This window comes from Scyliorhinus torazame, chromosome 10, assembly GCF_047496885.1.
Source record: "Scyliorhinus torazame isolate Kashiwa2021f chromosome 10, sScyTor2.1, whole genome shotgun sequence".
In the NCBI taxonomy this organism is placed as follows: Eukaryota; Metazoa; Chordata; class Chondrichthyes; order Carcharhiniformes; family Scyliorhinidae; genus Scyliorhinus; species Scyliorhinus torazame.
The window spans coordinates 104,330,842-104,452,737 of record NC_092716.1 but is presented as its reverse complement, the minus strand read 5'-3'; the positions used below and the strand labels follow the sequence as shown (position 1 = coordinate 104,452,737).

General features: G+C 50.0%; 1 protein-coding gene and 1 non-coding gene across 2 annotated transcripts; both read right to left on the bottom strand.

Annotated features, from left to right (window-relative positions):
- Positions 1-5,999: 5,999 nt before the first annotated feature.
- Positions 6,000-66,464, bottom strand: LOC140430825 (endonuclease/exonuclease/phosphatase family domain-containing protein 1-like). The gene is made up of 8 exons (XM_072518548.1): positions 66,319-66,464; positions 50,466-51,325; positions 38,365-38,416; positions 28,558-28,668; positions 22,897-23,031; positions 14,570-14,690; positions 10,241-10,435; positions 6,000-7,248 (listed from the first exon to the last, which is right to left on the bottom strand). The coding sequence occupies exons 2-8, from the start codon at positions 51,305-51,307 to the stop codon at positions 7,133-7,135; spliced, it is 1,572 nt and encodes a 523-aa protein (XP_072374649.1). The 5' UTR covers positions 51,308-51,325; positions 66,319-66,464; the 3' UTR covers positions 6,000-7,132.
- LOC140384989 (U2 spliceosomal RNA) lies at positions 36,085-36,282 on the bottom strand. The gene has a single exon (XR_011933259.1). It is a non-coding gene; the product is annotated as a U2 spliceosomal RNA (small nuclear RNA).
- Positions 66,465-121,896: the final 55,432 nt, after the last annotated feature.

The following is a 121,896-nucleotide window of genomic DNA, read 5'->3' as shown; positions in this document are numbered from 1 at the left end:
GAAAAGAGGTTACGAATAGACATCGCAAGTTTGAAGCAGATGTTTGACAGAGGGGAAGTAACACAAATTAAATGGGTCGACAGGAGCTATCAACTGTCAGACTGTTTTACGAAAAGAGGGGCGAGTTCACAGAAACTTTTGTTAATGAAGAGCGCTTGTTTCTGTGACTGTTTTTTTTTTCTTTCTCGTCCAAACAAAAAAAAAGGGGGGGGGGGAATCATGTGTGTGTTTTTGAGTTTCTTGAAATTTTGTTTTCACCTAATTCTTTTTTTTCTCCAAGGGGAAACTGTTAAGTAATGGGTGAAGAGACATTGCAATTAGTTGTCTCATTTATGTTAAGCATCCATTAATTGACACTGATATGTAAAGGGGCTTCAGGGGCCTCTGTCAGGTGATGTATAGTTAGAGTTTTGTGCAAAGGCTGTTGTAATGAAATAAATGTGTGTTTGTGAAAAAGGAACAGGACTTTAGACTCTTCATATCACAGCAACTTAAACGTCTAACACCCTCCCTCCCTTTAATCACAGATTGCACAGGTAAGTTCTGCATTGGTCCCTACACCTTAAGATTTCCAGGTGTCTGTATCGGATCCCATGATGTTATTGTAAGAGGAAAATCCTTCCTTTTGTCCTGGCCAACATTTAACATTTAACAGGTGTGCCTAATAATGGATGATCTGGTCATTTATCGTGATGCTGTTTGTAGGATTTTGCTGTGAGCAAATTAATTACCACAATTCCCAGGGCAGTGCAGTGGGTTAGCCCTGTTGCCTCACGGCGCCGAGGTCCCAGGTTCGATCCCGGCTCTGGGTCACTGTCCGTGTGGAGTTTGCACATTCTCCCCGTGTTTGCATGGGTTTCGACCCCACAACCCAAAAGATGTGCAGGCTAGGTGGATTGAACATGCTAAATTGCCCCTTAATTGGGAAAGAATGAATTGGGTACACTAAATTTATATATTTTTTAAATTACCACAATTCCCCACATTACAACAGTGACTGCACTTTTTAAAGCACTTTATTGGGAACGAAGTGCTCTGGGATGTCCAGAGAGTGTGGAACAAAGTATCATTTTCCTCATCCCTTTTTGTCCTTTTGAGCACACCATCATTCCTGAATCAGGAATCCCTTTGTAGACAGGTTACAGGTTTAAGAGATTAAAGGTTGAATTCTTATTTGCCGGTGGAAGGAGCTGGCTTAACTTGTTCTAGTAATGGGCCAATATTTGAATATACAATGGGAAACCAAGTCTTATGGAACTAAATTTCTATGGATGCAGGACCTGTAACTGACATGTATGGGCCATCACGTGGCTCATTTCTCTGTAAATCTCTTAACTTGTTTGGATAACAGGGCAGCACGGTGGTGCAGTGGGTTAACCCTGCTGCCTCACGATGCCGAGGTCCCAGGTTCGATCCCGGCTCTGGGTCACTGTCCGTGTGGCGTTTGCACATTCTCCCCGTGTTTGCGTGGGTTTCGCCCCCACAACCCAAAGATGTGCAAGGATTGAACACGCTAAATTGCCCCTTAATTGGAAAAAAATTAACTGCGTACACTAAGTTTATATTTTAAAAAACTTGTTCGGATAACCTTTTCTTAAGGTTGACTGGGAAGTGGGAGAAGCAGGAATTGCACAATGAGCTCTCTCTTACTGACCTGCAATGACTCCGTTGGTTGCACAAGGGAATAACGAAGCACAATAATCCCAGTGAGAGGGAAAACAAAGAATGACCAGAACACACAATCATCTAGAAAACCGTTGAGCCCTCGTGGTAATTTTAATTCCAGCATAGAGGAAAGAAACAGAAGCAGTCAATACCGATTAAATAAACTGACGCAATTAACATGATTTCAAAAAATGTGCACAACTTTTGAATAACCTTTTTAAAAAGCTAGGTACAAATGAGCTACGATAAGTCAATATTTGAATAGACTATCTGTGATCAGCTAGAGCAAGCCTGGAGTTCTTCTGTCTATAGGATAGTGCAATGCTCATTGTGTTTTGAAAGACTTGTGGAACATGTGAACTGTTTTTAACAGCACACAGCAGGCACTTTAACATGCTTCTTTTCCTTTTCTCATCCCATTTTCTGTCCACGCTCCAACCTCCACCTTCCTTGAAGATGATGAGTTCCTGCTAGGTCACAATTCGATGGATGACAACCTGGGACCATTTGCCGAGTGGGTATTCTTTGTTAATTACTTGGAGGGGCTGGAAATCACAGCTGTATCCTCAGCCAATGGCTGCAGTTATGCTTCCAGAAACAGTTGCAGATTTGCGGTGAACAATAAGAATCCTGGCCAATAGGTACCTGATACTAAATTGTGGTCAACATTTTAAGTAGTCAGTCAATCTCAACGAGGCTGTGTTGACATCTTTGAATCCATGTGGAAAGGTGTTGAGCCTAACTCCAAAGTCTCATTCCATAAATGGACTGCACAGGGGATTTGGGCAATGTAAACCAGACAGGTCCTGTGGTTTACATTGAGACTCTTATGGACTCCGTCGAGTTTGTTGATCTCAGTCAGGGCTGGTGTTGGGATTCTACAGTTCGTCCCACTACCCTTGGGCTATTAGATAGCGTTCCTGATTCTGGTCACTCTCCGGAAACCTCTGGAGGATGTTAAGTGAGGCGTTGATATCTATAGATCCCATCCATCCCAAACAGACCCTTCATAGTTGTCTCGGTGATGGAGAACAGATCATTTGAGTTGGCTACCAGACAGCTGCCAATGTTTCGTGATACTGTAACAAGGTATGAGTCAGTGCTGCCAATTGAGGGAAAATAAATGTTCCATTAAATTTGAAGAATTAAACTTGTACTTTCTTCAAGAAAAGGTACCCAGCCAATCATCTTTTTAAGCAGGGAAGAAGAAAAGCCAAAGATGGTGTCAAACACAGAACAAAAGTAAAATATCACCGATGTTGGAAATCTGGAGTTAACATTTTAGGACAGTGATGATTCTTGAAGCGTGTTGTTGAACACCACTTGGAGGAAGCACTGAGGGCAGCAAGGCATAATATGGGGCGCGATTCAATGAAAAGGTTTTGAAGCGTGGTAGCGAGCGAGAACTGCCGCGAGCTTCCCGGCACTCAGCCCGGCAAAGCCATCACTACAATTCAATGTTAATTGGTCCACTGGCTTCAGGCAACAAACCATGGCTCGCCAGCTGATTCACCGGGACTGCGCTCGCCAGCACCCCCCCCCCCCCCCCCCCCCCCCGCCGGCTAACAAGGGAGAGCAGCACTTAAACTGCTCTTGCATCTTGCACAGCCAATCCCACTCAGCTGGCAGCCCTGGTGCCGAGACAAACAGCCCCAAGTTATGGAGACACAGACCATGGGAGGCGGTTGAGGCCAGGAGGGCTCACATCGCTGAGAGAAAGCCGTTGCGGAAAAATAATCAATCCAGACATTTTGGACAATGCTCTGAAAGAATGGGAAAATACCCAAGACCAATACAACAATAGCACTGTAACCAACAAACCAATCAGATGAATGACAATTAATTGATATGCCAGAGCTGTTGTAATCACCCAAAATAAGTTTAGTTTGGAGCAATCCCCAAAATCAACTGCCGAGTCTATGGACAGGCAGATGTGAATTGTAAACTGAGAGAAGATACAATGCTGATGGAGATTTATTCATGATGTGGTTCACCATCTGGATAAGTCTATAATACCAGTTGTATACTGGCTTGATAAACTGAACCATGCATGCGGTTAACGATGCCCTCTGTGTCCCCGCAGGAGAAATGGTCCCACAACCGTTGAGAGAGGAAATAACTGGCCTTTGAGGTGCGGGCCTTGGACATGCTGGGGGTGGCCAAGGACAGAGCGGTCACCAACGCGGAGGTCGGCTCACTCTACAGAGGTGAAGATCCACCGGGCCCCATCCAGATGGATTGTCAAATGCGAGTTGTTAATGCCATACAGATTGACCCATCCCTCCAGGTCCATTCACACGTAGGACCTGCAGTCGACAGGGCTGACCCACCACCATCTATGCATCACAGCTGTCATCCTCACCCTCCACCAGCACAAAGACTATGCCTTGGTGGGCAATGTTAGTGGTCAAGCTTCTGGCGTACGTTCGGATGAGCACCACACACCTGCTGATGCACATCAGGTGGAGGCAGGAATGCCCGGCGAGGCTGTTGGCGGTCTGCTGGATCCCAGGACCCAGCTGGGTCCTAATCAGATGCTGAGACTCTGGAACAGGTTTACTCTGAGCTGATGCAGATGCGGCCATGGTATTCAGAGGGGGGTGGGAACGACACTCCAGCAGGTCCATAGCCAATTGGAGGAGTCCCAAAGGCTACAGATTCAAGAGATGGCGCCAACAATGCATGGCACCGAGGCCAACACTGCTCGGGTGCCGACTGCAGTGGAGAGCCTGGTGCATGACGTTAGCAGCATGAGTGGAGGTATCTGATGCGCGGATCAGTCGGTACAGCCATGGTTGAGGCCTCAGTAGACTGTCCGACTCGATGGGGCATGTGACCCAATACCAGGCGTACCTTGTTGAGGCGCTGGAAGACATGTCCCGGTCTCAGATTGGAATGGCCGCGGTGCTGTGGAGCTTGTGCCAGTCGCTGGTGTGCATTGCTGAGGCACTGCAAGGCATGGTACACCTAGGAGCATCACCGAGGATATCGAGATTATGGTGCTGCCATTGGGAGCCAGCAGGGCCAGATGATGCAGGGGCAGCCGGGGGTCAGTCCAGCTGCCCCTCTGTGCCTAGGTGAACCCCAGGGCCCAATGGGCTCCGACTGGGAGGAGGGGGCGGTGGTTGCTAACCCAAACCCATCCCATGGAGTGGCGATGGTGGCCACCAGTTCCCCCAAGTTGCACTCCTCTGACGAGGCCACGTCTTGCTGCCAGAACACGGAACTGTGTGGCAAGGCTGTGCATTTGCTGCCGGCAAGTGCGCTGGGACTTCTGGCCCGAGAGCCCCCACAGGACACCCGCTACGGACATCGAAGGCCACGGGACGTGGTAAGCAGCTGGCTGCCTCCACCTCAGAATATGCATCCTGGGGAAACATCTAGACGTAGTGGTAGAGCAAGAAAGGCTAAGCACATCGAGTATCACTAAGAGGGCACGGTGGGGGGGGAGAGTGGGGCAGTACCATCGGGAGAGTGGCGCAGTGCAGTACTCTTGTTAGTGACATAGTAAAAAGCCTCCACCACAACCAGTATGACGCCTCTGGCTCTTTGTTCCGTTTTGCAGGCCGACCGCCAATCCCATGCCCCATTCCCCCAGACGTGGGGTTCCTATACCATCCGACACGCCCTGCCCACGCACATCCAGCCTCAGCGGGGTTCCCTGCTCACCAGGCCCCACACCCTACACCCCAGACACCCGAACATAACATTGCCATCCCCCAGCCACAGGCATGTGCCCAGGTCTGCGGCCCTTCTTCTGGATGTCTGGATGTTGGCTCCTCCGCCTGTGGTGTAGCCTCCTGCAGTGTCCAGGCAATATGGTCTGATTGAGATGCAATATGAAATGAATGAAATGAAATGAAAATGAAATGAAATGAATGAAAATGGCTTATTGTCACAAGTAGGCTTCAAATGAAGTTACTGTGAAAAGCCCCTAGTCACCACATTCCAGCGCCTGTTAGGGAGGCTGATAATAGGCCCCACATGCTACATAGCACGCCTACCCATGGGGATCCACTTGCGATGTGTACTCATTTAACTACGATTGCCAATTAATTCCCTGTTAGCAGTAGCCTTCAGCCAAATGGCCAGAGGCCTCAGCAATCAATGGGAGTTATGGGTTGTCAGTGGGGCAGACAGGGACTAGAGTTGCCCCTTGAATTGGTACAAATCCAGGGGTTTGCTTGGAGAACCCCAGCAGGGGGTGCCCCCCTCCCCAGCTCTCATACCCCCACCCCCACGGCGGCCCACCCCAAACGAGGCTGGGCCCCCGGTTGCCCCCCACTCCCTCCCCACCCACACACAGGAGCAGCAAGCCCAGTGCCCCCGGGCTCTTAGCCTGTGAGCAAAGATGGCTACTCATCTCCTCAGGACCCCCAGCAGCCCTTCGGCTAGGTTTTCAAAAGGTATACTAATCAGCACCAGCGAGACCACTTGCTGGGGAGATGGTTGGATCACCTGAGGCCATTGGATGGGAAGTGGCTCCCATTAATTATATGGAAATTAGTCTTAAGTAGTATTATTGGTTTCTTGCCACACGACGGTGGGGTCCTGATTTCGCCAATGGGAGTGGGCCGGTTGAATTGCGAACGGTTTGGCACACGACATGGACCTCGATTTTGGACTCTCCCACTGTTCACCGATCGCTCGAGCGCAACATGACCACTGAATCGCGCATATGTACTCTGGGTAACACCATTTTGTTTTACTTTTCTTTGATAAAGAACTGATGCCATTATCAAAAGTAGGAGTGGTTGACAAGATCAGACTAACCTGGAAGGTACCCATTGTGGAATACCAATCTGAATCTGAAAGTCTATTGTCATCCATTAAAGTCAATAAATTATGGTAATTTGGTAATCTCCAAGATAAGATGTACTAGGGCTGCGATTCCATCCCTGGGCTGCTGCGATCCTGTCAGATCACTCTGAGCATTCCTGCCCAGGAGCCTGAAGGCAACAAGTGGCGAATCCAAAATAAAAGCAAAATACCGAGGATGCTGGAAATGTGAAACAAAAACAGAAAATGTTGGGGAAACTCAGCTGGTACGGTAGCATCTGAGAACGAGCGAGAGAACCCGAGTTAATATTTAAAGTCCAGATGACTCTTCCTCAGAACGAGTAGAATTCAAGTCTGATCCACTTGAGATCTGGTCGGTGTCCAACTAGATTTCACTTTGATCATGACACATGCTACAAATTCAATACCTCCCATATCCAGGGAGAGATGTGAGGATCCTGGGTTATACGTGTCTCTCCAGTTTTACTATGAATGAAAGTTACCAGCTGATATCTGAATTAGAAGTTTGCCTAGTCTAGATCATGAAGGACCCTACACCACTGGTGAATTATATTGCTGGATTGCAAACAGACTAACCATCAACCAGTTTGAAATGGTCATGGCAGCCCATTTTCTCTGTCACTCTTGAAGTCGATTCAGTGCAGAACAGTTTTTTTCCGGTTTGTTTCTAATCAATGAAGAACTCCATCCAAACTGGGCAGTGCTGCGACACAATTCCTCCCCATTTCCAACCGTTGGGAATCCAGGGGCTGCTGAGACCCTGTCGAATCACTCCCCATCTCCCTGTGAAGGACAGAAACAAAGAGGAGAAGTCTTCAATAGGCTGAGAGGGTGGGGGAATTGACTCAGCTGACGCATTCAAGGACGGCATCACAAAGACTAAAACTAAGCTACCAATAAGAAGGATTTTAGTTTCAATAACCTTCATGAATCAAATGTTTCCTGATTTAGCAATACACATTTGCCTCAGTGCACTGAAGCATAGAGAACAAGAGAGTTGAAGGTTGAACTTTTTGGACTCGAAAGGAGTAACAGTTGCTGTTGTCTCTTCAGACTCGTTCACTGGAGAAAACTGTGAAATGGCAGAAGGGATTTTCAGGCTGATTAACAGTGTGACAAGCTGTGATGTGAATGTTCCTTCCCTGCACGTAACCACCTTTATAACAGGTGAGAGGATTATTAATCTTGTACCATGGGAAGATGTTAAGGGTTCCTGAAACCCATACAAATCAGACTAGTGGGGAGGGTTTGGTGGCGTTTGGGGGGGGGGGAAAGAGAGACAATGCGGAAAACTCCTCCGGGGTTGGAGCAATAAGCCTCCCGTGAGCCTCAGCGGATAGCTCCCCCACTAAAGGGGCTGGGCATCCTAAATCATCCACAGTTAAGTTCTGTATAAAGTTTGGTACGACAGTTCAAACCCAGACGGGATCGGGTGTATATTGTAAATATTTATTTATTTATTTTTTAATACAAATTTAAAGTACCCAATTCATATTTTTTTTTCCAATTGAGGGGCAATTTTGTGTGGCCAATCCACCTACCCTGCACATCTTTTGGGTTCTGGGGGTGAGACCCACGCAGACACGGGGAGAATGTGCACACGGACAGTGACCCGGAGCAGTGTGAGGCAGCAGTGCTAACCACTGGGATTCTTACACCTAAATAACCAGAAACTGGAAGGTCATGAAACAATGGTATCATCGGCTCACCGAATTATGTGAAGATGAGGTGTGAAGTTTCAGTTGGGGCGATGGATAGTTACAAGGTAGCGAGGAAGGATCTAAAGAGAGAGCTAAGACGAGCAAGGAGGGGACATGAGAAGTATTTGGCAGGAAGGATTAAGGAAAACCCAAAAGTTTTCTATAGGTATGTCAGGAATAAGCGAATGACTAGGGAAAGAGTAGGACCAGTCAAGGACAGGGATGGGAAATTGTGTGTGGAGTCTGAAGAGATAGGCGAGATACTAAATGAATATTTTTCGTCAGTATTCACTCAGGAAAAAGATAATGTTGTGGAGGAGAATGCTGAGCCGCAGGCTAATAGAATAGATGGCATTGAGGTGCGTAGGGATGAGGTGTTGGCAATTCTGGACAGGCTGAAAATAGATAAGTCCCCGGGACCTGATGGGATTTATCCTAGGATTCTCTGGGAGGCCAGGGAAGAGATTGCTGGACCTTTGGCTTTGATTTTTATGTCATCATTGGCTACAGGAATAGTGCCAGAGGACTGGAGGACAGCAAATGTGGTCCCTTTGTTCAAAAAGGGGAGCAGAGACAACCCCGGCAACTATAGACCGGTGAGCCTCACGTCTGTAGTGGGTAAAGTCTTGGAGGGGATTATAAGAGACAAGATTTATAATCATCTAGATAGGAATAATATGATCAGGGATAGTCAGCATGGCTTTGTGAAGGGTAGGTCATGTCTCACAAACCTTATTGAGTTCTTTGAGAAGGTGACTGAACAGGTAGATGAGGGTAGAGCAGTTGATGTGGTGTATATGGATTTCAGCAAAGCGTTTGATAAGGTTCCCCACGGTAGGCTATTGCAGAAAATACGGAGGCTGGGGATTGAGGGTGATTTAGAGATGTGGATCAGAAATTGGCTAGCTGAAAGAAGACAGAGGGTGGTGGTTGATGGGAAATGTTCAGAATGGAGTACAGTCACAAGTGGAGTACCACAAGGATCTGTTCTGGGGCCGTTGCTGTTTGTCATTTTTATCAATGACCTAGAGGAAGGCGCAGAAGGGTGGGTGAGTAAATTTGCAGACGATACTAAAGTCGGTGGTGTTGTCGATAGTGTGGAAGGATGTAGCAGGTTACAGAGGGATATAGATAAGCTGCAGAGCTGGGCTGAGAGGTGGCAAATGGAGTTTAATGTAGAGAAGTGTGAGGTGATTCACTTTGGAAGGAATAACAGAAATGCGGAATATTTGACTAATGGTAAAGTTCTTGAAAGTGTGGATGAGGAGAGGGATCTAGGTGTCCATGTACATAGATCCCTGAAAGTTGCCACCCAGGTTGATAGGGTTGTGAAGAAGGCCTATGGAGTGTTGGCCTTTATTGGTAGAGGGATTGAGTTCCGGAGTCGGGAGGTCATGTTGCAGCTGTACAGAACTCTGGTTCGGCCGCATTTGGAGTATTGCGTACAGTTCTGGTCACCGCATTATAGGAAGGATGTGGAGGCTTTGGAGCGGGTGCAGAGGAGATTTACCAGGATGTTGCCTGGTATGGAGGGAAAATCTTATGAGGAAAGGCTGATGGACTTGAGGTTGTTTTCGTTGGAGAGAAGAAGGTTAAGAGGAGACTTAATAGAGGCATACAAAATGATCAGGGGGTTAGAGAGGGTGGACAGTGAGAGTCTTCTCCCGCGGATGGAAATGGCTGGCACGAGGGGACATAGCTTTAAACTGAGGGGTAATAGATATAGGACAGAGGTCAGAGGTAGGTTCTTTACGCAAAGAGTAGTGAGGCCGTGGAATGCCCTACCTGCTACAGTAGTGAACTCGCCAACATTGAGGGCATTTAAAAGTTTATTGGATAAACATATGGATGATAATGGCATAGTGTAGGTTAGATGGCTTTTGTTTCGGTGCAACATCGTGGGCCGAAGGGCCTGTACTGCGCTGTATTGTTCTATGTTCTATGTTCTATGAGTTAACTTGAAGCATGTTCACTATCTGTGCAATGTCTCACCAAATGCAAATACTTTGAGGAGGCCATTTGGTGGGGAATGTTGTTTGCTCCTTCTGAGGAAGGGTTGGTGAGATTTGTCCTACCTGTGGAAGCGGTCTGAAGATGCTCGTTCCACCAGATGTTGTCCTGAGCGACATCACCATTCTTGTTCCTGCAGCTGATATTGGTGAATACATCACTGGGAACGCAGTGCTGGAAGTGGTTTTCTCTCAATATATTGAACTCGATGGCATTCGGCTGCAGACCAAAGTGCCCCAATATGACGAGCTGCTTCTGGTCTGGAAGACAGAAAAAAAAAGATCTCCTTCAGCTCAGGAAGATTAGGAGAATCTGTCAAAGCTTTATTTTTTGCACCCTCCATTTAAATCTTCTCAGAGCATCATAAAGAGTGATGGGGAAGCCATTCAGCCCATTGTGACTGATCTCTTTGAGAGAGCTCACCGATGAATTCCATTCTCCCACTCTGTACATTTTCCCCCTTCAAGTAATAATCCAACCCTTTTGGAAGTTGCTGCAAAATCTGCTTCCAAAACCTTTCAGACAGTGCATTCCAGAACTTGCGCTTGAGCAAGAGTGCAACTGTTAGATTGCGGGAGAGGCCAAAATCGAAAACAGCACTGGGTGCCGATCGGTTTGTGATCTAACTGATCCGCTCCCGTTGGTGAAATCAATATCTCGCCGTGGCATGATGAGAAACCAATAATCACTACTTAAAGCCAATCTCCATACATTTAATGGGAATGACCCCCTAACGGTCTCCAGTGATCTAACCGTCTCCCAGCAAGTGGTCAAGCTGGTGCCGATTAGTCCACCTTTTTAAAAACGTGAAGCTGCCGAACAGCTACCGTGGGGATCCGAGGAGGTAAGTAGTCATCATCGCTTCCGGACAATGAGCCTGGGGGCACTAGGGTTGCTGTCCTCCTGGTGATGCTTTCCGGGCTAACAGCCGCTGCCACTTCCTCCCTGGCGACACTGGCTGCCCTGTGGCCGACCCTCCAAACCTCTCAGGGGAACAGGGCATCCTGTCTGCACTCAACCATGTCCAACAATCTGGCTAGATCAGCATCCCCGAATCGTGCCACAGCTGCGAGCTGTGTGGGGTTTGCTCTGCGGGTTCAGTTTAAGTGCTGCTCCCCCTTGTGGGGAGCTGGCGGGCACAGTCCCAGCGAATCAACCAGCAATCAATCACTTGCGTCATGAAGCAGAGGGGCAGGGCAGCACGGTGGAGCAGTGGTTAGCACTGTTGCCTCACGGCGCCAAGGACCCAGGTTCGATCCCAGCTCTGGGTCACTGTCTGAGTGGAGTTTGCACATTCTCCCCGTGTTTGCGTGGGTTTCGCCCCAACAACCCAAAGATGTGCAGGGTAGGTGGATTGCCAACACTAAATTGCCCCTTAATTATTTTAAAAGCTGAAGCAGTGGGGGCTCATTAAGTAGACCAATTAACATTTAATACCGGTGACGGCCTCGCCAGGTCGAGCATCGGGAAGCTCCCGACAGTTCCCGCTCGCTACCACACTTGAAACTTTTCCATTAAATCGCGCCCTTCATTTTGTAAAGTATGCGACAGTGGGCTCCCATTCCCTACAGCAGGTTTGATGTCCAAGATTCAGCACAATGGTGAGAGTTGGCAGACTCTAAAGCAGTCAATCCATCCATAACTGACCGTTCCCCGCCCTGTACCAATATTTAAAATGAACTCCCTTCCTTTGAGTGTTGACAGGCCAATTGACAGCCACTCCCCAGCAGAGATTGAGAGTGGCAAATGTGGCCAATGCTTCTCTCCCTCACTTGGGGATACTGAGGACAATTGCAAAATCCTTTCTGCTGCCCATCTGAGAGCAATTAACTCAAAGGAGACTGAGGTTCAACCTGGAATCATCTCATTCTGCATGGATGAGGGTCACATTCAGTGATGGATTTAGACACAAAGCCATTGAGACAATCCTCTAATGCTGTTGGGAACTGGAGTGAGGGCTTGGAGGGGTAGGCGGGGGGTAAAATTCTGCAAGGCTACCGCCATTTCTAACTAGTGGTTTGCACTGCTGCCTCACAGTGCCAAGGACCTAGGTTCGATTCCACCTTGGGTGTCTGTGTGGAGTTTGCATATTCTCTTCTGCCTGTATGGGTTTCCTCCATGTGCTCTGGTTTCCTCCCATTATCCAAAGATGTGCAGATTAGGTGGCTTGGCCATGATACATTGTACCTTAGTGTCCAAAGGATAGGTGGGGTTATGGGGTTACGGAGATAGGGGAGTGGGTCTGGATAGGGTTTTGGAGGTTTGGTGCAGACCCAATGGGCCAAATGGCCTCCTTCTGCACTGAAGATGTTCTATGATGTCAACATCATACTTTGCTGGCAGCCTGTAGCAGCCAATGTAACAGGAAAAATGGGCACCTTCAGCCAATTACATAATTTGTCCGGAGATTCCGCCAATCTCCCATAGAAGGTGCAACAGAAAAGCTAAGGATAACCTGAAGCCTGTCACACTGCTCCTGGGAAACTTTGGGAAGGGAGGGTGTTGAGCGATGGAGCGATTGTAGCCTGACAACTTTCTGCAGGGAACTGAGCACAATGGGTCCTCACTAGGTCAATGCCTTAGCCACTGGAGGCAACAATCAATGCCAATAAATTGAAGAGAAGAAAATAAGAGTTAATTTGCTTAAAATGAATGTTTTTCAACTTTAACTAGCAGTACTGCAGTGAGAATGTTGTCCTCATTCTCCTTATTGCCACTGTTTTAGTTTTGTTGACATCACAGGTTAATATTTATATTCCACCAACACGTATCTGGGTATTGCTAGTTAACCCAGACATGAGCTGCTAAAATTGCAGTCATGATAGTGAAAACATTTAAAATGGAAATAATCGAAAGATGGAAATCTTCAATGATTTCAAATGATGGGGTTGTGACTATTTCCACTTGGCAACTTGTTCCCCTGTAGGATTGTCCTTGGGAAGAAAGATGGTTGATACACTGTCTTGGGATGGTCTTTGTCGTTTGTGTGGATGGCTACCTCTTATTCCAGAATAGCTGGAGGACACCAGGGACGGGATTCTCCGCAATCGGCGCGATGTCCGCCGACCGGCGCCAAAAACGGCGCGAATCAGTCCGGCACGCGCCGTCCCAAAGGTGTGGAAATCTCCGCATCTTGGGGGGCCGAGCCCTCACCTTGAGGGGCTAGGCCCGCGCCGGACTGATTTCCGCCCCGCCAGCTGGCGGGAAAGGCCTTTGGTGCCCCGCCAGCTGCCGTGGAAATGACTTTGCCATGCGGCACATGCGCGGGAGCGTCAGCGGCCGCTCACGGCATCCCCGCGCATGTGCAGTGGAGGGGGTCTCTTCTGCCTCCGCCATAGTGGAGACCATGGCGAAGGCGGAAAGAAAAGAGTGCCCCCAGGGCACAGGCCCGCCCGCGGATCGGTGGGCCCCGATCGCGGGTCAGGCCACCGTGGGGGCACCACCCGGGACCAGATCGCCCCGCACCCCCCCAGGACCCCGGAGCCCGCCCACGCCACCTTGTCTCGCCGGTGAGCGAGGTGGTCTGATTCTCGCCGGCGGGCCAGGCATTCCAGCAGCAGGACTTCGGCACATCGCGGGCCGGAGAATCGCCGGGGGGGGGCCCGCCAACCGGCGCAGCGTGATTCCCACCCCTGCCGAATATCCGGTGCCGGAGAATTCGGCAACCGGCGGGGGCGGGATTCACACCAGCCCCCGGCAATTCTCCGACCCGGCAGGGGGTCAGAGAATCCCGCCCAGACACTTGTTTCTGTCAATTCAAACCCCTCCTTTCTATATTTCATAGAACATGGTCATTCTCCCTCTGCTGTAGTGATTCTCATTCCAATTTTTGTTGTGACACTGGTGCAGTTCCCATGCTGACTCGTGCTGAATTGTGCAGCATGTCTCCTGATCACTTCAATCTCTCACCATATAAGGACCCACACACAATTTGCATATGCCAGAACTGAACGAACAATCTGTGCAATCCACACTGATGCTAGACTCCTTAACATTTCTCCCTCAATCCCTCCATTACTCTGTGTATTTGTGTGTCTCTTTCTTTCACTCTTTCTATGGCTCCCAAACGTTTCCATTCTTTCTGTCTTCATTCTGCCCTTATAATCTGGGCACCCATCTCTTCTCAATCCATTTTAAAACTCATTCAAGCTTAGCTTGGTATCTGGTCCTTTCTTTCTCTAGCGAATACCTTGATACATTTTCCTGTGCTAAGGGAGCTATGTGGATGCAAGTTCCTATTGCGACATTAACCCTGCCTACTCTTCCATTAGGCACTGAACTGCTCCACTTTCCAGCCTTATCACAACTCCCTTTCCGTGTGAGCTTGGTGTGTCTTTCTTTCCATCATGTTTTGATTCAACCAATAATTATTTTACAGAATATAAGAGAAATACCTGCGAGGTGTGCTCGGAGCATGTCCATTTGCAAGCTTTGGTGTGGGATATCGGACACGATTCCAGTATCTTGCTTGGCCTGAAGATGGACATTGATGAGGTTAAGTGGGAGCACTCCCATCTGCACCAGTTAGAGAATAGACAAAGACAAAAAAAATTCCTGTTAATTTTTCAGAACCATAGACTTGAGCAAACACCATGATGCACTTTCATCCTAAAGAGAATTAGCAAAGGCCCCAACATTCCACTGGCAGTTATTTGGACGCTATGCTGTGATTGCAGCCATGGCTTCCTATGAGCTGGATATACACATGCCAGGGTAAGTGGGAGGTGTGGTGTTCTTTGTATTTCTTATACTCTGGATGGATGTCGAAGTGTTCAGAAAGAACATACAAGCCAAGTTCAATAACAAAGCTAGCATGTATTACACTACTTAATATACAGCTCGACCACTTACTCCTATAGCAATTAATAATCTATTCAAGTACAATCTACACTCTACTAATACTTGTCTCATGCACTTTGTCTTAAACTGTACTCTGCTCTCTCCTACACTCTCTCACTCTCTCCCAGAGAGCAGTCCTTTTTATAGGTCTGTTCCCAGCTCCATCTAGTGGTCAATTATGATATTACATTAACCCTTTATATACAAGACATTCTACATAATGTCACATCCCCCTTTCTTTGAAAAATGTTTGAAACACTTTCAAACATTTAAATTCATACACGGGAATTAGTTTATACATATCAAGTACAATGTTATGTCAAATGTCATAATATCAGAATTACAGAATAATAGGTTATTATTTGTTACAAGTTCAGATGATTAGGTTTTTTCCTTATCGTCTTGGACCATCTTAATACACTCGAGGCGTCATTAGAATTGTCCTTTGTCTGTTCATGTGTTCTGTTTGACAACAAAGCTGTCGGAAATTCAATATTGCGAAACATGGAGTCCGATTGTGTTAGAGTTGGTTCTGGAATGTGAATTGGATTTTTGACTTTTAATAAAGCTCGTTGATGCCTACGATACATCACCCCAGATTCGGTTTGTACCACAAATGAGCATGATGAAACTTCACTCATCAGCTTTGCAGTTTCCGACCAACAACCATTTGGATTTTGCATCCTAATGATATCTCCTTGGTTAAGTGGAGGTAGTTCCTTTGCATGTCTATCGTAGTAGGAACTTTGTTTTCATTTTATTTGTCATAGCATTTTATCATGTATCATCTGTTCATCCAGATTCGGAACGGTTATGCCTGGTAACGGGGTACGCAGCTTTCTTCAACGGGCAGGTGACAAACATGATGCCAAAGGAGTAGTTCTGTAGTTTAACAGTGTTAAAGAAAAATCCTTTTGATCATCATATGCCTCCTTGAACAGTGTCTTTACTATTTCAACACCTTTCTTAGCTTTCCCATTTGACTGCGAGTATAACAGACCTGATGTGATGTGTTGGAAGTTGTAGCATTTGGCAAATGATAATCATTCCTAATCACTAAAATAGGGACCATTATCCGTCAATACCTTTAGGGGTATGCCATGTCGTGCAAATACAGACTTCGCAACTCTTATGACTGATTGAGCAGTCAAATCTGTTCGCGTTATTACTTCTGGATAATTGGAATAGTAATCCATGATTATCAGATAATAATTTCCTCTAAAATAGAATGAGTCCATCTCAACCTGTAACCATGAGTTAGTGATAAGTTCACTTGATGCAAATGTTTCTTTGCCCAGTGCAGTTGATGTGTTTGACAGACACTACAATCTTGATCATAGTTCTCAACATCTTTATTGATGCCTGGCCAATAGACTGATTGCCTTGCACGTCTTTTGCATTTCTCTATCCCTTGATGCCCTTCATGTATCATTGCTAGGATACGTCTTTGGAGGCAGTATGGTATGCCAACTCGGTCACATTTCAGCAAAAAACTATTAACAACGGTCAGGTCATCCTTGACATCTCTAAAACTGTTGCAGCCGCCATTGGGCCATCCTTCCATCAGATGTTTTATCACACGCTAACGGATTGCATCTTTTGCTGTCTCTTCTCGAATTAAGCTTAGTTGTGCATCAGTTACTGGTAACATGTCTGCTATGAATGTGGCTTGTGCTTCCACATTTAAGATTACCCCTGATGGTGTCTCATCAGTGTAACTAGTTGCACGTGACAGAGCATCTGCCAGGACAAGATCTTTGCCTGGAGCACACAATAACGTAAAATCATATCTACGCAGCTTCACATCATCCTTTGTAGTCTTGGCGACATATTGAGATCTTTTTTAATTATGTTGACTAAAGGACGGTGATCCGTTTCCACAGTGAAATGCGGCAGGCCAAGACAAAGACACAAAAGCGGAATTTGCTTATGCCAGTAAGTAAACCTAGACATTCTTTCTCTATTTGTGCGTATCTCTGTTCCATCAGAGTAATTGCACGTGATGCATATGCAACAGGTTTCCAGAGATCATCTTCTGATTTCTGAAGTAAGACAGCTCCAATCCCATTCTGACTGGCATCAGTTGAGATCTTGGTCAGATCAAAGAATGCTAATACAGGGGCCATAGTTCGTGACTACTTCATGCCCTTCCATTCAGCTTCATGCGGAGATGTCCACAACCTTTGTATGGGGCAGGCTGGCATTTTGGCTGCCCCATGACATTGGAAATTCAGGTACCAGTTTGCCCATGGTGGTGGGATGGTGTGCTGCCTGAGCCTTATCTACCCTCGCAATAACCAAATTGGCCTCAAAGCAAGGGATTTGATCCAGGAATAAATGTTCATTCGCTTTTGAGATCCAGACCACTTGAGGTCAATTCTGCCCTGCTTGTGACTTTGTGGAGGCCAGTACATATTATGCTTCTTGGAATAAAAGTGGCAACTTCTACCCCAGCTCTCAACTGAGGGCTATGAGTGGGAATTCTGTCTTGGGGAGTTCCCATCTCATTCTGTAAATTGCCTTATATGGAGCAGAAGATCTCCCCTGACACGGTCACCAGCAATGGAGTACCAGCGTAACCAAGTTTGCACCATTTTGAAAGGGTCGTTTCCAAAGTTGCAATGGGAGATCGACAGAACACTGACCAATTTCAGACTGTTTGCCTCCTATTCTTGGCCAGTCGCACTCTATGCGAGATAGGAGAAATTTGATCAAAAGGACACTATGGGCGGGATTAACGGCTATTCACGTCGGCGGGAAATTCCCCTCTCCCACCGGCACACTAGCTTCCCAGCGACAAGGGGTGCTGTCACTGGGAAATCCCGTTGATAACTGCAGGGTCTGTAGATCCCGCTGGCGGGCCACCTCCACCACCCAAAAACACGCGGCCGGTTGGTCAGTAAATCCCGCCCCACATGAGAGTCAACATTAGGTTTGTAGACAGCAGGATATGGTTAAGTAAGGAACCTTAACCTTGTTACCATAAATAATCTCTTGCATGGAAATGAACAAAGTTTGAGCTGTTCATATTGTCTGTCCTCTCAGATTAGTTTATAACAATTCAGTCCCCTACAGCATTTTACCACAGCCATGGCCCTGCCATGAGATGCACCTTCTATGTTTTGGTCCCTTGGCCAGATATCCCTTCCGCATTGTTACCTTGGCTGGTCCCCAAGCAGTTACCTTTTGCTCGGCATATTCTCTTTGTCCTCTGAATCCCACATCTTGAGCTATCCATCCTCTCCTATTACTGCCCCACCTCCAACCTCCCTTTGTTCCCAAAATTCTGTAAATGTGTCATTGTCTCCTTGTTATGTGCTCACCTTTCCCAAAACCTCCTGCTTAAATTCCTTCAACCATGCTACCAAACCAGGTGAAAACATAAGCATCTAGCATGGCTATGATGAAGATGCATTGGGTGCGATTCAGCGGACTGAAGCTAAAGTCCGTTGAAAGGTGGATTTAGCGGGATGTTTCTCGACGGCTGCAGCACCAAGAAACATCCCGCTATCCAACGGCACTTTGCCGGGTTCTTTTTCCCTATAGGAGATTCTCTCCACCATGGCCGCACCCAAAGTGATTTCCCACTGGTGAAGGAAAGGTTACCCGCAGATCGGGGCGCCGTTTTGAACGGTAACCCCAACTTCCACCCACCGCGCCTTTATTGACCCCCCCACCCCCCGCTCACCACCAACGTTGGGAGGCCCTTGCAAAACCCACCTCACTCCCCCTCAAGTGGCAAGCCCTCTCTTCCCCGTGCCCTCCACCTGGACGTGCCTTCCAGGCACCTGGGCATCCTGGCACTGCCCCGGCACCCTGGCAGTGCTACCCAGGCACCCTGGCAGTGCTCAGTTTACACTGCCAGGGTGTCTATGTGCCGGGGGGGGGGGGGGTGTCGCAGTGCCACCCTGCCCTGTCCCCGACCACCTGAAGTCTCCAGTAGCTCAAGAGACTGCCATCCAAGTGCCAAAACGTGGACCAGCACTAAATGGCGCCCTGGCGAGGTCTCTTAAGGTGCGGCCGGTGGGTAAAAGGTGAATCCAATGTCCAGGTATTTAAATTCATAGAATTTACAGTGCAGAAGGAGACCATTTGGCTCATCGAGTCTGCACCGGCTCTTGGAAAGAGCACCCTACCCAAGGTCAACACCTCCACCCTATCCCCATAACACAGCAACTCCACCCAACACTAAGGACAATTTTGGACACTAAGGTCAATTTATCAAGGCCAATCCACCTAACCTGCACATCTTTGGACTGTGGGAGGAAACCGGAGCACCCGGAGGAAACCCACACACACACGGGGAGGAATGTGCGGACTCCGCACAGACAGTGACCCAAGCCGGAATCGAACCTGGGACCCTGGAGCTGTGAAGCAATTGTGCTATCCACAATGCTACCGTGCTGCCCATGGTATGAGTCTTAAAAATTCAGATCTGTATTTTGCCGAGCGTGGGTGTGATCCAGATCGCCCTGGGCAGAGCGAGTCGGGTGATTTGCAATTGGGCGCAACAGGGTTACTGAATTGCGCCCATAATCTTTACTTTGCCCTGTTTTACTCCCCCTAGATATTCACCTTGACCATGTCATGCGCCTCCATCAGGGAGTATTTTTCCCACACACAAGGTCGTGGAAATATGGAATCCAGTCACACCTCCACCCTCCCCTCACCATCCAAGTAAAATACTGTGGATTCTGAATCAAATAAATTGTTCGAGGCTGAGTTTGACGTTTATTTTTGAATAAGGGCTCCAAGCAACCAGAGCAAAGACAGGAAAATTGAACAGAGGAATAGATCAATCGTGATCTAATTGAATGGTGAAACAGCAGCAGGGGCTGCATGGCCTATCTCAAAATGATCCTACTATGATGTGGGAGAGAATGAGGTGTGCGATCAGCTTTGGAGCTCTCACAATAAGACTGAATGGTCCCTCTTGTACTGTTGACTTTGATAGTTTTCTGGATCTTGTTCTGTACGAATTAGCTGCAGTGTCTGTCACCATAACAAATGCCACTGGACTCTGAAATAAGTAACTGTGTGTGAAGTGCCTTCAGATGTTTCTGAGACATGTAATAAGGCACAATATAAATTAAATGTCTTTCAATTTCTTTCCTTTACATTTATTTGCCTTAAATTCCAGTAGGTGGCAGCATCTAATGTCACTCAATTGAATCGGAGTGAGCAGCCATGGATTTTCCAGCCCCGCTTGCTGTTTCCAGCCCTGCTTGCTCGTGGGGCCTTCCGCTCCCATCAATGTTAATGGCCTTTTGGCTGGCTCGCCACACCCTCTGTGGAAGGACCCACTGCGATAGGGCCGGAGAATCCCGGTTATGGACAGCTATATATTTTTTCTGAATGGATACCTGTAGTGTGTTGCTGATATGTAATGATCTTTATTTTGCTCGACTATTATGCCAATTGTTTCATCCTTCACTATTGACAGAACTTCGTGGCATCCACTGTCCAAAGTAATAGGTGTCATGGACAAATTTCATTATTGGCCTGGATTTTCATGGTGCACCCAACACGGAAAATGTCCCAAAACAAATATAGAAAATGGGGAAAATATTAACCAGGGACCAATGACAAACCATAAAGGGAGAGTTACGAAGGGGTTGAATGATGAGTTTAGATTTGGATCTCACAGCTGGGAGAAAAAAGTGGGAATGTGGATGGGGTTGAAGAATGGAAATCCAGAGGTTAAGGTGAGTGAGGTGGCTGAAAGCCACCTACAAGCAGGGAGGCAATGGTGCAGTGGTATTTTCACTGGACTTGTAACCCTGGGTAATGTTCTGAGGATACGGGTTCAAATTCCACCATGGCAGTTGGCAAAATTTGAATTCAAATTTTTTTTTAAATTATTTTTGTTTTAAATTTCCAATTAAGGGGCAATTTAGCGTGGTCAATCCACCTACCCTGCACATCTTTGGGTTGTGAGGGCGAGACCCACGCAGACACAGGGAGAATGTGCAAATTCCATAAGGACAGTGACCCAGGGCCGGGATCAAACTCGGGTCTTCGGCAATATGAGGCAGTCGTGCTAACCACTGCGTCATCATGCCGCACATAAATTTTAAAAAAAATCTAATGAAACCATTGTTGATTTCCATTCAAACCCATCTTGTTCACTATAACCTTCCTTTAGGGGAGGAAATCTGCCATCCTTACTTGGTCTGACCTAAACGTTTCTCCAGACCCACAACAATGTGGTTGACTCTGAAATGGCTACTGAGTTCAAGGGTAATCAGGGATGGGGGAATAAATGATGCCCACATCCCATGAATTAATAAAATAAAACAAGGCCACGGTCCAAAGACTGGAGGGTGTGACAGGTTGCAGGAGGGGATATAGGGGAATGGAACTGTAAGATGAAAATGAGGATTTTTCAATACGCTGGACAGGAAGTCAGTGTTGGGTGATGAGGAAGTCATGTTGGATTCATAAGAAGATAAGAAAAAGGAGCAGGGGGAGGAGGCCAGTTGACTCCTTGAGCCTGCTCCACTAATCGGAAAGATCTTCCAACTGTGGCCTGCCTTAACTCCACTTTCCTACCTTTCCCCCATAATCTTGCTCCTCAAAAATCTGTCAATCACCCAGCTCCCACTGCTCACTGTGGAAGAGAATTCCAAAGTCTAATAATCTCTGAGAGGAAGTTCCTCCTCAACTCCAACTTAAACGGGGGACCCTTTCTGTTTGAATATGTGCCCCCTAGTTCAAGATTACTCCCAGGAGGGGAAATATATTCCCAGCATCTACCCTATGAAAACCCCTCAGAATCTGATATGTTTCAAGAAAATCACCCCTTATTCTTCTAAACTTAGTGACCAAACCTACTCAACATTTCCTCATAAGGTAACCCCTTTATGGATGACTAGGATATGGCCCAGGACAGCACACAGGTTAAAGTTAGAGCATGGGAGACCAGCAAGGAGAACACTGGCGTAATCTGGGGCACGTTTTCCGGTTCCCCCAACTGTGTGCTTCTCAGCAGCGCACCTTTCCGCTGGCGGCAGGATTCTCTCTTCCCGCCACTTGTCAATGGGATTTCCCATTGAAACCATCCCACACCGCCAGGAAAACCGCAGGTGGAGGTGCACTGCCAGCAGGAAAAGAGAATCTCAATGGTCAGAGAATTGTGGCCCTGGTCTGGAGGTGACGGGATATGGATTAGTTTTTCCAGCAGTGAGTCCAGGCAACTGATAGGCCAAGGCAGTAGATTTGTGGTGAATGAGTTTGTGGCTAGAGGCCATCAATATAAGATATTCACTAAGAAACCAAACAGAGAATTGGAAGAAACTTCTTTATCCAGAGAGTGGTGAGAGTGGGAACCTGCTATCACAGGGAGCAGTTGAGGCTTCTCGTATAGATGCATTAAAGGGGAAGTTAGATAAGTATATGATACAGATAATAATAGAGGGTTATACTGACGGAGTTATTCGAGGAAGAATGGGAGAAACATAAACAATCTACGTGGGATTTTGGGCTAAATAGCCTGAATTGTGCTGTATTTTCTTTGTAATTCTATTTAAACAGCTTTAGCAATAGCATGTGAGATTTGAATTTTAGCTTCCTGTTTCGATTCGGAACGATGTTAGAAAATATTGCATTTCAGCCACAGGGAGGACAGAAACAAGGGCAAAGGAGCAGAAATAGAACATAGGGAACATTACTCATCTTCCCCAAACATTTTTACAAACAGCAACAGGATAGATGAAGTTAGGCCTTGGTTTTCTGCACCAGCCTCTAGCATCTTGATTATCGAGGGCGGACAAGGACATTACTCATGGATATTCTACACTTCAACCTCTCTTCCCCATTCCTTGATGCACAATTTAACAGAGATGGCTTTAAATAGTAGCAAAGCCTTTTCAACCATCTTTACCTTAAAACGCCCGAGCAAAGGTTGACTGTATGGCTGGTGTCCATTGTCCTGTTCCAGCAGCTTCTCTAAGCTGACTGCCCGTTCTAGCTCGAGGCCTGAATTTGTGTCCCAAAGGAAGGCCACCCGTTCTACACCCTGTGGAAACAGCAATGAAACACCTGAGCTTTCTTGTAAAAGAAAAATATCAAAATAAATTGTACTTTGGTAGCATTGTACAAAGTGGGGCTCAGAGATCTGGGTGTAGTAAGAAACCCACAATCATGCATTTAATGTTGACGGGGAGGGTCCAAGTGGTGAAAATGAATATTCTGCCGATTATTCAAAGATGTGCAGGTTAGGTGGATTGGCCATGATTAATTGCCCTTAATGGCCAAAAAGGTTAGGAGGGGTTGTTGGGTTACGGGGATAGGGTGGAAGTGAGGACTTAAGTGGGTCGGTGTAGACTCGATGGGCCGAATGGCCTCCTTCTGCACTGTATGTTCTATGTTCTTGTTTATGTTTCAGGCTCTCCCGACCGTTATACCAAAGGCCTTCTTTCGGAAAGTAGACACAATCATTTTGGACTTTGTATGTGTGGGGAAGTTGCCGAAGGTGGGGAGGACCCTGCTACAGAGGCAGAGGCAGCAGGGGGGGGTTGGCGTTGCCAAACTTGCTTCATTATTATTGGGCAGCGAATGTGGACAAGGTACAGCAGTGGTGAGAAGGAGTAGAGGAAGAGTGGGTTAGGTTGGAGGAGGAATCTTGTAAGGGGGCTAGGTTGAAGGCTATGGTGACGGCAGCGTTGCCAATGGCTCTGAGTAAGTATTCAGGGAGCCCGCTTGTGCAGTCCACGGTGGAGATATGGAATCAGTTGAGGAGTCATTTTAGGGTGGATGGGATGTTGGTGCTAATACCACTATGTCGGTTTGAGCCGGGGGGGGGGGGGGGGGGGGGGGATAGTGTATACAGGAAGTGGGGCTGGCGAAGGTAAGGGATCTGTATTTGGAGGAACGGTTCACTAGTCTGGAGGAGCTTAAGAGAGAGAGTAGAGCTGCCGAGGGGGAGTGAGTTCAGTTATCTGCAGGTTAGGAACTTTGCGCAAAAGGTCTGGAGGGGGTTCCCTAGGTTGCCGGGATACGCCTTGCAGGAGCGACTGCTGCTTCGAGATGTGGAAGGGGTGGGGAGAATTGGGAGTATATACAAGTGGCTGGGGGAGCAGGTAGGCGAGCAGGTGGTGAAGATCAAGTAGAAATGAGAAACGGAGTTGGGAGGGGAGATCAATGGGGAGTATGGAGTGCGGTACTGTGTAAGGTAAACGGGACCTCCTCCTGTGCAAGGATGAGCCTGATACAGTTTAAGGTGATGCACAGGGTGCATATGACTCGGGTGAGACTGAGTGGGTTCTTTCAGGGAGTAGCAGATGAGTGTGAGAGGTGTGGACGGGGGCCAGCGAATCACGTGCATGTGTTTTGGGGTTGCGAAAAATTGGGAAGACTCTGGGCGGGAGTGTTCGCTGTCTTAGCCAAGATAGTGGAGGAGGAGGTGGACCCGGACCCTTTGGTGGCGATATTTGGGGTTTCAGAGAAGCCGGAGCTCATGGAGAGGAGGAAGGCCGATGTCGTGGACTTTGCCTCTATGATTGCACGGCGGTTGATTTTACTGGAGTGGCAGTCGGCATCGCCACCGGGGGTATTGGCATGGTTGTGTGACCTGTATGACTTCCTGCGATGAGAAAAGATAAAGTATGAGTTAAGGGGCTCTGCAGAGGGGTTTGAGAAAAGGTGGGGGGTGGGGGTGAGAGAGAATGGGGAACGTTTGTACAGACTGTATAGATGATGGCTGGGAAGTATGTTTCCCGGGGTGTTTATTTGCTGTAACTTGTTTTGATACATGTTTGTAATAAAATACATTTTTTAAAAAACTATTCCATTTCAGAAATGGAATGCTAAGCTACATTAAAAAAAAAGAAACCCACAATCAGCAATGTGGTGCACGCTACTTCAGAATTATTTTAGGGACTTGTGGAGTTGTATTTTCCTGCAATCTGCATGGAGATTGTCCCAGATTAAAATCTATGCTTCCTTATATATGGGAGAAAAAATAATGGCCGGTCTGCAGTTCAGGAAGGGGTATTGAGAGGCCTCATCCAATAAATAAAAATAAAACATTTATCTTGTGTCTTGCACAACTACAGGATATGCCAAAACACAGTTAAAGTAGTACTTGAGAAGTTGAGTCATTGTTATAGTGGAGGAAACACAGCAGTCAAATTACCACAGCAAGCTCCCATAAACAACAATGCGATTTTTTTTGTTTTGAATTAACGAAATGTGGGCATCGTTTGCCAGGCCAGCATTTATTGCCCATCCCTAGTTGCCCTTGAGAAGGTGGTGGTGAGCTACCTTCTTGAACCACTGCAGTCCATGGGGTGTAGGTACACCCACAGTGCTGTTCGGGAGGGAGTTCCAGAGTTTTGGCCCTGCGACAGTGAAGGAACGGCGGTATACTTCCATGACAGGATGATGAGGGACTTGGGGGAGAACCTCCAGATTGTGTTCCTAGGTACCTGCTGCACCTGTTCTTCTAGATGGCAGCAGTTCTGGGTTTGGAAGGGGAATAATAACTGTTTTTGTGATGTCGATTGAGGGGTAAATGTTGGCCAGGACACTAAGGATAAACCCCTGTTCTTTTCAAAATAGTGTTGTGAGTTTTTAGTTTGACCAACTGAGGGCAGAGAGGGCCTTGATTTGATGCCTCATCTGAAAGGTGGAACTTCTGATGGTGCAGCACTCTCTCAGTACTGCACAAATGTCGGCTTTGATTTTTTTTGTGATCAAGTCACAGAGTAAAATTAGATAGGGTAATTCTGTCATGATCCAGAGGGCCAGGTGGTGCAGGACTTAATTGGATAGAATGGGAGACAATGTTACAATGGTACAATCAGACACCTTCCAAACTGACACACGGGGTATAAGTGAATCTCTAAGTAATGCCCACCACATGCATACAATTCAAGATAATTCATATACAATTTACAGAACCTATTACTTCAAATTAAGCCAGGAAAGTAGGATCAGAGCATAAATAAATAGAGATTGGAATCACGGAAGGTAACAGTTCAAATGAAGGATATAAAAATATTGCTTTCAGACAGTGCTCACCTTTATTCTGCTATTAACACCTATCCGACCAATCATTGCGGCTTTAATACTATAATTACCACTCCCTTTGTCTTTATTACATGACATCTTTGCTATTTTATCTCCTCTGCTCTCTAACCTATCTCTAAACTTCTCTTTTACTCCCCCTTTTTTCAACAGCATAATAGCTGTCACATTCCTACGTCTCTTCAGTTCTGAAGAAGTCATACTGGACTCAAAATGTCAACTCTGTTGCTCTCTCCACAGAGGTTGCCAGGCCTGATGAATATTTCCAGAACTTGTCCACATGTTCTGGACATGTCCGAAGCTTAGGGGATTCTGGCAGGGGTTTGCAGATGTCATGTCCATGGTGTTAAAGGCAAGGGTGGCACTGAGTCCAGAGGTGGCGATTTTCGGGGTGTCGGAAGACCCGGGAATCCAGGAGGAGAAAGAGGCAGACGTTCTAGCCTTTGCTTCCCTGGTAGCCCGGAGACGGATCCTATTAGCTTCGAGGGACTCAAAGCTAATAGTATTCGGAGACCTGGCTATCGGACATGGCTAGCTTTCTCTGTTTGGAGAAAATCAAGTTCGCCTTGAGAGGGTCACTGTTAGGGTTCGCCTGGAGGTGACAACCGTTCGTCGACTTCTTCGCGGAAAGTTAATCGTCAGCAGAAGTGGGGGGGGGGGGGTTAGTTTAGCTTAGAGTAGGGGGTTAATAAAGGTGGGACCTGTAAGGAAGGGAGACGGCTTTTGTACTATGTTTATAGTTTCATGTACATTGTTTCTTTTGTTGTTGTTACAATACCAAACATACCTCAATATATTCATTCATTAAAAAAAAAGAATATTTCAGAACTTCATGTTTTTACATGACTGTATAAGTGTTCTTTCTTTCTTTTGTTCAGCTCACTCTAACTGTGCTAATTATTTGCTAGAGTAATCTAAAACTACTCTCACTACTCTGTTCTCTTATTATGGTGCTTTATATTCCTCTGCTTCAACGGCATCACAGTAGCACAGTGGTTAGCACAGTTACTTCACAGCTCCAGGGTCCCAGGTTCGATTCCCGGCTTCGATCGCTGTCTGTGCGGAGTCTGCACGTTCTCCCCTTGTCAGCGTGGGTTTCCTCCGAGGGCTACGGTTTCCTCCCACAGTCCAAAGATGTGCAGGTGAGGTGGATTGGCTATGTTAACTTGCCATTGGTGTCGAAAAAAGGTTAGATGGGGTTATGGGGATAGGGTGGAGGTGTGGGGATAAGATGGAGGTATGGACATAGGTAGGGTGCTCTTTCCAAGGGCCGGGTAGACTCGATGGGCCGAATGGCCTCCTTCTGCACTAGAAATGCTGTAGCTATAGATGTACTCTTTCCTTCAATGATCTCTGTGGCAAAGCATTTCATGAAACCTCTACCCTTAAACCAACTGAGCTAAGCTGCCAAGAGGAAGGGTGGAGGAAGGGAAAGCACACCCCGGGATGAGAATAACATGGAAGTTTTTCCTTGTCTCTCTTCCCTCTCTCAGTGACTACTTTAAACCAAAGACCCCACATCATAGATTCCACTGCCAGAGGAAATATTCTATCTTCTTGTGTTTTATGTATGCGGTTTTGCATCTGATTTGCGTTCCTTGAGAAAGCAATCATGGAGTGAGATGTTTGCACAAAGTACCTAAAAGTACTGGATTCTGAACAGAATCATTGAGCGAGATTTTTGGGCCATTCCCACTGGGCGGGGTCTTCTGGTCCTGCTGACGGTGCCTTCCCCCACCCCGCCGTGGTTTTTGCGGCAGCAGAGGGTGAAAACAACGAAAAAAGAATGTGTCGACAGCGACAGGACTGGAAGATCTCACTGAAGGCCAACAGCAGGCCACCATTCTGTCCCAGAATTCCTCCAGCTGAACCAATGATTCCACAGGCTTAGTGTTTTACCCACTATTTGGCCTTTGTTCTCTACTTCTGTTTGTAAAACCAAGGATCCCAAAAGGCATTTTTTTGAATGGATTTTCTACTTGTTCCAAATTTAACCAATCTTTTGACTTTTACAGTGCTTCAAAATGATAGGATTTCAGGATATAACCAATTAAATCTTGCACTTCTATAATAAATGTGGGCCTAGCCAGCAATACCCCATCCAATGAATGAATAAAAGTCACAAATTGCTATTGAATCAGAGGTTATGGTCCACCCATCCATGACCTTGCCCCATCTTATCTCTGTGACCTCCTCCAGCCCAAAACCTTCATTTGCCTCCAATTTTGTCCTCATGCATCCCCGATTTTAATTGCTATCCCTTCAGCTGCCAAGGTTTCAAGACCTGGAATTTCCTCTGTAAACTTCCACTTGTCCCTTCTCCATTAAAAGTTACCTCTTCCACTGAGCTTTTGATCATCAATCCTAATATATGCTTGTGTGGTTTGGCTGTGAGAGCTTGTGTGAATGCTCCTACGAAACACTTTGCAGTTGCAATGTTAAAGGCACTGTATAAATTGCTATTTGCTCAAGGTGGGATTGATAATTTATGCAAATAACTTTGTTGTAACTATACCTGTTTTTCTTGTCCTTGTGACGTATCTAACACAACATATTTCCACCTGCCACGGTCCCCTGTCCATTCTTGCACTGTAGCAATGGTGGGTTTCTCAAGTTCCAGGCACATCTGGAGAAAACAAGCATTGCAGCAGGTTAATAATGTAATGGTGCTCACCTGGTGCCCTCTGCTGGTGAAGGCGTTGAAGGGCACAGCAACTTGACAGGTAACTGAAGAAAAAAAGCTTACAATTTGACTTCTTGTCAAATCTGTGACAAACACTTCACATACAATTCATTTCAAGCGCCGTCGCTAGTATATTGTCAAGCAGAACCATCATTTTGCACACAGCAACTTCCCATAAACAGGAGTGAAATGAATGACCGATTAAACCGCCTTTAGATGGTAGCTTAGGTGGTTTAAGGGTTGAATGCAGGTTAATTCAGTTGGAGAATGCACTGCTCAAATCGAGCCATGGGACTTGACATACACAAAGAGACATGATATGCCCTTGATTTAACTTTTAACCAAGATTGGGATCTCCAGCACAGTGCTTGTCAGTAATGCTGTAGTGTCAGCCCAGATTATATTCGCAAAACTGTCCAATATGGAAGCAAGTATACTATTAACTGAGTCAAATTGCTATGTACCGCCCCACCAAATCCCTCCTGTTCAATCACCGCTGGGTACTGACCCACCAAATCCCTCCTGTCCAATCACCGCTGGGTACTGACCCACCAAATCCTTCCTGTCCAATCACCGCTGAGTACTGACCCACCAAATCCCTCCTGTTCAATCACCGCTGGGTACTGACCCACCAAATCCCTCCTGTCCAATCACTGCTGGGTACTGACCCACCAAATCCTTCCTGTCCAATCACCGCTGGGTACTGACCCACCAAATCCCTCCTGTTCAATCACCGCTGGATACTGACCCACCAAATCCCTCCTGTCCAATCACCGCTGGGTACTGACCCACCAAATCCTTCCTGTCCAATCACCGCTGGGTACTGACCCACCAAATCCCTCCTGTCCAATCACCGCTGAGTACTGACCCACCAAATCCTTCCTGTCCAATCATCGCTGGGTACTGACCCACCAAATCCCTCCTGTCCAATCACCGCTGGGTACTGACCCACCAAATCCTTCCATTGTTTATTAATTCATGGATGTTGGCATCACTGGCTATGCCAGCATTAATTGTTCATCTCTAATTGGTCATGAGAAGGTGAGGGTGAGCTGCCTCCTTGAGCCACTTCAATCCACGAGTGTAGGCAAGCTGACAGCGCTGATAGTGAGGGAATTTTACGATTTGGACTCAGCAATATAGTTCCAATCGAGGATGGTGTCTGGCCTGGAGGGTAACTTGCGGGGGTGGTGTTCCCACATGGGTTTCCTCCGGGTACTCTGGTTTCCTCCCACAAGTCCCGAAAGACGTGCTGTTAGGTGAATTGGACATTCTGAATTCTCCCTCAGTGTACCCGAACAGGTGCCGGAATGTGGCGACTAGGGGATTTTCACATTAACTTCATTGCAGTGTTAATGTAAGCCTACTTGTGTTACTAATAAAGATTATTATTACTATCTGAAGCCCTTGTTTTTCTAATAATAATAATCTTTTTACTGTCACAAGTAGGCTTACATTAACACTGCAATGAAGTTACTGTGAAAATCACCTAATTGTCATACTCGGCGCCTGTTTGGATACACTGAGGGAGAATTCAGAATGTCCAATTCAGTTAACAGCACGTCTTTTGGGACTTGTGGGAGGAAACCGGAGCGCCCGGAGGAAACTCACCCCGATATGGGTAGAACATGCAGACTCCTCATAGACAGTGACCCAAGCTGGGAATCGAACCTGGGACCCTGACGCTGTGAAGCAACAGTGCTATCCACTGTGCTGCCATGCCACCCCAAAATCCCCTAGGTGATAGAAGTCATGAATTTGAAAGGTGCTGTTGGAGAAGCCTTGGCAAGCTGCTACAGTGCAACTTGTAGATGGTACATGCTGCTGCCAAGGTGCACATGTAGTGGATAGAGTGGTTGTTTAAGGTGGTGGAAGGGGTGCCAAGCAAGTGGGCTGCTTTGCCCTGGATGGTGTGAGGCTTCCTAAGTGTTACTGGAGCTGCACTCATTCAGGCAATGGAGAGTAGTCCATCACACTCCTGGGGCGTCATTCTCCGACCCCCCAGCGGGTCGGAGAATGGCCGTTGGCCGCCGTGAATCCCGCCCCCGCCGGTTGCCGAAGTCTCTGGTACCGGAGATTCGGCGGGGGCGGGAATCGGGCCGCGCTGGTTGGCGGGCCCCCCCGCTCGATTCTCCGGCCCGAATGGGCCGAAGTCCCGCCGAGAAATTGCCTGTCCCGCCGGCGTAAATTAAAGTAGGTATTTACCGGCAGGACAAGGCGGCGTGGGCGGGCTCCGGGGTCCTGGGGCGGGGCGATCTGACCCCAGGGGGTGCACCCACGGTGGCCTGGCCCGCGATCGGGGCCCACCGATCCGCGGGCAGGCCTGTGCCGTGGGGGCACTCTTTCCCTTCCGCCTCCGCAACGGTCTCCACCATGGCGGAGGCGGAAGAGACTCTCCCCACTGCGCATGCGCGGGAAACTGTCAGCGGCCGCTGACGCTCCCGCGCATGCGCCGCCCCGAATGTCATTTCCGCGCCAGCTGGCGGGGCAACAAAGGCCGTTTCCGCCAGCTGGCGGGGCGGAAATCCCTCCGGCGTCGGCCTAGCCCCTCAATGTCAGGGCTCGGCCCCCAAAGATGCGGAGCATTCCGCACGTTTGGGGCGGCGCGATGCCCGTCTGATTGGCGCCATTTTGGGCGCCAGTCGGCGGACATTGCGCCGTTGGGGGAGAATTTCGCCCCTGAGTTGTGTCTCAAATGGTGGACAGGGCTTGGGACGTCAGGAGGTGGGTTTGTTACTCACTGCAGAATTCCCAGCCACTTGCCTATACCTGGAATCACAGTAATTAGATGGTTGGTTCAGTTCAGTTTCTGGTTACTGTTAACCCCACGGATGTTGATGGTGGGGGATTCAGTGATGGTAATGCTGTTGAATGTCAGATTGGGTTGGTTAGGTTCTCTCTTGTTGAAGGTGTACATTACTTGGCACTTGTGTGGCGTGAATGTTATTTGCCTTTTATCAGCCCAAGCTAAAATGTTGTCCAGATCCTGCCGCCTATGAACATGGACTGCTTCAGTATGTGAGGAATCGCAATTGGTACTGAATGCTTCATAAGCATTACAAAACATTCCCAGTTCTAGTCTCATGCTGGAGGGATCAATTGTGCCTACCACCGACAGGTATTGACTGACCAAATTCCTCCTGTCCAATTACTGACAGGTACTAATCTATCAAATTCCTCCTGTCCAATCACTGATGTACTAATCCACCAAATTTCTCCTGCCCAATCAATGACAGATCCAGAGAATACTGTTTTTAAAAAATATATAATTTTTTTAAACTTTTCCAATTAAGGGGCACTTTAGCATGGCCAATCCACCACCCCTGCACATCTTTGGGTTGTGGGGTAGAGCCATATGCAGACAATGCGAGAATGTGCAAACTCCACATGTAAAGTGACCCGGGGCCGGGATCGAACCTGGGTCAGCAGCGCCGTGAGGCAGCAGTGCTAACCATTCCATTCTTGATAATTCTATTTGTTGTTGAGGATGAGACTGGTACTGTTTCTTTCTCTCCTTCCCTCTCTGGCTCTGCCACATTCTCACAACTCATGAAATAGGACTGGAAGGAAAAAATTTCAAAGGTCTGTTTCATAATCAATCACAATGGGCAAGAGTTGAGTTTGGTGTGGAAAGCCAAGCAAGTAGCACAAACCTCATACTCCTGCTACTTCATGGGTACACATACCTGACCTCCATCCAGTGGTAACAAGACTATGTTCCATCATGTTGTAAAAGGAGGAGTTATAAATGTGAGCGATTGATTGTCACTTGAAGGTTTGATGGGTTCAGGTTCCATATATTGCAGCATCATGTTGCTGAATCACAGAATGGTATTAGCTCTGGGGGCCATTCAGCCCATCATGCTCATACTGGCTCACTTAAGAGCTTCTTAGCTAGTCCCACTTCTCTGTCTCTTCCTTCTAGTTGCAGCTCGTCAAATAATTATTCAATTCCCCTCTGAAAGCCATGATTGTGTTGGAAGCAGATTCAATCTCAAAAACTGCATTCCAGATCCTACCCACTCACTCTGTAAAAAAGCTGCTCCTCTTATTGTCTCTGGTTCCTTTGCTAATGCAAATATAGGGCAGCACGGTGGCGCAGTGGTTAGCACTGCTGCCTCACAGCGCTGAGGACCCAGGTTCGGTCCCGGCCCCGGGTCAATGTCCGTGTGGAGTTTGCACATTCTCTCCACGACTGCGTGGGTTTCACCCCCACAACCCAAAGATGTGCAGGGTAGGTGGATTGGTCGCGCTAAATTGCCCCTTAATTCGAAAAAAAAGAATTGGGTACTCTAAAAAATTTTTTTAACTATCGTGAAAAGTGTACTTTTGTTTTCAACCTTTCTATCAATTAGAACATTTTCTCCCTAATCGGTGCATGTAACTGAAGTCTCTCAACCCTGGAACTGTTATTGTAAATTTTTTTTGCACCCTCTCCAATCTAGACCTTGCTAAAATGTGATACATAGAATTGGAAACCATACTCCATTTGAGGTGGAATCAGTGTTTGTAGCGTTTCATCACAGTTTCCATGCTTTATGCCTCTATTTATAAAGGCCCGGAATCCCATATGCCTTATTGATCACTTTCTCAACCTGTCTGCCACCTTCAGCGATTTGTGCACATTTATTCCCTCGAATCCCTCTGTTCTTGTTCCTGCTTTAAAATTGTACCCTGTATTTTATATTGCCTTTCCTTGTTCTTCCTATCAAAATATATCACTTGTGGAAATGTTTAAAGGCCTTCATTATGAGGGCTCTTTCTTAGACAGGAACTTCCTACATGGTGTCAGTTACATGCAATAGTTCAGTCACCTCATTGTGGTCAGACAATTAGTTTGGTTGAAATCGTTGAAATGGTTTTGAAAAAATAAACTGCAAAATAAACAAGCGAACCAGACCAAAGAGATCTGTGGAACAGACTCACAGATGAGATTCTCCCATCTCTGTGCCCCAGCCTGGTATTCACGCCAGGACAACCTGCTGGAGCTGGATTGTAGACAGCACGTTATTTATTATGGGAAGCTTGGAACAGGAACTGCAAGAATTATTTACATTAGCCCAGGAAGGGCGTTTCTCGATCAATGACCCGATGACTGTAGAGGGAGGAGCTTCCTCGGTTTCTGTGAGTCACTGATGGTATTTGCTCTCAAACCATTTGCAAATCCCTGTTTGTAGGTTACAGATTGCACTTTAGTGTCGGGAACACTGGGAACATAGATCAGGAAGATCCACATTCTGTTTGGAAAGAAAAATCATAGGCCTGGAATGTGGAATTTTCTGATCTGCATTTCCAGGGTGCATGGAATGCTGAACTGACAGATACACACTTGTCTCCCTCCTTCTCCCTATTTAAGCCATACTATTTCTGTAAATGTTTCAATCAGCGAGCTTGTTTTAAATTCATTCATGGAATGTTGATGTCGCTGGCTATGCAAGCATTTATTGTCCTTGTAAAGTGGCTAGCACTGTGGCTTCAAAGTGCCAGGTCCCAGGTTCAATTCCCCGCTGGGTCACTGTCTGTGCGGATCCGGTCTGCATGTTCTCCCTGTGTCTGTGTGGGTTTCCTCCGACTGCTCCAGTTTCCTCCCACAGTCCAAAGACGTGCAGGTTCGGTGGATTGGCCATGCTAAATTGCCCTTGGAGTCCAAAAAGGTTAGGAGGGGTTATTGGGTTACAGGGATAGGGTGGAAGTGAGTGCTTAAGTGGGTCGGTGCAGACTCGATGGGCCAAATGGCCTCCTTTTGCACTGTATGTTCTATGTTCTAAAGGTGGTGGTGAGTTATTTTCTTGAACCACTACAGTCCATGTGGTGTAGGTACACTCACAGTGCTGTTAGGGAGGGAGTTCCAGAATATTGTCCCAGCACCAGTGAAGAAACAGCAAGATATTTCCAAGCCAGGCTGGTGAGTGACTTGGAGGGGAACCTTTAGGTCGTGGCATTTCCATGTGTCTGCTGTCCTTGTCCTTCTAATTGGCAGTGGGCATGGGTTTTGAAGGTGCTGCCTAAGAAGCCTTGGTGAGTTCCTGCAGTGCATCTTTTAGATGGTACATACTTCTGCCCTGGTGGCTGGTGATGGAGGGAGTGAATGTTTCTGGAAGGGGTGCCAATCAAGTGGGCTGCTTGTACTGGATGGTGTCGAGCTTCTTAATAATTGTTGGAGCTGGACTCATCCAGGCAAGTCGGGAATATTCCATTACACTCCTGACCTGTGCCTTGTATATAGTGGACAAACTCTGGGGGGCCAGGAGGTGAGTTACTTGCCACAGAATTCCCAGCCTTTGATATGCTCGCCACAGTATTTATATGGCTAGTCCAGTCCAGTTTGTAGTCAATTGTAAGCCCCAGGATGTTGATAATGGGAGCTTCAGCAATGGTAATGCCATTGAATGTCAAGGGCGATGGTTAGATTCTCTCTTGTTCAAGCTGGTCAATGCATGGCACTTGTGTGGTGTGAATATAACTTGCCACTTGTCAGTCCAAGCCTTGATGCATTTGGACATGGACTGCTGAAGTATGTGAGAAGATGCGAATGGTGCTGAACATTGCATCAGCGAACATCCCCACTTCTGACCTTATGATGGAAGGAAGAGGGCAGCATAGTGACGGAGTGGTTAGCACTGCTGCCTCACACCGCCGAGGTCCCAGGTTCGATCCTGGCTCTGGGTCACTGTCTGGATTTGCACATTCTCCCCGTGTTTGCGTGGGTTTCTCCCCCACAGCGCAAAGATGTGCAGGGTAGGTGGATGGCCATGCTAAATTGCCCCTTAATTAGAATAAATGAATTGGGCACTTAACATTTTTTTTTTAAATGATGGAAAGAAGATCATTGTTTTTTTTTCCAATTAAGGGGCAATTCAGCATGGCCAACCCACCTTCCCTGCACATCTTTGGGTTGTGCGGGTGAAACCCATGCAGACAAGGAGAGAATGTACAAACTCCACACGGACAGTGATCTGGGGCTGGGATGAAACCCAGGTCCTCGGTGCCGTGAGGACAGTCATTGATGAAGCAGCTGATGATGGTTGGGCCTAGGATGCTACCGTGAAAACCCCTGCAGTGATGTCTTGAAACTGAGATGACTGATCTCCAACCATCACAACCATCTTCCTCTGTGCCAGCATGATTCCCAACAATACAGGGTTTTCCCCCTGATTCTCATTAACTCCAGTTTAGCTCAGGCTCCTTGATATCAAGGGCAGTCACTCTCACCTCACCTCTGGCATTCAACCCTCATGTCCATGTTTGAACAAAGGCTGTAATGAAGTCAGGAGCTGAGCGACCCTTAAAAAACCCAAACTGAGCGTTTGTAAGCAGGTTCTGCTGAATCGTTCTGCTTAATAGCACTGTTTTTTTAAAAAGTGTAACCCTTTCTCATCAGTTCCAAAGCCAAAGCGCAGAGTGGACAGAGGCAAACCCCTAATTCATTTCCTTTTTTGCTCCAAAAACTAATTCAAATTGAATCCAATTAATGGTCCCCACAAAAGAGACATACCAGATCCAAGCTGACAAGAACGGGCATTAAGCCTGATTTCAGCCGAAAGGCCGAGAAGCAATCTGCTTGAGAGCACTGTTAATGATTCCTTCCATCACTTAACTGATGATGGAGAGTAGACTGATAGGGGTGGTAATTGGCCGAGTTAGATTTGTCCTGCTTTTTGTGTATGGGACATACCCAAGTAATGTTCCAAATTGCCAGGTAGATGTCAGTGTTGTAGCTGTACTTGGCTAGGTGCACGGCAAGTTCTGGAGCACAAGTCTTCAGCACTATTGCTGGAATATTGTCAGGGGACCATAGCCTTTGCAGTATCCAGTGCCTTCAGCTGTTTCTTGATATCATGTGAGGTGAATCAAATTGGCTGAAGACTGGCATCTATGATGGTGGGGACCTCAGGAGAGGAGAGATGGATCATCCATTCGGTGCACCTGGCTGAAGTTTGTTGCAAATGTTTCAGCCTTGTCTTTTGCACAGATGTGCTTTGTGCGCTGCAGTTTTGTGTCCCACTACAGTCAGGATTTACTGTAGAAGCTGAAACAGGAGCAAGAACCACCTGTGACAGACAGTTGCACAGGTCAACAATGTACAAGTATTCACAGGCCTGATAAATATTCACATTTGTATTTAGCACCAGTATGAGTTTCAGTGGGGTAATACATGCTTGAAATGCAAATCATTAAAAGGAGAGAGAGCACGCTCAGGAGTCACATTGAATGAAGGGGATTCCAGCCAGATAACCTTTCTCTCCCTACAGATACTGCCAGACCTGCTGAGATTTTCCAGCATTTTCTTTTTGGTTCCAGCCAGGTATCTGTTCAATGAAGCCATTTGGGGTTAACTCATGGATTGCTGATCTAAGGCCACCGAGGTGAAAGGTCAAAGGAGCTAAATTTATTACAACCAAATATTAGGATGGAAGGAATGTGCAACCGATGAGTTGGCTGTGGAGAGTTTGTGTAAAACACAAACCAGGAAAACATGTTGAACTGGAAAAGTCACGTGGTCCTTCAAACTCACTCTTACTCTGTCACTCACTCAATTATTTCATCTATTGAAAGAAGATTCTTTTAGAAATATTTACCAACCATTAAGCAATAAATGTTGGGTGGAGTTTTGCACCTCACCTCCAGGCTAGCTCTGCCCAAGCAGCGAAACCCCGGCTCCAACTTCACCCAGATCTCGAAGACTCTTGAATTCCCTCATTTCTTTTAATTTATAGGAATAATTGTTTGGATGGTTTTAAAACCGGATTGAATTTACTTTGTGAATACACCTTTCAGTGAGCGAGGGGTGAGTGACTGGCTATCTTGTGTGATATCTGTAAATGCTTATTCAGTCGTTGAACATTACACACTTCAAACAGAAAAGGGCTGGAAACATTCAGTAGGCCAAAGTTCAGTGTAACATGTGACCACTACACAGGAATGCCTGACTGTAAGGTCATACCCCGTCACCTCTGCCACATCCTACCACAGATATGGAGATGCTTCGAATGGTGAACGTCTCAATGCATTCTTGTTAGCTTCTAATATATGGCTCGAACCTTGGGGGAAAGCACCAAGTGAAAAAAATTGGCATAAATAACGCTGAGGAAAATTCCCCTTTAAAATGAGTAAACTGTTGGGAATATTTTTACAGACCAGATTCCAGGGATGAGGAACTTACATTATGTAGATAGATAGATTGGAAATGTTGGAACTATTCTCTTTGGAGAAGAGAAGGTTGACAAAGACTTCAAAATCATGAGGGGTCTGAACAGAGTAGATAGGAGGAAAACTGTGCTTCGTTGATGGAAGGATCGAGAGTCAGTGGCCACAGATTTAAGGCAATTAATAAAAGGAGCAAAGGACCCATGAGGAAAGGTTTTTTCACACAGCGAGTAGTTTGGATCTGAAACGCGCTGCCTGAAAGGTGCTGGAGGCATATTCATTTGAGGCACTTCAGGAGTTGGATTCCAACTGAGAAAGAAATGTATGCACGGCTACAGGAGAAGGCCGGAAGTGGCAGCGCCAGTTTGGACATGAAGGGCTGAATGGCCCCCTTCTGTGCTGTGGTCATTCTGTGATTCTGAAGTCTTCCCTGTGTTGCAACGAAAACATTCTGCATGTAAGGTTCAATAAAGAAAACAGGTGGGGAGTTACCTTGTCTAAAACATCTTCATGCAGTACCTCTTGTATCGCCAATAACTTGATCCTGCAAACAACACAATTCCATGTCAGGCACTTCAACTGGAAACCCAAGAGCAAAGTTTTCCTGATCCCGTGAAGATAGATTTGGAAGTGGGGCTGGAAGCAAAATGTGTTAATCTCTCATCTGGGTGGCTCACGTCTGTAATCCGCCTGTGTGCAGTCTTGCCCGGGGGAGGCTCTGATTGGCACCAGTTACCCAGCTGGCAGAGATGGGTTAGTGTTATAACCTGCCTGGATCCTATTGGCTAGGGATAATTGGTTACCCCATACCTCATGTTCCTTAGGGAATATGAGCCCCCAAATGGGGGAGGGAGGGGGGGGGGGGAGTGTACATATTCTTGGAAATAAAGTTTTGTTCGTGGCCCGGACTACATTGAAGTTAGTTACTTCAGTTCCATTATGTGTCCACTTGGGGAAAATTGTCGATGCCAGTGGGGTCTGTGCCAGTTTGTACTGTATGGTATGGTTAGTGCCCACTGAGGGCTGGGCTGAGACCCATCCAGGCTCACTCGTCGCCAGCAGGTAATCGATGTGAGATCTTTGCCAATGGTCATGGAGGTGATTGCCCATCGCACTGATTCACCAGCACAACAAAACAATGTGAATTTACACAGCAGCTTTAACATAAGGAAATGCTTCAGAGCAATTACAGAAAGCACTTCCCAGGGTCGCAATTGGCCAAAATTTGACACCAGGCTACTTTAGGAGATAGCAGAACCTATGGCGAAAAGCTTTGTCAAAGAGGAAAGATTTAAGGAGCATCGCAAAGGAGAATGAAATGAAAATGAAATGAAATTCACTTATTGTCACAAGTAGGCTTCAAATGAAGTTACTGTGAAAAGCCCCTAGTCGCCACATTCCGGCGCCTGTTTGGGGAATTGAACCGTGCTGCTGGCCTGCCTTGGTCTGCTTTCAAAGCCAGCGATTTAGCCCCTGTTCTAAACAAACAGCCCCAGAAGAGAAAGTTAACAAGGTTTAGAGAGAGAATTATCGAGTTTAGGACCCAGAGAGATGAAAATATGGACACAAATGGTGGTCCGAGGAAAATCGGGGATGCACAACTTTATTGTTGTGGTTCAAGGGGCACACACTCAATCCTTTAGTCTTAAATTATTTCATTTTAGTTGATGGTGGACTTAGCATAATGCATATGTCAAGGCTTCAGAGCAGAAATATGGATGGGAGGTCAAGGACAGGTAGAATAGAACCATAGAACTCCTACATCATAGATCATCATAGAATTTACAGTGCAGAAGGAGGCCATTCGGCCCATCGGGTCTGCACCGGCTCTTGGAAAGAGCACCCTACCCAAGGTCAACACCGCTACCCTATCCCCATAACCCAGTAACCCCACCCAACACTAAGGGCAATTTATCATGGCCAATCCACCTAACCCGCACATCTTTGGTCTGTGGGAGGAAACCGGAGCACCCGGAGGAAACCCACGCACACACGGGGAGGATGTGCAGACTCCGCACAGACAGTGACCCAAGCTGGAATCAAACCTGGGACCCTGGAGCTGTGAAGCAATTGTGCTATCCACAAGGCTACCGTGCTGCCCCGTGCCCCTACAGTGCAGAAGGAGGCCATTCGGCCAATCGGATCTGCATCGACCCTCTGAAAAAGCACCCTACCGAGGCCCACTCCCCAGCCCTATCCCGGTAATCCCATAACCCCACCTAACCTGCGCAACATTGGACACTAGGGGCAATTTAGCATGGCCAATCCACCTAACCTGCCTACCTTTGGACTGTGGGAGGACACTGGAGCACCTGGAGGAAACCCCCGCAGACAGGGGCAGAACATGCCAACTCCACACAGACAGTCACCCAAGGCCAGAATTGAACCAAGGTCTCTGGTGCTGTGTGGCAGCAGTGCTAACCACCGTGCCACCATGCCGCACCAGGCTGATGAACCTATTCAATACAACCTGTGAATGACAATCGTATAGCACCCGAGCAGTACCTCACCTCAGCACAATTTCAGCTGATAGCACAGGGAAAGAACATAACAATATTACAAGCATGTGATCCTATTCTTATACAAAGACTGCAGACAATGAGAACGGTGGGAGAAGGCTCCACTGGAGTTACAGGCTACAAGCAGACTGGCTGAAGAAAACACAGATCCCAAGACAGACAACAGCCGTGAGGAGACAGAGGCTGGAATTCTCCGTCCGTTCAGGCTGGTGGGATTCTCTGGTCCCGCTGCAGTGAATGGAGTTTTGGCTGAGTGACGAATTCTCCGTTCTCACTGGCAGCAGTGACAAGGTGAACTAGGAGCAGAGCACCTTGGCCAGAATATTTAAAGGGGAAGAGGAGCATTAATTAACCAAAATATACATAGAGCAGAACCTTTCCAGAATTTGGCAAAGAGCAATGTTCTCTTGCACAGCCCAGTTTTCTCGCCATATCTTGAACCTGTTAGACAAAAGAAAGTGAGTGGGCGTGGTTGACGGCATCACTCTGACAGGGTGCGGAGAATCCTGATGGCGGAGAGTTCAGCCCAGGGCAGGATTCTCCGACCTCACGTCGGGTCGGAGAATCGCTGTGGCGGATGCGAATCAGGCGACTCCGCTCCGCCAATTCTCCGCCGACCGGAGAATTGGCACCAACGCAGCTCCGGTCGGGGGCCACTCAATGCGGCGCCCGCACCCCCCACCCCCCGCCGATTCTCCCCGCGTGGTGACGCCAAATCGGGATGCTCCGGCCCCCCGAAAATGGCATAAATGTGTCGCTCACCGTGCGGGGTTAAAGCACAGTAGGCATATCATTAGCAGGCCTGACACCCTATTCTCCGGGGCCTCTGACATTCACTGCCTCCGATGAGTCAAGTCACTGACGGCGTGTTTCACTTGTGGTTTCAAAAGTCGTGAACATGGCGTCGTGGCTGCTGTGCGAGAGAGAGGAGGTAGGAAACGGTGTGAGTGGCAGCGGGCTGCCGGTCCGGACATCGGCTGTGCTGGCTGCGGTGGGGGGCCCCTGACAGGGCCGGGGGAGGGGAGGGGGGGGAGCGACAGGCCGAGCAGCCGGGGTGCCCCCCCACAGGACTGGGGCGGTGCCGAGGCACCGACCACCATTATGGTGGCCATCTTGCTGCACGCCCACTGACCACCTACCTCAGCCCCTGGTTCTACAGTGGCACCGGCAGTATGGGTGCACCCATCCCTGCACCCTAGCCCCCACCACAGCGCCACACCCACGGCAGCCCCCAGTGAGGGCAGTGCCAGCCAATGGTACCCCTGGCAGCAGCGACAGGTGCTGGGATCAGGGGCACTCACGGTGCCGGATACCAATGGGACAGAGGTCCGGCACTGTTTTGCATGGAATTGATTGTGTTCCACGTGGCGAAGGTGCTGGCCCATTTAAAGTAGCTGAATCGGTGCAGCTGTTGCGCCGTTTTTTCTGTCGTAAAGTGCCACGGTTCCCAAGACGGTGTCGGCACTTACGGTGAGACTATGTGTTGACGCCAACGGAGAATCTGTGGACTTTTACGACAGAAATGCCGGCGCCGCATCTGGACCAATTCCACTACCGCTGAGGGGCTAGCACTGGTGCTGCGTGGACCACACTCGATTCCACTGAAAAATGCTGCAGGAATGCACCAGGTCTGTGATCGACACTCAGGAGGCTGACAAGCTGCAGCCGCACATACACATTACAATCCCCACACACACTTATCCCAGCCAAAAAAGATGGCACTGGTTGTGCTGGATTGCACCCATACAGCCGATGGCTTGTCTGGGGCCAGAGGGCACCGGGGACACCTATACGACCCGTGGCACTAGGTTCAAAGTGGGCTGTTAACGGTGTGCACAGCTGCATGGCTGCCTTGCCGGTTGCAGCAACGGTGTTCCCTGCCCGTCGAGCCCGACCCCACAGCCCACCTCCTGGCCATGCCCCACTACTCCCCCCAGCCAGCGGCACAACAGTCAGCAAACTATGGCAATGTTGGACACCTTCCGTACACCCTCTCTCTCCCTCAGTAGCCGCCACACCGGTTTCACGATTTTAAAAAGCACAAGTGAACCACACCATCTGGAACGCAGCACATCGAAGGCAGAGAATCGCAGAGGCCCTGGAGAATGCCAGGTCGGGCCCGCTAATGGTTTCCAAATGGTGCCTACTGTATGTGCGGAGTGAAACGCATTGACACCGTTTTCGAGGTGCTGAAGCACTGCGATTTGCTGTCAAATTGGCGCCTGCCACGATTTCAGCGTCGGAACCAATTCTCCGCCCAATCGCCTTTCCCAATTTTGGCCAATGTATCTAATTAAATGCTCCCCAGGGAATCCTCTTAATCCAAACACAAATCCATTAGCCCAAGCTTTTACAATGCTTTAATCGCACCTCTGGCTCCCCAAACACCTAACTGTCTTGCAAACTAGGATGTTTAACAATATGACTGTAAAAATGATACACACACTAACCCAGGCTTTTAACCTTATGGAACCAAATGTCTATAATATAATATATCTGAAATCCCTACATTCATCACAACAGTAAGAGACCCTTAGATCCCTTGTGTCAGTGCAGGACTGTAGTTGGGCCCACAAAATAAGGGGACCAGATTTGGGGGAGCTTTAAATAGTTAAGCATTGCTCCTTCTAGATCGACTAATCAATCACAGAGCAACCCAGCGATTGCCAGGATGACTGGCCAAATTACGTTGATGACCCTAACCTTGAAAACTGCCTGACGTCAGCAGACTAGCCACTGGATAGGCTGATCAATATTTCAGACCCTTGTTTCATTGCTACCGAGGCGGAGAGAGAAATATCTGCTCCTGGATGGCCTAATGGAAAGTGTTGCACCCCTCCCAATACCAGCTAAAATTGAAATCAAGGCTTCATATTACATAGAATTATACACATGTTGCAGAATCTGAAATGTCAAGAGTGCGGGGTAAGGGGGGGGGGGGGGGGGGGAGCGAAACAGGTTTATTTCAAGCTCCAAACGTCTTCTCTGATCCTACTTTAGAAAACTGCATAATCCACTTCAATTGGTTTTCAACTTTTAGTGTGATTCCCTCCCACACTCACATATCTTTCTAACAGAGAAACCAGATAAAGCCATTCCTAAAGGTTTATTGTCTAAGTCACCCTTCAGAAGGTGGTGGTGAGCTGCCTTTTAGAATAACTGCAGCCTGTGTGGTAAAGCTGGTCCCAGTATGATTATAAATTCCAGAATCTTGGCTTGTTTTCACCTGTTTATCAGCGCATCCACTGCATAAATATTGATCACAAACGGGGTCAAACAAAGGCTGTTCAGAGCCTGCAGTCACGCAGATAACACAGCATGTTCGTAAAAGCAAAATTGCTTTCAGTTATACAGATTTTAGGACGTAAATCAAATGTGTGGTGCTCACCCAGCAATGTTAACACTCTTCTGTAATGGGAGAATTGAGATTACTGAGTGCTGTGTTGACCTAACAGCCACTCCCTTGAACACTAGCTGTATTGTGTACGGTCTGTTGGATGCACAGCGGCAACTAACTAGTACAGATCAGTTCGGCATAATGGCCTCTCATGACTGTGAATACCTTTATTGATACCATTTTCTGAGACGTGGTCACACAGAAAGGTATTGAAGAAGAGTAGAGAGTTTTCTGGTATTTGGCCCAGATTTTCCCCCCGAAACCAATTAGATTAACTGGCGTTTGCCTTAATACTGTTGAAGGTTACTGGCATGGAAAGGCTAATGTGCTCATCTACAAATTAACAATTACTGTTGTCACAAATCTTTAATTACGATATTACAGATTTTAAGGACAGCTGTTTTACAGGTACATATCTGTTTTCAAATCTTTACACTGAGTTTAAAAGCCTTTTTCAATATGGAAGTATGGATACACAGCATGGCACCTTCCGCTATCTGGTCAGATTCATATCTCTAGAGCTGGCTATAGAAAGTCATTAAAAATGCAAAGACCCCTCCAGGGATGTCCACCAAAATAAACCTTTTATTTCTGAGGGAACAGGAGACAGGAAGGGACGTCACAGGACGTCAACATATACATTTTTTTTAACCTGGTGGAACCCGGGTGATTCATCAAAATTAACTTATTTTGCTTTGGTTGTAATTAGACAGGCTGGAAATAGCCATTTGTGTGTGCAGAGCCCCAGGAAGAAATCGGAGAAACAGATTCTCAGCCAGGGGATGACAAAGTGGAAGGTATTCAGAAATTAACTGCTGTTCTGGCAAAAGAGTCTCGGCGAGCTGCAAGTGTAGTATCTGCCGAATAGAAGAACAGGAAACTTCTCTCTCCTCCCCCAAAAAATCCTGCCGGCCTGCTGAGTCCACCTGAATTGTCAATTCGACTGCAGAAGCCATCTCAGCTGCTAAACCGAACATCAAGTTTCAATGGGACAGCAGAGATATCCCGCTAAGATTGATTTGAAATCTCGGGCAGGATTCTCCGCTAACCGGCGGGGCGGGTCGTACTGGCGCCGAGGAGTGTCGAGAACCCTCCGGTGCCGGGCCGCCCGGAAGGTGTGGAATCCTCCACTGGAGGGGTTGGTGCCGCGCCAACCGCCGCCGAAGGGCCTCCGCCAGCCGGTGCATGCGCAGGAGCGCCAGTGTGTTCTGGCGCCTGCGCAGAACCGCTGGCACATTTCCTACGTATGCGCAGGGGGTTTTGTCTCCGCGCCGGCCATCGTGGAGCTTCACAGCAGCCGGCGCGGAGGGAAGAATGCCCTCACCCAACAGGCCCGCCCACAGATCGGTGGGCCCCGATCGCGGGCCAGGCCACCGTGGGGGCCCCCCAGGGTCGGATCCCCCCCGCGCCCCACCGAGGACTCCGCAGGCCGCCTGCAGAGCCAGGTCCCGCCGGTATGGACCTAGTGCAATATACGCCGGTGGGATTGGCCGAAAACGGGCGGCCGCTCGGCCCATCGCGGAGCGGAGAATCACCGGTGGGGGGGGGGGGGCGCTGCCAATGGCACCCGACCGGCGTGGCGCGATTCCCGCCCCCGCCAAAAACCCAGCGCGGAGAATTCGGCAGCTGCCGTCGGGACGGCGGGGCAGGATTCACGCCGCCCCCCGGCGATTCTCCGACCCAGCGGGGGGGGTCAGAGAATGCTGTCCCTCATTTTTAATGTATTTTATTTTTGCTTTATCCATTTTTAATCATTGTATCTATATTTTAGTTAATAACGTTCTCACTTTTACCCGAGTACCATTCAGCAGTAGTTTCTGGAATAAGCTAACCTTTAACTTGCATAAGCCTAAAGCTTGGCTGCTGAGTTAGTTTACAATTGAACCACTCAAATTAAAAAGGGAGGGGGGCGGTGGGCTCTGTATATACACACACACACACACACACACACACACACACCTTTACGTGGTGGTGACACTTCACTTCAAGAAATGAATTTGATTGAGATGTTTTGATATGATAGCGTGTGGTGCAAGCACAGACATTCCAGGTAGACGAGGGTAGAGCAGTTGATGTGGTGTATATGGATTTCAGCAAAGCGTTTGATAAGGTTCCCCACGGTAGGCTATTGCAGAAAATACGGAGGCTGGGGATTGAGGGTGATTTAGAGATGTGGATCAGAAATTGGCTAGCTGAAAGAAGACAGAGGGTGGTGGTTGATGGGAAATGTTCAGAATGGAGTTCAGTTACAAGTGGAGTACCACAAGGATCTGTTCTGGGGCCGTTGCTGTTTGTCATTTTTATCAATGACCTAGAGGAAGGCGCAGAAGGGTGGGTGAGTAAATTTGCAGACGATACTAAAGTCGGTGGTGTTGTCGATAGTGTGGAAGGATGTAGCAGGTTACAGAGGGATATAGATAAGCTGCAGAGCTGGGCTGAGAGGTGGCAAATGGAGTTTAATGTCGAGAAGTGTGAGGTGATTCACTTTGGAAGGAATAACAGGAATGCGGAATATTTGGCTAATGGTAAAGTTCTTGGTAGTGTGGATGAGCAGAGGGATCTAGGTGTCCATGTACATAGATCCCTGAAAGTTGCCACCCAGGTTGATAAGGTTGTGAAGAAGGCCTATGGAGTGTTGGCCTTTATTGGTAGAGGGATTGAGTTCCGGAGTCAGGAGGTCATGTTGCAGCTGTACAGAACTCTGGTACGGCCGCATTTGGAGTATTGCGTACAGTTCTGGTCACCGCATTATAGGAAGGACTTGGAGGCTTTGGAGCGGGTGCAGAGGAGATTTACCAGGATGTTGCCTGGTATGGAGGGAAAATCTTACGAGGAAAGGCTGATGGACTTGCGGTTGTTTTTGTTGGAGAGAAGAAGGTTAAGAGGAGACTTAATAGAGGCATACAAAATGATCAGGGGGTTAGATAGGGTGGACAGTGAGAGCCTTCTCCCGCGGATGGAAATGGCTGGCACGAGGGGACATAGCTTTAAACTGAGGGGTAATAGATATAGGACAGAGGTCAGAGGTAGGTTCTTTACGCAAAGAGTAGTGAGGCCGTGGAATGCCCTACCTGCTACAGTAGTGAACTCGCCAACATTGAGGGCATTTAAAAGTTTATTGGATAAACATATGGATGATAATGGCATAGTGTAGGTTAGATGGCTTTTGTTTCGGTGCAACATCGTGGGCCGAAGGGCCTGTACTGCGCTGTATCGTTCTATGTTCTATGTTCTATGTTCCTTCACTAGTTCTTTCTATAAGATACTTAATGTGGAAAAGTCATTCCTATGGCCATGTTTAGGACGCTTTATAATCATATTCCCCTGTTCTCCCATCTGGGTTCTTTCTGGGTGGCACAGTGTTAGCACTGCTGGTTCACAGCGCCATGATTTTTAAAGTTCAGCTGCCTGCTCCCACCCAGCTGCCCATGCCAATCGTTTTATGGTGAAGGCAGCATATTTATCAAGTTCAATTGGCTTGTTAAGAAATATTATTGACCCTGAAGTACTTATTTAAATATGGCCTGCTGGTTACCTGCCCACCCTTTGTAATATGGGGGTGAGTGGGAAGGTGGTGGAATGAGCACCTGACATATTTTATCTGATTTAATCTGATTTATTATTGTCACATGTATTAGTATACAGTGAAAAGTATTGTTTCTTGCACGCTGTACAAACAATGCATACTGTACATAGGGAAGGAAGGAGAGACTGCAGAATCTAATGTTACAGTTATCCTAAAGATCGCTAAATCTGTAAGTAATTGAATTAGAACATTGCTAGAGAGTTTAAAAGAGTTAGAATGGAGTTTTAGAAGCATAGAACGGGAGTAAAAGGTAGAATTAGAGGGTATGCTGGGCACAGTTTGAAAGAAGTCGCCTCGCTCTGGCGCCATCTTGGAAATCTGCTCCTCACCCCACAGGAAACATGCCTGCTGGAGGCACATGGGAAGGATTGAAGGTAGGGCAGAGGTGGCAAGGGTCCTCTCCTCAGACCTCCCACTAAATTGTGACTGCAGATGTGAAAACCCCAGTGAATTCAGCTTCATGTTTGGGAACTTTGATAGTGATAAATCTGAAAAATGTAGGGGACAGTTCAGAATAGTATTTCACTCTTCCTCCAGTCTTGTTAAAAACCTTCAAAGTCTGTCGGAAGATGTTTGATTAATTGCCTCATGTACCGTTTCTTTGTGTACCATTTGAAATTTTACCTTGTCAGTTTATTACAAACTGATTAATGATTGTGTTAGTGTCCCATAGAATTTTGCTGGAACACTATGATAGTCCACAGTAGTCCTCCAATCTGGGGCCTCGCAAGGCTGCACACTTAAGCCCCCTGCTATACTCCCTATACACACACACAACTGTGTCGCAAAATTTGGCTCGAACGCCATCTACAAGTTTGTTGATGACACCACCGTAGTGGGTCGGATCTCAAACAACGATGAGTCAAGAGTACAGGATGGAGATAGAGAACCTAGTGGCATGGTGTAACGACAACAATATTTCCCTCAACGTCAGCAAAACTAAGGAGCTGGTGATTGACTTCAGGAAGTGAAGTACTGTATACACCCCTGTCTGCATCAATGGTGTCGAGGTGGAGATGGTTGACAGCTTCAAATTCCTCAGTGTGCACATCACCAACAATCTGTCCTGGTCCACTCACATCAACGCTATGACCAAGAAAACAGAACAGCACCGAAACTTCCTCAGGAAACTAAGGAAATTGGCATGCCCACATTGACTCTTACTAATTTTTACAGATCCACCTTAGAAATCATTCTATCTGGCTGCATCACAGCCTGGTATGGCAACTGCTCAGCCCAAGATCATAAGAAACTACAGAGTCGTGAACACAGCCCAATCTATCATGCAAAACCGCCTCCCATCCATTGACTCTGTCTATACCTCCCGCTGCCTTGAGGAAGTGAGCAGCATAATCAAAAACCCCTCCCACCCAGGCTAGTCTCTCTTCCAACCTCTTCCATTGGGCAGGAGATACAAATGTTTGAGAACTGGCACTAACAGCTTCACAAACAGCTTCTTCACCGCTGTTACCAGACTGTTTCCAGACTCCTGAATGACCCTTTTATGATCTGAACTGATCTCTCCATGCATCTTCTCTATTGAGTAGCACTACACTCCGTATGCTTCATCCAATGTCTATGTATTTACATTGTGTATTTATCGTATGCCCTATGTTTGAAGGGTGCCCCAATCTCTAAGTGAGCTTGTGGGTCCCCCACGCCCCCCATCCATGGGCAATGTCACCCCCAACACAAATGGACACTACCCCACACCCCCCCCCAAGTGAGGACACCCCGCTATGGGGTCCCTGGGCCCCTCCAAGGACCCTCACAGCATCCCCTCCCTTCTAGGACCCCCATCTATCACCCCCAACCACCCATAGGCCCCTACCCGCCCTGTACTCCCCCACTCTTCAACCCCTCACCCACCCTTATTTCATGGGCATGGCCACCCTCACCCCCTGACACTTGGCAGTGCCACCCTGGCACTCAGTCGTCCTTGCACTGCCAACCTGCTGGCTTGAAATGCCTTCCAGGCACCTTGGTAATGTCAGGGTGTCAGTGCCAAGGTGACAGCTGGGCAGTGCCAAGGTGCCCACATTCCAAGGGGAAGGCCAGGGAGCCACCCAGCACTTACCCTGAACACCCAGGGGTCTCCGATGGTCTGGGAGACCCCCCGGGTGCCGTTCTGCCTGCTCCATGTTTGTGTGGAACAGCACTGACCGGCACCCGGGGAGACCGATGAATCGAGGGAGGCCGGTGGATCCCACTCAGGTAGGTCGTTAATTAGGTTTTACGACCTACTTCCGCGAGCGTCATTCGGTCCCAGCCATTTGGGGCGGGGTTCAGACTCCGACATCTCGCGAGATTCTAGAGAATCTCACGAGGCATGGAGCCTGTCAGGATGCTCGCTGGAAGCCTCTTCCAAAAATCTCCGGCCTCGTTGTGCTCTCCCTTGAGTGCAATGCGGCGGGAGAACGGCGTCCTATAAATCAGAAAATTCTGGGATAGTTTCCATGGTATTTTCCTCATCTCCCACCATGTTTATGCTTTTCCTCTAGGGTATTCAACACCATTTTTGGTGGTAAATTAGTTTTAGATGATTTATTTAGGATGTGGGCATCATTGGCCATACTGGGATTTATTGCCCATCCCCTCTGTGAGTCTCATTAGGTCATTTGAGAGGTCACCTAAGAACCGACCTTGTTGATATGGAAGTGAAGCCAGATTTGTACAACAGGATCTCTCCCTAAAGGACTTCAGTGGATCATTTGAGTATTTAGGATAATCTGACTGCTGCACAGTCACATGTACTAATACAAGGTTTATATTATCAGATTTTTTTCTTAGACTGAATTCTAATTCCACATTGCCCACTCAAGATTATTTATCCAGTGATATAAGCAACTGCACTACTGCACCCTCAATCAAATAAGGAGAATGTCCTCACGGAAATTCCAGGTACCTGTTATTAGGGTATTGATGCATTTAAGGGGAAGCTAGATAAACATCTGATGCAGCACTGAAGGAAAGGTTAAGTAGATACGGTGAGAATATGAGTGGCGGGAGGAGACTTGGGTGAAGCATAAAAATGAACATATTTGAACTGCTTATGATCAGTTAATTCTAAATGAGTGAAGTTATTACAAACCCATTTTCAAGCAGTGTCAAGCAGATGACTTCCCTCACTCCCGGATTATTGACCTTGTCCAAGGTGAGGCTCTGAAGGTTCCAAGTGCCAATACGGACAACCTTCTTTCCATCAAAAGTCCCGGTGAAGGCCTCAGCCGGGGGCCGAATTAAAGAGGGCCGATCCCGAATCCTGGGGTTCAAGCTTAGGTTCTGTAGGCTGTAGTAGGAGGAGATTTGACCGGGTCTGTCCTCTAACCGAACACATGAATGGGAGGAAATGGGCCTTGGGAGGGTGACAGTGAGTTTGGACCTGATGGTACTCAACAAGGACTCATCCATCCCCATCACCTGAAGTAAATCGTCAACGTTCTTGAAAGGCCCATGCACAGTGCGGTGACAAACTATACAACGGGCCAGATCCTTTGTGATTCTCAGTGAGGCCGTGAGTTGTTTCTCTGACGTGATGTTTATGTTCAATTTGGTGGAAGACAGCAGGTCAAAAGTCGACAGATTTTCCATGGATTGGGAGGAGTCCCTGCCCCTCACACAGATTTCTGGCCTGATCAGCTGGAGCTTTGTGGCCCCTACTCCAGTTACCAAAGCCATGTCCTCGATTTTGCGGAACCCCCCGATCACGCGGCGGTAAAGCACGATGTTGTGCGCCAGAGTCCGGTTGATCCCCTGCAGTGTCATTAGCTCTTCCTCTGAGGCGGTGTTGATATTAACCCGGTGGTGCGCTGCCAGGTTGTGGGCAAAGCTGCACGTGGCGCTGAGGTCTGGCCCTTTCTGCCGCTTCCTGCCCTTCAGGTGCTGGGGTCCCGGGTCACATTGTGGCCGGTGGCAGCTTAACTGGTAGCCCATTTCACTTTGCCTTTGTATCTGAGAAATTCAAATGCACTGTTGTTAGAACTTGTCAATTTAATTTCCCAACATAGGGCAGAAGACTCACTAATTAGTCAACTTTAATGACACCACATCTGCTTTGTTATATTTTAAGCAAATTCTCGAGTGAGGACGACAAGAGGGGGGAAAGGCTTGGCAATAAATGTATGTGCAGATCACACACCTCCTCCTGCTTTAATCAATGATATGAGGTGGTTGCATTGGACAAATTCCTTATATCAGTGTCACTAGGTAGACAAAGATGGAGAAATGATCCCATCCCAGAACATCGATCCAGAAAGACTGCAGTCCCTCTTCCATCACAATATCGAATTGATCAATTCCAGAGATTTTGCATCCTCTATCACTCAGAAGCCTGACCTAGAAACAGATCTTTCGTTAAAAGCCAGGAAGCAGGGCCCAAAGGAAGTACGATTTGGAGTTATGGCTACTACACAGCAGCTCACTGTCTCTTCCAGTGAACTTACTCTTGTGCGTGAAATCCTTGAAATTGGTCCAAAATTGTCCATCACAAGTTTGAACCTTCATTCTTGTCCTGCCCATTGCATCCATGATTTACAGCAAATGATCACAGTGCTTCAGTCAAGGCTCCCATCGTCATTATGCATGAATAAAAATAGGAAATATCTAGTTGTTTATGAATAAGCACACATCATTCCTCAAGGCACAAAATACATAAATCTTAACTTTCAAATGAACTGGATATCTGATGGTTTGAAATGACCAGGCAGCATTAATTCAGCTCACCCAGCCCACTCCAGCCAACACAAACACACAGAATTGACGTAGCCCAGACTCACCCAGATTAATTCCATTTCTACAGTGGGACGAGATCAGCAACGGCTGCAAAACTTTCAAAATAAAAACTCATGGTTTCTTTCCTGACCCGTAAAAACAATTGCAATATCAAAAGATTGGCTTGGGCTTTGCATTTCAGTGGCGATCTGACCCCAGTGTCCTAACATCATTGGAATTAGGTTGGCTGTATCAGTCTGTATTATTCTGCTCTCAGTGCTTTGATCCAATGGTGAACATGTCCGCAGCCTTCACTGCACTGGAAGCATCTTGATTTCCAAACTGGGATCCCAGGGAGTCTATGTGGACCTGTGTGTGTCAGGTATGTAGTGCGTGATGTGACAACTAGAATGCTATATTGTACACCATTCTGTGTTTTTCCCCTTTTTATTCATTTAGTCTTTTGGTAGCACAGAACCTGAGTACATAGAACATAGAACAGTACAGCACAGTACAGGCCCTTCGGCCCACGATGTTGTGCTGACCACTTATCCTAATCTAAGATCAACCTAACCTACACCCCTTCAATTTACTGTTGCCCATGTGCCTGGTCAAGAATCGCTTAAATGCCCCTGACGCAGACTCCACCACCTCCGCTGGCAGTACATTCCACGCACCCACCACTCTTTGTGTAAAGAACCGACCTCTGACATCTCCCCTATACCTTTCTCCAGTCACCTTAAAATGATGTCCCCTCGTGACAGCCATTTCTGCCCTGGGGAAACGTCTCTGGCTATCCACGCCTCTCATCACCTTTTCCTTTACATCAAGTCACCTCTCTTCCTTCTTCTCTCCAGCGAGAAAACCCTAGCTCCCTCAACCTTTCTTCATAAGACATGCCCTCCAGTCCAGGCAGCATCCTAGTAAATCTCCTCTCCTCTGTACCCTCTCCAAAGCATCCACATCCTTCCTATAATGAGGCGACCAGAACTGGACACAATATTCCAATTGTGGTCTAACCAGGGTTTTATAAAGCTGGAGCAAAACCTTGCGGCTCTTAAACTCTATTCCGCTGTTAATGAAAGCCAACACACCATACGCCTTCTCAACAACTCTATCAACCTGGGTGGCAACTTTGAGGGATCTATGTACGTGGACCCCAAGGTCCCTCTGTTCCTCCACACTTCCAAGAATCCTGCCTTTTACCTTGTATTCAGCATTCAAATTCAACCTTCCAAAATAAATCACTTCACATTTATCTAGGTTGAACTCCATCTGCCACTTCTCAGCCCAGCTCTGCATCCTGTCATTCTCCTGTTGTAACCTACAGCAGCCCTCGACACACCTACAACTCCACAAACGTTCGTGTCATCGGCAAACTTACTAAACCACCCTTCCACTTCCTCATCCAAGTCATTTGTAAAAACCACAAAGAGCAGAGTTCCCAGAGCAGATCCCTGTGGGACACCACTGGTCACCGACCTCCAGGCGGAATACTTTCCATCCGCCACCACTCGCTGTCTTCTTTCGGCCAGCCAATTCTGTATCCAGACAGCCAATTTCCCTGTATCCCATGCCCTCTGCCTATCGCTGGAAAAAATAGACCTTTTTATTGATGCTTTTGTCGTGCACTCATCAGGTTATTTCACAAGAATACAAACCCAAGGGAAACAAAAGCTGTATGTGAAGACAATGCGGATTGTCAATCACTTACGAACAAATCAGCCCTCTCTTTGCATACAGTATAAATTTGTTGCCAAAAGTCTAATTTTTCCCAGCAGTTCTTCTTACGTTTCGAGATGAAAACATTGCAGGCAATGTCAGCATTTATTGTCCATCTCTCATTGCCCTTCAGAAGGTGATGGCGAGCTGCTTTCTTGAGTCTATTGAAGTCAATTTGGTGCAGGTACATCCACAGTGCTCTTCTATAGCAGTTGATATAACTGAGTGGTTGCTAAACTATTACAGAGGGCAGTTTAGAGTCAATCTCAGTGGTGTGGATCTGGAGTCACATACAGACCAGACTGGGTAAGAACTTCCTCCCCTGAAGGACATTAATGAACCAAATGGGTTTTTACAACAATTGACTACTTTCATGAACATTAATGAGATGTGCATTTTATTCCAGATTTGTTAATTAGAATCATAGAATCTATGATTAACAGAATTTTAAATTGCCCCAAATGCCATGATGCTATTTAAAGTTACAGGTTGAATTTAATGCCCTATCCTATGTGGCAGATTTGGTGACAGGGGCGCACTTAATCAGACAGGAGAGTGGTTTGTGGGGGTCCTGCCATTCTCCTGCTCCACCCCACTTACACCCTTAGTTCGTGTCAGGAAGGCCTGTGGATGGCCTTCCAGTTCCACTGCCAACTGAGGCCCTTAAGTAGAAGATAAATGCTTACTTAAGGGCTACAATACACCACAGCTGGTATTAAGTCAGCAGCGGGTAGGGGATCACCCTGCGGGAAACACAGCAAGGTTTGTGGGTTCCTGGGGATGGGAGGGGTGTGTGAATTTGGGGTTCTTCATCTATAGACACTTAGTGCCTGATCGAGGGGCTTGGAATCAGGAAAGAGGAGCTTGCTGAGAGCCACCATCTTTTCCTTGCTGCTGACTCTCCCATCCCCCATATGCCCTGTGACCCTCATTCAGTGACCCCACTCCTGTCATCACGGACCTGTGGCCTGAGATCCAATGACGATCTCAGGCATCGGGTGGGTATCGTAGTGTCAGCTGTCACCGCTTCCCGGGTGATGCTGCCGCTGAGTAGAGCAGCCTTCCTCTGAATGATTCAGCTCTCATTGGATAGGACTTCTGCACTACAAACCGGGGTCCTGGAACCCCAGGAAAGCCCCCATTGTATAGTTAAGTGCCTAAGAGGCACTTAAAAGAACCTTCCCTAAACGAGATGCTGCAAAACTCTAAGGAATATAGAAAGTCAGAGAGATCTGGGCGTGCATGTCCACAGATCTTTGAAGGTGGCAACACAAGTAGACAAGGTAGTCAAGAAAGCATACGGATGCCGACTTCCGGGTGCAGCAATGACCAGCTAAGTCGCACGTTTCGGCAGCTCCCGTTGGAACGGACTTTTGGGCTCTTAATAGGAGCCCCAATGGCAATTTAAACGGCAAAAACACTGTGCAGTAAACCAGAAGGGAATCCCCCCCGGACACGCATGGAAAAGGGAGAGGATAGCGGCCGGATTGCGGAGGATCATCTGGAGCAGCGGCAAGGAAGGGAAGCTCAAAACAAGATGGCGTTGGAAGGTGGCCGTTTGCTATGGGGCCCGGAGCAGCAAGAGTTCCTGCGGCGCTGTGTGGAAGAGCTGAAGAAGGAGTTGAAGAAGGAGCTGTTGGCCCCGATATTGCAGGCGATTGAAGGACTAAAAGAGGAGCAGAGGACCCAAGAGCTGGAGCTTCGGGTCATGAAGGCAAAGACTGCTGAAAACGAAGATGAAATACAGGGCCTGGTGGTGAAGGCAGAAACGCACGAGGCACAGCATAAAAGGTGTGTGGAGAGGTTGGAAGCGCTGGAGAATAACTCAAGGAGGAAGAATTTAAGAGTCCTGGGTCTTCCCGAAGGCACAGAAGGGGCGGACGTCGGGACATATGTGAGCACGATGCTTCACTCGCTAATGGGATCGGAGGCCCCGACGGGCCCTTTGGAGGTGGAGGGAGCTTATCGAGTTCTGGCGCGAAGACCAAAGGCTGGAGAAACACCTCGAGCTATAGTGGTGAGGTTTCTCCGCTACAATGACAGAGAGACGGTTCTCAGATGGGCGAAGAAAACTTGGAGCTGTAGGTGGGAGAACGCGGTGATCCGCGTATACCAAGATTGGAGTGCGGAGGTGGCGAGAAGGAGGGCAAGTTTCAATCGGGCTAAGGCGGTGCTTCACAAAAAGGTCCAGTTTGGAATGTTGCAACCGGCGAGATTGTGGGTCACACACCAAGGGAAGCACCACTACTTTGAGACGGCAGAAGAGGCGTGGACATTCATTGTGGACGAGAAGCTGGAACAGTCTGGCGAGAGAAAGAGCTTTTGGGACAAAGTGGTGGTGTGATTACAGGGGATGGGGGGGGGGGGGGGGGGGATGATTTTTCAATTTGTTAATTTTGTGATCCTGTAACTTTTCTCTCTTCCCCATGTTGGGGGGGGGGAGCATGAGGAACTGTGGGCGCCGGCCATTAGGGGCGGGGCCGAGTGGGAAACGCGGGCTTTGTTCCCGCGCTATGGTAATTATGGCGGGAACAGGGACGCAGGAAGGAGGGGGCTTCGCACAGTGGGAGTCGAGGATAAGGGGGGAAGCCGAGGTCAGCCAGAGTTTGCTGACTTCTGGGAGCAACATGGGGGGTGCAACTACGCTTGAGGGGGATCTAGCGGAGGGGGGGGGGTTAACTGGGTTGCTGCTGCTAAGGAGAAGGGGGAGCTGTTATGGGATGGGGTGGTCGAGGTGGGAGGGCACCGTCGGGGGGATATACGGGTACGTGGGAACCGGGTGAGGAGCTGGGTTAAAAAAGGGGATGGCTAATCGACAAGGGGGGGGGTGGGTAAAGAGCCCCCCAACCCGGCTGATCACGTGGAACGTGAGAGGGCTGAACGGGCCGATTAAAAGGGCACGGGTACTCGCACACCTAAACAAATTAAAGGCAGATGTGGTTATGTTGCAGGAGACGCATCTGAAACTGATAGACCAGGTCAGACTACGTAAAGGATGGGTGGGACAGGTGTTTCATTCGGGTTTAGATGCAAAGAATAGGGGGGTGGCTATCTTAGTGGGGAAACGGGTACTGTTTGAGGCAAAGACCATAGTGGCGGACAGTGGGGATAGATATGTGATGGTGAGTGGCAGATTGCAAGGGGAGGCGGTGGTTCTGGTGAACGTATACGCCCCGAACTGGGATGATGCAAATTTTATGAGGCGTATGTTGGGACGTATCCCGGACCTGGAGGCGGGAAAGTTGGTAATGGGGGGAGACTTCAATACGGTGCTTGATCCAGGGCTGGACCGGTCGAGGTCCAGGACCGGGAGGAGGCCGGCAGCGGCCAGGGTGCTCAAGGACTTCATGGAGCAGATGGGAGGGGTAGACCCCTGGAGATTTAGTAGGCCTAGGAGTAAGGAGTTTTCATTTTTCTCCCATGTTCACAAAGTATACTCACGGATAGACTTTTTTGTCTTGGGAAGGGCACTGATTCCGAAGGTGACAGGGACGGAATATACGGCCATAGCCATTTCGGACCACGCTCCACATTGGGTAGACCTGGAGGTAGGAGAGGAAAAAGAACAGCACCCACTCTGGAGAATGGATATGGGCTTATTGGCGGATGAGGGGGTATGTTTAAGGGGGAGGGGGTGTATTGAAAGGTACTTGGAGCTTAATGACAATGGGGAGGTTCAGGTGGGAGTGGTCTGGGAGGCGTTAAAGGCGGTAGTCAGAGGGGAACTGATATCCATAAGGGCACATAAAGGGAAGTAAGAGGGTAAAGAAAGGGAGCGATTGTTGAAAGAACTTTTGAGGGTGGACAGGCAATATGCAGAGGCACCGGAGGAGGGACTGTACCGGGAAAGACAAAGGTTACATGTGGAGTATGACCTGCTGACCACGGGTAAGGCAGAGACACAGTGGAGGAGGGCACAGGGTGTACAGTATGAGTATGGAGAGAAGGCGAGTCGGCTACTGGCCCACCAATTGAGGAAGAGGGGAGCAGCGAGGGAGATAGGTGGGGTGAGAGATGAGGAGGGAGAGATGGAACAGGGAGCGGAGAGAGTGAACGGGGTGTTCAAGGCATTCTATGAGAGGTTATATAAGGCTCAGCCCCCGGAAGGGAAGGAGGGAATGAGGTGTTTCCTGGATCAGCTGGAATTCCCGAAGGTGGAGGAGCAGGAGAGGGCGGGACTGGGAGCACAGATTGAGATGGAGGAGGTGGTAAAAGGGAATGGGAGCATGCAAGCGGGGAAGGCCCCGGGACCGGACGGATTCCCGGTGGAATTTTATAGGAAATATATGGACCTACTGGCCCCGCTTTTGACGAGAACCTTTAATGAGGCCAGGGAAAGGGGGCAGTTGCCCCCGACTATGTCGGAGGCGACGATATCGCTCCTTTTGAAGAAGGATAAAGACCCGCTGCAGTGTGGGTCCTACAGGCCCATTTCCCTTTTAAATGTAGATGCTAAGCTCCTGGCCAAGGTGCTGGCGACGAGGATAGAGGACTGTGTCCCGGGGATGGTCCACGAGGATCAAACTGGGTTCGTTAAGGGGAGACAGCTGAACACGAACATACGGAGGTTGCTAGGGGTAATGATGATGCCCCCACCAGAGGGGGAGGCGGAGATAGTGGTGGCGATGGACGCCGAGAAGGCATTCGACAGAGTGGAGTGGGATTATCTGTGGGAGGTGCTGAGGAGATTTGGTTTTGGAGAAGGGTTTATTGGATGGGTACAGCTGCTGTACAGGGCCCCGGTGGCGAGTGTGATCACGAACAGGCAGAGGTCCGACTACGTCCGTCTTCATAGAGGGACGAGGCAGGGGTGTCTCCTGTCTCCGTTACTGTTTGCATTGGCGATTGAGCCCCTGGCCATAGCACTGAGGGGCTCCAGGAAGTGGAGGGGAGTACTCAGGGGAGGAGAAGAACACCGGGTATCTTTGTATGCAGATGATTTATTGCTGTATGTTGCGGACCCAGAGGAGGGGATGCCTGAGATAATGCAGACACTCAGGGAGTTTGGGGAATTTTCGGGGTACAAATTGAATATGGGGAAGAGTGAGTTGTTTGTGGTGCATCCGGGGGAGCAGAGCAGGGGAATAGCTGATTTACCGCTGAGGAAGGTAATAAGAGATTTCCGGTACTTAGGGATTCAGATAGCCAGGAGTTGGGGAACCTTACATAGGCTTAATTTAACAAGATTGGTGGAACAGATGGGAGAAGATTTTAAGAGATGGGACATGGTGCTCCTGTCACTGGTGGGTAGGGTGCAGGCGGTCAAAATGGTAGTCCTCCCGAGATTCCTTTTTGTGTTTCAGTGCCTTCCGGTGATGGTCACGAAGGCTTTTTTCAAGAAAATTGAGAAAAGTGTCATGAGTTTTGTGTGGGCCGGGAAGACTCCGAGAGTGAGGAGGGGGTTGTTGCAGCGTAGCAGGGATAGGGGGAGGCTGGCACTACCGAGCCTAAGTGAATACTACTGGGCTGCCAATATCTCAATGGTGTGTAAGTGGATGGGAGAAGGGGAGGGAGCGGCGTGGAAGAGATTGGAGATGGCGTCCTGCAAAGGAACCAGCTTACAAGCACTGGTGACGGCGCCGTTGCCGTTCTCCCCGAAGAAATACACCACAAATCCAGTGGTGGTGGCAACGCTAAAACTTTGGGGGCAGTGGAGACGTCATAGGGGAAGGACGGGAGCCTCGGTGCGGTCCCCGATAAGAAATAATCATAGGTTTGTCCCGGGGAGAATAGATGGGGGATTTGGAGCATGGCAGAGAGCTGGGGTTGTGCAACTGAGAGATCTGTTCGTAGACGGGACGTTTGCGAGTCTGGGAGCGCTGACGGAAAAATATGGGTTGCCCCAAGGGAATGCATTTCGGTACATGCAACTGAGGGCATTTGCAAGGCAACATGTGAGGGAATTCCCGCAGCTCCCGACGCAGGAGATTCAAGGCAGAGTGATCTCAGGGACATGGGTGGGGGATGGTAGGGTGTCGGATATATACAGGGAAATGAGGGACGAGGGGGAGATCATGGTGGATGAGCTGAAGGGGAAATGGGAAGAAGAGCTGGGGGAAGAGATTGAGGAGGGGCGGTGGGCTGATGCCCTAAGCCTGATACAGTTCAAGGTTTTGCACAGGGCGCATATGACCGGAGCAAGGCTCAGTAAATTTTTCAGGGTAGAGGATAGGTGTGGGAGATGCTCGAGAAGCCCAGCAAACCACACCCACATGTTTTGGTCATGCCCGGCACTGCAGGGGTTCTGGGTGGGGGTGGCAAAGGTGCTTTCGAAGGTGGTGGGGGTCCGGGTCGAGCCAGGCTGGGGGTTGGCTATATTTGGGGTTGCAGAAGAGCCGGGAGTGCAGGAGGTGAAAGAGGCTGATGTCTTGGCCTTTGCGTCCCTAGTAGCCCGGCGAAGGATTTTGCTTATGTGGAAGGAAGCCAAACCCCCGGGCGTGGAGACCTGGATAAATGACATGGCAGGGTTTATAAAACTAGAAAGGATAAAGTTCGCACTCAGGGGTTCGGTTCAAGGGTTCACCAGGCGGTGGCAACCGTTCATTGACTACCTCGCAGAACGATAAAGGAAATGGGAAGGCAACAGCAGCAACCCAGGGGGGGGGGGGGGCTCGGGCAGGTCCTCAGGGGTGTTTTTGTATAGATATTTGTACTTGGTTATGTATAATGGATAGTTTGATTTTATCTCTGGAGAGTTATTATTTTTGTTATGGCAGTTGCCATTTAGTTTATATATTATTTATTTATTTGTTAAAACGGTCACTGTTATAATTATTGTTTTATTGTTGTAAAAAGGTAAACCTTTGTATTGTTTTGTTTGACCGGAAAAAATTTGAATAAAATATATTTTAAAAAAAGAAAGCATACGGAATGCTTGCCTTCATTGGACGGGCCATCGAGTATAGAAACTGGCAAGTCATTGCTACAGTTGTATAGAACCTTGGTACGGCTGCAGAGGCTTTGGAGAGGGTGCAGAGGAGGTTTACCAGGATGTTGCCTGGTCTGGAGGGTGTTAGCTATGTGGAGAGGCTGAATAGACTCAGACTGTTTTCATTAGAAACACGGAGGTTCAGAGGTGATCTGATAGAGATCTACAAGATTATGAGGGGCATGGATAGAGTGGATGGGCAGGCACTCTTCCCAGTGTGGAGGGGTCAGTCACCAGGGGGCATAGGTTTAAGGTCCGTGGGGCAATGTTTAGAGGAGATGTGCGAGGCAGGGTTTTTATGCAGAGGGTGGTGAGTGCCTGGAATGCGTTGCCAGGGTAGGTTGTGGAAGCAGATACATTAACGGCATTCAAAATGCATCATGCAAACACATGGATAGGATGGGTATAGAGGGATATGGCACAAGGAAGTGCTGAGGGTTTTGGCAAAGGTTGGTATCATGACCGGTACAGGGCCTGTTCCTGTGCTGTATTGTTCTTTGTTGGTCGCTCACTGGCTCTCCACTAGTGGGCTAGAGGCCGCTTACCTGCATTAAAACTGCCCCATGTCTTTGAACTATTAGTCCAGGCCTCTGGATTGCTAGTCCAGTAACGTTACCACTACGCTATATTTACTCTTTTCTGATGTTGATTTTAAACTTGCCACTTGGTTATAAAACTGGAATGGGGGTTTGATACCCATTATAGAGCCACCATTTTCTATGGAATGAGCCTTGGGTTTGGTGGGGAGAAAAAGGGCACAAAATGGAGGTGTATAGTACACTAACGTCATTGATTGCAAAAAGGGGAGAGCAGAACATGCAGTAGCAAAACTCAATTGGAAAGATGAATGGCTTTTAGTTACAATTAGAGGAATCTAAACAATTGACTCTGTAACTGCAGTTCTCCGGTTACATTCCCCGCCCTCCCGCTTCCAGTTGAATCACCTGCAGATTAAACCTCGTTAAGACAAGCCCTTGACAATAGGAGTTTTGCAAGAGCACAGCTGATTTCAGATGCATGGTTTCCTTTCTGTTCCTTTCCCATATCAAGAGTTGCATTAACAGTCTTATGCACCCGGGACCCTGGACACCTCTCCACACTCTCTCAAACAATTACCGTCTGCCCTGCCAATATATTAAAATATAAATGGATGGTAAGAAATAGGGCTGTAGAATATTTACACACTGCATTAACAATAATATTTTGGTGCAGTAGTTCTAAGTGATTTCTCCATATGCTTGTACATTATTGTTATAACCTGCCTACTGACGATTGGCTGGGGACTAATGACTATCCCACAATCCTATGGGAGTATGAACTTCCCCAATGAGGGGGGCGGAGAAACTTCTACTATAAATAAGCTGGCCAGTCCAGGAACCAGGAGAAGGTAGCAAGGGAACTTACTGCTACTGTTATGTATATAATTGTTATAGTAAATAAATGTTATTATTTTGTATCCTTAAAACTCGTGCTGGATTCTTCGGGGCCCTTACAAAAATTATTCATCCCTTCCAACATTAGCCTGAAATGAAGGCAATGAACAGCATCAAGAGCCAAAAAAATGTGGGTCTACCTATCTTTAGTTGTGATGTGGAGATGCCGGCGTTGGACTGGGGTGAGCACAGTAAGAAGTCTGTGTTGTAAGACTTCTTACTATTTTTAGTTGGGTTATGGCCTGCCTGTTAATCCTTTCCAACCTAATTAAACAATTATTTTTCATTTCAGGATATGTTGTAAATCTCCCTCATATCTTTGTGCGAGTACTAAACTGTCCTTATACTACAATCAGAATTCCCCCCCCCCCCCCCCCCCCAAAAAAAAAATTATGGTGTTAGCTGCCCATGCATGAAGCCCAGGTTAGATGGCTGTAATTCAAAAGTAAACTAGGCTTGCACATATTCCCCATGTCTGTTTGGGTCTCACCCCCATAACCCAAAGATGTGCAGGGTAGATGGATTGGCCGCGCTAAATAGCCCCTTAATTTAAAAAAAAAGTAAACTAGGCAGCTGGGACGGCAGCTTGGAATTCCCTCCCTCTTACTTTTGTGGGAAGAACCATCACCACAAGGACAATGGTGACTCAGGAAGTAGACCCATCAATGTCCCCTACATGTCCACGTGACTGCACAGCAACCTTGTCCTCATACAAGTCTGAAAAGTTACCATGTATGCATAGATGCAAAAAATAATTAAGGGGTCACACTTTTTTAAAAATTTAGAGTACCCAACTCATTTTTTCCAATTAAGGGCCAATTTAGCGTGGCCAATCCACCTACCCTGCACATCTTTTGGGTTGTGGGGGCGAATCCCATGCAAACATGGGGAGAATGTGCAAACTCCACACGGACAGTGACCGAGAGGCGGGATCGAACCTGGGACCTCGGCGCTGTGAGGCAGCTGTGCCAATCACTGCGCCACCGTGCTGCCCAAGGGGTCACACACTTAACTAAATTGCTCACACATTCCAAAATAAAAATTAGATGAAACGCTTTCTATCACTGTTACTTGTCAGGACAATTAGGGATACACAGTAAATGTGATCTTGCCAGCAATGGACATAAACTGTAAACAGAATTGTCTTTTTTAATCATATAGCTGATAGACCAGAAGGCCTGGGTCAGTTGTTTTGCAAGCTTCAGCCAGCTGCACTCAAGCTCTGTATTTGTGGTGGGCATTCACAAAGATTAGTCTGGCAGAGCAACAACTTGTAAAACCAGTAGATTCTCTGGGTAATGCATACTCCCAGTTGTTGAACTCGTGCAAACACAGCGACACACTTTCTCTGAAAGAAAGAATCTGAATTGATTCAGCATCTTTCACGTCCTTTAGGACAGGCAGTGACATAGTTTTGAAGTGCTATAATGGAGGGAGTGACAGTAACAAATTTGGGCACAGCAAGCGCTCACAGAAAGCAATGAAATAATTGACCAGGTCATCTTTTAGGCTGTTGGTTGAGGGATATATGTTGACTAGGACACTGGGGAGAACTCCCAACTCTTCTTCAAGTAGTACTGTGGGATCCCAGGGTGGCACGATGACGGAATAGTTTGATCCCGGCCCCAGGTCATTGTGCAAGCTCCACATGGACATTCTCCCAATGTCTGCGCTGGGCTCACAACACAACCCAAAAAGATGTGCAGGGAAGGTGAATTGCAATGCTAAATTGCCCCTTAATTGGAAAACAAATTGGATACTCTAAACTTTTTTTTTTAAAGTACCAATCTTCACAACCAATCAATTAGGGTTAATATCTCAAAAGATGTCCCTTGTGACAAGCCTAGATTTTGTGCTCAAGTCTCAAGAATGGGGCTTGAGCCCACCAGCTCTGGACCCGAGTCACGACTAAGAATGTGAATCCCGCCCCTGCCGGCTGCCAAATTCTCCGGCGCCGGGATTTGGTGGGGGCGGGAATCGCGCCGTGCCAGTTGGGGGCCGTTGGCAGTGGCCCGCCCCGCTGATTCCCGCAGAATCCCGCCCGTGCTGTTAGGTGAATTGGACATTCTGAATTCTCCCTCAGTGTACCCGAACAGGCGCCGGAATGTGACGACTAGGGGATTTTCACGGTAACTTCACTGCAGTGTTAATGTAAGCCTACTTGTGACACTAATAAAAATCATTACTGAAGAGAACATTCGTGAATCTTAACCAAAAGAAGCCATTTGATTACCACACAAATCTGAGTGTTTATTTGAGTTCTGAGGTATTAACTCAGGCTAACAGATTCCTTGCACCTGTGGCTCAGGGCAGGGCGTACCCTTAGCCACTGTGACACCCTAAGTTCTTCGCTAAGTTTGATTAGTTTATCCATTCTCTCCCCAATTTCTACCTTAAATGTCTTTATATACTATTTGGTTACTTCTTCTAATGTTGTTAAGTACCAAGGCAAAGTAACTCTTTAGTAATTCTGCCATCATGTGTTTCTCAGGAAGTCCAGCCTACCCTTATTTTTCTTTTATCATTTGTCACTGTGAAATATTTCACTATTCCTGTTCCCATTCCTTGATCATTTCATTTTGTAGTTTGCATTTTATCATTTTAAAAATGTATTTCGTAACCTGTTCAGCTTTGCGTTTTTATTCTCCTTTGTTGTCTATGCCTTCTTCCTTCGTTTTAACTTTTCCTCTATTTATCCATGGTGTGTCACTCCTGACCAGTTTGTTCTGCTTTTAAGTGGGATATATTTCTCCTGGATTTTAATACTGCTTGAAATGTTTCCCACTGATATTCGATTTGTTTATCAGTATTTTTTTTAGTTTATTTCCCCTAACCCATTTGCATCTCCCTTTTCCCCAATTTATTAATTTGCGACTGACTTACATTCTCTTTTATCCTAAACTTCCTTTTATACGCAGGGTGTCAGTGTCGTGCCCAACTGTCCTGCGGGCAACATAATCAAAGACCCCTCCCACCCGGCTTACTCACTCTTCCAACTTCTTCCAATGGGCAGGAGATACAAAAGTCTGAGAACACCCACCAACAGATTCAAAAATAGTTTCTTCCCCGCTGTTACCTAAACGACCCTCTTACGGACTGATCTGATTAATGTTACACCCCTGTATGCTTCACCCGATGCCGGTGTCTACGTATTTACATTGTGTACCTTGTGTTGCCCTATTATGTACTTTCTTTCATGTACTAAATGATCTGTTTGAGCTGCACACAGAAAAATACTTTTCACTGTACCGCGGTACACGTGACAATAAACAAATCCAACTCCAACTAGTTGAACACCCAGGACTCCAGAGGTCCAGTTTTGCAGAGGCTTGCAGCCGGCCAAGGGAGAGAGCAGAGCAGGTAAAGCAATGGCTGTCCTATTGCAGCAGTAATTGTTTCAGCGAGGGAACAAAACAAAACAAAAAGCTCCCATAGTGACGATGTCAGTCCCTCCTGTTTGCCGTAAACGCGGTTAAGCAACACCTTACACCCCAAGTTGTCCGGCTGCCTGATCCCTGTTAACAAAAAAGGAAACATTCAGCGGGTCGGGCTGAATTAGAAAAAGTCAAGTCAGGTACAAGCCTTCCCCAGGACGAGAATGTTGTCAGATCCTGGTTCCTGTTATGTTCTATGTGTCACTTGTGGGAGTGCCACACGACCCTGCCTCGCTAGGGTATTTCTCCTGAGCACCGAGTTTAGCTTTTAAGAGTATGCTCTAATTTGCCTCGGGTGAGGCAAGTATGCATTCGCACCCTCCTGCCTTGTGACATTCAGAGAAACAATGTCAGTCGCCACTGGCCATCTGGGACACCACCTGTTATCTCTGTTAAACACGGGCTGTGCCTGTGACTGGGTTATATTCATTCTCAAACAAGTGGTCCGATTTCTCTTTTGAATTCACATCAGCATCTTCTTCAAGGAAGTTCCCTGCGTTTCCACAACACTCGAGAATGGATTTGGCAACTCAGTTCCCAAACGCCCGACTCTGGTGTGGACTGTGTTTGAGGGAGGGTAGGTGTCAACTGGGTCCAGAAGCCTGGACTGAAATGAATTCCCAGGAACACGCAAAATAAAGTTCACCTTCCCAGCTTGGGGAGGGGGGCAGGGTTCGCCTCCAAAGGTTATCTGATTTTAACAAGTGCGAACGTTACCTGATCGGTGTCGGTAAATTAAGCTGCAGATTCCACACTCCCCGAGTACGACGGTCGAGTTGGAACCGCTTTGCAGGAAGGTGCACTGCACACTGACACACCTGCATCTGCACACGCTCAGTCTGAAGGCTCTCGGTGCAGGTATGGAGGCTGAATATCTGACTGGATATTTCTGTTTGTTTGGAATCGTCCTGTGACACATGCTGCTCTCCAGGGAGGTCTCCCCCGGGGCCAATTGGCAACCGAGAGAAGGCGTGACTTTGCAGCCAACAACTTGGCGTTGAATCATTTCGAGCACCGCCTCTTAAGGACACAGCTCTCTTTCATCTCTCGCATTTGCCGTTGGAGATCAGAATTGAAAATGAGTTTCCAATTTCTACTTGAATAAACGGCCGCTCCAATTCCATTGCTTGTCTGTTTGAATCTCCTGGCAGGTGGTTCACAGGGACCCCATCCAGATAACCCCCTTCGTCTTCAGCACCTCATGAAGAATGGATCCTGAGGGAGGAGGAGGAAGGGTCTGTGGTGCAGACCCAACAGAATGGTAATGGAGCTTCAAGAGTTAAATCATGAGGACAGGCTGCATAAAAATATATTCCCTTGCGCTTAGAATGCTGAGGAGCTAATTAAGATTTTTGAAGTGTTAAAGGAACGTGATAGGGTGAACACACACTGGCTGGGATTTTATCATCATATCAGCACCAAATATGCAGGTCCTGAGGTTGTCTGAGTGAATGGTGGGACCGCAGCAACACTCTTGAGAACCAGCTGGAACCTCATCAGTGTCACTAACAAATATGGCTGTTGATGAGGCTGCAAGTGGAAAGCAATGGCACCTTTAGAGAGCCGGCGGAAAGAATATTTCTGTCAGCCGGGCAGCTAGGCCCTGGTGTTTGGAAAGGTGGATTCTCCAGAGTTGGTGTCTGGCCATTGCCACCAGTAGGCCCCTCCGTGGGATATGGAGCCACCGGAAAGGAAGGCACCCACCGACCACTCTGGGAGGCCACCTCGAGGTAGCTGGTGATCTCCCCACACTGCAGGGAGCTGTACGGTTGCCAGTAAGATGGCCTTGGCTATGGCAATTAATTATTAATAGGTCATCTGCCCTGGTCAGCGAGCTGCTGCCATTCCCGTTGCTGACAATATCCTGTAATCCTGACAATAAACACATTAGGCTTCCCTCCTAAAGTCTCCAACCACCATTTGATTTCTCCACTGCTCACCGCCGAAGGGCTGGTAAGATCCCAGTCATTGGTTCAGGGGAACTGCTGCTCAACCGTACTGACATGGTGTTATAGATTGCAGCTCCCACTGTACTGTGACAATGATGATGCCGAAGTTTTATCTTTCAGAAAGGGAGCCTTGGGTTGTGTCTCAAGAAGACTTTTGGACAGATTAACAAACCCATCCCCCTAAGAAATTGCAGGTGATTGAGCCAACAGAGCCAGTTATAGAGAGGGTTAATATGTGGAATCATACAGAGTGAAGTGTGTATTCTAGGTACGATTGAATAGGAGTCTATTTATTTAAGACATAAGTCAATTAATTCTGGAATGAAATGCCTACTTACCATCCATTGCTCTGCTGATTTCAGGATACCAATGTGATGATGGTCCTGTACTGCTGACACTGTCACCACCCATGATGGAACAAGAGTATATCATTCCACAAACTCTGTAGTAAATGGCGTAACTGCCTCTAATTATCACTACCCCTTTAATTCAGGTACTGACTCATTATAATGGATTACAAGTTCTGCTTACTTCACTCTGCTGTCTTCCTCAAGTGGATATTGTTCTTGTGTGTGATGAGGCAATGAGAGGGGAATTTCAACTGCACCCCCTCCAGAAGTTCAAACAGAATTGGATTATATACCAACCCTGTTCCAATGATGCACTGTCAGCGGTGGTGTCATTTAGATAAGATGTTAAACCGAGACCCCCTCTGCCCTCGCGAGTGGACAGGAAAGAACACTGGCCGCATTGGAAGAAGAGCACGAGAATTATCCCAGTGTCCAGGCCAATACTTATCACTCAATCCAGATCACAAAAAAAAACTGTCCTGTCCATTATCACTGTTTTAGTCCTGACCACCAGTTGGTGAAAAAAAAAAATTAGAGCCAGGCTTTACTTCCTTTTTAAACTTTATTGAGGTGTTCTTTCGTTTCATAGGCATTTTCTAAAGATGGCTTCTATTTTTTATTTTTTAAAACCAGGGATGTAAACATTTAGGACCGCAATGGATGAATTGATGCACAAAGACTTTTGCACAGATAAGCTAATTTGAGAAAGAGGAAGTGGGACTTTACTACGTGCAAATTGAGATCCTATTGATATCATTGGCTCCTGGTGCTTCCTGCACTGGGAGGGAGCATGTTGCCCCCGATAGCTTCCACCAGGTTGGACGAACCAAGGAGGCCTTTCCAGATAGATTTAAAATGTTGCTTTTGTAGGACTAGTAGTACTCCTTCAGGATCCAGAAGGGAAATGTAGGCCTTCCATTCCCCAAACATGTGCTCCCTCACCAGGCTGTGAACCTTGATCTGCAACTCTGTGATCTGTATTTACCTTGGGCCTGATGGCTTCTCTGTGACATCTCAGCTATTCCGGGCAGGTCACCTCGCAACAGGTTAATGCCACTCACTGTTAAAGCTGGAAGCTCACTGGGCAACATTCCCACCTGGGAGTTAAAATTTCCATCTGATTGATGGTGAGCCTTTTCACCTTGGGAGCCAGTTCCCCCCTCAGGTAACACTTGCTTGGCCACTTCCCAATATAGAGCGAATGGATCGTGCTCAGGAGTGAGGCGCAGTGGTTAGCACTGGGACTGCGGCGCTGAGGACCCAGGTTCGAATCCCGGCCCTGAGTTACTGTCCCTGTGGAATTTGCACATTCTCCACATGTTAGCGTGGGTTTCACCCCCACAACCCAAAGATGTGCAGGTCAGGTGAATTGGCCATGTGAAATTGCCCCTTAATTGGAAAAAAATAATTGGGTACTCTAAATTTTTAAACGTATTCAGGAGTGAGAACCGTAGCTGATTTTTTTTTTTCTTCTCCTAACCCCCTCATCTGGAGACCAACTGTGGGTTCCAGACTTGACTTATTCAATGCTCTCTTAGCCAGCCACCTATCTCTACACTCTGAAAACCTGAGCTCCACCAAAATGCTGCTGCTCATACCAGAGCTTGCACTGTCCTGGTCACCCACCACCCTTGTGCTTGTTAGACTGCTTTGCCTGTCAGACTGGCCAAGCTTCAAATTAAAAATAATCTCCCTCATGTTTAAATCCCTCCACAACCTTTTCCTTCCCTATTTCTAACCCCTGTCGGCTCTTAAAAAAAAAACTCTGAGAATGCTCCACTCCTCCAATTTTGGCATCTTGCATCTCCCCCATTATCCTCAATCCACCATTGATGCCCATACACAAGAGCTGTCGAGACTCAAAGCCTTTGAATGTTCTTTTAAAACTCTCCATCTCCATTTCTAAGCTATTGGTCACTTGTCTTAGTGTTTCCTTCTTTGAATTGGGGTCAGTTTTATGTTGGACAATGCCCTTGTGAAGTGCCTTGAATGATTTATTACATTGAAGATGCAAGGTAAAAGTAAGTTATTGTTGCAGTGCTTCTCAGCTGGAATTATCCAACCCGGAACAAAGCATAGCTCAGCTTTGAGATATGCATTTATCAATAACACAACATACCAATGAGCTATTGTGAGCTTGCTTCGTCTCCATTGATTCAGTAAACTCTGCACACTCTGCTCAGCAATGGGTCCCAGGACTGCTTTATCTCAAACCCTCTTGTAACCTGTACTGTGCTGTGCTCACCCCAGTCCAACGCCGGCATCTCCACTTAATGAATGAAGGCTGCTCAGTGGCTATAAGATAATTTAACTTACAAAAGTTGCATGAAGAAGTTCCTCATGTGAGGCTTTAACAACCTTGAGCCTCGTGAAGGTAAATTGTTGAAGTGAATTGCAAGTTGGCAAGATAATAGAAAATTGCTTCACAGCGCCTGGGACCTGGGTTCGATTCCCGGCTTGGGTCACTGTCTGTGCGGAGTCTGCTTGTTCTCCCTGTGTCTGCGTGGGTTTCCTCCGGGTACTCTGATTTCCTCCCACAGTCCAAAGATGTGCAAGTTAGGAGGATTGGCCATTCTAAATTGCCCTTAGTGTTCAAAAAGGTTGGGTGGGATTACTGGATTACGGGGATAGGGTGGAGTTGTGGGCTTCAGTCGGGTGCTCTTTCGAAGGGCCGGTGCAGACCCAATGGGCCTAATGGCCTCATTCTGCACAGTAAATTCTATGATTCTATGAGAATGTTGGTCATGAAAACTGGATGAAGTTGTGTGGGGGTGGGGCAGTAAGGGATCATAGAATGACTACAGGCAGTCAGAGGCTATTTGACCCTTGCTGGCCCTTTGAAGGAGCAATTCTCCTCGTGACACTCATCTGCTTTTTCCCCGTATCCCTGCAAATTCTTCCTTTTCAGATAATGACTCAATTGACCCTGCCACCACCACACTCTCAGGCAACACATTCCAGATCCTAACCACTGGCTGTGTGAAAGCGTTTTTCCTCATGTGGCTATTGCTTCTTTTGCCAATTTCCTTAAATCTGTGTCTTCTGGCTCTCGACCCTTTGACCAACATGACCGTTTCTCCCTACCTACTCTGTCTAGAACCCTCATGATTTTGAATACCTCTATCAAATCACCTCGCAACCTTCTTTTCTCCAAAGAGAATAGCCCCAACATTTCCAATATATTTACAAAAGTAACATTTCCCTTGCACCATTATTGTGAATCTTTTCCGCAACTTGTGGGCCGAAGGGCCTGTTCTGTGCTGTATTTTCTATGTTCTATGTTCTATGTTCTCTTTTTCTTTTTAAATATAAATTTAGATTGCCCAATTATGTTTTTCCAATTAAGGCTCAATTTAGCGTGGCCAATTCATCTTTGGATTGTGGAGGTGAGACCCATGCAGACACTGGGAGAATGTGCAAACTCCACACAGACAGTGAGCCGGGATCGAACCCAGGTCTTCGGCGCCCAGGCAGCAGTGCTAACCACCGTGCAGCATGGCGCAATACCCAAGTTGAGGCTGAACCTGTATTTTACACAAGATTAACATAACCTCCTTACTTTTGTACTCTTCTCATACTCCCTCTTTGCTTTTCTTATTTGCTTTTTCAATTCCCCTCTGAACATTCAATATTTGGCTTGGTTCACAATTGCATTCACCACCTGACATCTGTGATGAATGCACATCCGCTCTGGGCACACTTTCATTTTCCACATCCAATTAAATTATATTCAGGACAGTACTTCTTGTAATAATATAAATTAAACATTCTGATGACCTAAAAAGATGTGGTTCAGTGATGGTCGGTCTCATTGGAATGAGCACCAATTAGGCAGATGGGCAAAAAGGATGGTAATTTTAATATAGATCTTTACATTGGAACAGAAATCACTGAGAGCAGATTTAAAGAGCATCAATTTCCAAAGCTGGGAATATATTGTGTATTCTAACTGAAAGTTTCACATCAACATGAAGCCGTTGTCAACAAGTATTGGGTACACTTCAAAGGTATTGTCAACAAAAATTATTTTAGATTTAACTCATTGGTGAGGCCACATTAGAAGAAAGGTGACTTTGTGATACCTTTCCTCCGAAAGGCGGATGCTCATAATGGAAAATATTCAGGGATTAGTAGCAAGGATAATGCTGGGAATTCGTCACAGAATCAATTCATCCTCCATTGAGGAATAGCATTTGAAAGTGGGACGGTTTCAGGTTTTGAAATGTTGGGTTGCACAGTTACAGAGCATTGTACACTGTGAGGGCAGGTCTCTGGAAATATGGATATAGAAACAATAGGCTTCAATGGGTCCAATATGAAAAATGTAGCACACTTGTCCATGATCTTTCCTATGTCACATATATGCTTTGAGAAGGTAGCTAAACAAATGAAATGGCCACAGAACATGTGGGTATTACTGATTCAAACAAAGCTGGTAGATAGGGCGAATGAAGTGTTTGCATCACTACCGGAGGAGGTATCTGGGACGTGTGAGGAGGTGAAAAAATCCATCTTAGGTGCATATGAACTAGTGCCTGAAGCCTACAGACAAAGGTTTAGAAATTTAAGGAAAGAATTTGGTCAAACATACATGGCGTTTGAAAGAATCAAACAGAGTAATTTTGATAGGTGGATAAGGGCTTTGAAAATAGACCAAACGTATGAAGCTCTCAGAGAAATTATACTCTTGGAGGAGTTTAAAAATTCAATTTCTGATGTAGTGAGAACTCATGTGGCAGAGCAGAGGGTTAAAACTGTGAGATTAGCAGCGTAAATGGCAGATGATTATGAATTAGTTCATAAATCAAAGCTTGGTTTCCGACATCTGTTTCAGCCGGTGAGGGATAGAAACTGGGGACATGAGAAATACTCAAGTGGTAAAGGTAAAGGTGATCTGATGGGAGATAATAAGGAGAGTGTACCTTAGATTAAAAAAGAAATCCAGGAGGGTGGAAAAGAAATGAAAAGTTTCAGATGTTTTCACTGTAATAAACTAGGCCAAGTAAAGTCACAGTGTTGGTGGTTGAAGAAAAGCACTGGGAAGGCTGATGTGGTAAAACAGGATAAGACAGTGGGGTTTATTAGAGTGGTAAAGGAAAGCCCAAGTGAAGCGAAGGAGGTGCGAAAGATTGTACAGACTGTTCAAGAGGTGATCGATAAGAAGGTGCCAGATGCCTTTAAAGAATTTACTTGTGAGGGTAAAGTTTACTCATGTGTATCAGGAGGAGCAGGTAAAGAAGTCACAATTTTAAGAGATACGGGAGCTAGTCAATCTTTAATGGTAAGAGATGAGGTGTTATGTAGGTTGGGAAGAATGTTGCCAGAAAAGGTGGTAATATGTGGAATTCAGGGTGAGAGGAGTAGTGTTCAATTATATAAGGTAAGGTTGGAAAGTCCAGTGAAGACTGGTGAAGTTGTAGTAGGAGTAATAGAGAAACTATCTTTGCCCAGTAATACAGTTTATCTTGGGTAATGATATAGCTGGATCGCAAGTGGGAGTGATGCTGACTGTGGTTGATAAGCCAGTGGAAAATCAGACAACTGAAGTGTTGAAGGACGAATATCCTGGGATTTTTCCGGAGTGTGTAGTAACACGGTTGCAAAGTCACAGGTTAAGACAAGAGCAGAAATCAAAGAGTGAAGATGATGTTGAAGTGCAATTGTCAGAAACGATTTTTGATCAGATGGTTAAAAAAGAACAAGAACAGGTGGAGGATGAGGTGGATATTTTTAGTTCAGGAAAATTGGTGGAGTTACAACAGAAAGATATAAAAATAAAACGGATGTATCAGAAGGCATAAATGGAAGAGGAATCTGTGTGTATACCAGAATGTTATTACCGTAAAAGTGATGTCTTGATGAGAAAATGGAGACCTTTACATATGCAGGTGGATGAAAAGTGGGCAGAAATTTGTCAAGTAGTATTGCCAGTAGAGTATAGAAAGTAGGTGTTGCGAGTTGCACATAAGGTACCAGTGGGAGGTCATTTGGGGATAAGGAAAACTCAAGCGAAAATCCAGAAACATTTTTATTGGCCTGGACTCATAAAGATGTAGTTAAATTTTGTCAATCATGTCACACATGTCAAGTGATAGGGAAACCTCAAGCAGTGATAAAACCAGTGCCCTTAATACCCATTCCAGCATTTGAGGAACCTTTTACAAGGGTCCTAATTGATTGTGTAGGACCGCTTCCTAAAGCAAAAAGTGGGAATCAATATCTTTTGACTATAATGGATGTGTCTACTAGGTTTCCAGAGGCCATTCCAGTATGTAATATGACAGCTAAAAAGATTGTGGAGGAGTTACTTAAATTCTTTACTAGATATGGACTACCCACAGAAATACAATCGGATCAAGGATCAAATTTTACCTCAAAGTTATTCAAAGAAGTTATGGATAGCTTAGGAATAAAACAATTTAAATCAACTGTGTACCATCCAGAATCGCAGGGAGCGTTAGAAAGGTGGCATCAGACATTAAAGACAATGTTGAGGGCTTATTGTCAAGATTATCCAGAGGATTGGGATAAAGGAATTCCATTTGTACTGTTTGTAATTAGGGATGTACCTAATGAGTCAACCAAATTTAGTCCTTTTGAACTAATTTAAGGTCATGAGGTAAGAGGACCACTTAAATTGATTAAGGAAAAATTGGTGGGTGAGAAATCGGAAATGACATTCTTGGATTACGTGTCAAATTTTAGGGAACGATTAAATAGAGCAGGTGAATTGGCTAGACAACATTTGAAAGTTGCACAAAATGTGATGAAACTGGTAGCGGACAAGAAATCCAAAGTTCGTAGTTTTGCCAGTGGAGATAAAGTTTTAGTGTTGTTACCAGTGGTAAGTGGACTAGCCTTTAAAAGCTAGGTTTTGTGGACCGTATCAGATTGAAAGGAAATTAAGTGAGGTGAATTATGTGGTTAAAAAAAAACAGATAGAAGGAAGACTCACCAAGTGTGTCATGTGAATATACTTAAAAGGTACTTTGAAAGGGAAGGAGAGAAAAAGGAGGAGGTTTTAATGATTCTAACTCAAAGTGACAAACCAAATCCAGATGACTGTGAATTTGACATACCTCAAATTAAATTGGAAAATGAGGATGTTCTTAAAAATTGGGATACATTGTTGAGTTATCTTCCAGAGGAAAAACAAACTGACCTGAAAGAGTTATTGATATCGCATGGGCAAGTATGCGAAGATAAATTGGGAAGTACTAAAATGGCTATACATGATGTAGATGTGGGAAATGCTGTTCCAATCAAACAACATCCATATAGACTTAAACCTTTAAAATTGGCACAGGTTAACAAAGAGATTGAGAGTATGCTTAAAAATGGCATAATTGAAGTGGGTTGCAGCCAATGGAGTTCACCCATAGTGGTGGTACCTAAACTAGACCGTACCCAATGGTTGTGTGTGGACTATAGAAAGGTTAATGCAGTTACAAGAATGGACTCTTATCCTATCCCACATTTGAAAGATTGCATCGAGAAAGGGGGACAGTCTGCTTTTATTTCCAAATTGGATTTACTTAAAGGTTATTGGCAGGTACCTTTATCTGAAAGGGCCAAGGAGATTTCAGCTTTTGTGATTCCAGATGGTATATACCAATTCAAAGTTATGCCGTTTGGCATGAAAAATGCCCCAGCCACATTTCTTTTCCAAAAAAAAAAAAAAATTTATTCAAGTTTTTCAACAAATTTTCAACAACCACCCCCCCCCCCCCCAACAAAAAGAAAGCAACACGAACACAAGTAGAGATTATACATTGGATTACCCCCATATACAGTAACCCCCCATTTAACAGTAAAAAGCACAAATAGGGGGGAAGAAAACACCTTAACCCAAACGCCACCCCAAGAGAAACCCCCCCTCCCTCCTCCCCACCCCCCGCCCCTGGGCTGCTGCTGCTGCTGACCTCCTCCTAACGCTCCGCGAGATAGTCTAGGAACGGTTGCCACTGCCTGAGGAACGCTTGCCCAGACCCTCTCAAGGCAAACTTTATCCTCTCCAGCTTGATGAACACTGCCATGTCATTTATCCAGGCTTCCACACTAGGGGGCTTCGCATCCTTCCATAGTAGCAAAATCCTCCGCCGGGCTACCAGGGCCAGAATACCGGCCTCTTTCGCCTCCTGCACTCCCGGCTCGTCCGATACCCCAAATAGTGCAAACCCCCAGCTCGGCTTGACCCGGGCATTCACCACCTTTGATATAGTCCTCGCAAAACCCCTCCTGTGCTGGGCACGACCAGAACATATGGACGTGATTTGCCGGGCTCCCCGAGCACCTCCCACATCTGTCCTCCACTCCAAAGAACCTACTCACCCTTGCCCTTGTCATATGCACTCTGTGAGTAACCTTGAACTGTATTAGGCTGAGGAGGGAGAATTAACCCTACTCAGAGCATCAGCCCACAGACCCTCATCTATCTCCTCCCCAAACTCCTCCTCCCACTTGCCCTTTAACTCCTCCACCGAGGCCTCCTCCTTTTCCTGCAACTACTGATAAATCACCAAAACCTTGCCTTCTCCAACCCATACACCCGAAATCACCCTGTCCTGAATCCTACGTGCTGGAAGCAGCGGGAATTCCCTCACCTGCCGCCCCACAAACGCCCTCACTTGCATGTACCTGAAAGCGTTTCCCGGGAGTAGCCCAAACTTCTCCTCCAACGCCCCGAGGCTCGCAAATGTCCTATCGATGAACAGGACCCCATTCTTCTAATCCCTGCCCGATGCCAGCTCTGAAACCCCCCATCCATCCTTCCAGGGACAAACCGATAGTTCTCCCGAATCGGGGACCAAACCGAAGTCCCCACCTCGCTCCCGTGTCGCCTCCATTGCCCCCAGATCTTCAGCATCGCCGCCACCACCGAACTCGTGGTGTACCTTGTCGGCGAGAGCGGCAGTGGTGCCGTCACCAGCGCCCTCAGGCTCGTGCCCACACAGGACGCCATCTCTAGTCTCTTCAACGCCGCCTCCACTCCCTCCATTACCCACTTACGGGTCATCGCCACATTGGCTGCCCAATAATAGCCACACAGATTCCGCAGTGCCAGCCCCCCCCTGTCCCTGCTACGCTCCAGAAACACCCTCTTCACCCTTGGGGTCTTATTCGCCCACACAAATCCCATGATGCTCCTGCTTACCCGTTTGAAAAAGGCCTTGGGGATCATAATGGGAAGGCACTGGAACACAAAGAGAAACCTCGGAAGGACTATCATTTTTACCGCCTGCACCCTACCCGCCAGTGAGAGTTGCAGCATATCCCATCTTTTAAAATCCTCCTCCATCTGCTCCACCAACCACGTCAAATTAAGCTTGTGCAGGGCCCCCCAACTCCTAGCTACTTGGATCCCCAGGTACCGAAAGCTCCTTTCCGCCCACTTCAGAGGTTACTCGTCTATCCCCCTTCCCTGGTCCCCTGAGTGCACCACAAAGAGCTCACTCTTCCCTACGTTGAGTTTATACCCCGAAAAGTCCCCAAACTCCCTAAGGATCCGCATGACCTCCGCCATCCCCTCCACTGGATCTGTGTGGTAGTATGCATTAGGGGTCATGTGGGACTGTGAAGCCATGATGTCATTGGCTGACAGATCCCGGGTCCTGGTTGGACGTTGACCTCTAGCTCCGCCCTGAAGGCGGAGTATAAGTACCTGGAGTCCTCCCCCGCAGGCAGTCTACTACTGAACTGCGGGGGAAACAGTCACGCTTAATAAAGCCTCATCGACTTCACTCTATTCGTCTCTCGGAGTCTTTGTGCGCTACAATTTATTAAGCGTGACTAAAAAGGACTATGGAGCTCAGGATCATCTCGGAATGCCTGAGGATCAGCCCCCACACAGTGAACGCGGCAGCAGCTTTCAAGCACTGGCAGACTTGTTTTGAGGCCTACCTCAGAACGGCCACCTGCCGGGTCACAGAAGACCAAAAACTACAGGTCCTGCACTCGAGGTTAAGCACGGAGATTTTCTCTTTCATCGAAGACGCAGAGGATTTCCAGATGGCGTTCGCAGCACTAAAAAGTCTCTATGTCCGCCCAGTAAACCAGATCTACGCTCGCTATCAACTCGCAACGAGACGGCAAAGTCCCGGAGAATCGATAGATGAATTCTACGCCGCGCTACTAATTTTGGGACGAGCCTGCAGCTGCCCGTCGGTGAACGCAAATGAACACTCGGACATGTTAATGCGCGATGCTTTTGTGGCAGGTATGAACTCCTCCCAAATCCGCCAAAGACTTCTAGAAAAAGAGTCGCTAGGACTCTCAGAGGCACGGGCCCTAGCAGCCTCCCTAGACGTGGCCACGCGAAATACCCGCGCCTACGGCCCCGACCGCATGGCAGCCCATTGGGCTCCGTCCGTACCCGTCGCGACAAACCCCCCCCCCCCCCCCCGGACACCCCACAGGCTTGCGCGGTCCAAACGCCAAGTCGCACCGGGGGCGCCCGCTGCTATTTCTGTGGCCAGGCGAAACACCCCCGGCAGCGCTGCCCGGCCCGCGCAGCAATCTGCAAGAGCTGCGGGAAAAAGGGCCATTTCGCGGTTGTGTGCCGGTCCCGCGAGGTCGCCGCTGTCCCGGGAGAACAGGGAGCCCTGCACGCCGCTTACGCTCCCCAACCCCCCCTGCGCCCCAGGTACGACCCGCAGGCGCAGGCACTCTGGGTCCCGACCACCGCGGTCCCGGGAGAACAGGGAGCCCTGCACGCAGCTTACGCTCCCCAACCCCCCCCCTCCCCCGCGCCCCATGTATGACCCGCCGGCGCTACCACTTTGGGTCCCGACCACCGCTCTCCCCGGAGAAGAGGGAGTTCTGCGCGGCTCTAACGCCCCCCAAACCCCCCCCCCCCGCGCCCCACGTATGACCCGCCGGCGCTACCAATTTGGGTCCCGACCACCGCTGTCCCTAGAGAGGAGGGAGCCCCGCGCGTTCCTAACACTCCCCAACCCCCCCCAGCGCTCCATGTGCGACCCGCAGGCGCAGCCATTTTGGGTCCCGGCCACCACGAGGGGAGGAAGGGCGCTGCCATCTTCGACCACCCCAGACCTGTACGACGCATGGGGGCGGCCATTTTGTCCACCCCGCCACCATCTTGTGACCCCCCAGCCATGTGCGATGCATGGGGGCAGCCATTTTGTTCACCCCCGACGCCATCTTGGACGGCAACAACGGACCCCAGTGTCGACGGCTCCACGGGGTTCGAAGAAGACGCTCAACTACTACAACCACGTCTCGCTTCAATAACGCTGGACCAAGCTCGGCCCCGGACACTCCAGACGACGACGACAACGGTGCTGATAAACGGGCACGAGACACCATGCCTAGTCGACTCCGGGAGCACGGAGAGCTTTATCCACCCCGACACGGTAAGACGCTGTTCTTTGACCACCCATCCTAGCGCACAAAAGATTTCCCTAGCTGCAGGATCCCACTCCGTACAGATCAAAGGCTTCTGCATAGTTACCCTAACGGTGCAGGGGAGGGAGTTCAAAAACTACAGGCTCTACGTCCTTCCCCAAATCTGCGCCCCCACATTACTGGGATTAGACTTCCAGTGCAACCTACAGAGCCTTACCTTCAAATTCGGCGGCCCAATACCCCCACTCACTATCTGCGGCCTCGCAACCCTCAAGGTGCAACCCCCGTCCTTGTTTGCAAACCTCACCCCGGATTGCAAACCCGTCGCCACTAGGAGCAGACGGTACAGCGCACAGGACCGGATCTTCATTCGGTCCGAAGTCCAGCGGCTACTAAAGGAAGGCATAATCCAGGCCAGCAATAGTCCCTGGAGAGCACAGGTGGTAGTCGTAAAGACAGGGGAGAAGCAAAGGATGGTCATAGACTATAGCCAGACCATCAACAGGTACACACAACTAGACGCATACCCTCTCCCCCGCATATCCGACATGGTCAATCGGATTGCCCAATATAAAGTCTTCTCCACCGTGGACCTCAAGTCCGCCTACCATCAGCTCCCCATCCGCCCAAGTGACCGCAAGTACACAGCCTTCGAGGCAGACGGGCGATTATACCATTTCCTAAGGGTCCCATTTGGCGTCACAAACGGGGTCTCGGTCTTCCAACGAGAGATGGACCGAATGGTTGATCAACACGGGTTGCGGGCCACGTTCCCGTATCTCGACAATGTAACCATCTGTGGCCACGATCAGCAGGACCACGACGCCAACCTCCAAAAATTCCTCCAGACCGCTAAAGCCTTGAACCTCACGTACAACGAGGACAAGTGCGTTTTTAGCACCAATCGGCTAGCCATCCTGGGCTACGTAGTGCGCAATGGGATAATAGGCCCCGACCCCGAACGTATGCGCGCCCTCATGGAATTTCGCCTCCCTCACTGCTCAAAAGCCCTAAAACGCTGCCTGGGGTTCTTTTCATACTACGCCCAGTGGGTCCCCCAGTACGCAGACAAGGCCCGCCCCCAATACAGACCACGACCTTCCCTCTGTCGACAGAGGCTTGCCAGGCCTTCAGCCGCATCAAAGCAGATATTGCAGAGGCCATGATGCACGCCATCGACGAGTCCCTCCCCTTCCAGGTCGAGAGCAACACCTCCGACGTAGCTCTAGCGGCCACCCTTAACCAAGCGGGCAGACCCGTGGCCTTTTTCTCCCGAACCCTCCACGCTTCAGAAATCCGCCACTCCTCAGTGGAAAAGGAAGCCCAAGCCATAGTGGAAGCGGTGCGACATTGGTGGCATTACCTGGCCGGCAGGAGATTCACTCTCCTCACGGACCAACGGTCGGTAGCCTTCATGTTCGATAATGCACAGCGGGGCAAAATCAAAAACGACAAGATCTTAAGGTGGAGGATCGAGCTCTCCACCTTCAACGACGAGATCTTGTATCGTCCCGGAAAGCTGAACGAGCCGTCCGATGCCCTATCCCGCGGCACATGTGCCAACGCACAAATTAACCGCCTCCAAACCCTCCACGAGGACCTCTGCCACCCGGGGGTCACTCGGTTTTACCACTTTATCAAGTCCCGCAACCTCCCATACTCCTTAGAGGAGGTCCGTACAGTCACAAGGAACTGCCACATCTGCACAGAGTGCAAACCGCATTTTTTCAGGCCGGATGGTGCGCACCTGATTAAGGCTTCCCGCCCCTTTAAACGCCTTAGTCTGGATTTCAAAGGACCCCTCCCCTCCACCGACCGCAACATATACTTCCTTAATGTGGTGGACGAGTACTCCCGCTTCCCATTCGCCATCCCCTGGTCTGACATGACCGCGGCCACAGTCATTAAAGCCCTGAACACCATATTCACACTGTTCGGTTGCCCCGCATACGTCCACAGCGACAGGGGGTCCTCCTTCATGAGTGACGAGCTGCGCCAGTTCCTGCTCAGCAACGGGATAGCCTCGAGCAGGATGACCAGCTACAACCCCCGGGGGAACGGGCAAGTAGAGAGGGAGAACAGCACGGTCTGGAAGACCGTCCTACTGGCCCTACGGTCCAGGGACCTCCCAGTTTCACGGTGGCAGGAGGTCCTTCCGGACGCCCTCCGCTCCATCCGGTCACTACTGTGTACTAGCACTAACCAAACGCCTCATGAGCGCCTCCTTGTCTTCCCCAGGAAGTCCTCCTCTGGAACGTCGCTGCCGACCTGGCTGGCGGCCCCAGGACCCATCTTGCTCCGAAAGCACGTGCGGGCGCACAAGTCGGACCCGTTGGTCGAAAGGGTTCACCTCCTTCACGCGAACCCGCAGTATGCTTACGTGGAGTACCCCGACGGCCGACAGGACACGGTCTCTCTGCGAGATCTGGCGCCCGCGGCAACACACACACCCCCCCGACACCAATCACCCAACCCTCCCCCTTCCTGCCACCGCCGCACCCCGCGACCGCCCCCTTCCAGGAGGATCAGTCCTCCTCCCAGGCCCGACCAGGAATGAAGCCCAAGCTGAAACCGTAAGGCTCCCGGAGAAGACAACACCGGAACAAGCACCACCACCACCGCCGGGGCCGAGAAGATCGACACGGACGACCAGACCGCCCGACCGACTCGTGGCGTCGATCTAACAGTACAATGTGGACTTTTAACGAGAACATTTTGTCTATTCCTGACGATTACTGTAAATAGTTTGAAACAAAAAAAACCTTGTAGATACTGTTATAACATGTGAAAGTTTTCCTCCCAGGACCAGCCTTGTAAACCCTTACCACCATGCGAAGCATCACCCCGCCGGGTTCATTTTTAACAAGGGATAAATGTGGTAGTATGCATTAGGGGTCATGTGGGACTGTGAAGCCATGATGTCATTGGCTGACAGATCCCGGGTCCTGGTTGGACGTTGACCTCTAGCTCCGCCCTGAAGGCGGAGTATAAGTACCTGGAGTCCTCCCCCGCAGGCAGTCTACTACTGAACTGCGGGGGAAACAGTCACGCTTAATAAAGCCTCATCGACTTCACTCTATTCGTCTCTCGGAGTCTTTGTGCGCTACAATCTGCCACATACAGCAACAGGTCGGCAGCATACAACGACACCCGATGTTCTTCTCTCCCTCGAACCAATCCCCTCCATTTCCTGGACTCCTTCAGTGCCATGGCCAGTGGCTCAATCGCTCGTGCAAACAACAAGGGGGATGTCTCGTCCCCCGGTACAGCCGAAAGTACTCCGACCTCCGCTGGTTCATAGCCACTCTCGCCACCGGGGCTCTATTTAGCAGTCTGACCCAATTGATGAACCCCTCCCCAAACCCAATCCTCCGCAACACTTCCCAAAGATACTCCCACTCCACCCGATCAAAGGCCTTCTCCGCGTCCATAGCTGCCACTACCACCGCTTCCCCCTCCACCGAGGGCAACATAATCACATTGAGGAGCCTCCGCACATTTGTATTTAGCTACCTACCCTTCACAAATCCCGTCTGGTCCTCATGAATCACCCCCGGGACACAGTCCTCAATTCTCGTAGCCAGCACCTTCGCCAGCAACGTAGCGTCAACATTGAGGAGCGAGATCGGTCTATACGACCCACATTGCAATGGATCCTTGTCCCGCTTCAAGATCAAAGAAATCTGCGCTCTGGACATTGTCGGGGGCAAGGTTCCCTCCTCCCTCGCCTTATTAAAAGTCCTCACTAGCAACGGGCCCAGCAGGTCCACGTATTTCCTATAAAATTCAACCGGGAACCCATCCGGCCTTGGGGCCTTCCCCGCCTGCATGTTCCCCAGTCCTTTAACCAGCTCCTCCAGCCCAATCGGCGCCCCCAAACCAGCCACCTGCTCCTCCTCCATGCTCGGGAACCTCAGCTGATCTAGGAATCGTCGTATCCCCTCCTCCCCTGCTAGGGGCTCAGACCTGTACAGATCCCCATAGAAGTCCCTGAATACCTTGTTTATTCTCACCGCACACCGCCCCGTATTCCCCCCTCTATCCCTAACTCCACCAATCTCCCTCGCTGCCTCCCTCTTATGTAGCTGATGTACCAGCATCCAACATGCCCTCCCTATAAACCCTAATGGAGATTAGCTCTCCCCTGACCACCGCCTTCAACGCCTCACAGACTACCCCCACCTGCACCTCCCCGTTGTCATTGGCCTCCAAGTATCTTTCAATACACCCCCGCACCCGCCTGCACACCCCCTCATCCGCCAACAGTCCCACATCGAGGCGCCACAGCGGACGCTGGTCCTCTCCTCCCCCAACTCCAGATCCACCCAATGCGGGGCGTGGTCCGAGATGGCTATGGCCGAATATTCCGTTCCCTACACTTTCGGGATTAGTGCCCTACTCAAAATGAAAAAATCTATCCGGGAGTCGGCACTATGGACGTGGGAAAAGAAGGAAAATTCCCTGGCCTGCGGCCTGGCAAACCTCCATGGATCCACTCCCCCCATCTGGTCCATAAACCCCCTGAGCACCTTGGCCGCAGCCGGCCTCTTACCTGTCCTGGACCTAGAACGGTCCAGTGCTGGGTCCAGCACCGTGTTAAAGTCCCCCCCCCGCCCCCCATTATCAAGCTTCCTACCTCCAGATCCGGAATCCGGCCCAGAATGCGTTTCATAAATCCGGCACATCCCAATTCGGGGCATATACGTTCACCAGTACCACCTGCACCCCCTGCAACCTACCACTCACCATCACATTTCGACCTCCGTTATCCGCTCCAATATTCAGTGCCTCGAACGACACCCGCTTCCCCATCAGTAGTGCAACCCCTCTGTTCTTCGCATCCAGCCCTGAATGAAAGACCTGCCCTACCCATCCCTTTCTCAGCCTAACCTGATCTGCCACCTTCTGTGTCTCCTGGAGCATAACCACGTCTGCCTTCAGTCCCTTTAAGTGCGCGAACACCCGGGACCTCTTGACCGGCCCGTTCAGGCCCCTCACATTCCACCTTATCAGCCGGGTCAGGGGGCTACTCGCCGCCACCCCCACCCCAACCCCCCCCCTGCCGACTAGTCATCTCCTTTTCTAGGCCAGACACGTGCCCGCACCTCCCGCACCCTCCAGTCCCCCAGGCGGCGGACTCCCGCCCCGACCACCTCTCCTACTTCCAGCTCCCTTTGGCCAATGCAGCAGCAACCCAATTCCCCCCCTCCCCCCCGCTAGATCCTCATCTAGCAATTTTGCTCCCCCCATGACACTCCCGTAAGTCAGCTGACTCCTGCTGACCCTGGTCTCTCCCGCCATTCCATCGACCCCCCAGTGTGAGAATCCCCCCACCCCTTGGCAGTCAGTGTGCGCTCCTCTCCAGCAATGCCCTCCCCCCCCCCCGGCCCCGCCCCCATCCTTCCCGAGCGCGGGAAAAAGCCCGCGCTTTCTGTCTGAGCCGGCCCCGTCCCCTCTGGCGCAGCTCCTTTTTGCAGCATTACCCCAACTCCCCATCCCCGGGCCTCCACCCCCCCCCCCTCTTCCTCCGCGGGACCCTGCCCTCCAACACCGACGCCCACACTCTCCAACAGCCCCCACATCAAATCCATTCACCCATCCCCACCCAGCACCGAAACAAAAAGAGCATTCCCCAAACGCAGTAAACACCGCCCCCACGACAAACCCTCAGTTTGAGTCCAACTTTTCAGACTGAATAAAGTTCCATGCCTCGTCAGGCGTTTCAAAATAGTGGTGCCGATCTTGGAATGTGACCCACAATCGCGCTGGCTACAGCATCCCGAACTTCACCCCCTTCCGATGGAGAACCGCCTTAGCCCGGTTAAAGCCAGCTCTCTTCTTAGCCACCTCCGCACTCCAGTCCTGGTAAATATGGATCTCTGTGTTCTCCCACCTGCTGCCCCGCTCTTTTTTGGCCCATCTCAGGACACACTCTCTGTCATAAAGCGGTGGAACCTCACCACTACAGCCCTTGGCGGCGCGTTGACTTTGGGTCTCCTTGCCAGGACCCGATGAGCCCCATCCAGCTCCAGGGGCCTTGGGAAAGCTCCCGCGCCCATCAGCGAATTGAGCATCGTGCTCATATATGCCCCGGCATCGGGCCCCTCCACTCCTTCAGGGAGACCCAGAATCCGAAGATTCTTCCTCCTCGACCTATTCTCCAGGTCCTCAAATTTTTTCTGCCACCTCTTGTCCAGCGCCTCGTGCGCCTCCACCTTCACCACCAGGCCCAAGGTCTCGTCCTCGTACTCCAAGGCTTTTTGTCGCATCTCCTGGATCACCGCGACCTACCTAGGCATAGCCGCAATCGGAAGTTCCCACCCCCCAGCCACATTTCAACGGTTAACTAACAAAGTTGTTTCAGGATTACACAATTGTGCGGTAGACATCGACGATCTGGTAATTTTCAGCCAGACATGGAAAGAACATTTAAAACATCTGATGGAGTTATTTGATCGACTTCAGGAAGCGTGTTTGGTGATAAACCTAGCCAAAAGTGAATTTGGAAAAGCCCAAGTCACTTTCCTTGAGGAGTTTCCGATACCCTCAAGATGATGGGAAATAATGCGATTTCTTGGCATGAGTGGATTTGATCGAACATTTGTGCAAAAGTTTTGTAGTGTGATTGCTCCACTGATGGATTTGCTCAAGAAGTGTAACAAATTTCAGTGGACAGCGGACTTTCAACAGGCATTTGACTGCCTGAAAGCTTTGTTAGTTAACCGTTGAAATGTGGCTGGGGGGGGGGGGATTTCCGATTGCGGCTATGCCTAGGTAGGTCGCACGTTCGGCAGCTCCCGCCGGGAACGGACTTTTGGGCTCTTCAGAGGGGCCCCAATGGCAAGTGTGCGACGGCACCCAGTGTGGGAAGGTGACAGCAAGGTTCCCCCTACATTATATGGATTGGACCAGGAGTGGAGTGGTTAAAAACCAATGCTCCCGTGTTGGAGAATTACAAGGGACTCTGCGATCAGATTGAACTAAAGTATCTAACTTTAAAGAGAAATGCCGAGGCATGAAGGAGGGCAGGAGGTATGGATCGACCCCAAGGGGTAGGGGTTGCCACACTAGCGTGTGAGCTAGTGGAACCCTCAGTGCCTGCGGTGTCCAGAATCTCAGCCAGAGTTTACAGGTGGATTCTCCTTTACCCAGGACAGCCCAATAGCAGTATTGGGGGTTTATCTGCACCTGTAAACTCTGGCTGAGATTGTTGACACCGCGGGCACTGAGGGTTCCAAGCACGCATATCTGCAGTGTCAGCTAACTGCATTAAAGATGGCGTCATAATATACACCAGTATATTATGGTGCAGACACACCCACACACACTGATGCACATGCAGTGGGACCAATCAGCATACACAACACCGCAGCCAATCACCAGTGAGAGCACACACACTATAAAGACAGGGGACAGGAGAGTTCCCGCTCATTCTAGTAGCAGCCAGCTCAGAGCACAGAGCTCACAGCCTGCAACACAGACATTCACCATGTGCTGAGTGCATCACCTGGTTAGGACTAGGCAAGGGTCAACAGTTAAAGCTGGTATTGCATTTACCCACAGTTCAAGTATGTTGATATAGTTAACCTTATAATAAAATAGAGTTGCACCACTTCCAGTGTTGGTGACCTGTTTGTGATCCAGAACACCCAACACATCATGGTACAAGGAGTGGTTGCATACTAGCACCTCTGAGACCCACCTGCAACTAATCAGCATTCCGGCATCCTGAAGTATGGAGAACATCAACCCGCTGCTCCGCATCGCCGGCAATCTCGGGGTCAATTGGAAGATATTTAAACAGCGCTTCCAGCTCTTCCTCGAAGCCACGGACAGGGAGAACGCCTCGGATACCAGGAAGATTGCTCTGCTCCTCTCCGGGCAACACGCCATCCACATCTTCAACTCCCTCACATTCGCAGACGACGAGGGCAAGACAAAGTACAAGACGGTTCTCCTCAAATTCGATACCCACTTCAGCATAGAGGTCAATGAATGCTTCGAAAGATACCTGTTCCAGCAGCCCTTGCAGGGTAAGGACGAGCCTTTCCAATCCTTTTTAATACACCTCCGCATCCTTGCGCAGTCCTGCGGCTACGGGCCCACCTCCGACTCCATGATACGCGACCAGATCGTATTTGGTGTTCTGTCGCCCTCCTGCGTCAGCAGCTCCTCAAAATTAAGCAACTCACCATAGCGACTGCCATCGAGACCTGTGTCGGCTTGAAAATGCCACCAGCCGGTACTCCCACATACAGGCGGCTGAAACGGCGCGGCAAGGTCCCCACGAGGCGGAACGGGTCCAAACAATTGAACACCTCCAAGGCTGCAGCCTGCATGAGGGCAGCCATTTCACGCGCTTTTCGCGGCCTCCTGCGCAAGTATGCGCCAAATGAGGGGACGGTGACGTGGAAGAACATGATGCGCAGGCGTGCACCCCACAGGACCGCACCGCGCATGCGCGGTTGCGCAACGAGCGTACTGACGTAACGACGTGCGGCACTGTGGCTCCGCCCATATAAAGCGGCAATGTCCTGCAAAATCTTGGCCACTATGCTGCCTGTTGTCGAGCAGCTCAGCCTGCCAATTCGCATCGCTTCAGCCAGCCTCGCAGGAACGTTCGGTCAATTCAACCCACGTTTACCGAGTCCGATTCCGACTTCCCGCAGATCAGTGACACCGAGGGCCCGAGGGAGCCTTTTTGAGTCGCTGTTATAACAAAGAACAGGCTGTCCCCGAATCAAAACCACCAGCCGCTGTCGGTGCACAGCATTGATCCAGACGACGAGTGGTGTGCCACCCTGACGGTCAACCAATCCCAGATACGATTCCGCCTGGACACTGGTGCTTCCGCTAATCTCCTAACGTGGTCAGACTTTCAGACCCTTGGGGTTAAACCAACCATTCTTCTGTCAACCTGCCAACTAGTTGACTACAATGGCAACGTCATTCCTGCTACCGGTTCATGCCAACTCGAAGTGACGCACAACTCGCGAAAAGCCATCCTTCCCTTTGAGATCATGGGCTCCTCGAAGGACTCTCTGCTAGGCGCACAGGTGAGCAAACTCCTAAACCTCGTTCAACGAGTAGACTCTCTCTCTCCAGAGGACACGTCTGCCTTCCAAGATGCGGACTTCAGGGCGCAACTCAATGCCATCATCGACCAGCACCGCAACGTTTTCGAAGGCATGGGCACGCTTCCATACACTTACAAAATCCTGCACAAACAAGACGCCACGCCTGTGGTTCATGCACCTCGCAGAGTCCCAGCACCCCTCAAGGACCGCCTCAAGCAACAGCTGCAGGACCTCCAGGACCAAGGAGTGCTCTCCAGAGTGACGGAACCAACCGACTGGGTCAGTTCCATGGTGTGCGTAAAGAAGCCTTCCGGCGAGCTCCGGATCTGCATTGACCCAAAGGATCTGAATCGCAACATAATGAGGGAGCATTACCCTATCCCCAAGCGCGAGGAGATCACGTGTGAGATGGCTCGGGCCAACATCTTCACGAAACTTGACGCCTCGAAAGGATTCTGACCAATTCAACTAGACAGGTCCAGCAGAAAGCTGTGTACCTTTAATACCCCGTTTGGCAGATACTGCTACAACAGGATGCCGTTTGGGATTATATCGGCATCAGACGTGTTCCACGTGACCATGGAGCAAATGGTGGAGGGCATTGAGGGTGTGCGCGTCTATGTTGACGACATCATCATTTGGTCCAAATCATGCAGGGGCATATCAGTCGCCTCCAGCACGTTTTGAAATGAATATGGGACCAAGGCCTTCGCCTCAACAGAGCCAAATGTTCCTTCGGCCAGACGGAACTCAAGTTCCTAGGGGTCCACCTCTCCCAGTTGGGTGTGCGGCCAGATGCGGACAAGGTGGCAGCCATCACGGCCATGCAGAAGCCAGCGGATAAGAAGGCGGTCCTCCGATTTTTGGGCATGGTCAACTTCCCCAACCTCGCCTCCCATACCACAGCTCTCCGGAACCTGGTCAGGAAGACGACAGACTTCCAATGGCTTCCCGCCCACGAGCGCGAATGGGAGGAGCTTAAGACCAAGCTTACCACGGCCCCGGTATTGGCATTTTTTGATCCCACAAAGGAAACAAAAATTTCAACTGATGCCAGCCAATCCGGCATTGGGGCGGTGCTCCTGCAACACGTGAGACCCTACAGCCCCATGAGTTGGTCACGTCCCCTTGGTCTAAGGTAGGCGTTGACCTGTTTCATGTGCTCGGCAGGGTCTATGTTCTGATTGTAGACTATTTTTCAAACTACCCGGAGGTCGTATGCCTGCACGACATCACATCATCGGCGGTCATCCGTGCTTGCAACGAGACCTTTGCTCGTCACGGCATCCCACTCACTGTGATGTCAGACAATGGCCCCTGCTTCACGAGCCAGGAATGGTCCAACTTTTCCAGCAGGTACAACTTTGTGCATGTGACATCCAGTCCCCTGCACCCCCAATCCAATGGCAAAACGGAAAAGGGCGTCCACATCGTCAAACGGCTCCTCTGCAAGGCTGCCGATGCAGGATCCGACTTCTTCCTCACCTTGCTGGCCTATCGTTCGGCCCCACTCTCCACGGGCCTGTCGCCAGCCCAGCTGCTCATGGGTCGCACCCTCAGGACCACGGTGCCGTCCATTCACGTCCCAGACCTCGACCACATTCCGGTCCTTCAGCGGATGCAACAGTCTCATGCACAACACAAGGTGGCGCATGACGCTCGGGCAACTGATCTCCCTGCTCTGGCGCCGGATGACAATGTCCGCATCCATCTTACGGAGGGTGGCTGGTCTGCAACTGCTGTGGTTCTTCGGCAGGTGTCTCCCCGCTCATTCCTGGTTCGTCTGTTAGATGGTTCCATTCGCTGCCGCAATCGGCGTGCCCTTCGGCTCATTCCACGCTCGCTACGTGATCCTCCACCGGTGCCACGACCTCCTGTTGTCCCCAACCTGGACTATGTGGAGATTCCGAATACTCTGCATCCTCCTCACTCTGCCGTGGCCCAGCCCGTTCCTCAGCCGGTGGCTCCTGACCCACCTTTGAGGCGGTCAACCAGAATTCTTCGCCCACCTCAGAGACTTGACTTATGGGTTTAACAATGTTGGACTCTTTGATCTGTTCTGTTATCCTGTTTCATCGTTCCAGTAGTTTGTATATAATGTTCATTTCGTTGTTGGTGTGACACCCTACTTCTCGGCACCAGGCACCTTCCCGTGTAAATAGATTAGCCTCATGTACATAGTCATGTAAATAACACGCACACACATAGTCAGGTACATTCACTACACGATATTTATCGTCACGCAGGCACATGTTCTTTATATGAAAGGGGGGATGTCATAATATACACCAGTATATTATGGTGCAGACACACACACACACACTGATGGACATGCAGTGGGACCAATCAGCATACACAACACCGCAGCCAATCACCAGTGAGAGCACACACACTATAAAGACAGGGGACAGGAGAGTTCCCGCTCATTCTAGTAGCAGCCAGCTCGGAGCACAGAGCTCACAGCCTGCAACACAGACATTCACCATGGGCTGAGTGCATCACCTGGTTAGGACTAGGCAAGGGTCAACAGTTAAAGCTGGTATTGCATTTACCCACAGTTCAAGTATGTTAATATAGTTAACCTTATAATAAAATAGAGTTGCACCACTTCCAGTGTTGGTGACCTGTTTGTGATCCAGAACACCCAACACATCAGATGGCGCAGACTAAACAAACACGGGAGAGAACAAAAAAACATCTGCAAAATAATGTGCACTTCTCACATTTACATCTTTAGGCAGGGAGATATTTTGAGTACTGTGGGAGGTGATGAAGGTGATTTGAAGCATCTGTAGACAAATTACGCTTGCTGAGTTTAAGCGTCCCAACTGACTAGTAGTCCTTCAATCTCAGATGCGAATGGGAATAACGTGCAGCGGGGATAACGGGCATCCCTGCCTTGTGTCTCTGTGCAGCTGGAAGTACTTAGAGTTGGTGGTATTTGCACTGGGAGCGCTGTACAGGAGTTTCGCCCAGGCAGTGAACCCTGCTCCAAGCCCGAACCACTCTGAGGTACTTCCATTCGAATCTGTCGAAGGCCTTTTCTGTGTCCATGGAGACAATCACCCCTGGTGTTCTCCCCCTTTACTTCTAAGGTCCAACACAACTAATAACTAGTAATTTAATATAGTCATTTACATATATATACACAAGGGCAGGCATCAAATTATCACATTGTAATAACACAGTCAATAAAATAGATGATGGGGTGGGTGTTTATTTCTTGCTGGTTGCCTGCGCACTTCCAGGACTTTGTCGTTCTCGACCTTAAACGTATATTCAGGTTTTCCAGTAGGCATTACAGTCTCTTTTTCCGAGGGAAGGCTCGTAGTAGCTGGTACATCTGGTGCAATCTCTGCTTCTGTAGATGGACTAGATACTACATTGAACTGTGTACTTTGGCTGTCCATCAGAGGGCAGTGAAATGTCAACCACATTGCTGTGGATCTGAAGTCACATGTAGGCCAGACCAGGTAAGTACGGTGGATTTCCTTCCCTGAAAGGGCAAACCAGATGGGTTTTTAAAAGAAAAAAAAGGGCAGCACGGTAGCACAGTGGTTAGCACAATTGCTTCACAGCTCCACGGTCCCAGGTTCGATTCCCAGCTTGGGTCACTGTCTGTGCGGAGTCTGCACGTTCTCCCCGTGTCTGCGTGGGTTTCCTCCGGGTGCTCCGGTTCCTCCAAAGTTCAAAGTCCAAAGTTGTGCAGTTAGGTGGATTGGCCATGCTAAATTGCCCTTAGTGTCCAAAATTGCCCTTTGTGTTGGGTGGGGTTGCTGGGTTATGGGGATAGGGTGGAGGTGTAGGCTTGTGTAGGGTGCTCTTTCCAAGAGCCGGTGCAGTCTCTATGGGCCGAATGGTCTCCTTCTGCACTGTAAATTCTATGATACTTTGAAGCCACTCAGTCAGATGGGATGGAGACCGTTACCTCTAGAGGTAGTTCTGGCACTGACACACTAACCCGTGTGGACAATAATTGATCCGCATGGCTATTCCACATGAGTTCATCTGTCGTTCGGGCCATCTAGGATATTGGACCAGTCTGAGCCAATACCGTGGCAGGGACCCACTTCTCACTAATGGTGTAGCTACACATTAACATTTGTTCTCCTTGTTGAAACAAGTGTTTCCTTGAGTTACTTTCTCATCTCAAGATTTGTGACTGCTGACTTTGCTCCACTATATCAAATGTCTCCTCTGGCAACAGTAAAGCAAAGGTATTTCTCAACTCCCTTTTCATCAGTAGCAAAGCTGGTGAACTTGGTGTAGTCGCATGTTACATTCCTGTATGTTTCTATGAAGTGAACCTTGGTCCTTGGAAGCTTTCAGTGCATGTTTCAAGGACAGGACAAACCTTTCAGCAAAATCATTTCTGGACGGGTGGTAAGGTGCTGACTTTATATGTTGAACTCCACATATCTTTAAATAGCCTTCAAACTCTTGGACTGCAAACTATGGCCCAATGTCGCTCATGATCTGCTTTGCTTTTCATTTTTAAAAATAAATTTAGAGTACTCAATTCTTTTCTTTTCCAATTAAGGGGCAATTTAGTGTGGCCAATTCACCTACACTGCACATCTTTGGGTTGTAGGGGTGAGACTTATGCAACACTGGGAGAATGTGCAAACTCCACAAGACAGTGACCCAGGGCCGGGATTGAACCCAGGTCCTCAGCGCTGTGAGGCACCAGTGCTAACCACTGCACCAACGTGCCACCCTCTGCTCTGGTTTTCTGAATCTTGCAAAGATCCCGTTGAGTTTCCCGATGGTTTGCTCCACAGTGGTTGACTTCATTAGGACCACCTCAGGCCACTTTGATCATGCGCCTGCAACGACCATAAATATGTGTTCCTCGAATTGAGCAGTATAGTCTATGACCAATTTAGACCACTCCCGTAAATGAAATGGGGACAACGCTGTGCATTCCTTACCCGCCCACATGACTGACACAGTCCTGCTTTTTCTTCTGTCTGGACATCAATTCGTGGGCACCAATTCCTGCGCACCAAAAGTAGCCTCGTGCTAGTTCCTTCATTCAAACTATACCTGGGTGTCCTTCATGTAACTGCTTCAATAGTTTTGTTGCCAATTGGGAGGAATAATTACTCTCATCCACCACAACAGACATCCATCCTCTAACCCCTTCAACTCCCAGAACAGTATAAATCTGATCCTAGTTCCAGTTCTCTCTAGCTTTGAGAAAGAGTCATCCAGACTTAAAACGTGAGCTTCCTTCTCTCTCCTCAGATGCTGTCAGACCTGCTGAGATTTTCCAGTATTTTCTGTTTTTGTTTCGACTTTTGGACGTTTAGCAGAGGGTATTGTTCTAGCCTTGAGACATTTCAGCTGGCTATTTTCCTTAATCTTCAGGAACACTTGTACTCCTTTCATGGACCCTAGTGTGTCTTCCAAAATACTGTTCTATTTTTTCATGATGGTCAATAATTCTTTGAATCAACGAAGCTGTTTACAGTGCTCCTGTTCAGATTAATCCCTTCCAGTTAAGAGCGACCAAAGAGCTGGAAAATTTCCTCAGACCACATGGAATGGTAGTTCTGCAGTTTGTCCACTGAGCTGAACCTTGACTGTGATGTAACATCTCAGAGACTCTATTTCCTCAGTATAGATCCTCAAGATCACACCTGCTGGCTTCAAAGACAGTTGATTAAGTTTCCTTTCCTGGACTTCCGGTGGCAGCTATGAAGGAGTAAGTCACACATTTGGTGGCTCCCGCTCTGGTCGGACTTTTGGACCTTTTCCCCCGATTTATTAACGGACTTGAATTGTAAACCGGATGTTAATGGCAATTCTCTACTGAATTCCCACTTCGGTGCATGGAGAAAAGGACTAGAAGTGTTTGTAAGGGCAGAAACAAAAAGATAGAGAAGACTTGTAGTTGCAATAGGAGACAGCATGGCGGAGGGGCGGACCTCTGGCTTGTCGACCCAGCAGTTTATGGAGCAGCTGATGCAAGTCATTCAGGAAGGCTTTGCTACGCAGAAACGGGACTGCTTGGACCCAATAAAAGAATCGATTGAGCGGTTGGAGCTCAGATTGGACATCCAGGATCAAGCGATCCAGAAGGTAGAGAAGGCGCTGGCTGAGCAGGAGGAACATCTGACTGCGTTGGAGCTGGAAGTGGGGATGCTGAGGGACTAGCAGAAGAAGCTCCTGGAGAAGGTGGAGGGCCTAGAAAATAGGTCCCGCCGGCAGAACCTAAGAATTGTCGGTCTCCCGGAGGGGTCCAAAGGAACAGACGCTGGGGCATCCATCGCAGACATGTTTGAGAAGCTGCTGGGGGATGGGGCATTCGCCCGACCCTTGGAGGTGGACGGGGCTCACCGAGCACTCGCAAGGAAGCCGCAAATGGGAGATCCCCCGAGGGCAATGGTGGTGAGATTCCACAGGTTCTCAGATAAGGAGCGTATTCTACGGTGGGCCAAGCAGACACGGAGCTGTAAGTGGGGCAATAGCATCCTGCGGGTTTACCAAGACTGAGTGTGGAGATGGCCAGGAGGAGAGCAGGCTTCAACCAGATCAGGGCAATCCTTTTCAAGAAAAAGGTGAAGTTTGGGCTGTTATAACCAGCCCATCTCTGGGTCACGCAGGAGGAGCAGCACTTCTACTTCGAGTCGCCTGAGGACGCGTTGAACTTTGCAAAAAAGAAAAGGCTGGTGGTAGACTGAGAACTTTTGAACTTGACTGCAACGATCATGTTTTTGTTTTTTCTGTTTTGTTTCTCTGTTTTTGTAAAAAGTTTCTCGTTTTGCATTTTATGGAAGATGTTTGTGATGCCATTTGCATTGATTTGGAACCAGCAGTAGAGCTGAGTGAGTTAAGGTTTTCATTTGCACTGTTGGTGGATGGAGGTGTGCTTGTTTTGATCTAGGTGTTTTTTTATTGGGCAATTGTGTGGGGATTGTTTGATGTTGGAGCTTGTGTGTATGGGGGGGGGGAGGGAATAATAGGTGGGAGACTTTCTTGCGGCGGGGATGGGGGCCACCAAGCTAGTTGGGTGAGCTAACTCTTGGAAGCGCAGTGGTGGGGGGGGGGGTGCATATGTTCTGCTGACAAGAGAGGGGCTTGGGCTGAGGGACAGAGAGGAGGTCGGAGGCTGGAGCTGCCTGAGGATGGGCCGGTGGAGGCGCGGATCACTGGCTGGAGGCAGGCCTAAAAAAGGGGGTGGCTGATCACCTGGAATGTTCGAGGGTTAAATGGGCTGGTCAAAAGGGCACAAGTGTTCGCGCATCTTAGGGGATTGAAGGCGGAGGTGGTAATGTTGCAGGAGACAAACCTTAAGGTAACGGACCAGGTTAGACTGAGGAAAGGCTGGGTCAGCCAGGTGTTTCACTCGGGACTAGACTCAAAGACTAGAGGGGTTGCGATCCTGATCAATAAGCGGGTAGTGTTTGAGGCGGGTAGAATAGTCCCTGACGTGGGAGACCAGTACATTATGGTCAGTGGGAAGCTAGAGGGGGTGCAGGCGGTATTAGTTAATGTATATGCGCCAAATTGGGACGATGTGGAGTTTATTAGGAGGATGCTGGGAAAGATACCGGACCGGGACTTGCACAGGTTGGTCATGGGAAGGGACTTCAATACAGTTATGGACCCTGGCTTAGACCGGTCAAGCTCAAGAACGGGCAGGGTGCCAGCAATGGCAAAGGATCTAAGAGAGTTCATGGAGCTGATGGAGGGGGGAGCGAGGGGGGCGGGGGGGAACCATGGAGATTTGGGCAGCCGAGGGTGAAGGAGTTCTCCTTCTACTCACACGTACATAAAGTGTACTCCCGGATTGATTTCTTTATTTTGAGCAGGGCCTTGCTGGCTGGGTAGTGGACAAGGGGTACTCGTCGATAACAATCTCAGACCATGCACCGCACTGGGTTGACCTGCAGATTAGCAAAGACGTTAACCAGCGCCCGCATTGGAAGTTGGATGTGGGACTTTTGGCGAATGAGGGGGTGTGCGAGCGGTTGAGGAAATGCATTCAGAGCTACCTGCAGGTCAACGACACGGGGGTCATTTCAGCAGCAGTGGTTTGGGAAGCACTGAAGGCGATGGTAAGGGGGGAGCTGATCTCGATCCGGGCTCAGAGGGAGAAAGTTGCCAGGGCAGAGCCGAACCGACTGGTAAAGGAGATATTACAGATTGATAGGAGGTATGCAGAGACCCCAGAGGCAGGGCTTCTGAGGGAACGGCGGAGGTTACAGGCGGAGTTTAGCTTGCTGACCACAGGGAGGGCGGTGGAGCAGCTGAGAAAGGCGAGGGGGGCGATTTATGAACATGGAGAGAACATGGAGAGAAGGCCAGCATTTAGGCGTTTAGGGATTTCCACAGCAGGCTGTACAGGTTGGAACCCCCTACGGGGCCAGGAGGGATGAGGCACTTCTTGGAGGGGCTGAATTTCCCAACGGTGGATGGGGAGCGGATAGAAGGGCTGGGGGCCACAATTGGGCTGGAAGAGATAGTGGAGGGCTTGAAGGCCATGTAGGCGGGTAAGACCCCGGGTCCGGAAGGGTACCCTGTGGAGTTTTATAAAAGGTTCTCGGGATATTGGGGCCAGTGTTGTTGAGGATGTTCAAGGGAGGGGTGCTGCCCCCAACAATGTCACAGGCAACGATTTCGCTGATTAAGCGGGACAAGAACCCGGAGCTGTGTGGGTCCTGCAGGCTGATCTCCCTGTTGAATGTGGATGCCAAGTTGCTGGCCAAAATCTTGTCCTCCAGTATTGAGGATTGTGTCCCGGACGTTATTGGGGAGGACCAGACAGGGTTTGTTAAGGGTAGTCAGTTGGTGGCCAATGTAAGAAGGCTGTTAAATGTGACCATGATACCCCGGAAGGTAGGGAGGTGGAGGTAGTGATCGCAATGTTCTATATTCTATGGGGCATACCTTTAAATTGAGGGGAGATAGATATAAGACAGATGTCAGAGGTAGGTTCTTTATTCAGAGAGTAGTAAGGGCGTGGAATGCCCTGCCTGCAACTGTAGTGGACTCGCCAACACTAAGGACATTCAAATGGTCATTGGATAGACATATGGACAATAAGGGAATAGTGTAGATGGACTTTAGAGTGGTTTCACAGGTCGGCAAACCATCGAGGGCCGAAGGGCCTGTACTGCGCTGTAATGTTCTATGTTCTATGGATGCAGAAAAGGCTTTTGATTGGGTAGAATGGGATTATCTGTGGGAGGTACTGGGACGGTTAGGATTCGGGCGGGGCTGGGTCAGGTTACTGTATCAGGCTCTTGTGGCAAGTGTACGGATGAACAGAACAACTTCGGACTATTTTAGACTGCACCGGGGGACGAGACAGGGATGCCCCCTCTCCCCACTGTTGTTTGCGCTGGCTATAGAGCTGTTGGCAATTGCTCTGAGAGCTTCAAGGGGCTGGTCCGGGGCGGGGGGTGGAGCACAGGCTTTCGCTTTATGTGGATGATCTGCTTCTGTACATTTCGGTCCCAGTAGAAGGGATGGAAGAAATCATGAAGATTTTAGAGGAATTTGGCCGGTTTTCGGGGTATAAGCTAAATATGGAAAAGAGTGAGATGTTTGTGGTTAAGGCGATGGGACAGGAGGGGCGACTGGGAGAGCTGCCGTTTTGGTCAGTAGGGGGAAGTTTTAGGTAGCTGGCCATCCAAGTGGAGCGGGAATGGGACCGGCTGCATAAATTGAATCTGGCCCGGCTCGTGGACCAAATGAAGGACAATTTTCGGAGATGGGACGCGCTGCCGTTGTCTCTGGCCAGGAGGGTGCAAACGGTGAAAATGACGGTCCTCCCGAGATTCCTATTTGTATTTCAGTGTCTCCCCATCTTTATTCCGCGGTCCTTTTTTAGGCGTGTCAACAGAGTGATCACTGGCTTCATCTGGGCGGGCAAGACCCCGCGGGTAAGGAAGCGGGTAAGGACTCTGCATAGCGGAGTCGGGGAGAGGGCGGGCTGGCGCTGCCAAATTTTAGCAACTATTACTGGGTGCCTAATATAGCCATGATCAGGAAGTGGGTGTTGGGGGGGGGGGGGGGGGGCGGCGCGGGGAGGGGGGGTGTCGGTGCGTATGGAGGCGGCGTCTTGTAAGGGCACCAGTCTGGGGTTGTTGGTAACTGCGCCTCTGCCGCTCCCTTCGGCACAGTACTCCACCAGCCGCGTGGTGGTGCCAGCCCTGAGAGTTTGGGGCCAGTGGAGGCGGCATGTGGAAGCAGTGGGAGCATCAGTTGGGCCCCAATTTGTGATAATCACCGGTTTGCGCCGGGGAGTATGGATGGGGGGTACCGGATATGGCGGAGAGCGGGGATTGAGAGGATGGGGGATGTGTTCATAGAGGGGAGCTTTCCGAGTATGAGGGTGTTGGAGGAACAGTTTGGGCTGGCAAGGGGAATGAATTCGGGTATCTGCAGGTGCGGGACTTCCTTTGTAAACAGGTGTCAACCTTCCCGCTCCTACCGCTGAGGGGGATTCAGGACAGGGTAATTTCCAGAGGGTGGGTCGGGGAGGGGAGCGTCTCGGACATCTATAAGGAGCTTATGGGGTCAGAGGAGACGCAGACCGAGGAGCTGAAGCGCAAGTGGGAGGAGGAGCTGGGAGGAGAGATAGAGGATGGTTTATGGGCAGACGCATTGAGTAAAGTTAACGCGTCCGCAACATGTGCCAGGCTCAGCCTGATACAATTAAAGGTTGTACACCGGGCTCAAATGACAGTGGCCCGGATGAGCAGATTCTTTGGGGTGGAGGACAGGTGCATAAAATGCGCGGGAGGACCAGCGAACCATGTCCACATGTTTTGGGCATGTCCGAAGCTTAGGGGATTTTGGCAGGGGTTTGCGGATGTCATGTCCATGGTGTTAAAAACAAGGGTGGTGCTGAGTCCAGAGGTGGTGATTTTCGGGGTGTCGGAAGATCCAGGAATTCAGGAGGAGAAAGAGGCAGATGTTTTGGCCTTTGCTTCCCTGGTAGCCTGGAGACGGATACTATTAGCATGGAGGGAATCAAAGCCCCCGAAGTCGGAATCCTGGCTATCGGACACGGCTAGCTTTCTCTGTTTGGAGAAAATTAAGTTCGCCATGAGAGGGTCACTGTTAGGGTTCGTCCGGAGGTGACAACCGTTCGTCGACATCTTTGTGGAAAATTAATCGTCAGCAGACGGGTGGGGTGGGGGGGGGGCGGGTAGTAGTTTAGGTTAGAGTAGGGGGGTAATAAGGGTGGGACCTGTACGAAAGATAAACAGTTTTTGCACTATGTTTATGGTTTCATGTATATTGTTTATTTTGTTGTTGTTACTATACTAAACATACCTCAATAAAATGTTTATTAAAAAAAACAGACAGGGGGAAAACATGCAGACTCCACACAGACAGTAACCCAAGCTGGAAATCGAACCTGGGACTCTGGAGCTGTGAAACAACAGTGCTAACCACTGTGCTACCGTGCCACCCACAACCTGCACACACAGATACAAGCAGATACACATGCACACATTTACACACACACACACACACAAGATACATTTTCACACATCCACAGAACACAGACTCACACACCTACACTTAAATGTAATAAGTACAGCAAACATGAAAGTTCACAACAGGTTCACAACAGGTTTGTTATCATCTGGATCAAAAAGGTTGGGCCGCTTTGTGTAAATCAACCTGCTCAGTACTTTGAAGATTGACTAAATTGGAGGTTACATTTAGTGGGCAGAAGTCTGCCTCGTTTTTACTATTACATAGCCTGGATGAACTCCAAGGGAAATCTATCTGAGCTAACTTATTCAAAACCTTGCTGATGTAACAGGCTGTTCTGATTGATTATCTCAATGAACAATGTCTGACAATTCAATGTTACCAGTTACCAAGATGAACTCTGGAATTTTAGCAAAGGATTTCCCTGAGAATATCATGATTCTGACTATGCCCAGAGGCTTCAGACTGACTCCGTCCTATAACAACCTTTATCACAATGACTCGCCACTTTAATTCTAAATGAATTGGGTATTTGTTGCTTCTGTCTGTGTCTCAATTCATTCCGATAATTTTCTCTCCCACACATTCTTGCCTGGTTTGCTATAATGATGTAATGTCCTTCCTGTTTATATCCTTCGTTCCCATTTATCAAGTTTTATTATTTTGATCCATAGATCCACAATTGGGATGTGCTTTTAAGCAGAAGACTCAAAGGAAACAGCCTGCTTGCCAGGACACTGTGTTCTCAGGTTTTGTATTTTGGAGAGGGGAAGCCAGACACTTAGGCACCGCATGAATCTTAGGAACCAGCTTTGGAGGGATTCCGTTCGTTGGTTAATTGGCAACCAGTGGGTTGGCCAAAGACAGTGTTCTGCCTGACAACGGTCAGTCATTGATTACTGTGTGATGCTTTCTGAGAGAAACACTTCTGGCAGAAGTGTTTAGACCTTGGAAGTGAAAGGAATGCTCTCTCTCTCTCCTGCTTACTGAAGCCAAAGAACTGCCCTATTGTTCTGAGAGCAGTGAGTCCCGGCACATCCTTTGCTGTGAACCTGAAATGATGCTGAGTCTGCAGAGGAAATAGACAACTTTGCTAGAGACAAAATAGACAATTTTGCTAGAGACAACCAGCTCAAACCTAGAAAGAAGCACCAAAACGAAAACCTGAACTGCAGAAGGACATTATCCCAGTGAATCAAAGATCCTTAGCTTTTTATTTTTATTAATATTTTCTTTCCCTTACCACCACCCTTTCTCCTCTGTGTTATTTGTTTGTCTGTGTGTGTAGCGAGTGGGGTGAGTTAGGAAGGGGGATTGGGAAAGATGTAGCAGATAATTTAACTGTTTGTTTAATTATAAACTGTTCATATTAAAGGTTACTTGTGTTAAAGAGTACCAAATTATTTTTTCCCAATTAAGGGGCAATTTAGCATGGCCAATCCACCTACCCTGCACATCTTTGGGTTGTGGAGGTGACCCGGGACTGGAATCAAGCCCGGGTCCTCGGTGCCGTGAGGCAGCATTGCCAACCACTGTGCCACCGTGCCCTCCATTTAACACATATCTTAATAATAATCTTTATTATAGTCACAAGCAGGTTGACACTGCCAAGGGGTGGGGCCTGAGAGGGTGGGGCTATGAAGGGGGCTGGGCCATACAGGAGGGATTGAGGGGGCAGGGGATTAAGGAAGACCCTTTGGGAGGGCTCCCACGCCAGCAATCCTTGGAGGTGGGGGAGGAGAAGGCGGTTACTGCCGGCTCTGATATGTAAGGATGACATTCGGGCCGTAGTGAAAGATGATTATAGGTTCTATGGAGAAAAAGGTTGAATCCATTTGGGTGGAAATTAGAAATAGTAAGGAGATAGGCTGATTGGTCGGGCGGGCAATAAACAAAGAAATAACTGATTTTTGAAAGAATTGTACAGCAGACATCATATGAGATTTTAATCTACATTTCAATTGGTCAAACCAGGTCAAGGCAGCCTTGAGGAGGAATTCATTGAATGTGTCCACAAAGTTTCCTCGAACAGTATGTAATGGGACCTATGAGGGAGCAAGCTATCCTAGATCTGGTCCTGTGTAATGAAACAGGAGTAACTAGTGATCTTGTAGTTAGGGATCCTCTCGGAAGCAGCGATCACAGTATGGTTGAATTTTTAAAAAAGTTTAGAGTACCCAATTCTTTTTTTTTTAATTAAGGGGAAATTGGGCAGCACAAGTGAATAGCACTGTGGCTTCAGAACGCCAGGGTCCCAGGTTCGATTTCCAGCTGCGGACGCTGTCTGTGCGGAGTCTGCACATTCTCCACGTGTCTGCATGAGTTTCCCCGGGTGCTCCGATTTCCTCCCACAATCTAAAGATGTGCAGGTTAGGTGGATTGGCCATGGTAAATTGCCCTTAGTGACCACAAAGGAGGGGTTATTGGGTTCCGGGGATACGGTGGAAATGAGGGCTTAAGTGGGTCGGTGCTGACTCGATGGGCCGAATGGCCTCCTTCTGCACTGTATGTTCTATGTTAACTTGGCCAATCCATCTACACTGCATATCTTTGGGCTTTGGGGGCGAGACCCATGCAGACATGGGGAGAATGTGCAAACTCCATACGGACAGTGACCCGGGGCTGAGATCGAACCCGGGTCCTCGGCGCTATGAGGCAAAGTATGGTTGTATTTAAAATACAGATGGAGGATGAGAAGGTAATGCCCAATACCAGTGTCTTGTGCTTAAACAAAGGAGACTACGGGGCAGCACGATGGCCCAGTGGTAAGCACTGCTGCCTACGGCGCTAAGGACCTGGGGTCGATTCCAGCTCCGGGTCACTGTCTGTGTGGAGTTTGCACATTCTCCCCATGTCTGCGTGGGTTTCACCCCCACAACCCAACGATGTGCAGAGTAGGTGGATTGGCCACGCTAAATTGCCGCTTAATTGGAAAAAAATAATTGGGTACTCTAAATTTATTTTTAACAGAGACTACAACGGGATGAGGGAGGAGTTGGCTGAGGTAGACTGAAAGCAAAGACTTTATGGTGGGACAATTGAGGAACAGTGGAGGACTTTCAAAGCGATTTTTCACAGTGCTCAGCAAAAGTATATACCAGTGAAAAGGAAGGACTGTAGGAAAAGGAATAATCAGCCACAGACATCTAAGGAAACAAAGGAGGGTATCAAATTGAAAGAAAATGAATACAAAGTAGCAAAGATTAGTGGGAAACAAGAGGATTGGGAAATCTTTGAAGGTCAACAGAAAGCCACAAAAACTCCATACGGACAGTGACCCAGAGCCGGGATCGAACCTGGGACCGGTGCCATGAGGCAGCAGGGCTAATCCACTGCGCCAACGTGCTGCCTTAACTGTTATCTGAGATAAGGGTGCATGGCGTTACAGGATTAGCATGGATGGAAGATTGGTTAACTAACAGAAAGCAATGAGTGGGGATAAATGGGTATTTTTCTGGTTGGCGATCAGTGGCTAGTGGTGTGCCTCAGGGATCAGTGAAATGTATCAAAGTTTGCAGTGGACACTAAGATGAGTGGTAGAGTAAAGTGTGCAGAGGACACTGAAAGTCTGCAGAGGGATATAGATAGTTGAAGTGAGTGGGCAGGGGTCTGACAGATGGAGTACAATGTTGGTAAATGTGAGGTCATAAAATGGACTATTGTTTAAATGGTAAGAAATTGCAGCATGCTGCTGTGCAGAGGGGACCTGGGTGTCCTTGTGCATGAAGTGCAAAAAGTTGGTTTGCAGGTGCAGCAGGTAATTAAGAAGGCAAATGGAATTTTGTCTTCATTGCTAGGGGGATGGAGTTTAAAAACAGGGAGTTATGTTGCAGCTGTATAGGGTGTTGGTGAGGCCACAGCTGGAGTACTGTGTACAGTTTTTATCTCCTTACTAGAGAAAGGATGTACTGGCATTGGAGGGAGTGCAGAGGAGATTCACTAGGTTGATTCTGGATTTGTGAGGATTGGCTTGTGAGGAGAGACTGAGTAGACTGGGACTATACTCATTGGAATTTAGAAGAAGGAGGGGGAATCTTATAGAAACATATAAAATTATGAAGGGAATAGATAAGATAGAAGCAGGGAGGCTATTTCCACTGGCGGGTGGAACTAGGGGGCATAGCCTTAAAATAAGGGGGAGCAGATTTAGGACTCGATATAGGAGGAACTTCTTCACCCAAAGGGTTGTGAATCTGGGGAATTCCCTGCACAGTGAAGCAGTTGAGGCTTCCTCGTTGAATGTTTTTAAGACAAAGAGAGATAGATTTTTGAACAGTAAAGGAATTAAGGGTTACGGTGAATGGGCGGGTAAGTGAAACTGAGTCCACAAAAAGATCAGCCAAGATCTTATTGAATGGCAGAGCAGGCTCGAGGGGCCAGATGGCCCACTCTTGCTCCTAGTTCTTATGTTCTTTCTTTCTAAGATAGTGGAGTTAGGGACTGAGGATTAGAGGCAGTGTCATAACTGGTGGTCACTTGTGCAATTGGCCCTTGGCAACTGTTGTAGGGCCAGCAGGGTCTGAAAGACAATCCAGGCTAGTCAGCACCTCGAATCCACTCCTTCCACGGATCACATAACATTTATCCGATTGTCGTCATTGTTCAACCCATCTAACGTCTCAACAGGGAGGTTCAGCATATATTATACTGTCTTATAGCCATGTCTAAGACTTTCTTATAGCCAAGGCTAACACTCTCTTGTAGCCATGGCCAACTCTCTCTTGTAGCCATGGCCAACTCTCTCTTGAAGCCATGGCTAACAGTCTCTTACAGCCATGGCTAACGGTCTTTTACAGCCATGGCCAACTCTCTCTTACAGACATGGCCAATTCTCTCTTGTAGCTATGGCTAACACTCTCTTACAGCCATGGCTAACAGTCTCTTATATCTATGGCCAACTCTCTCTTACAGCCATGGCCAACTCACTCTTGTAGCCATGGCTGACAGTCTCTTATAGCTATGGCTAACACTCTTACAGCCATGGCCAACTCTCTTACAGCCATGTCCAACTCTCTCTTGTAGCCATGATTAACAATCTCTTACAGCCATGGCCAACTCTCTCTTATAGCCATGGCTGACAGTCTCTTATAGCCATGGCCAACTCTCTTACAGCCATGTCCAACTCTCTCTTGTAGCCATGATTAACAGTCTCTTACAGCCATGGCCAACTCTCTCTTATAGCCATGGCTGACAGTCTCTTATAGCCATGGCCAACTCTCTCTTACAGCCATGGCCAACTCTCTCTTACAGCCATGGCCAACTCTCTCTTACAGCCATGGCCAACTCTCTCTTGCAGCCATGGCTAACAGTCTCTTATAGCCATGGCTAACATTCTTACAGCCATGGCCACCTCTCTCTTACAGCCATGGGCAACTCTCTCTTGTAGCCATGACTAACAGTCTCTTACAGCCATGGCCAAATCTCTCTTATAGCCATGGCTGACAGTCTCTTATAGCCATGGCCAACTCTCTCTTACAGCCATGGCCAACTCTCTCTTATAGCCATGGCTAACACTCTCATAGAGCCATGGCTAACAGTCTCTTATAGCCATGGCTAACAGTCCCAGCAGCTCAGGAGCCATTTGCAGCATTTGATCAGCTCGGTTTTAACATAATTTCCAGCCCCAAAAGACCTCTCTCCTTAAGGAATTTAATAGGAACAACATCAATTGCTTTTGCTTGTGCGGGTTTTGTTTCACTACCTGGGGAGCATATTCACTACCTGGGGTGTACATTCACTACCTGGGGAGAGGGCTTCTTATCATCTTTAACCTTGTTTAAGACATGCTCGACCTAAAGGTGTGTTTGTGTGGCAGCAGCTCTGGGCTCAAATCCCAATTCAGCGCGGAATGACTATGTGAGATGAGTTTATAATGCAGCTTGACAGGTGAGGCGCACCTGGAGGAGTGTCCGGGAGTTCATCAGCCTCTCATTGGTCCACTGCTGCAGAAAGCTCAAGGTACCAGCGATGGTCTGCAGGTTAGCGCTGACACCAGGCATCCACTGAGTCTTCCGCTGGGTCTTCTTCTCCATAACAGTCGCCACCCTCTCCATGGTGAAAGCCACGCGCTCACCCACCCGAGACAGGGCAGATATCATTGCATGTGCAGGCCTGCTCAAAACCTTGGGCAGCTCTGCCAGATTGTTCCGTTTGTCTCGTCAATTCCAATAGGTTGAGTGTCGCCCTCATCGGAGGCTCTTCATCAGCAGCTCTTCATCAGCAGAGGGTTCAAGCACGGGGCCTGGCCTTCCCAAGACCTGTGAACCTGGGCTCTCACAGCCTCTGTCATTTGCATCTTGGTAACTGTGAAGTAAAATTATTGTCACAAGTAGGTTTTACATGAACACTGCAATGAAGTTACTGTAAAAAGCCCCTAGTCGCCACATTCCGGTGCCTGTTTGGGTACACAGAGGGAGAATTCAGAATTCTCAGCTGGTACCGGAATTGAACCTGCGCTTCTGGCCTTGCTCTGCATTACAAACCAGCTGTCTAGCCCACTGAGCTAAACCAGCCTTTAGTGCTCACCAGAGTGTGACCCAGAACAGTGTAGACTAAATTAGGCCTGTAACATAGGAAATGAGAGCCCTTGCACATCACCTGCCCCGTTTATTTTAACACAACAGAAGCAAGGCCAGTATTGCCAGCAATGGTCTGGTTATTATCTCCTATTCATGGGAGCTTGCTGTGCACAAATGGTTGCCATGCCTTATGCATTCAACATTGACTCCACCTCAAAGATATAAAAGCAAAATACTGCAGATGCTGGAAATCTGAAATAAAAACACAAACGGCTGGAAAACCTCAACAGGTCAGGCTGCATCTGTGGAGAGCTGGGTTTGCCTTGGAACGGAGGGGCAGCTGGTTCGAGCCCCATCTGCCCCTGCATCATCTGACTCTGGCAGTTCCCCATGGCCCGCATCATTGTGTCGATGCCCTTGGCAGTGCCTCGGCAATGTCCACCTGAGACTGAGACAAGCTCCGCAGCGCCTGGGCCATTCACATCTGAAAGCAGGACATGTCCCACAGAACCCCATCAAGGTCAGCCTGGTACTGGGTGACACCCCCCAATGAGGCGACATTCTGTCGAGACCTTCAGCCATGGCCGTCAGCGACTGCACGACGCCTTGGACACCTTCACTAATGGTGTCGACGTTGTGCACCAGGCTCTCCACCGCAGTCGCCACTCTAGCAGTGTTGGCTTTGGTACCATGCATTGCCGGCAACATCTCCTGTACCCGTAGCCTCTGGGTCTCCTCCAAGCGGCTATGGACCTGCTGGAGTGTCGCTGACATCTCCCTCTGAATGTTCCGGCCGCACCCTATCAACTCCATCAGCTCCTCTCCCACAGGCTCAGCATCAAGCTAGGACCCAGCTGGGTTCTAGGATCCAGGAGACCTCCAACTGCTGTCTCTCCTGGGGGTTCCTGCCTCCACCTGATGTACATCAGCAGCTGTGTGGTGCTCGCCAGAGTGTGCCCCAGAAACCTGACCACTAACATTTCCCACCGCGATGTGGGTATCTGCACTGGTGGAAGGTGGGGATGACAACTGTGCCGTGACCAATATGGTGGCATCCTCGGAGCTCTCATCCGAGGTGGTCTCCTGGGAGGCTGGAGAGGGTGCTGCCGGGATGGGCTGGTGCCGTCAGCTGGAGGACCTGCGGGAGAATGGACATGTGGTCAGTGGGACGTATGGGTCTGTCAGTAAGGCAACAAAAACTCACTTTGACAGGTCCTCCGAGTGGGGCCCGGTGGTTCCTCACTTCTGCGGCGTCTGTCAGCTTCCGCATTGGTCACCACCCTGTCCTCGGCCACACCGGTCACCTCCAGGGTCCGCTCTTCCAAGGTCATGGGGATCCTGATGTCTGGCACCCTCCGCCAGTCTGGGCCCTCTCCCGGCGATCGTGGGAGAGCTTTTCCTGAGGAGACACAGAAAGGGCATTGTTAGCCACACACGTGGTTCACAGTGGTAGGAAGGGGGTTGTGTGAAGGAGAGGTTGTGGGCGGTGGGTGGGGGGGTTGAAGGGTAGAGGGGGTGGAGGAAGGATTTGGGGGGCTGAAGGGAGTAGAGGGAGATCCTGTGGGGGCGTTGCATTGGTGTCTACTCACTCGTGCTTCCCGGTGGTAGGTCATTGACCTTCTTCTGGCACTAGAGGCCAGTCCTCCTGGTCACACTCCCTGAGTGCACTTCCGCTGCCACCTGTTCCCAGGCGGCACTGGCTGCCCTATGGCTTGCCCACCTGGACCCTCGGTGAACCAGGACATCCCCCATAGCCTCAACAGCGTCCATGAGCCTCCCAGGTCAGCGTTCCAGAATCTTGGGAGTGATCTCTTCAACGCCATTGTTGCGGGCTGGCTCGGGTTGGCTGAGCAAGTGCAGTTTAAGTGCTGCTCGACCGTGTTAATGGGGGCTGGCGAGTGCGGTCCCGGCAAATTGGCTGGCGAGCCTTCATCTATGGCGAGAAGCCCGTGAGGCCTTGTTAAGTGGGCCAATTAATGTTGAATAGCGTTGCAGGCCTGGCGAGGCCGAGTGCCGTGAAGCTCACAGCAATTCCCGCTCGCTACAGCACTTTGAAATCTTTCCGGAGAATGGCGCCCAAAGTCTATCTTTAGTGGTACACAATGTAATATTACATTTGTGTACCAGCTCAATATTGTCATCAAGCATTAATGGCTGTGTTAAATGGTGTAGAGGAATTTTTCATGAGTGCATTAAAATAGTGGATGCCTTGGTTCAGGGACCAGGATGTTGTCTGGGTAATGATGGAGTTGGGATCATGTAAGGGGTCATGCCTGTTGGCGATGGCTACACTGCGGTTTGCTCTGGCGAGTATTCGGCAAATCCGATGGTTATCTCCACGTTAAGGGTATGGTGGCAGCTCTGCCATCATTTCAGGCTGGGGTGGGTGTCAAGGTGGTCCCTTATTTGTGGGTATCATTTGTTTCAGCCGGGGTAACGTTATGCCACCCTTGGGGTTTCATAGATTTCATAGAATTTACAGTGCAGAAGGAGGCCATTCGGCCCATCGAGTCTGCACCGGCTCTTGGAAAGAGCACCCTACCCAAGGTCAACACCACCACCCTAGCCCCATAACCCAGTAACCCCACCCAACACTAAGGGCAATTTTGGACACTAAGGGCAATTTATCATGGCCAATCCACCTAACCTGCACATCTTTGGACTGTGGGAGGAAACCGGAGCACCCGGAGGAAACCCACGCACACACGGGGAGGATGTGCAGACTCCGCACAGACAGTGACCCAAGCCGGAATCGAACCTGGGACCCTGGAGCTGTGAAGCAATTGTGCTATCCACAAGGCTACCGTGCTGGTTGGAAAGGTAAAGGGCTGGAGCGGGTAAAGGATTTATTTTTGGAGGATCGGTTTGCTGACTGGGAGGAGCTGAAGGAGAAGGTAGGCCTTGTTGGGATGGATATGTTCAGATATTTTCAGGTGCGTGATTGGGTCCGGCAAACGTTCCCGACATTCCCGGTGACGCTGCCACCTGAAAGGATTATTTCTTGTGCAGGGTCGGTGGAGGGCAGCACGTCTGGGATATATGGACGTATCATGGGGAAGGAGCAGCTCTCAGTGGAGGTGAAGGCTAGGTGGGCGAAGGAGCTGGATCCCATTTTGGAGGAGGAGGTGTGGAGTGAGGCTCTCCGTAGGGTGAATGCTACATCATCCTGCGCAAGGTTAAGTTTGATACAACTCAAGGTAATGTTCAGGGCACATCTCACCATGGCCAGAATAAGTCATTTGTTCGAGGGGTTGAGGATAGCTGTGAGTGATGCTCAAGAGGGCCCGCGAACTGTGCACACATGTTCCCGTCCTGCCCCAAGTTGGGGGGTTTTGAGGGGCGTATTTTTAAATCAATATCGGCAATTTTTAAATGTGGATTTGGAGCCCGGCCCATTAGTTGCAATATTCGGGGTGTCGGACCAGCCGGAATCGAGGGTGGGGGTAATGGTGGATGCGTTGGCTTTTGCCTCCTTGCTGGCTCGGTGAAGGATCCTGCTGAGCTGGAGGCAGGTGGCACCGCCCAGTGCCGCAGTGTGGCTGGGTAACTTGATGGAGTTTTTGCATCTCAAAAAGGTTAAGTTCACGATCAGGGGAGCGATTGGCGGCGTCTATCACAGATGGCGTCCATTTATATTGCACTTCAAGGATCTAGTCACTGTTACCTGCTGGCCGGGGGTGGTTATGTTGCAGGGGGGGGCGGGGAGAGGTTATAATTGGTGGGATGGTTTGTTGAAGTTGTTGATATATGTTTCCTGTTTGACTGGTACTTACGCAAAAATGTTAAAAGTTCAATAAAAATATATTTTTTAAACAGTGGATGCCTCTGTGAATTATCCATGGCTGAAGTAGGGTGCTCTTTCCAAGGGTCAGTACAGACTCGATGGGCCGAATGGCCTCCTTCTGCACTGTAAATTCTATGATGCAGCAGCTCCGTCTGCTGACAGAAATGGATACTACAGCAACAAGGTCAATTTGCAGCAACAGAGATATTGTACTGCACTAATCTTTGTAATCTCCCCCTTTCCCCCCCTGCTGGTAGCCTTTGCTTAGAATCAGCCTTTTAGATTGTGTGTCCAATAAAGTGAACTTCTAAAATTTATCTTTGATTTTTATTAGAAGGAACAAAAAGAGGCAATCTAAATTAAGGGGGATCATTCCAAAGTGAGTTCCGGAAGAGTCAGATCTGGTGGGTATACATGCATAAATTGTTGAAGATGTTCAGGAAAGTTAAGAAATTCGTTAATAAGGGCTTTTTAAGTGGAGGTGTAGAGTACAAAAGCAAGAAAGTTATGCTGAACCTTTATGAGATTCAGGTTCGGCTTAATTAGGGTATTGCGTCCATACAAACATACAAATTAATAATAATAATTTTTTATTAGTGACACAAGTTGGCTTACATTAACACTGCAATGAAGTTACTGTGAAAAGCCCCTAGACACCACATTCCAGCGCCTGTTTGGGTACACTGAGCTAGAATTCAGAATGTTCAATTCACCTAACAGCATTTCTTCTGGGACTTCGGGAGCAGGAATGGTCCACTCGGCCCCTCGAGCCTGGTCCACCATTAAATTATATCAAGGCTGACCTGATTGTAACCTCAATTTCACATTTCCGCCTACTTGTGATAACCTTTCACCCCCTTTGCTTACCACCTATCCAGCTCTGCCTCAAAAATATTCAAAAAGTCTGCTTCCGCTTCCTTTTGAGGAAGAGTTACAAAGACTCATGACATTCTGAGAGAAAGAAATTCTCCTCATCTCTGTCTTAAATGGGTGAGCCTTATTATTAAACAGTGGCCCTGAGATCAAAATTCTCCCACAGAAAAAACATCCTCTCCACATCCACCCTGTCAATACCCCTCAGGATCTTATATGTTTCAATCAAGTCGCCTCTTAAACCATAAGACTATAAGAATTAAGAACAGGAGTAGGCTGTTCGGCCACTCGATCCTGCCCTGCCATTCAATAGAATCATGGCCGATCCGACATTCCGCATGTTCACTTTCCTGCCCTTTTCCCGTGAATCTTGATTCCCTTACTGATCAAGAATCTATTTATCTCAGCCTTAAATAAACACAAGGGGCGAAATTCTCCGTTATCGGCGCAAAGTCCGCCGATCGGCGCAAAAAACAGCGCAAATCCGACTTGCGTCACGCCGCAAAAATCGTCGCGAAGTCTCTGGCCCGAAATGGGCTAGCAGCGACGTGACGGGATCCGCGCTTGCTCACGAGGTTCACGCCGTGCAGCGTCATACACGCCGCACAGTGTGACGGCTCATAAGGACGTGCTGCTCCCCCCCACCCGACCGGAACACCCGACCGGAACACCCGACCGGATGGCCGCCCGCCGCTCAGCCCCGAGGTTCCAGTCACGGGATGTGGAGGCGCTCCTGGACGCAGTGGAGCAGAGGAGGGAGGCCCTGTATCCCGGGTACGGCCGCAGAGTTGCCCCACGCCACAGCCGGCGTCTGTGGAGGGAGGTGGCAGAGGCCGTCACCGCTGCGGCCCTGACACCACGGACAGGCACCCAGTGCCACAAGAAGGTGAACGACCTCGTCAGAGCAGGCAGGGTGAGCCTTCCCCCCCCCTGCCCGATATCCATATCCCCCCTCCCCCATATCCCCCCTCCCCCATATCCCCCCTCCCCCATATCCCCCCTCCCCATATCCCCCCTCCCCATATCCCCCCTCCCCATATCCCCCCTCCCCATGTCCCCCATATCCCCCCTCCCCCATATCCCCCTCCCCCATATCCCCCTCTCCACATATCCCCCCTCCCCTATATCCCCCCTTTCCCATATCCCCCCTCCCCATATCCCCCTCCCCATATCCCCTCCCCCATATCCCCCTCCCCATATCCCCCTCCCCATATCCCCCCTCCCCATATCCCCCCCCTCCCCCATATCCCCCCTCCCCATATCCCCCCTCCCCCATATCCCCTCTCCCCATATCCCCCATATCCCCCTCCCCCATATCCCTCCTTCCCCATATCCCCCATATCCCCCCTCCCCCATATCCCCCATATCCCCAAGTGAATCCAGCCCTAACCTTAACCTCTGCAATACACGCGCAACCGATGGCGTGCATTCATATACCTGTCTAACACTGTTGCCTTTTACCTCTGCCACCACCCCCCACAGGAGAAGCACGCACACAACAATAGGGAGCATGTGAGGACTGGAGGAGGCCCCGCTGATGAGAGGCCACTGACCGAACACGAGGAAAGGGCCCTGGAACTGGCTGGCGGACCTGAGGACCGGGAGGTTGCTGATGCAGAGGTCGGGGGCGTACTAGCAAGTGAGCCACCGACAGCCCGTCCCCATATCCCCCCTCCCCTATATCCCCCTCCCCCATATCACCTGATCACTGCCTGCGTGTCTAACCATGCATGCTTCATTGTGTATCGCAGGAGCAAACGTCGAGGCACCCATCCCCGCAGATGCAGACCGCCCGCAGGGTGCCCCTCGGAGGCCACGTGAGACGGAGAGACCCGCACCCTCCGGCATGCGACGCCCGCAGGATGCCCCTCGGAGGCCACGGGAGACGGAGAGACCCGGACCCTCCGGCATGCGACTCCCGCAGGATGCCCCTCACACACCACGGGAGACGGAGAGACCCGGACCCTCCAGCATGCGACGCCCACAGGATGTCCCTCGGAGACCACGGGAAACGGAGAGACCTGGAGCAACAGGGAGACGACGACCCCGTCACGTGCGGGTGCGACGACGCAGGCGTGTGCCACCCAGTGGCGAGAGGGGCAGCCACAGGCCCCCGTCACAGCCGAGCCAGGACACCACTACCCAGGGCACCCCTACCGAGGACACCCCTACCCGGGACACCCCTACCCGGGACAGCACTACCCAGGAAGACGAAATACCGGACAGTGACACAGAGTGGATGGGTGGAGACGAACCCCCACCCCAAAGTGCCATGGACTCAGAGTGGGACGAAGAGCACGATACAACGCCACTGCTGTCACCAACACCCTCCACCATCGCAGAAACACTCACCTCGGTTGGGCACTTTAGTGATGAGGCGTCTGGTACACTCACTGGTGTGCACAACACAGCCGTCCCGGTACAGCAGGTGGAGGTAGGAGCAGCAGAGGGGCCGGGCGGTCGGAGGGCAGCCCAGCCCAAGCGTACATCTGCCGCCCAGATGGATCCCGGGTTCCTGGAGTTACCACACCCACACATAGATCCGATGCAACCACCGACCCGGAGACGAGCGAAGAGGGTGACGGGCGGCTTGCGGCGGCTGCGGTCGCAGGTGGAGGAGTCCACCCGCGTCCAGGAGCTGGAAGTGGTGCCAGTCATACGTGCCACCCAGGCCGACATCGCACGGGTGGCGTCCGCGGTGGAGGCAATGGGTGCGACGGTGTCAGACATGGGGAACGGTTTGCGAGGCCTGGGGCTTTCCGTGCAGGCGGCGTCTGTGGCCCAGGACATGGCGGCCCTCTCACAGGAGGCCATGAGCCAGTGCCAGCGCCAGATGGCAGAGGCGCTCAACGCCATGGCCCAGTCTCTGCAGGCCATGGCCCAGTCTCAGCAGGCCACAGCCCAGTCTCTGCAGGCCATGGCCCAGTCTCAGCAGGCCATAGCCCAGTCTCAGCAGGCCATAGCCCAGTCTCAGCAGGCCATGGCCCAGTCTCAGCAGGCCATAGCCCAGTCTCTGCAGGCCATGGCCCAGTCTCAGCAGGCCATAGCCCAGTCTCAGCAGGCCATGGCCCAGTCTCTGCAGGCCATCGCGGAGGGCATCGGCGCCATTAGCCATGTACGAGCTGGCGTCGCACAGTCACAGACAGGGTTTGCCAATCCCCTGAGCTCCATGGCTGCAAACCTGCAGACACCTGTCGATACCAGCATGGGCCTCCAGGACTGGCTGCGCCAGATGTCGGGGGGGGCGTCGGATGGCCAGTCCGTTCACATCCCCCACCCATGTAGAGGCCTGGGGGCCATCGGGCACCACGAGGGAGGAGGAGGTGTGGTCCGTCCCGGGTCCCCCTGTAGGGGAGGTCCCGGAACACCGCGACACCTCGGACTCCCCCCCTTCCGTCCCAGGTACATCGGGTGGGCAACGGGCAGGACAGGCTGGCAGCTCGCCATCCCAGTCGCCCGGGCCGCAGCCTGGCCCATCTAGGCCAGGACGCCCAGGAAACGGCCGCCAAAGGGATCCAGTGTCAGAGGGCAGGAATCACAGGAGTCCACCTCCAGTTCTGCTGTACCGTCTGGGGAACCACGTAGACGTAGTCAAAGGGCCCGTAAGGCCAAACAATTAGACACTGAGTAAGTTGGCACGGGTGCAGGGCACAGATGAGGTTTAGGGGCTAGGGCACGTGCATGAACTCCTTTGGTTATTAAAGTCAATGTTATACCTACAGAAGCTGCCTTTGTGCTCTGTCCAAAGCATGCGGGGGTGTCATGTACGTTGAGCGCAGTTGTGTGTGTGTGAGGGGTGGTCTTACCTCAGCCCCAGGTGAGTCTGCCCCTTCCCCCTGGGCCGCCATCAACATCCCCCCGGGCAGAGGACGGGACCGTGCGCTGCAGTGTCACAGCCGCATACAGGGAAGGTCCGGGTGGATGGTGGTACTGTGGCCATGGGTCAGACATAGTCCAACGATGTGGAGCCAGGAGCTCATCTCTGGGCGGGTTGTCATCATCCTCCATGGCCAGCAATAGACACGCGTCCACCCGCAACTGTGTGAGCCCGGCCGTTGTGCCGCAGGTGGATCGGCAATGGGGGGGTGCATGCGGGTGGGGTGGGTGGGGTTGGGGAGGGGGGTGAGGGTGCTGGGTGGGTGGATGGGTGGGGGGGTGTGAGTGGTCGGCTGTTGCCATGGTGTGCGGTCTGTGGCCGTACTACCCGATTCCCACGCCCATCTAGTCAGTGAAGCGGGCGGCTATCAGCCTGTCCCGTGCCCGCTGGGCCAGCCGATAACGGTGGACAGCCACCCGCCTGTGTCTAGCCCGTCTGCCCTGACCATTGCCCCCATCCCCCTCATCTGGGGAGGACTGCGCCTGTTCCTGCTGCTCCTCCACTCCGCCCTCCTCTGCCTGCGGCACATCGCCCCTCTGCTGGGCTATGTTGTGCAGGACGCCGCACACCATAATGATGCGGCCGACCCTATCTGACCGATACTGGAGGGCGCCCGCAGAGAGGTCCAGGCACCTGAAACGCATCTTCAGCACGCCAAAGCACCTATCACTCCCCTTGTCGCTACATGGGCATCATTGTAACGGTTCTCTGCCTCATTGCGTGGCCTCCGTATAGGCGTCATCAGCCACGATCGCAATGGGTAGCCCCTGTCGCCCAGCAACCAGCCCCTCAGCCAGGGATGGCGTCCCTCGTGCATGCCGGTGATTGATGACCGCGACAACACGTATGAGTCGTGTACACTGCCCGGGTAACGGGCGCAGACGTGCAGGATCATCATGCGGTGGTCGCAGACCACCTGTATGTTCATCGAATAGGTCCCCTTCCTATTGGTGAACACGGCCCTGTTATCTGCAGGTGGCCGCATGGCGACGTGCGTCCCATCAATCGCGCCCTGGACCATGGGGAACCCGGCCACGGCAGAGAAGCCCACGGCCCGAGTCTCCTCCTGCATTCCCGGTCCATGAGGTCCTGGTATGACTGCCGGGGCCAGTACACACGGGGTGCCCTCGGGTGCCTCCGTTGCCGTGGGGCCGCGACGTCCTCCTCCCCCTCCTCCCCCTGTCGGTCAGGTGTCCCTCCAGCCTGGGCGGCTGCCGCCTGCCCCTCTGTGGCAGCCTGCGCCGCCTCTCTGGCACGCTCCTCCTCCTCCTCCTCCTCCTCCTCATCCAGGGCAACATAGACATTAGCGGCTGCCGCCACGGCAGCCAGCATCGCTGGATGCTCGGAAAATATGACGGCCTGGTTGGGGGGGTGCGGGGGGGGGTACGACATGTCATCATTGTCTATACCCCCTCCTCCCCCCCCCCAGCCAGGTGGCATGGACCGCATGTGTCCAACTGTTGGAGGCTGGCACCTGTCCAGGTGGACCAACTCACTTGCCCTCGCACCCCCCCTCCCCGGCACGGACCCCCCCATCCCCCCATCCCCGGCATGGACCCGCCCATTCCCCCTCCCCGGCACGGACACCCCCATCCTCCTCCCCGGCCCTCCCCGGCATGGACCCCATCCTCCTCCCCGGCACGGACCCCCCCATCCTCCTCCCCGGCCCTCCCCGGCACGTGCCCCTCATCCTCCTCGCCGGCACGGACCCCATCCTCCTCCCCGGCACGGACCCCCCCATCCTCCTCCCCTGCACGGACCCACCCATCCTCCTCCCCGGCACGGGCCCCCTATCTTCCTCCCCGGCACGGGCCCCCATCCTCCTCCCCGGCACGGGCCCCCCATCCTCCTCCCCGGCACAGACCCCCCATCTTCCTCCCCGGCACGGACCCCCCATCCTCCTCCCCGGCACGGGCCCCCCATCCTCCTCCCCGGCACGGACCCCCCATCCTCCTCGCCGGCACGGACCCCATCCTCCTCCCCAGCACGGACCCCCCCATCCTCCTCCCCTGCACGGATCCACCCATCCTCCTCCCTGGCACGGGCCCCCTATCTTCCTCCCCGGCACGGGCCCCCCATCCTCCTCCCCGGCACGGGCCCCCCATCCTCCTCCCCGGCACGGGCCCCCCATCCTCCTCCCCGGCACGGACCCCCCATCCTCCTCCCCGGCACGGGCCCCCCATCCTCCTCTCCGGCACGGACCCCCCATCCTCCTCTCCGGCACGGACCCCCCATCCTCCTCCCCGGCACGGGCCCCCCATCCTCCTCCCCGGCACGGGCCCCCCATCCTCCTCCCCGGCACGGACCCCCCATCCTCCTCCCCGGCACGGGCCCCCCATCCTCCTCCCCGGCACGGACCCCCCATCCTCCTCCCCGGCACGGGCCCCCCATCCTCCTCTCCGGCACGGACCCCCCATCCTCCTCTCCGGCACGGACCCCCCATCCTCCTCCCCGGCACGGACCCCCCCATCCTCCTCCCCTGCACGGATCCACCCATCCTCCTCCCCGGCACGGACCCCCCATCTTCCTCCCCGGCACGGGCCCCCCATCCTCCTCCCCGGCACGGGCCCCCCATCCTCCTCCCCGGCACGGGCCCCCCATCCTCCTCCCCGGCACGGACCCCCCATCCTCCTCCCCGGCACGGGCCCCCCATCCTCCTCCCCGGCACGGACCCCCCATCCTCCTCTCCGGCACGGACCCCCCATCCTCCTCCCCGGCACGGACCCCCCCATCCTCCTCCCCGGCACGGACCCCATCCTCCTCCCCGGCACGGACCCCCCCATCGCCCTCCCCGGCACTGACCCCCCCCCCCCCCCATCCTCCTCCCCGGCACGGACCCCCCCTCCCGGCACTCCCCCAGAGCCCAGCCCACTCTAACCACCCCCCAGGCCGTCACCCACCTCCACACTGGTCGGCGTAAACCTGGAGCACAGGTTGACGCCGATTAAAAGGAGGTTTGATTTACGTCGACGTGACCGGTCATCACGTCGACGGGACTTCGGCCCATCCGGACGGGAGAATATCGGCAGGCCCAAAATCGGCTGCCTTGCGCCCACCCGTGCCATTCTCCGACGTCAGCGGCGCCATTAACGCCCCCGCCGAATATCCGGTCCCGGAGACTTCGGCAACCGGCGGGGGCGGGATTCACGGCGGCCAACGGCCATTCTCCGACCCGCTGGGGGGTCGGAGACTGACGCCCAAGGACTCTGTCCCCACAGCTCTCTCTTTGAAGTTCCAAAGACTCACAACCCTCCGAGAGAAGAAAATCTTCCTCATCTCAGTCTTAAATTGGCACCCCTTTATTCTGAGACTACGCCCTCTGGTCCTAGACTGTCCCCTGAGGGGAAACATCCTCTCAGCATTTATCCTGTCAAGCTCCTTTCAATGAGATCACCTCTCATTCTTCAAAATTCCAATGAGTAGAGTACCAACCTGTTTAATTCTTGCTCATAAGACAATCATTCCATATCGGGGATCAGCCCAGTGAACCTTCCCTGACCCGCCTCAAATGAAATAATTGGCTGGATTCTCCGGACTGGAGACTAAGTGCTAATGCCGGAACTGAATTGGCGGTGTTCCGATCCTGCAGCAATTCAGGACATGCGGGGTCAGCACCGCGCGCCACTTGGAACTAGTGCAATTCCAACCGTTGCCGTCCTTGGATTTGCTGTTGTCGGGATTTGCACTTGAGAGCCTGACAACCTGGAGCTGCATACAAGCACTCCACTCCCCACACACTCTCATTTCAGCACCATGAAGAGCGGCCCCAAAGTTCACCGATGCAGAGCTTGAGCCACTGCTGGATGCCGTGCAGGAGAGGCGGGACACCCAAGGCTCGCAGGAGGCTGCCACCTGTGGATGTGAACCAGGTCTGGGCACAGGTGGCAGAGGCCGTGAGCGCTGTGGCCCCATCGTGTGGAATGAGCGACAGTACAGGAAAAAGCTGCACAATCTCCTCAGGGTGGCCAGGGTGAGTCACCACCCTGTGGTCCTGGCATCACCCAACCCTCCCCCATGCCCCCAGACCCCCAGCCAAATGCAGCCCCCACCAGGCGGGTGGGCGGGCAGTAATGGGTGAGGATATGCAGCCCCCAGGCCAGACAATGTGCGCCACCACCCCCAAGCCTCTGGCACCATCCTAGACCTACACATGTCCATCCCACCTCCATAGGGTTACCGAACCCCACCCACCGGCAGCTCCCTCGCACCCCACCCTGCACAACATGCCAACAACCAAAACGGCCGCCATGACCAGGTGCCCTGCACCCAGGCCACCAGTTGCGGATCCCCTGTGCTGCCCATGTCCAAGTGTCTCACACTGTGCATTATCTGTCACCCCCTCAGAAGGTGGCCCACAACTTCCTTGAGCGAGTTACAGACCGGAAGGGGCCTGCCGGACCTGCAGCCCCTCACCCTGGCTGAGCAGAGGGTCATCGGGGTGGCAGAGCGGGGAGTCGCCAAGGCAAAGGTCGGCATGGGACAGCCAGGTGAGTCCCCAATGCATTGCAATGTCCCTGCACGTGAGTCACCCTCACCACCACAACACGCCCAACCGTGGTGAACCATGGGTCTTGCATTAGGTCTTGCAGAGTCACCATCTATCGATGAGGAACCAGCTGGTGTCTCCAGCTGCAACCCTTCGACACCCCGGAGGTCACGTCCGGGGATGTAAGGTCATTGGTGTCACCAACACCCTCCACCATTCCAGAGACATTCACCTTGGCTGGGCACTTTTGTGAAGAGGCTCCTGAGGCACTATCTGGTGCGCACCATACACATGCTGCGGTACATCAGGTGGAGGTAGGAACCCCCGAGGAAGTGGATGGTCAGAGTGCGGCCCGACCCCAGGGACTAGCTGTCGTCCGGACAGATCTTGCGCTTCTGGAAAGGGCAGTCCCGTCAATGCTGGAGTTACAGACACAGAGTCGGGGACTACATGAAGGGGTGTCAGCAAAGATCCAGCGCCTGCAGGTGCAGTTGGAGGAGTCCAACCGCCTGCAGGAACAGGAGGCGCTGCCAACCATGCGTGCCACCCAGGCCAATATGGAATGGGTGGCATCCGCAATGGAGGCTTTGGGTGCAACGGTATCAACCATGGGTCAGAATGTCGAAGGCCTGGCGTCCAGTGTGCTGGCAGTGGGTGAGGCACAGGACAGGGCGGCCCTGTCACTGGCAGCCATGTACCAGGGCCACATGGACATTGCTGTGGTGCTCCAGAGCGTGGCCCAGTCACAATGGGACAAGGCTGTGAATGCCAAGAGCAGCGGCTGGGCGCTGGCTGATCTGTGCCAGCCACAGAGGAACCTGGCACAGTCACTGAGTGACCCGGCACAGTGTAAGAAGGACGTGGGACAGTCCCAGAGGGACATGGCCCAGTCCCTGTACTCCAGGGTCACGAACATCGAGACCCTGGTTGACACAATGGGCCTCCAGGACTTGCAGAGCCAGGTGACGGCGTTGCCACCCGGAGATCACTCTGGCCAGATCCCCGTCCCAGGGAGGAGCCTGGGGTCATTGGCACCCCGAGGGAGGAGGAGATGGTGGGGCCCATGCTAGTGACTCCCGCAGGGGAGCTGCTGGAGTGCTGCAGCGCCTCTGAATCCCCCCCACCGGTCCCTGGCATATCCGATGGGCAGCGAGCAGAACAGCATGGCACTACACAACTTGTGACAAGCGGACGACTGCCAGGCCCATCCAGATCCGGCCACTCCAGGGCTGCCAAAGGGGACCCAGGTCACAGGGTGGGAAATGCAGCAGGCCGCCTCCACTTCTGATGCACCGCCTGAGGGACTACCTAGGAGTACTAGGGCACGTAACGTTATAAAGTTTAACACCAGTTAAGTTGGCACATGCAGCACATAGAGTGGTGTTAAGGGCTAGTGGCACAGTTATTGCACTGTCACCAATAAACACCTGTTCACCGACATTCCAACCTGCCTCTGACTGCAGGGTGTGGGGGATGGGCAGGGCTCTGAGGGTGTGACTGACGGGTGTGGGGAGTGGACGGGGAGGGGTGGGGACCTGGTGCGTGGGTGCTACTGGACGGCATGGACCAGGACTCCTGGTGACGGGGCCTACCTGGTGGGTGACCTACCACCGTAGCCCCCTACCCACCGGAAGGTCTGTGGGCCTATGTGGTGGGATAGCTAGCATGCATGCAGGAGTCGCTCGGTGGACAGTGGAATAAGTCACCGGGGCAGGAGTCAGACAGTGGTAGACATTGCAGAGTACATTGCAGAGTGGGTCATCATCATCCTCCGCCCCATGGACCAGACCCGCTGGTAATGCCCACCCAGGGCCTGCACTCTGTGGCGCAGCTGGTGGGGGGCTCAGAGGGGTTGTGGGGTGCGGTGGGTGGGTGCAGGGTTGGGGGGGGGGGGGACAGGACGGTTGAGCTGCCTTCGGTCAGGCCCCCAATCAGTGAACCTGGAGGCGACCACTTTGTCCCTTGCTCGACGGCCTCCGAGGGCCTCCCCTGCCTGCCCGAGCCGCATGCCCTGGCCTCCTGTGTGTCCTCCTCGTCAGACGAGGCATGCTGTTCCTCCACTTCCTCCTCCAACATGTCACCCCTCTGCTGCGCAATGTTGTGCAGGACGCAGCAGGCCACCACAATTAAGGAGACCCTCCCAGTGGTGTACTCAGAGCGGTCCAGGCACCTGAACCGAGCCTTCAGAATGCCAATGCATCACTTGATCACGCATCTGGTTGTTGCATGGGCATCATTGTAACAGGTTTCCACGTTGGTCTGTGGCCTCTGAATAGGTGTCATCAGCCACAGCAGCAGCGGATAACCCGTGTCACCCAGCAGGCAGACCCCCCTCACCTGGGGAAGCGCGTTGAATGTGTCTGACACTGACAAGTGCACCAGGATGAAGGCATAGTGCACTCTGCCCGGGTAGCGGGCACTGATGTGCACGATGTGCATGCAGTAATCACACATCAGCTGCACTTTGAGGGAAAGGAATCCCTTCCTATTGGCGAAGGGCATCCCCTCATGCACCAGTGCCAGAGGGGTCATGAGTCCCATCAGTCACCCCCTGGAC

What these genes read in the sequence shown, in the direction of transcription:
- LOC140430825 (XM_072518548.1), bottom strand. Translation starts at nt 51,307, where the DNA reads ATGGGCTACCAGTTAAGCTGCCACCGGCCACAATGTGACCCGGGACCC. An exon ending in CTTTGCTCGGGCGTTTTAAG is followed by an intron (nt 14,691 to 22,896) that starts GTAAAGATGGTT and finishes TAACTGGTGCAG; the next exon opens with ATGGGAGTGCTCCCACTTAA. An exon ending in TCTTCAGACCGCTTCCACAG is followed by an intron (nt 7,249 to 10,240) that starts GTAGGACAAATC and finishes TGTCCTTCACAG; the next exon opens with GGAGATGGGGAGTGATTCGA.